This window comes from Argopecten irradians, chromosome 14, assembly GCF_041381155.1.
Source record: "Argopecten irradians isolate NY chromosome 14, Ai_NY, whole genome shotgun sequence".
Lineage (NCBI taxonomy): Eukaryota > Metazoa > Mollusca > Bivalvia > Pectinida > Pectinidae > Argopecten > Argopecten irradians.
This window is the reverse complement of record NC_091147.1, coordinates 5,489,297-5,611,048: the sequence shown is the minus strand read 5'-3', so window position 1 is coordinate 5,611,048 and position 121,752 is coordinate 5,489,297. Positions and strand designations below refer to the sequence as shown.

Below are 121,752 nucleotides of genomic sequence, written 5' to 3'. Positions count from 1 at the left end.
TCATTGTTTGAAGTCAATTGAATAGATCTAAGGATATATAGTTCGTATCATCTTCTTAATATGGAAATTAAAAGGATCGAAAGTCAGTAAAGTGTATATGTAATGTCGATCTTGCTTTATCTCGACCCTTCAGAAGGAATGGTAAGGTTCGATAACAGATATTGGCGGATTGATCAGGTCCTGTTAGTGTAATAACACGGCTTTTTATTTTGTGTGAGACAAGCTTTATATGGTCGACACTGTACTCCTCGTCTCGGTAAATCCCCCTCAATAGATGTCAGCTGTACTTAACATGGTGTTGCTCCTATGTTTTTACCCACAGAAGTAGGTGTTAAGTCGGATCAGGGCCTTAAGAGTACAGAAAAGCGCCTCCTCTGTACTGCCAGTAAAACAATCATTCTTGTTACTCAGCTTTTCCGTGGATTTCTAAAACATAATTTACATATTCAAACACAACCCATGAATCATGGCAAATGATACAGATTTAAGAATAATAGTGCATTGTAAGAATAAAACACAGTCTGTAGGTAATGTGTAGTCATTTGTTAAACATTGCAACTACAACAATATCTATTTGGAATACTGTAGTTACCAAACAATATAGATAACATGTCTCTGTTAAGATAAAATAATGAATAAAAACATAAAAGACATACACAAATATAAATATATATATATATATATAAACAATAATCACAGAACTTGCCACAACACATACTTGAATTGTATCACCCTGGTCGTGTGTTAATATAGTGCAGCGCTGTCTCAAGGAACAGGCGAACAAATTATAGAGACCAGTAGAAAAAGAGTGACTATAATATTAGTATTTTGAACTGGACGCTTAAATTATTCAATCCTTTATTTTGTATTTAATTTTTGGACACTTATCAAATGTACTTTTATTTTACCAGGGGTGGTTTTGGCGATGGATCCTGAAGACGCCTTCAGAGTTCTACACGCAGCCAAACAATGGAGTGACCTTACTCGTCATAGCTTTTTCCTTCTGATTCGGAATCCCTACGCCAACATGTCCGATATTTCGACCATTCTCACCCAGAACTTAAACATATCAGATGCCCTAGCAGCAACCTTTGTACTCTTTCCGACGGTGCCAAATGTTATTTATGTTAGCGGAAGTGGTGCTACTATTGTTCCACACGTTCAGACAAGGGAGTTCGCAGCATTGGAGGATGTGTATGTCACTATATTTCAGGGTTTTAGCTCTCTATACAACAGATCTATTACAAATATCAACGGCCTGACGTTATCATCAGAACTGAAGGATGTGAATTCCGACATTTCAGGACGCTCCGTACAATTTGACCTTACAACATGTTCACGATACCTCGACTTTGCATTGTACGACTTTCAGAGTTCGGAAGAAGATTTCTCAGTGGCGCGCCATATATGGCACGGCTGCGATAGTTCATGGTGCTTAAAAGTGTTCTCATCTATACAATGGCCGAAGGGGGTGGTGCTGCCTGTGGACGAATGTTTCCAACAGCCCTCGTGTATCACAGTGGACACAGGTAAGATTCATTTTAACATGACGTCACATACCCATTTGTAACTTGACGTCACATACCCATTTGTAACTTGACGTCATATACTCATTCCTATCGCCGGTCATGGTACAATTATGGCTGAACGTTTTTCTTTAAAGCAGCTTTATGTACTGAAACATCTGACATTTTAGAAAGTGCAATTAGTAGTGTCTATTTTGGTTTCCGAGTGCCTATTCTTCTTTTAGTTCCTATTTCGGTGTTTATTAATTTCTATGTCTCAACATTACTCCAGTCTTATACTTTTCCTGTTTCTGATTTTAGGTTTGATCAACTGAACTATAATATGGGTATGCATAGCGAACCGAAATTCATGGTTGCTATTCGCCAACAAATCGTTTTCAGATATAATATTTTTAACTTTTGTACTTTTAATGGAAATAGTGACATTTTTAGGTCAGTCAGTAGCGGCCAATAACATAACAACCTGACAAATGGCAGCAATATTTTATGGGGAAAATGGTAATTGGTGTATGACGTCATCAACATGTACGTGTCAATGTTCGGTCAATCACTTACTGATGTAAATCACTTATATTTCGCGTGGTATTTATTTTCTGCATTAATTCGCGAGGGCAATCAAACGCGAATTCAAATCCCTCTCGAATAAGGAGGAACGTGCATTTTGATTCTACCCTTCTAGTCCTTCTGTAAAGATATAGTCGTTAACATTATATATCCTTGAAATAGTCGTTAACATTATATATCCTTGAAAATCACAGAAAATACCGATCGCTTAAACTATTGTTAACGAATATTTACCGGCTAGCTGAAGTTGTGGTTACAGTAAGTACGGTCCCAAGGATTACGAATGGTGACCAGGGGCTAGCTGAAATTGTAGTTACAGTCAGTACGGTCGCGAGGATTACGAATGGTGACCAGGGGCTAGCTGAAGTTGTAGTTACAGTCAGTACGGTCCCAAGGATTACGAATGGTGACCAGGGGCTAGCTGAAATTGTAGTTACAGTCAGTACGGTCCCGAGGATTACGAATGGTGACCAGGGGCTAGCTGAAGTTGTAGTTACAGTCAGTACGGTCCCGAGGATTACGAATGGTGACCAGGGGCTAGCCGAAGTTGTAGTTACAGTCAGTACGGTCCCCAGGATTACGAATGGTGACCAGGGGCTAGCTGAAGTTGTAGTTACAGTCAATACGGTCCCGAGGATTACGAATGGTGACCAGGGGCTAGCTGAAGTTGTAGTTACAGTCAGTACGGTCCCGAGGATTACGAATGGTGACTAGTGGCTAGCTGAAGTTGTAGTTACAGTCAGTACGGTCCCGAGGATTACGAATGGTGACCGGGGGCTAGCTGAAGTTGTAGTTACAGTCGGTATGGTCCCGGGGATTACGAATGGTGACCAGGGGCTAGCTGAAGTTGTAGTTACAGTCAGTACGGTCCCGAGGATTACGAATGGTGACCAGGGGCTAGCTGAAGTTGTAGTTACAGTCAGTACGGTCCCGAGGATTACGAATGGTGACCAGGGGCTAGCTGAAGTTGTAGTTACAGTCAGTACGGTCCCGAGGATTACGAATGGTGACCAGAAAGATATCATACTTTATTACGCGGTACCTGAGTCCCGAGAGAAAAACGTAAACATAAATAATGCAAAATATTTTCATTCGGATTCTTAAAGTTAATTATTTCAAATCGCGATATTCTTTTCATCGACAAATTGGAGTTTATTAATGATGACAACTCTCCGTATGCCGGTCCCTCATAAACGGCCTTGTAGACACAATGTATACAATTACTGGAAGTAGTCCTCGGTTGACACGCGGTTCATAAAAACAACTCACTTCACCATCGAAATTATAATCATGTATACGGTGTGTATAGGGGTTACACAACAAGTGGTTGTTGGATATGGAATTTATTCCACACAAGTGAGTTATTTTTTAAAAATTACAAAAGACACGACCTTTAGCGAGTGTCTTTTGTAACTTTAAAAAAAATAACTTACGAGTGTGGAATAAATTCCATATCCAACAACCACAAGTCGTGTAACCTGTTTCTACCACAATAGTATCCTATTTTAGCCGATACAAATACGACGAGGATAAGTACGCAAACCAACAGCAGTTTTGGTGTCAAGCGGCGATCACAGCATAACATGACGTCACTCGATTATTGATGACGTTGACAAAAGATGATACGACACTGAGAAAGACGTTGTTCGGTCAAAGTTCAACGTGTCAGCCAATCAGAATGCGTACAGAGTTTATACCACGTGTGATATAAACAAATTGTTAATCAACAGCTGCATCGTTTATTTGATACCCTGGGGGTTGAATAACAGCGCCTATTGTGGTAGAAAGTGGATTAATGCAACTAAGTATGAACATACACTGATATCACATGACTGCATTACGGACTCGTCAACAAAAATGGCGATCATCTTTGAATGATCGCCGACCTGTTAACGACTGCGTCATTCGTAGATTTAAACACAATCCGAGGTCTGAAATAGCGAAAAATAATGTACTCGCAAAATATAAGAAATTTACAGTAGACATAATGAAATAAAATAAATGGATGCCTTATTTGTCTACTCCCATGACTGAAAGTGCATGTAATACGCCTCTATCCTTCCTAACCCTTCCCTTGACATCGCCTCACTTTCAACATTGATATGTGTACTAAATAATGTGAGGTAGGCTCTGGGTTTTGTCATGTGACCAAGAGACAACATACTGTGGGATCATTTATTCCCGCTGGGATTAATTTTCGTGGGAGACTTTTGCAATTTCGTTACGATATTGTAGGTGTGGAGACATGTACATGTTTTTATGTACGTGTCGACACTGTTATCTAAGCTGCAAGCATGACCTAACGGGGACGTATTGCGATTGTTTCAGGTCCAAAAACGAAAACCATAAAAATGAGCCTCATAAAAAATTATTAATTTCACAGTATCCTACAAAAATATTAGTTTCTGTTCCTGCTAAGTGTTTTACATAAAGGGAGTTGGACGACTGGTTCGCCCCTATTTATCATTATGTCGTTGCTAAGAGGTTCCCGTAGGATAACTATTGTTACCTTTGGTCAATCAACGTAAAACACCTACACATTTCTTTATTAAGCAAAAGAGTTACCGGGACATTACTTTTCAGAGAAACTATCAATGGAGTGGAAGCAATGGAATATGTTAACACAAATTCACACTGTTTATGTGGTACTTTTGGTACTTTATTTTCACATAGTTACAAGGTGTGTAGGGCACACTAGATAACTACTAGCACATACCATCCTCGATACTCCAGGGGTTACGATCACATATGATCTCTACACCCCTGGACTATCTCATAGTAAAACTGGAGGAAACAGAATAGAACAGATAATTCAGCCCTTTGATATACATCAAAAGAGCTGTATAACGGTACACTGTGGTTGACTGTGTGGCTTTGAAGTTGGGCGTCGCTCTCTCTGTAGTCTTCAAAGGAAATCCTTGCAGGCCTGTGATTGGTCAGATATTTTCACCTGAACTGCCTTCAGATTTACTATGAGATAGTCCAGGGGTGGATATAACGTCAGTTATTGTAACCCCTGGAGTATCGAGGATGAGTACATACACGACCTTTAGATTGTATAACGGTTTTACGTGGCCTGTCCCACAGGTAATATTTAATAACTACGTACAGCCATTTTGTCTGCTTCAATTGAAATATATAGCGGAAATCTCGTAATAATTGCCAATATTTATCTCCTGTAGTCATTTAACTGATCAACACATGCTCGTTAAACAAGAAGAAATGTTGAGCTGCTTCACATTAAAAACGGCATTACATAGTGATTATGTTCTTACCGTACTAGTGCTAATCATCATTGGAGTCGGTAGTTGGTTTCTAGGCGTAACGTAGGAGAATATCAAATTGTGTTAACAATGATATTGTGTTAAAATCACACCAAAGGTTTTTTTTCGAAATATGAATATTGAACCGAATAATATGTGTATAAAATTATTATTTCATCAAAACTGTGCTACCTAATGCCTGGTTAAACAAAAATGATTTAATGATTCAAATATAAAATCAAAGTTATGTGCCGGTACAAATGTCGTTAACTTGGCTGTACGGTATGGCGTAGGTGAAGACATAATATAAAATATCTGTCTGAGCACCAGCAGATCCCTTATTGACGTTTAACATATTAGCTGACAGTGAAACTCTTGTCTAAACTATTCTCAGAATGATTTGTCCTCTTGAAATAAAAAAAAAGCCATAAGAAGACGGAAGCTATGGTGCTCTACCCACGTATTTTCATATTTTTCAGTAACGCGGACTCGAAGGATAAATAACACTGGGAACGCCAGGGATAAATAACACCGGGGACACCAGGGATAAATAATACCGGGGACCCCGTGGATAAATAACACCGGGGACCCGAGGGATAAATAATACCGGGGACCCCGTGGATAAATAACACCGGGGACCCGAGGGATAAATAATACCGGGGACCCAAGGGATAAATAACACCGGGGACCCCGTGGATAAATAACACCGGGGACCCGGGGATAAATAACCCGGGGACCCAAGGGATAAATAACACGGGGACCCGAGGATAAATAATACCGGGGACCCAAGGGATAAATAACACCGGGGACCCCGTGGATAAATAACACCGGGGACCCGAGGGATAAATAATACCGGGGACCCGAGGGATAAATAACACCGGGGACCCCGTGGATAAATAACACCGGGGACCCGAGGGATAAATAATACCGGGGACCCGAGGGATAAATAACACCGGGGACCCCGTGGATAAATAACACCGGGGACCCAAGGGATAAATAATACCGGGGACCCCAGGGATAAATAACACCGGGGACCCCAGGGATAAATAATACCGGAGACCCGAGGGATAAATAACACCGGGGACCACGTGGATAAATAACACCGGGGACCCGAGGGATAAATAATACCGGGGACCCAAGGGATAAATAACACCGGGGACCCCGTGGATAAATAACACTGGGGACCCAAGGGATAAATAGCACTGGGGACCCCAGGGATAAAAAAACACCGGGGACCCCAGGGATAAATAACACCAGTAATATTTTAAACAGCGGCATAAGTTAAGAGAAGTCCAATTTTACAACACGAGACACTCTATAACTTGACGTGATAACGCGACAGAATAACATTGAAAACATGAAGTGATGACGCGACTAGACGACCTCACAACATGAAGTGATGGCGCGACTAGACGACCTCACAACATGAAGTAATGACGCGACTAGACGACCTCACAACATGAAGTAATGACGCGACTAGACGACCTCACAACATGAAGTGATGACGCGACTAGACGACCTCACAACATGACGTGATGACGCGACTAGACGACCTCACAACATGAAGTGATGCGCGACTAAACACCTCACAACATGAAGTGATGGCACGACTAGACGACCTCACAACATGAAGTGATGGCCGACTAGACGACCTCACAACATGAAGTGATGGCACGACTAGACGACCTCACAACATGAAGTGATGACGCGACTAGACGACCTCACAACATGAAGTGATGACGCGACTAGACGACCTCACAACATGAAGTGAATGACGCGACTAGACGACCTCACAACATGAAGTGATGGCGCGACTAGACGACCTCACAACATGAAGTGATGACGCGACTAGACGACCTCACAACATGAAGTGATGGCACGCGACTAGACGACCTCACAACATGAAGTGATGGCGCGACTAAACGACCTCACAACATGAAGTGATGGCACGACTAGACGACCTCACAACATGAGTGATGCACGACTAGACGACCTCACAACATGAAGTGATGGCACTAGACGACGACTAGACAGACCCTCACAACATGAAGTGATGACGCGACTAGACGACCTCACAACATGAAGTGATGACGCGACTAGACGACCTCACAACATGAAGTGATGGCGCGACTAGACGACCTCACAACATGAAGTGATGACGCGACTAGACGACCTCACAAACAATGAAGTGATGGCGCGACTAGACGACCTCACAACATGAAGTGATGACGCGACTAGACGACCTCACAACATGAAGTGATGGCGCGACTAGACGACCTCACAACATGAAGTGATGGCACGACTAGACGACCTCACAACATGAAGTGATGACGCGACTAGACGACCTCACAACATGAAGTGATGACGCGACTAGACGACCTCACAACATGAAGTGATGACGCGACTAGACGACCTCACAACATGAAGTGATGACGCGACTAGACGACCTCACAACATGAAGTGATGGCACGACTAGACGACCTCACAACATGAAGTGATGACGCGACTAGACGACCTCACAACATGAAGTGATGACGCGACTAGACGACCTCACAACATGAAGTGATGGCACGACTAGACGACCTCACAACATGAAGTGATGGCACGACTAGACGACCTCACAACATGAAGTGATGGCACGACTAGACGACCTCACAACATGAAGTGATGGCACGACTAGACGACCTCACAACATGAAGTGATGGCACGACTAGACGACCTCACAACATGAAGTGATGACGCGACTAGACGACCTCACAACATGAAGTGATGGCACGACTAGACGACCTCACAACATGAAGTGATGGCGCGACTAGACGACCTCACAACATGAAGTGATGACGCGACTAGACGACCTCACAACATGAAGTGATGACGCGACTAGACGACCTCACAACATGAAGTGATGACGCGACTAGACGACCTCACAACATGAAGTGATGGCACGACTAGACGACCTCACAACATGAAGTGATGACGCGACTAGACGACCTCACAACATGAAGTGATGACGCGACTAGACGACCTCACAACATGAAGTGATGACGCGACTAGACGACCTCACAACATGAAGTGATGACGCGACTAGACGACCTCACAACATGAAGTGATGACGCGACTAGACGACCTCACAACATGAAGTGATGACGCGACTAGACGACCTCACAACATGAAGTGATGACGCGACTAGACGACCTCACAACATGAAGTGATGACGCGACTAGACGACCTCACAACATGAAGTGATGGCACGACTAGACGACCTCACGACATGATGTGATGGCGCGACTAGACGACCTCACAACATGAAGTGATGATACGACTAGACGATCTTACGACATGAAGTGATGACGCGACTAGACGACCTTACAACAGGAAGTGATGACTCGACTTGACGACCTTACAACAGGAAGTGATGACGCGACTTGACGACTGTAAGATTTGACGTCAACATACGATCACTATAAAATTCCCATCTGTCTATTTCGTTAACTGTATTATGTTATTTAAAAAGAATTAATTTTATCAGGCCATGTCGTTAGTCAGCCCATTCCTACCGATAAGGCAGTAAGAACATACAAGTGATGTGATGACGTGATGACGAAATCTAAGGACACTCCTGCCCATTACCATACCTTTTAACAGATAGAAAGGATATCGATTCCCCTGCATTACGTCTAATTTTGTACAGCTGATAAAATAGTTGAGCAGCAAATTTCAGATAAAGTTTTTTTTAACGGCTTAGGGACTATTTTTGTCTGCCAATAATCTGCTATCATGGCCTATTCCCGGAATGACGTTGGAAATTGCTATTAAAGCACAGCCTTTGTATGTGGCTGTTAAATAACATGATATCCTGTTCTATAGTACCGCGGTATAATTGAAATCATGTAATGATATATAATTTGTAGGTTACATATGCAGACTGCCTTTTATTACTTTTAAATAAGGCAATAGAAGTGTATCAAATCATTTTATTGAACTAATTCTCTAATTTTGTCACTTTAATCAGCTTTATGTTTAAGTACAGTGAAACATTAGAATATAAAGTTTTAATTATGCAAACCGCAAACCAAGGTCATTTTTTCTTACATGTCTTATTTTTTTTGCGTTTTTCATGTAGATTTCAAATCTGTAATGAAAAGTAAAGAGATAGTTGCTCTTGAAATATACCATCTGTGCATTTGCCTACCGAATATTGGAAAATTGTTGAAAAAATGTTTTCTCTAATACTAGGGTAAATGTAGTCTCAATCCTGTTGATTTTTGTCCTAAATTTCTAACGATAGAACAAAATACAAAGCTTTTTTAACCAATCCTTACTGGGTTTTTTTTATTATTATTATTTCCCAGGATCGTTTCTCTTCGTAATAATCATGTTCTGGCATATTTTCACCCCTTAAATATCATATAAAAAACATGAGGCTCTCGATCAACTTTTTACAATTTTGCAAGCTTGAAGTTTGTAACTAACAGCCCTACCCCCATTTCAAACAGTGCTAAGATCGGTTATATTTGACTTTATCTTGAAAATCAAGTCGCACAAAATTATTTCACATCAGTACATATGTTTTTGTGATTTTCATTCCTGTTTATTTTACAAATTTTCTCAAAATTTGGTGTTTTAACGAAACCGTATGCGATTATTTTAGAATTCCCAGTTACGACACCTGGGACCACGATAACCTCAGGGATAACAAATAATTTTCACTTTATCTCTTTTATCTTATCTATTTTATTATTTTAAACATTCGATATTAAATGTATATGAAAGCAATATTCACCAGTTGAAAAAATATCCAAGTGGAATGTAGTAACCTCGGCAGCTTCCGGTTTCGCGTCTTCCGATTTGGAGCGGTTTTCAAAAGTATGGGCCTACCTTAAATAAAATTAATCAACTCTTGCTATAACCATGAAGAGTCTAGAGGTATATTACCGAAACCTATTGATTTGCCTGCACTTGCAGGTTATAATTATTTTATTTACTTATTTAAAAAAAAATCAGATTAACCTGATGTTTTGTAACCGTTTTTGCATATTGCCTGTTTTAATTTTCATTATTTTGAAATGTTCTTTACTGTGAGACAGCTGTGAATCGTGACAACAGGGTAGACTTTATATTAAAATTGGTTCCTATTTTACGGTGGATTGGATCTGCGAGCATGGTGTTAGCGTCGACTCGTAAAATGTTCGTTTTTGTGTTAAACAAATTTAAATGGAATACGCAAATATCAGAAGTGCGCTACAACACGAGGAAATGTAATTACAGTAAAACAATTACAACTTTTCACAATGTCGTAAATGATATATTCCTTCAATACCTACTGGTTTACCTTTTGTAATTACACATGCCATTTGATACATGCCTCTCAATGTGTCATCTGATACACAACTACATGCCTCTCAATGTGTCATCTGATACACAACTACATGCCTCTCAATGTGTCATCTGATACACAACTACATGCCTCTCAATGTGTCATCTGATACACAACTACATGCCTCTCAATGTGTCATCTGATACACAACTACATGCCTCTCAATGTGTCTTCTGATACACATCTACATGCCTCTCAATGTGTCATCTGAAGAAATAGACTATTACGCAAACAGCGTGATTTGCATAAAAATCCGCTGTATGAACGGTCGTCGTTTTGTTTTGAGGATTTTTTCCAGTATTAAAAATATCTTATATCTAATATATACATAAAAATTCAATTTGTTATAGTTACTTGATTTGATTGGTAAGTTATAAGTATCTTCTAAACAGCCAGCAATGCACGGACGGCCTAACATCTATGAGGTGTGTTGCGTATGGACACTGCAGTATGTTCGTGTTGTAACTATAATGTAATAGGGCAAATATGGCCATTTTCATAGTATTATCTCACTGAAGCATGTCGTCATAGGCACGTGACAAACACGCTCCATCCGGTCACATATAATAAAGGGTAAAACAGTCGCTCAAATTGCGCGCAAACACATGACCACACGCGAGTTGGTCTTAGGGGAGATGTTAGGTAGCAGAAAGTCTGATAGGAGAGGAATTTTCATAAAAGTGGGTGTACACACATTTTGCATTTTTTGTAGAAAAAGCCCAAAAATACATAATATATATAATTATATATATATACTTTCTGTCAAAATATTTCATAAAAATGATTAGAAATTTATGATGAAAAATAATAGGGCATTTGCAAGAGAATGTTTAATATTTTGTTTATATCAAACGTTTTTTAAAAGAAATATTAGAAAAATGATTTAACGTATTACGCAATAAATTGGCCATCGTTTAAGATCTAGACAGTGATAAACACACGCCTAACAGAGAAACGTATTTAACTGGAATGTTCCTCCAAGGACAAATTTTGGAAGGCAATATAATCAATGTTTTCGTGCATACAAATATGTGAGTTTCAACTAACACGGTTTTATATGCAATCAAATACGAGTGTTTTAAAAAAAGGAAATAAGTATTCATGAAAGTCGTGTTATTGGGTCTCGTAGATTACGTGGATTTAGTCTGATATCCTGTAAATGACTTTTGTATAGCTACGACAGTTTAGTACGACCCATTAAAATAGCCCTGAAATGTCCAACAATCACGGAAACAACCAATACAGCCATGCATTATTTGTTGATGTCTGAAGTTTTGTCAGTGGATATCCATCTCCTAAATCTCGAGAAATATCTCGTTAATCCAGCCAAGGTCAAACCAACCGCCATAGAAGCGTATTGACCTGTGTCTAACAGGACAGACTAACGAGTTGTCTCCTTGATGTAGACGGCGGAGCTCAGTAGTGACGCATCAGTCTTCAGGACCAAAATATACATTTTGTCGCAATACAAGTAAACATTAATTCGGATAGATCTGCTTTCTGTAGGTGGATCGTCGTTATCTTTGGGGTAGTTCAAGGTAAAGAAAAAGAGTGCATGGAGCTTAATCAGAATGAAAGTTAGGTAGAAAAGAAACTTACCGGTTAGTGAGTTCATGTCTATATACCATCCATTTGCCCAACATAGCCCTTTGAAGTTTCCGATTAAAAATTGTGTCTCTAGCCGCCATGTATGTGTGTAGTTCATTTTTTTTCTCGGGATTGATTGGCTATTAAAAATTAATTGACCAATCAGCGCCGAGAAATAAATGTACTACACACATACTGACATGGCGGCTAGAGACACAAATTTTCTAATCGGAAATTTTAAAGGGCTGTATTGAACAATGGTTTTCGAGCTACCCATTATAGCCCTGACGTGTTTCCCGATGGACACCACAGTGTCCGACCAGTTGAAATCTGACTGTTTTCCGATGTTTCTGGATAGCTAGTGACATTTATACGGAAAAATGTAAGTATATGGTATGACGTCAATAATTTACAATATACTTCTGCAGCCTAAGGCGATTACGTAACAATTCGACTTGGTCATAAACTACCAATCGCTGGTGATGCATGTATATATTTAATTAGTCATAATACCTGTTAAAACAATTCTTGTCTCCTTTATCTCACAGTCATTACAAAATGTAAGAATATAACCTACTTGTTTATTTCTGTTATTATTCTCTCTTGGTTAAGGCTTGATATCTGATGTGTCAGAAACATCAAGTGAATGCCTTCTTAGCCACGGACTTTGGTAATCTTCAGTACAGATTGGTCTTATAAGGCAATGCCATCATAAAGAAATTCCTTACACAAGCAAAACAAGCATGATATTTCTAACTATATCGTAATTCCGCTTGTTTTCGCGATGTCGCTCAAATGTAATCCGCACAATTCACATATATAATATGGAAGTTAGAAATTTTATAATCGCTATTCATTATTCTCGTTTTTATTTCAAATCGTGAGTAATAATATAGCGTAAATAACAAGCTGTACGGTATTCAGCTAATAGACTAACCTGACCAGTGCTCGAACAGGACAGTGCTCGAATTCTTATTTCATTTTTCGCTTCTCTTTTCGAAAATTAGTCGGTTCATGGTGCATGAATATCGTGGTGCTGACAGTTCTTTATCAAGTTCCTTCATTTGAATATGAGCAGACGACTATTGACGGCAGATCGCAACGTTGGCAATTGCCGACAGGAAAAAAATAACATGAAAAGTTCTAAAAATATGTCAAAACGGTAGCGAATCTTCTCTTCTTAAAGAAAAACCGCAGATGCAGAATGTTTTTAGAAAGAGTAACGAAAAAATGCTAATTTTCAATTTTGGTTTCCTTAATTACTGCCCTATTGAAACTCGTGTTAATCCATGAATATCGGTTAATACAAAAAAATAATAGTAGATTTTTTTCTTGAATATGAACTGGTTATTAATTTAAAAACACTTTGTTGTTGTTTTGAGAAGAACGGTTCTAAATTTATCAAAATAGGTTGAACACTGTTCAGAAATATTTTGTTGAAATATTTGCCTTACGTCTGTCCTGAGGTTAAAATAACACTAATTTCAATCATTGTTTACTATTTTGATTTAAAAGCTAAAATCAATGTTTGTGTTCGACCACTGGTCAGGCGAGTCTAGCACCAGCATTCGTAACAAATTGACAACTTTAACACAATGTTTTGCCTTGTTAATTTACGCTCATTAAATTATTTCAAATTGATGATAATCCAGAAATGAAACATTAAATAAAGCCCTATCCCCCAATGCTCGCTGAGTTTGAAAAATCTATATAAAGGAAAGAAATATTATTTTGTTTTCATTCTTTAATCTGTTGTTAGGTTAAAATTGTGTACTTGTGCATGTCATTTCTATTCATTTAAACAAATTCTTTTCTTGTTTGTAAATCAGATTTGAGTTGAAGAGAAGCTTTACTACTATACATTGCCAATGTGACTATCACATACGAAATGGTTCCTGTGATCTATCGTCACCGTGAACATAAAAATGGCGACTCTAATCACCAATACACGACTCGGACAAATCGTCAAAAAGACAAATGATGTTTACTAATAGACAACTGGTGTTTTATTAATCATTTCATACTGTCGGTCTGTCTGTCAGTAATACATTAGAAGTCAGAAACAACGATTATAATGACACTCGAGTAGCCACAACGACATAGCGGTGGTGGCTACACTTGACGATGCTGATTTGGGTTTGTGTTTATCGGGTGTTACCGCCTGGCGACAATGTCCGAACGTCTGTAGGATTGAGTCATGCTGCTCTGCTGATAGCCTCCGATACAACCACACTGACAGGCTGTTTCAAGCGGAAGTTAGCATTTTCCCCGACTCCTCGTAGATAATATGACGGTGGCTATTTATAGCTAATGTATATTCAAAGCGATAGTACATGATACTTTACGTGTTTGATTGAGACTGTCATGTTATAGAGAGACAGTGTGTCGCGCACGAGGTGGACATTATGGTATATATCAAGCCTAGTTTTAGTGTGAAATAGGTGGTCGCTCGTGCGGAAAATCTTTAAAATAGATAAGATAATGACAGATAAACATGGCAAAGTACACTGGCCAAGTTATTTTATAGGATTTCGTGTTTGGCCTTTCTTAAATTTGACAAAGCTTACTAAGAAACATACCCGTGTTATCAAACAAATAAATTCTTTAAAAAAAAGGATTATTTTATTAGCTAAGCTTTAGAATCGAGGTTTTTGTCCAAATTGTCGCATTCACGAGTCGAGCCTTATCAGCACCTATTGACCACTGCTGTGTTAGGTTTGTCTCCGTAGTGTTATATGAGACAGTTCTATACGAGTACATCAACTACCGGTTAGTTTACTTTATTGTTCGAAACACTTAATATTTCACAGCCTCCATGACCTTTTATCTGCCAGACACAAAGTAGAGATTAATCGATATATTTACAAAGAAAATATATATACGAGCTGATGTCAACATTAACTTAAATCATTTTACCAGCAACTGATCGGCGCTCCGCGGTAATTTTTTCAGGATTTCCTCTGACATGTGTTTGGTTTATATGACATTAATGTACACAACAAACTGACGATTATCCGAGTGATGATCTCAGACATCAGTCAGACAAAGGCTCCATGTCAAACATCAAAATACGTTCTGTTATATATCTGAAACGTATTGCCAAAGAGAAGCATACCAACCCTAGTCATAATATATAAACATATATATATATAAATATCACGTTTGAAACCAAACTGAACTAGAAAAGTTAAATATCAATATGAAAACGATTTAACACAATGTTGAATATAACCTAAACATTATATGTTTCTAGAAATTGGCACGAAAATGACGACAAAATGTTTCTTAATATTCCTATCGTATCAAGTTCCTTGATTGACTCATATTTGTTATAATATCCCCGACTCAAACGGTACACAAACATATAGGCTTTAAATCAATATCGATTCTAAAGTGCAGTTTGTTTAAATCTAGGAGAAGTTTTCATAATCTCATTGAAATAAATATCCTTATCGTCACTCATAGAGGATCTGACAACATCCCAGTAGAGGTCACGTTCTGGTGACCTTTACACCACCTGTACATCTTCTATACCTAGCTTAATCCATTGAAAACTACATTTCGTCCCATCATACTTTATACATTTATTAATTTTGTGTTCTTTGGGGTAGATGACTACAAACACTAAATTCTGACAGTTCTTGTAAACTAACATTCGTGACCAAAAATTGACCTCTAATATTATGAAAGTTCACCAGGTCACCAGAATGTGACACCTACTAAGATATTGCCGCCCGATCCATCATAATACGGATACGTATTTTAATCAGATCGCTGTCATTATACCGGTGCTGACTCCTGTCTTTCTATTGCTGTCCTTCTTAAACGTATTGCCAAAGAGAAGCACACCAACACTAGTCATATTTTATTGACAACATCCAAACTCTCCAAGTGCTTGAATATTGAGCACTTGTTTGCGTTCAACAGGGAAAGCGAGGGGAGGAGTTAGTTTATGACATATAAAAGGTAATCTGCCTATCAAGTAATAAGTAGGTATAAGTCTATACGTAGTATAATCAATAGGTTCTTTAAAACAAGATATAATGAGGTTTTTATCACCTCCTAATCAGGCTCATTATACATATAAAGTACCTTATCAAAGTAATGCAGTATGGTAATTCATTATATCCCGGAGAACAACTTCCCACTCCAGTAGTTTCATTGATTTGACCTCGTCTCCTTTATGTGGAACAGACACCAGTACGTGTCATAAGACATATAACGCCATCATCGACGGATTTAATTTTGATACAAAATTAGATTGATTCTCGTGATGAATATGATACTATATGTATACATATGATATGATATTATAGCTACATAGTACGATCTTAACACCGCTGTCAATGAGCTCGAGGTACTCGTTACGATAGGGAGAAAGTACTGTGTATCCAATCACCCATAGACTATATCTCCGAGAGTGAACCAACGTCATCATTATATTAGGACCAAGTATAGATACTATCTTTTAAATGCATTCTTCATCATTAAGTGAAATAAAGATTTTGTTTTTTTGGTAAATCAACAAACGTCATTATTTAATTGGTGCCATGTATCGGTATTATCTTTCAAAATGCCTTCTTCTTCATCTGATATCCAGTGATATATATTTAGGTAAGTAAAAACGAGAACAAAATGTTCTCAATAACTCATGGTTTTGCACTACTTAAGCTATGTTATTCTATGTACTGTAAAAAAATTTGTTAAATACGTCTTGGTGCTTTTCGGGCCAAACATTTTGCGCTAATTGCATTTTCTGTAGTCTTTCGTGTATTGTAAATGGGCGAATTTATCACTACGTTAACCTGTTCAAAAGGTTTATACTTTTTATTTAATAAACTTGATTCCGCCAAAATACGTAGGTTTACAGTATATCGTTAATACTAGGACCAGCGATATATGATAGATGTTTGGCCTACCGGAGATGGATGGTACATCCGACATATAGATATGTTAGACATATTATTGATGGCTTCCATGGGCAACACCACGCCATCTCGGTATAACAGGGGCCGTTACCATGGTGAATCTGTCATCATGGAAACAGTGTGTCCCCTAATGTTATGGCTAAGGCACGTGCATGTGTCATTTGTAAACGATGCAGTTTCCTATCGTTATCAATCAAAGTAGGCGCGTATGTTGAGGAGAAAATGAAGTATAAAATATATAATGTTGTCACTAACCTGGTCTGTTATGGTCGCTGATACGTTGCCGTTGTACCTTCCGCAGCGATGTGATCAGAACCAGTTTTCTCACTTATACACTTTGATATAATAAATCTAACTATATATATTTTATTGGTCCATAACTTTTGTATTCAAGACAATAGTATAACCACCGCGTTAGTTAAAAAAGGAGATCGCACAAGATTTATTGAAACTTACATATTTTGTTAGCAAACTGTGAATTTTGGACACGAGTTATATAAGAAATTGATGACTTAGAGACGAGTTGTGACAATGTGGCGCCATTAACGTTATATAAAAGGATGCATATGTCTGACGACGTTTGGCAATGAGATAACTGATGTATACTATTTTTGAAGATGTTGATGAGGACAATTTATGCCCTTTTGCCCCCCCCCTAATCCATCAAAGCTGCAAGCTTGTTATCTGAAGAATAATTTGTAGAATTTTGGTATTGAGTTTATCCCTAAGTAAATTAGCATGGTGGTTTTGTATCATTGCAGCTGAAGTTTTGTGGTAAATAACCATTCGAAATGTGTAAAAAAAATAGTGAATTTATGTTGGAAAATATACAAACTAATACACTGATATATGTGCTTTGTTTTCACAGGAGTAAATGTGATGCTAGCCGTGGCCATTCCCTTGACCTTGGTAACAGTCGGGTGTGTGGTGGTCCTCGTATTATTCCTGTTGTGGTAAGTCAGACATAAATCGGGTGTGTGATGGCCATCGTGTTATTCCTGTTGTGGTAAGTCAGACATAAGTCGGATGTGTGGTGGCAATCGTGTTATTCCTGTTGTACTAAGTCAGACATAAGTCCGCTGTGTGGTGGCCATCGTGTTATTCCTGTTGTGGTAAGTCAGACATAAGTCGGATGTGTGGTGGCCATAGTGTTATTCCTGTTGTGGTGAGTCAGACATATGTCGAGTGTGTGGTGACCATCGTGTTATTCCTGTTGTGTGTGTGCCATGTGTTATTCTGTCAGACATGTGTCGGTGTGTGTGGTGACCATCGTGTTATTCCTGTTGTGGTAAGTCAGACATGTGTCGGGTGTGTGGTGGCCATCGTGTTATTCCTGTTGTGGTAAGTCAGACATAAGTCGGATGTGTGGTGGCCATCGTGTTATTCCTGTTGTGGTAAGTCAGACATATGTCGGGTGTGTGGTGGCCATCGTGTTATTCCTGTTGTGGTAAGTCAGACATGTGTCGGGTGTGTGGTGACCATCGTGTTATTCCTGTTGTGGTAAGTCAGACATGTGTCGGGTGTGTGGTGGCCATCGTGTTATTTCTGTTGTGGTAAGTCAGACATGTGTCGGATGTGTGGTGGCCATCGTGTTATTTCTGTTGTGGTAAGTCAGACATATGTCGGGTGTGTGGTGACCATCGTGTTATTCCTGTTGTGGTAAGTCAGACATGTGTCGGGTGTGTGGTGACCATCGTGTTATTCCTGTTGTGGTAAGTCAGACATGTGTCGGATGTGTGGTGGCCATCGTGTTATTCCTGTTGTGGTAAGTCAGACATAAGTCGGGTGTGTGGTGACCATCGTGTTATTCCTGTTGTGGTAAGTCAGACATGTGTCGGGTGTGTGGTGGCCATCGTGTTATTTCTGTTGGGTAAGTCAGACATTGTCGGTCGGATGTGTGGTGGCCATCGTGTTATTTCTGTTGTGGTAAGTCAGCATTCGGATATGTCGGTGTGTGGTGATCATCGTGTTAATCCTGGTTTGTGTGGTAAGGTGTTGCTAAGAAACCTTTGTTTATCACGTCAGAGACCCAGTAGCAGTAGGCGGTAAAAACCGATGTTTATTTCGCCAGAGGCACGGTAGCAGTGGGCGGTTGAAACAGTTGTTTATCAAGCCAGAGACCCGGTAGCAGTGGGAGGTACAAACCGTTGTTTATCACTCCAGATACCCAGTTACAGTAGGCGGTAGAAAGCGTTGTAAATCCCGCCAGAGACCCGGTAGCAGTAGACGGTGGAAACCTTGTTTATCAAGCCAGAGACCCGGTAGCAGTAGGCGGTAGAAACAGTTGTTTATCAAGAATGATACACAATAGCAGTAGGTGGTAGAAACTGTGGTTTATCACGCCAGAGACCTGGTAGCAGTAGTCGGTAGAAACCGTTCTTTATTATGCCAGATACCCGGTAGCAGTAGGAAGTAGAAACCGTTGTTTATTACGCCAGAGACCCGGTAGTAGTAGGCAGTAGAAACCGTTGTTTATCACGCCAGAGACCCGGTAGCAGTAGTCGGTAGAAACTGTTTTTTATTATGCCAGATACCCGGTAGCAGTAGGAAGTAGAAACCGTTGTTTATCACGCCAGAGACCCAGTAGTAGTAGGCGGTAGAAACCGTTGTTTATTATGCCAGAGACCTGGTAGTAGTAGGCGGTAGAAACCGTTGTTTATTACGCCAGAGACCCGGTAGTAGTAGGCGGTAGAAACCGTTGTTTATCACGCCAGAGACCCGGGTAGCAGTAGTCGGTAGAAACTGTTTTTTATTATGCCAGATACCCGGTAGCAGTAGGAAGTAGAAACCGTTGTTTATTACGCCAGAGACCCGGTAGTAGAAGGCGGTAGAAACCGTTGTTTATCACACCAGAGACCTGGTAGTAGTAGGCGGTAGAAACCGTTGTTTATTACGCCAGAGACCCGGTAGTAGTAGGCGGTAGAAACCGTTGTTTATCACACCAGAGACCTGGTAGTAGTAGGCGGTAGAAACCGTTGTTTATTACGCCAGAGATCCGGTAGTAGAAGGCGGTAGAAACCGTTGTTTATCACGCCAGAGACCCGGTAGTAGTAGGCGGTAGAAACCGTTGTTTATTACGCCAGAGACCCGGTAGCAGTAGGCGGTAGAAACCGTTGTTTATCCCGCCAGAGACCCGGTAGTAGAAGGCGGTAGAAACCGTTGTTTATTACGCCAGAGACCCAGTAGTAGTAGGCGGTAGAAACCGTTGTTTATCACGCCAGATTTTCGATTTTATAGTCGGGACCAAATAAATATATAACCGTTCTCCTATATTTTAATAACATTGCAGGAGAAGAAAAAACAAGCGACTGATGACAAAAGGTCCCAATAAGGTGCTTCTGGAGTCTGACGACCTCACATTTCTACATAGAAAGGATATCAAAACGTCCAAGGTAGGTGGCTTCTAGGCATTACGATATAGCCATGTATGGTTTATATGATCCTGCCAATATATAAGATGTTAACGTGTTGATACGCTCATTCAAAGAAAGTTTTTTATGTTTATGGCTTCGACTTGTTTTTTATGCATTGTGTTATGGCCATATAAGGTATTTCTTACTGTCCGAGTCATTCTAAATATCAAATTGAAAGCCGATATGAATTTTTGAACGATGGTTAAGCAAGTTCTGTGAACAAGATCACGTATCACGTTTTTGAATTTGTTATTTTATAGACCATAGTATGACCTTACATTATGTCTTTGGTCAGCTGTTTTAAATGAAAATGAACAGTGCTTTTGTTCTAATGCCCAAGTTAAGATTTAGGACAATCAATCAGATAACTACCACCGTTAGAAATAGTTTTAGCTTAAAGAGAAAGTAGGTAAGATGTGTTCTTGGTTGTTTGATTCTATTACAATATATACGTCTATATTATGCATACAAGCTATAATAGTTATCAATGATTGGCCTTTGTTGAAGTCACTATGGGTTTATAACATCTTCGTAGATTGTATTATACAATGACTGGGGGCGTGTCTCAAGACTACGTTTTACATTCTACTACGGCACTGTTAGTAACGGAAGCAAAGACTATATTGAAAATAACATTGATGTCACTATGTATAGATTAACAGTATTATGATGTGAGGTCACAATGCAATGTCAACTTAGTGTTCCTAAAATTGGAAGTATACACTTGTTGTGCTAAATATTGACCCCCATGTACAACCATACAGTAACCAATTTCATCATTGGATAAACACAGTATATTCAATATTTTCAAAATGTGTATGTTTGGATATAATATGCTTTGCACTTAAGTGAAATGAACACATCAGGCTTTTTTAAAAACAAAATATTCATATACCGTATTCATAATGATACGCTCGGTGTACCTATAACACGTTTGTTTGTTTCCTAAGCTTATTATGTCCAGTTTAGTCCAGGCTGTAACTCCTATTGAGCTACTTACATTATATCTCTAAGTACAAAATGATAAGCCAATCGTGATGAGATACTCATAAACATGCCCTGATATAGTCTTTATTAAATTCTCTTTTCAGTCCTTGATGAAAATTCATAATAGATAAAGAGTTAAAATCAAACGTAAATAAGGTAATTTTATTCTACTTCTGAGCAGCATTGAAATGTTGGCTATCGGAGGCGTGCTGCATCCCCCCACCCCTCCCGTTGCGTGATAACTTCCTGGTGTGATTTTCATTGAAATACAGCAATTGAAGCACACACTCAACTAGAGTTGTATTGAATTAATCGGATTGACTTCGTTTGTGCTCACGATGACCATTGTTGATTAAATGCTGTTTTTTTCTCGAGTGTTGGTATAATGCGCATGCTCCATCGAGTCTGGCACGCACTTAGCGGGATGTGCTCTTGAAACGTGTTTTTCCTCGGGACATCAAAAGGTCAATCGTGTCATGCTATTTGAATCCCGATTGAACTTGTAATGTAAAAAATATCTCAATTAATTGGCATTGTCATTGGAAGGCTAACAATTATTTAATGAATCCACAACAATCATTCAAGAGCAGTGTTGTTTATGGTTGGTCATTGGTTGCTTCACTGTGAAGAGTATTGTTTGCTTTTGTTTCAAATAAAGTATTAACATTATCTATTCAAGGGAAATTATCCTACCAAAGTAAAATTGCTAGTTGAATTTGCGACCCGATGTTTGGTCCAATTCATGCTGAAAATTTTACTGAATATCTTTTCATTTTTCATAATGAGAAGATATTCAGTATGATATATTTTCAATGAATTCAAACCTTTGATTGTATATCAACATTAATAAATGGCATATTTAAGCATTAAGTTGCCTTCTTAGGGGATTTATGGACTTATAATTTACCCAGGATTGCAGACAGATTGAATAACGAGCTGACCCCGTCAGTGGATCATCTTCTTGTGACTTCATATTTCCCCTGACGTAATAAGAACTCCATACGTCATTCGCGATAAAACAAAAAGTCCATGGAAATAACATAAAATAATCAGTACACTTCCAACATTTTGATCAAATGTTACATCTTTGGAATATTCAATTTCAAAATCTTAACTAAAACATTGTTGTAAATGAAATAGAACAATATGAGGTTTTAATTACGGAAGTACGCACAAAAATATACATTGCGTCATTACGTCATGACGTCAATCATAACGACGTCACAATACATGTTATACATATCATCACTCCAACGGTAGTTATAGGAGAATTGTGATCTCATAAATTCCCTTTTGGGTTGGTAAGGTTTGATAGTGTCAAATTGAAACATATACTATTTTTAGCTAAAATCATACATGATATATTTTGTTTAACATTTCGAAATATCAAGTAATATTTTATATGCTTTAATTAGATTATTATTAGTTTGTCACTGTTTTCACCATCAGATAGTTGGCCGTAATACAAATAGAAATAGAAATGATGTGATCGCATTTGCTTGTTTGTTTGGTAAGGGATACGTTTACAATGTCTATACATTACGATCTTTCTGTTGATATATTGGTACTTGTCTGAATCTTACACATTGCAATGTTGGCACTATCTTTACAGTTAACTAATGGCGGATTCCTGGACCCTCCAGACCTCCTGAAGGCCTCTGAGAAGTCGAGCCGGTCGCTGATCAGCCTTCACGAGTGGACGGAGTTTTCTGAGATAGCTCGATACAAGGTAATGCCGTTATGACTGACCTTTAGGCCTAGTAATTACTGCACTGATGTTATTACTTCCTATATTACCCTACAATTCATACATGTCTATCTCAATGTTGTCTTGAAAAGGAGACCATCAATAGGGATGTCTGTACATCAGCCTCCATAGTTTTGTTTGTGATTCCCCTAATCTATATATCACGATTACGTCCATTTGCCTTACTTTTAATTTAGCTGTGACAATAGTGAATATGCAAGTTAATATCGATATGATATCGCCTCTGTGCAGCCAGACCTAGGACCTTGTCATGCAAGTATACGTTATATTGGGCCTCTTGAAATAAAAAATGGATCTTGAAATTTCCAATATTCTATTTTTTCCATACTTACCATATTCATCCATACCCATCACAACAATCTTAAATTTAAAAGACATCAATTTCAGTTGTTACGGTTTTTCAACACTTGTACCAAAACCTTAACCTGTCGAGTTTGGCACATTAGACCTCCTAAAATTATCGAAATTATCAAAATACTGCAATTTTTCCCCTTAAAATGATAGTCCATTACCATCACAACGATCGTTTTGTTTGTTTGTTTGTTTTATTGATTAACGTCATATTAACAACCATGGTCATGCCTCCCATGTATGCGGTGTGTAGTGTGTGTGTAGTGCGAGGTGCGTGTTTTGGGAGACTGTGGTATGTTCGTGTTGTGTCTTCTTGTATAGTAGAATCGGTGCCCTTTTTACAGTGCTATATCACTGAAGAATGCCGACGAAGACACCAAGCAATACACTCCATCCGGTCACATTATACTGACAACGGGCGAATCAGTCGTTCATCTCCCGGTATGCTGAACGCTAAGCAGCTAGTCCTAAGTTGATGTAGCAATCAATGGCAGTTGTTATGGATAAGAGTGCTCCACCACCAAACCTTAACATGGGATTAACCTGGGACGACGATGCCGACGTCAGGCTGATTCCATAAGCCACTCTCTCTTCGAGAGGCAACCTAAAACGTTAATTTTATTTATATCAAAATCTTTTTTTTTATCAAAAGACGCTCGATTGATTTCAAGAATATTACATTTATATTATATTTTGTTTGTTATCTAAGGCCGTTTAACACAATAACGAACGCACACTCCCTACACATCCCCACCACATTCACTGTAAATTTCAGTTTCGATGTATCATATGTCTGCAGGACTAAAAATCATATTTACAGTTATGTATTATTCTTATTATTTGTTAACTTGTATGCAATAGGAAGCAGCATGAATGATTTGAAGGCTTCAGGCTTGTTATACAGATTATGGTTTTCAGTAGAGGAACATCCTTCACACTAAAGCAACACTGCCAATCAATTATTTCATAGTTTCTACCTGCAAGCCAGAAACACAAATTAAATGTAACATTACCTTCATTACACAAGACAATAAATTCAGTTCATGAAAGCCTGAAATCAAATTACTGATGCATGTAAATTTAATGACCATGACTGATATGTCTTGAAATATTTTTCCTGATAATGACAAAAACCGCGTGAGTGCGATTTCTTGGAACCAATCAATTATGTTCCTTACCGGGATAATATTAATCCGTATAGCAATCAAAATCGATTATAACCAAATTGCAAATTACCGATTGCATACTAAACAAACCACCAAATCGTGTAGATAATGATGAATATATTGTATATGAAGTATGACACTTTACGTAGGGAAGTGGCAGATGATCTCTACCATCTATGCTACAGACGACACAAAATTAAGTAAATAACTTAGCCATCACCGGGACAATAAGTCGATATCATGATTCCTTCATGACAGATTCGGATTACATTACGTTATGGCTCTAAGCACATCCCCATCCCTCGTAAATTAGACTCGTGTAGACATTGCAAAGGGAAAACAGTAAGACGATCGGGTCAAAGGTCACTGACGTCTAAACATCCCAGACAGATACCAATTATTCATCTGAACCGTGACGGTTTTATCAGGGTAACCTGTACCTGTCGGCGCATCAATCAGACCGAAACAAACTGGTATCTCTCTCAATCAGTCTACCACAAGATAGATACGACAAACTCTGTGTTCAATCGTCAATTTGTCTGCTTGACGACAGAGGCAGCAAATTCTATATTACAGTATCTACATATATAGATCTGTGGGTTGTGTTACAACATATATAGATCTGAGGGTTGTTTATCTACATATATAGATATGTGGGTTGTGTTACAACATATATAGATCTGTGGGTTGTGTATCTACATATAAAGATCTGTGGTTGTGTGTGATCTACATATATAGATCTGTGGGTTGTGTATCTACATGTATAAATATGTGGGTTGTGTTTTGTGTATCTACATATATAGATCTGTGGGTTGTGTATCTACATATAAAGATCTGTGGGTTGTGTATCTACATATATAGATATGTGGGTTGTGTATCTACATATAAAGATCTGTGGGTTGTGTATCTACATATATAGATATGTGGGTTGTGTATCTACATATAAAGATCTGTGGGTTGTGTATCTACATGTATAAATATGTGGGTTGTGTATCTACATATATAGATCTGTGGGTTGTGTATCTACATATAAAGATCTGTGGGTTGTGTATCTACATATATAGATATGTGGGTTGTGTATCTACATATAAAGATCTGGGGGTTGTGTATCTACATATATAGATATGTCTGTGGGTTGTGTATACATATAAGATCTGTGGGTTGTGTATCTACATATAAAGATCTGTGGGTTGTGTATCTACATATATAGATCTGTGGGTTGTGTATCTACATATATAGATCTGTGGGTTGTGTATCTACATATATAGATCTGTGGGTTGTGTATCTACATATAAATATCTGTGGGTTGTGTATCCGTCGCCCATTGAAAAGTAGAGGTGATACAAATGTGTAGTGTGTTTCATTTAACACCCCAGAAACGTTTAAACAATCTAAATTTTTAACCAAATTATGTTGTAGGTACTTGTTCAGTTATCGTATAAGTCTGAAAACTTTGTGATGGTCAATTTGCAAAATTAAAAGATTAACCAATCATTTACCAGTTTGTCCTGAACTCGCCGAGATTAACCAATCATTAACCAGTTTCATCCTGAACTCGCCGATATTAACCAATCATTAACCAGTCGCATCCTGAACTCGGCGAGGTTGCGTTTTCGGTAAATTATCCCGAGTTTTCTCCCTCACTTTATCAACGTGTTTACTTTGAAGACGTCGAGCATATAATCGATTGAACTATTGAAATATGCTGGAATGTTTGTTAGCGATTTTGTCAAATTATGTAATATATTGCTAGCCTAACCTCTAATGTAATTGACGTCGCCGTGTGTCCAGTGCCTACATACAAAGAAGCAATTGAAATGGTAAATCTCCTTGTCAAGAGGAAAGAGCTTCACAAGCACGTGAATACATGTTGATGTGTATCTCGATGTATTACAATTGAATTTCGTTTGTCTATTTTATATCACCACAATGAAATTTTACCACAACAAAATGCTTCAATTTGGTAATAAATTCTCTTGTCGCGGATTTTAAAAAGAAAAATTATTTTCGGAAGACATCATCGTTTATATTTTTATCAACACAAATAGATTCACACACTGTTACATGCGTTCAATTGTGCTTTGCTGTCGTAATTCTGAGGTTTTAAAGATGCGCAAGAGGTAGCTAAGTACACGTTTGACTAGTATGATGGGGTCATTAACTATAGCGGTATTGAACTATAGTTCTATATAGTGATGAGATACGCCAACTGTATTCCAGGAACACGAGTCTTGTATGATGTAATTTTATTGTCTATATATGATACTTTATCCAATATTAGGAAGCTCCTAGCCAGAATATCATTCTGCTTAGCAACATTGACTGTTTGCACATATAGGACATTTTAAAGTGACTTTCGGTAGATAGTGCTTTGAACAAATTATATTCAATCGTCTAAAATATTGACCGTATATAGGCTATATCGAAAAATGAATAGCTTCACGTTTTGGTTTTGTTGCTCCAAATTTGATTCCGAACGTCTTGCTATTTGTAACGTAATGACGTTAACTTTCAAACTTTCTACATATAATGTAGATCATTGACCGATACTTCAATAGTTACATAAAAGTGCATGTATAACGTTTGTCATAGAACAACACGAAATACAATCGACTATTTATGTATCATGTAAGTTTCTCCTGTTTTAATATGATTTTGTATACCGTGCAATGAGTTTGTCCTGTCTGTATATAATTCTGAATACCGAACATTGAGTTTTTCCTGTCCTTACATGATTCTGTATACCGTACATTGAGTTTTCCTTTCTTTGTGTGATTTTGTATACTGAACATTGAGTATTCCTATTTTTATGGGATTTTGTATACAGAACATTGATTTTTCCTGTCTTAATATGATTCTGTATACCGTACATTATTTTTTTTCCCTGTTTTTATATGATATCTGTATACCGTACAATGAGTTGTACCTGTCTTAATATGATTCTGTATACCGTACAATGAGTTTTTCCTGTCTTAATATGATTCTGTATACCGTACATTAATTTTTTTCCCTTTTTTATATGATTCTGTTTACCGTACAATGAGTTGTTCCTGTCTTAATATGATTCTGTATACCGTACAATGAGTTTTCCTGTCTTAATATGATTCTGTATACCGTACAATGAGTTTTTCCTGTCCTTATATGATTCTGTATACCATACAATGAGTTTTTCTTGACTTTATGTGAATCTGTATACCGTACATTTAGTTTTTCCTGTCTTACTATGATTCTGTATACCGTACATTGAGTTTTCCTGTCTTAATATGATTCTGTATACCGTATATTAAATTTTCCCCTGTTTTGATATGATTCTGTGTGCCGTACAATGAATTTTTTCTGTCTTAACATGATTCTGTATACAGTACAATGAGTTTACTGTATTGATATGATTCTGTATACCGTACAATGAGTTTTCCTGTATTTATATGATTTTTATACCGTACAATGAGTTTTCTGTATTTATATGATTCTGTATACCGTACAATGAGTTTTCCTGTATTTATATGATTCTGTATACCGTACAATGAGTTTTCTGTATTTATATGATTCTGTATACCGTACAATGAGTTTTCCTGTATTGATATGATTCTGTATACCGTACAATGAGTTTTTTCTGTATTTATATGATTCTGTATACCGTACAATGAGTTTACTGTATTTATATGATTCTGTATACCGTACAATGAGTTTACCTGTATTTATATGATTCTGTATACCGTACAATGAGTTTTTCTGTATTTATATGATTCTGTATACCGTACAATGAGTTTTCCTGTATTATATGATTCTGTATACCGTACAATGAGTTTTCCTGTATTTATATGATTCTGTATACCGTACAATGAGTTTCCTGTATTTATATGATTCTGTTACCGTACAATGAGTTTTCTGTATTATATGATTCTGTATACCGTACAATGAGTTTACTGTATTTATATGATTCTGTATACCGTACAATGAGTTTACCTGTATTTATATGATTCTGTATACCGTACAATGAGTTTACCTGTATTTATATGATTCTGTATACCGTACAATGAGTTTACTGTATTTATATGATTCTGTTTACCGTACAATGAGTTTACTGTATTTATATGATTCTGTATACCGTACAATGAGTTTTCCTGTATTTATATGATTCTGTATACCGTACAATGAGTTTTCCTGTATTTATATGATTCTGTATACCGTACAATGAGTTTACCTGTATTTATATGATTCTGTATACCGTACAATGAGTTTTCCTGTATTTATATGATTCTGTATACCGTACAATGAGTTTTCCTGTATTTATATGATTCTGTATACCGTACAATGAGTTTTCCTGTATTTATATGATTCTGTATACCGTACAATGAGTTTTCCTGTATTTATATGATTCTGTATACCGTACAATGAGTTTTCCCATTTTTATATGATTCTGTATACCGTACAATGAGTTTTCCTGTATTTATATGAATCTGTATACCGTACAATGAGTTTTCCTGTATTTATATAATTCTGTATACCGTACAATGAGTTTTCCTGTATTGATTTTTCCCATTTTTATATGATTCTGTATACCGTACAATGAGTTTTCCTGTTTTTATATGAATCTGTATACCGTACAATGAGTTTTCCTGTATTTATATAATTCTGTATACCGTACAATGAGTTTTCCTGTATTTATATGATTCTTTTTACCGTACAATGAGTTTTCCAGTATGTATATGATTCTTTATACCGGACAATGAGTTTTTCCTGTTTTTATATCATTCTGTATATCGTACAGTAAGGTTTTCCCTCTTTTTATATGATTCTGTATACCGTACAATGATTTTTTCCTGTCTTAATATGATTCTGTTTACCGTACGATGAGTTTTTCCTGTTTTAATATTATTTATATATTTTGTTGCAGGGTGATATAGTGTATATTAAGGAACTGAAGTATAAAGGTTTGGAAATGAAGGGGAAGATTCTGGCCTACACAAGAACGGTAAGTCTTTTAGTCAGTAAAGAAAATATATGATACAGTCAAACATGTCTCCATAGTCAGCCCAAAAATCGCGACAAATTGTGTTTTAGAGTCATCATGTTTTATACATAGACCAATTTATTTTGACGTTGACGTTTTTGACTCTGTGCAAGTGGTGGTTAGGTGGTCAGTGAGGCGGGACTGACTGTTCTCATGATTATTTAAGGGTTACCTTAAATTGCTATCAATAGGAACATAACACAATTATCAGAGTGCGTAAATTTGTCACGACGAAGTAACGATTATAATTTATATTCGTGTTATAGCTCCATAGTTTTAACAATATATTCTTGTTAAAAAATTATTGTCTATATAGTCCCGCAAAACTACTCCTTTCCTGAGACTCATTTAAAAAACTTTATTACTCAGTCGTATGACATTATCAGAGGCAACGTTACAATCCGCCAGTACCCAGATAGGCATTGTTAAAACCAGCCATTGTCAGACGTACCTGGATAGACCTGCCTCCATCCAAAACAGTGTCCTCTTTTCTGATAAAAATATCAATGGTCGTCTTTCTAAAGGATGATCCATTTCTGTAGGCAGCTTTGACATAAAGATAGAGAACATGTTTAAACATTAATTCCCCTGACAGCTATCATCAAAGACATTTAGATGTAGGTTGGTAATAAATATGTTATTGTTCTCTGTACAGACAGTTTTATCTGTTATCGCAATATCTGTCAGAATAGGTGTAGTGTATAGCCTACAATATGTTCAGTCAGGTGGCTTTGAAGCAGACGCAATTGCCTAATGCATTGTGTTTCTTTATGCTTCTTTATTACATATCTGTATCGATTGACATTACACAATCGCACTACAGCAGCATTTTCAGTCGATTATATCGGATACATTTGTTAACTTAAATTCTTATTCGGCGCTTTGAGTGTTCCATTTAATAATACATACGGCAACGTGATATATTTATAATTATATATATTGTTATGATTATCTCGAGTGATCCACCTACCTTTATGAGTGATCGACATATTTGAACATGTCGGTCCGAGCGATAAACATATCACAGCCAATCTCAAATGCTCGACACGTTACTCCAGGGTTTGAGTTAATATAGTAAAATATGGTTATCAAGGGTTCGATATATAGAGGTTAAAGAACGAGTGGTGACTGGATATGAAATCTATTGCATAAGAGTGATTTGTTTTAACGTTACAAAAGACACGAGCTTTAGCTATTATTTACGGATTTTTTAACAAAGCCTATGGATGTTTAATATACATCTATGAGTTATTGAGAACACAGTTGTGTTTCCGTGTCATCAGCTGTTCCTCGTTGTTCTGTCATTTATAATTCTAGATTGTTTTTTTAAATCATCATCAAATTTGTTTATTATTTGTTCCTTTTAGACGGTTTAATTCTTTACTTTGTGATACGGTTTTAGACGGTTTAATTCTTTACTTTTACAATACGATAAATTGAACAGATGTAAGGTTCTTTATACGTAATATTATTTCCGTTTTTGTAAATTACTCAGCCAAAATTCAATTTGATCGGACAACGTGTATACTGATATAATTGAAAACCAACCATACTGGCACAACTATTAAAACTGAAAGAAGTAATTTTTCACTTTCCATCTCATGATTAACTAATATTTAAAAAAAAACTCAAATCCTCATGACCTTTAATGTCAAATTACTACCACAAAACGTTTTTCATGTCTTCTAATTATGTACCTTCTAAACCGAATACAGGACTCCGTGATCCCGAGAGCCAAATATTGATAACTCGCGGCATCTGAAAGAGAAAATTGAATATAAAAAGATGATCAAGCAAAAACAGGCCGATAGACCGGTTTGGTAAAGTCTAGATTATTATGAATTATTGTGTTCCCACAACTGGTCACTAGGCAGTGTGGCCCGCGTATCTGTCCACTAGGGTCTGAATTAAGTGTCACATTGATTATATATTATCTCACTGAATAGAGAAAACCTTTCTCCCACCATTCCTTGATTTATCAATGTTTTAGCCGTGGGAGATTTCTCTGTCAACCCCTAGAGTTTGACAGATTCTAGGGGTTGACAGATTGCGCGCGCTAACCTTTTGAACCCTAAAACAATTACGTGACGTCATGACTTCATGCGGTGTGACCGTGACATGTAATGTCGATGACGTCATCAATATTGACGTGCAGACGATGGAACTATGTTCATGTCGCGGTGAAAAGGAATCATTCCCTACCTATGAGGGTGTGACAACAAAATTAAATCCTAGGGGGAATTCCTGAATGTCCAACCCTCGCCAAGCCTCGGGTTGGATGTTCATGAATTACCCCTCGGTTGTGATTATGTTGTCACACCCTCTAGATAGGAAAATATTCTATTAATCTTGGAATGCTGGGATACATCATTTTAAAACGGATAGTTCTATTAACTTCTTAAGATAACAAGCCAAAAGTAAGATAAACACGAAACAAGATAGGACGAACTGTCGTAAATCATAAAATCAATAGGGTTTAGTATATTGGTGGTGGCTTTTCTTTACTAATTCCTTTTTCCTTTACTGATAGATGTTCCATGGCACACGTTACCTTTGAAACATCTTGTACATCAATCAAATACTCATATCTGCCCTGCCGCATGTTTCATATAAAATATAGAAAGATATTGCTTTTCATCAATTTTGGACTTTTACATTTTCTATAGCTTCGGGATATCCGGCATGAGAATGTCAATCCTTTATATGGCTTCCTGAATGACCCTATCCGACCGGCTCTAGTTTCGGAACACTGTAACCGAGGTAGCCTGATGGTAAGCTGACCTACTTTCATTTTCCCTACGATTTTAATACAGTATAAGGAATTAATCTCGCGAGAAGAGCCGTCATCAGAACCAAACTTGAGAAAATAATTGCTGCGCCTGAAATCCATCACAATGATATATCGCCATAATTATCACTGTTAATGCAGTGGTTTTTCTGCTTCAATTTAATATCGGAGAACATCGATCGTAAAACTTGTTCAAGGCCCGAAATGTGCTTTAATTGTAACATATTTGTAATGAACATATCATAAATCTTCATTTTGAGTCACAAAAGAATTATCAACCATGTGTTACGTAATTAATGGCTTTATCAATTTAATAACACTGCTTTTAACTGGAACATTAGGAGATTCAAATTGGCGTTATCGTGAGCATTAAGAAAATGTTTGATTTTAGTGTCTTGTAGCACCGTATCATAATGGAAATTATTTCACTTGCATTTTGAATGTCTATCAAACTACTTTACGGCATTAAAAAACTGATAATATTCAGTGTAAATTATACTGACGATGTCAACCGTCGTCCTTTTTACAGAACAAAATAGAAATAGTGTCATAGATACATCTTTGTTGCTATATCTGATATTATTTATTATAGGTAATATTTTACTTCACAATGACGTGTAAATCAATACCCTATTGGGTAACATACGTCTATAAGTAAACTGTTCCACTCTTTACCCCGCGGTCGGACCCGTTTGGTAGATTGTTTTGCTACACAGAGGCGTGGAGGGATGTTTTTGTTACTACATATGTTGTTATAATATCCCTATCTTTATCTACAGGATGTCCTGAACAACGAGAATATCAAACTCGATTGGGACTTCAAAGTGTCCTTACTGACCGATTTAGTCCGGGTAAGTTACCATTTACACGAGATTATAGACATTGTATAAACATTTTATCATTTGATTTATTTTACAGTAGTAGCATGTGGGGGTCAATCAGCCTGTATGATAATTTATTTGTAGTGTCAGAGATGCATCCATTTTGCAAACATATTCTTTGTGTTTACTATGTCGCGGCATGTTTTGTGACGTACAAGTTAGACATTTTATCACGATTATCACCCATCATAGGTGTGTGATGTTCCTAGCTTAACTGGGGACTGAAGGTATGGTCCATGATGCAACTCGGTAAAAGATGACTATCTGATTATAACATATATTTTCATACCCTCTTTGTTCAATAGAGAATCTGACAACATCTCATAAGGGGTCATGTGCGGATGACCTTTTCACTACGTGTACTTCTGATCAAATACATTTTCTATACATTGCTACGTCAATTGATAGCGCCATTTCGTTCCAGTATACATGTACATTTAGCTATGTTGTGCTTTTTGGGCGAGATGACTTCTTACATAAAACTATTTCGTCCCCAGACAAGATTCTGGCGGCAGCAATTTTATTGGTCATTTTGCAAAGGTCACACGGACGTAACTCCTAATGGGATGTTGTCAGATCCTCTCAAATATAGTGATAGTGATATTAAGGATCTGTATTTAAATCAGATTTGAAAGATGGTCTCGTAAATATACTGGACCAGAGAAGCATAATAGCGTGTATTTTTCACAAGTATGGTTTTCCTCAGTAGTTACATGTCAATGTAGTTTTGATAACGATCAGATGTGAACGTTTCTTTGAAGCGTGTTTTACGTACACGTGTAAACGTAACACCGTCGAACGTCGTGTGCATTTGTTAGATCATTAACGTTCCACATTTCAGTATTTTATTCATTTGGCAACAAGTCAAATCATTTGACATCGAGTCAAATACTGCCACTCGCAGTTAAGATTATAGATCTGCAGATTGCAATCTCGTGCAGATTCGGAAATCAACAATTCACGCTGGTTCGTTTCCCTTGGGATTTCTTCTGGGTTTCTTCGCTTTTGTTCCAATTCATCTTACATTTGACCCGTTAGCCGGATACAGACTATAAAGCATCTCGAATGTACTATACTAGAATACAATACAACAATAAATAACAATTATTTAACACCTAAGTAAAATATCAAATCATCACTATGGATACATTGTTAACTGGCCAATCACTTATAAAACCACTCTAGAGTTCAGTCCTTTTTATTATTTAGACATCACCAGAACAACGATTAATACTTTTTCAGGAAACACAATTCGATTTATATTAATTTCCAGAATAACAAACTCGAAACATATTGTGTCTGGCCTATGGATGAACCTGATTTATCAATGTCAGAATTTGTTTGGAGTATTAGATATATATCGATTAAGTTAAATAACATTTATAGCCCTGCAGGTAGGGCGTTACAATTGTACTATCTGCCCCTATTGCATAATCGCAAAAGGCTACTAAATTTATGATCTTATCTTTTCTTTTCTTTTCTTCCTAACTTACTTTATTTTTCCTAATGTATCTCTTGGCACCGCCTCACTTTTGGCGTAGAGTAGAGCGTTCGCCCCTGTGAAAGTGGTATTTTCTGTTCCTGCTTAGCACACAGCATACATGGAGTGGGGCAACTAGTTCGCACGTTGTCAGTAAAATGTGACCGGGTGGGGTGTGTTGCTTTGTGTCTTCGGTGGCATGCTTCAGTGAAAAAGGGCAACTGTTCCACTACACAAGAAGACACATCATGATTATACCGCAATCTCCCAAAACACGCCCCTCGCACAATATACACGCAACACACCGCATACATGGGATGCCGTCCTGACATGACCATAGCTGTTAATAGGACGTTAATCAATCAAACAAACAAAAATAGATAACATTTGAAGACATACGTTTGTCGGTTATTACTATTTAAGTACTATATATTTCTAAGATACAAGTAATTGTGTTTCAGGGTCTCTGGTTTTTACATTCTACCACAATCCTCTACCACACTGGTAATTGTACTTGTGTTTCAGGGTCTCCGGTTTATACATTCTACCCCGATCCTCTACCACACTGGTAATTGTACTTGTGTTTCAGGGTCTCCGGTTTATACATTCTACCCCGATCCACTTTCACGGCAGTGTAAAGTCTCGGAACTGTGTAATCGACAGTCGATGGGTTTTGAAGCTTACAGATTTCGGAATGATAGGATTCCGGGAGAGAGCAAAACTCAACATTGCAGTAGAAGCAAGCGGTAACTGATTATTTACCTGATCTATAAATCTTTATTATACTCTCTTACTTTTAACTGTCTATTCTTGCTTTAACGCCTTTCTCGCGGTGTAAAGTGTTAGCATGTGTGGAGTGTTTGCCAAAGCGGTAAATCATTTTGATTTTGTCTTCTGGCTGAGACAACACTGCCTTTTGTAATTAGTACATATTTCTTGGGTTAGGATTCAAAATCGATAGAGGTACGAATGGTCTAGATTATTGTTCGGTCTGTTGGTTACACACTGTTTACGATATATGAGCTTGGTTTTATGTGTATTATAGTGTGATATACGAGTAAATCGTGGTGAATAACAGTTAATAAATTTCACGAATGATCTTTTTATTTTTGTTATTAAGGAATGAAAATTTCACGATATAGCAAAAGAGATATTTATTAAACACTTTAAACTTAATAGTCAAGGGATTTAGGATTTTATTAGTTTAATGTCCTATTAACAGCAAGGGTCATTTAAGGACGTGCTAGGTTTGTTGTGGGGAAAGCCGGAGTACCCGGAGAAAAACCACCGATAAAGCGGCCAGTACCTAGCAACTGCCCCACTCGGGATACGAACTCGCGACCCAGAGGTTGAGGGCTTGTGGTAATATGTCGAGACATCTTAATCACTCGGCCACTGGGCCCCCTAACTAGTGATTACTTGTTACATGTTGTATAAAATGGTCAATAACTAAATAGTTTTTGTGAATCAATTGTTCTCAAACTTCGTCAAATAATGTAACATATGGATGCCTATTATTTTACACTTCATGATGAAATGTAGATACTGTCCGAAATGGTTATAGTTTTCAAGACATCAAATGTTATTCTGTTGCTATGGTGACCAAAGCAATGGATCATTGGTGAGCATATATAGTTGGTCCTATTTTCTATTTTCAATACAAGCATGTCTTGTGATTGCCATGGTCTCAAATTTGTCGTAGCAGGGGTATTGGTTAGTTACTTTACTGGACAAATGTTTCTGCTTCCAAACAAATATCCAGATAAAGAAACAGCTACATTGCTTTTCAGATCTTCTATGGACAGCACCTGAACATATCAGAGACCCATTCCCTGCCTCTAAAGGGTCAGAAAAGGGCGACATGTACGGAATGGCGCTTATCATGCAAGAAGTAATACTCAGAAAGCGTCCATTCGGAATGGTAGACCTCACAGACGAAGGTAAGTTTAGTTCTGTATCATTATTTGTGTGGCTATATACGTCAAATGACATATAGAAAATGTAACAAACTTTTCTACTGAACAGATCGTTATGCGGTTTGATCACCGTAGCCACAGTAGCAGCATATATATTCCTTGATCACGAGTTCTTGAAAAATATTGAAATGTTCTGGCTATTTTCGATACCGTAAATCAAAGATGTCCATCCGTAGATTGTCCGTCTGACGTGAACGCTACTTTATGGGTGTATTCGCAATATAGACATTGGCTAGAAACGATCAACATTTAGTAAGCGGCACTACTTCCACGAATTTTAGGTCGAAAGTTAAGCAGAAATCAGTGGTGTAGAGACAGTTTTACTCGCAAGGATATATTCATCACATGGTAAATTTTCCAAGAAAATATCGATTTATGTTATGTAACGCAACAGATGAAAGTATTGATATATAATTCAATTTTGCATGTAACGAACATCTTCATGACCTTAAAATTTACTTTTTCAACCCATAAATAACAAAATGGCGTCGCCGTTTGTATTGCCATTTCTGATTGGCTGAGATAACGCCGTAATAATTACATAGACAAAGAGGTTAAACATAAATCGAAAATTGAAGAGAGTTAGTTATTTGAATTATAGAGATTAATTTGAAAAGATTGTTTTAATGTTATGGAGATATAACACTTTGCGGTTTATTTAAAGTACACTCTGATTTTGTTCTTATATCTCCATATCATAAAAAACAGATTCAAGTTAATCCTTGGATAGATGCCCAGAATATGATGGATGCACTCTTGTTAGTTCCACCATCCATGATAATAAAAGGAAATAATTCTAAGTATAAAACTTTTCAGTGTATTTTTTTCTGTATTCATTGTGCTGATGCTTAGATACTCCTATAAATCTGCCGTGAATTAATATATGCTTGAAAGAATCAGGGTCTTTTTTTTTTTTTTTTTTTAGCACTCAGGACTATAAGGTCATTCTCTATGCATATATGGTCCCAATGCGACAATGGTATATAGCATATGTATATATATATATATATTTTTTTTCTTATCTTTCACAATAACAAGTCTCATTGTTTCTAACAGTAATTATTTCTGACGGAGATAGAGAGAAAGAGAGGAGAATCGAGATAGAGAGGAGGGTAGTGAGAGTAAGGAGCAACGTGGAGAGCAAATACAGAAAGATAGAGAGAAATACAGAGAGAAGGTGAGAGAGAGAAAATACATAAAGCGATAGGGGGAAGGGGAGGAAAAAAACAGAACTAGAGAGGGTAAGAGAAAAAAGACAGCGAGAGTGAGCAGAAAAAAAAGCAGGGGGAAAAGACAGGAAGGGGGAGTTTGAGAATAGAGAGGATGTGGAGGCAGGCGAGACAGTCGTGGGCGCGTGGCAAGTAGAACTAATGTAGATGAGCGAGAAAGCTTAGAGAAAAATAGAATATCCGGTAAAGGGAGTGAGTATATCCGGTAAAGGGAGTGAGTATATCCGGTAAAGGGAGTGAGTAGAGAAATGAGAGACAGGCTAGATCAAGTGCGAAAGCTAAAGTAAGCTATGTGAGAGTCATGAAGTCATCATCTTTCTTACAAGGACTCACATTACGCTAATATTCAAGTATAATACAATCATGCGGAGAGAAGAAATGTGAATATTTATATATTGTTTGAGTAATTTTTTTTAATTGTTGTAAATATCCATTGTCTCACTTTTTCCATATTTGCTAAAGATATTCTTCTTTCAGTGTCATCATAGTGCATTTTTTTTATTATTATTATCTTTTTTCGCCATTGTTTCAAATACACTGTATTTAATTTCTGAGCGAGTCATGAACCAAAAACATTACATACAATTATACTTAACAAAATTGATTTCATGCGCACACAATCTTCATTTGTACAGGTATACATCAAGTGTCATTGCCCTATATTCCACCAAAACAGTCCATATAAAAGGAAAAAGGCTACGACACTCAAATCTTATACATAGAAAGTAAAAAAAAAAAACCTTTTTCAAGTATGAATACTAATTGCCATATTTTGCATGATATTATTACAAACATGTACATGCAAATTAGATAATTCAAAGAAGTTAATTTACAAGGTATCATTACACGCATATAAAAAGTTATTTATGCATGTGTTGCTTGGCAAATGTCTAATTTTCCTTACATCGCTATACATTTTCAATTCGTTTTTTAATACCCTAAAAATGTCAATTTCCTTCGTTCTTTTTTCACTAACGTAGTATGTTTTATAAACAGAAAAATATATAATCGATACTAGGACATTTAAATCTTCATATACTGGCGATTCCGTTTTATAGCCGGTAATAATATATTTGATATTTGCAAAGTTCCTTCCAATTTTAATTTTCTTAAACGTTTCATTGACTTTTTCCCAGAATCTTTTAACATGTTCACATAAAATAAAGAAATGATCGTAATCCTCCGTTACCTGACATGTAGTACACAAAGGATTGGATTCTATTTTCCATTTGTACAGTAATTTTTTACAGGGTAGTATACACATGAAAAGTTTCCACCTAAAGACTTTTAATTTATTCTCATCCAAAGAGTGAAAACTAAAGTTGAGGCTTGTTTTTAATTGAGTATCGCTTGACAATTCAAATTTATTTTTCCAAAAATTAAATGTATGTGCTTTAATTTTCTTATTCTTTACTAATAAGTCATAAATTACTTTATTGGTAAACTTTTCAAGAGGAATACACTGTCTACTCTTAGTCGTTATTTGCAATTTCAAAGCATCATGCGTGATTGTTGTATTAATAGAAGAATTAGATTGGAGTTCCTGTAACCACCATTTTGGAATCGATTTTTTCAACATAATAAGCTGTGACATCCAGTTCTGTTTCGAGGTCAGCTTGTTCAAAATGTACTTCTCACAGATTTTTCCAGAATCATCGATCACATTGTCAATTGTTAATAGATTATCTTTAACCCAACTTGGAAACAATAAGGAATATTTCCCGTTTTTAATATGTCTGTTGCCCCAAATGATTTCTTTTCTTATATCTAGGTAATTTCGTGGATTGCATTTGTATCCACCCCCCACAATTTTCCACGCATTTATTATATCTAAATAAAAATCTGATTTAAAGTTGACTACATGGTCAGTTTGACTCTTATTGCATATCAGAATCAGGGTCAGATAAATTGGAATGCAAACAGAATAACAAAAACAAGAAAACAAATGTAGTCAGTTTGTCAAGAGTTAGTATGAAACCTCTTTTAAGCGTCAGTGTCAAACTCTGGTCAGGTTACAATAAGCTTCACAACCAATTTTACGCATGCTTTGTTTTCGATTCTGGGGGGTAAAATGAAAACGGTGAGCCGTTCAATAAAACTGATGTTGTTGTTTTTTTTTATTAAATCTCCATGCATGGAGAAATGAATTTGATGCCATGAATGTAACCAAACTCGATATTCTTGTGAAATGTGATTGGTGATATGGCCATTTTGTTATCATCAAAATGCGAATCGGCGAACATCATTAGACTAAACTTAATGTTTTTGATGTCTGGGGGCCATCAGAGGGATAAAATGTAATACAAATGTTAGAGATCCATCACCCTGCGGTTAGATTTGATTCCCCACAGACGTACATGTTGGGGTGACCTTTATATCCAACACTATTTAAGACCGCACATCCCCTCGACAGACTGTCTGCCTGCAGTTATATACGGAAGCTTATCGCCACCAGTACTTTTAGCAATGTGACTGATGTGTTGCTTTTTCCACATTCAAGTTATGATAAGTATAGCTATTACCCTGTTATAAAACACCATTACAAAATAACGCCATGAAAATATATTCGATTTGCAGTATAGCATAATTTACTGTGATAACAAAGTTCGACATTTTATGATTAAGAAATTGTTGTAACTTTATTCTGACCAGTGAAGGCATGTACAACAACGCAATTTATCTACAGGAACACAGTTGATAATAATGAAGCAAATTCTACTGTACGCGTTGGCTTTTAAAATACTGGCAATGCATGCGCAGCATTATAATTATTCTATATATTTAACACATAAATATTACAGGATTATGTTTTATAACATAAATATACAAAAGATGGGTAAGAAAGTCATAGGGGAAAGTGCGTAAACAGAGTTAGTAAGTTGTGTCCGGTTTGATTGTCTCAATAACAACATGTTCAGTGAATGAGTTCACTAAAAAGAATAATAGTTAATGTTAAGAATTTTAAATGTTGAGCACAGTTCCATCATAACTATCTGTTTGCGTATTTTATATCGAACCACATGGATATCCAAACTAATTCCGAATTAGTTTGGATATTCATGTGGTTCGATATAAAATACGAATTTCGAAGTTGGAAAGCAATAATGGGATTCGAGTTTACCTCTTAGCTCTACCATACCATATTTCTATATTTCCTATTTTGAATGGAATATACTAGCCTTTTATTGAATAAGTTAAGAGTTAGGTAAGACATGTCATATTTATCTTGTATGTTAAATGACGGATTGATACTGACATGTCGATGGCGTTCTATTTACTTACATTAATTAATGGTGTTATTTTATTATATACTTGAGGAATTCGGAAATTACGAAAAATGAAGTAAAGCATAAAAAACTAGCCAAGAGATAGGATATTCCACAAACAAAAACACACATTAGAATGTTTAAACATATTAGATGCACGTATTACGGTTATTTCCTTAGATGAACATTCAGTTTGTTTGGTTTTTAAGTTCTGCAAACAGGGTCATTAAAGGGTTTGCTAGGTTATAAGGGGAAAAAGACGGAAATCTTGAGAAAAAATACCGACCTTGGTCGGTAGTTGATAGCATCCCAACTCTACCACCTTGTCCTGAAAGAACAAAGTAATGTAACAAATTATTCTATATTTTGTTTGTTTAATACATGTACATGTACATATTTTCACGTATTTATCTCGTTCTATAGTAATTCATCACAGATTAAACATATCAAAACAATTGAATGCAAAGACGTCGTGTGCTATTCTAGACATTTACGGTGTTTTAGCTAGCCAGGTTATTTTTTCCTGAATATTGTATTTTGTGGGCTATTTGTAACCTATGCCATAGTGTATAGGCACCCCTGACCTGCCGGTGGCGCCGACGACTAATTCCAACATATAAATTGGCTGGACAATCGGCGACTGACATCTGGCTAGGCTTTACTTTTTACTCTGTCTGACCTAATGTCTATCCATCTTCCGCCAGAGATCATAGAGAAGATTCGCAAGCCTCCGCCCTTACTCAGGCCTTCTGTGTCACCCCAAGCAGCCCAGCCGCAATATATCCAGCTTATGAAGCAATGCTGGGCAGAGAACCCCGATATGAGGCCATCAATTGAAGATGTTTATCAACAGTTCAAATCAATCGCCGGTGGGAAGTACGTAATATCCCTGTCAAATTTCTGTCTATATTTGTAGATGTGTCACAGGATTGTTTCTACTTCCGCATCATTACCCGATATGAATATGGCACAGACTGTAGTTTAGTAGCGGGATCTGATTAGCGTGCTGCCATTAATAGTCGTGTCCCTGGTTATGTTTCGGTAATGTTTTTGTGATTATACAGATAAGTTAGTGGTAGCTATCGCCTTCCCATGATTAAACACATTTTGTAACACATAAGAACGGACTTCTTAGGTTATTTGTTCGTTAATTAGATACGTATACACTAACACTGCTGTTTAGGTGTTTGATGTGTTTATCATTCCCCAGTGGCACAAACAATTGGATTATTTCTCCGATATTTACTCGTCCCTCTCATCATTTACTACCATATACGTGCTGAAATTTACTATATGAGTTGTTTACTGCAAGAAAAGCTATAATTTGTAGTATATCGATGTCATATTTTTATGCATTTATGAATTGAAAATGTTACAATTAACACACATTGTCGTTTTATCATATTCATCACATGAAATAACCTCCTTATTGAACCTTATTTTGTTCAAATTTTAGAACGGTCATCACTGAAATATTCACCGATTACTTGGAAAAACATGTTATGTCTCGAAACATCCATGCTTATCGTGAAAACAAATTATCATATAACGTGTACGTTAAGTTCTAATGTCTATTTAATGAACATTCACAAGTTATCTACCAGTGTATGTAGGCATTGATTGTGACGTATTGTGTTTGCGTGCTTAAAACGTAATAGTTTCGGAGAAAACAACGTGAATTTTGTTCGCAAAATAATTACGTCATAATCGATATTTTCCGCAAGGGAGATAACTCTGACAAATGCAGGAATATGCTAAATGTATAGACAGGTATTAAAAAAGGTGCCGTTGATAACTGATATTTTCTTCCAATTTTATAAATAGTGGATACACGTGGCTAATTTTATTCTGTTTTCGTTATCAGGAAGATGAACATTGTCGACTCCATGTTCCGTATGTTAGAGAAATATTCCAACGACCTTGAAGACATTGTCAAGGAGAGAACGGTACAGTTAGAGGAGGAGAAGAAGAAAACAGACGTCCTCTTAAATAGGATGTTACCTGCGTAAGTATTCCCTTCTAGCTAGCAATGTGGGAACAGTGACATGTATGCGGTGTGTTGCGTGTATTAAGTGCGAAGTGTTATGGGAGACTGTGGGATTTTGGTATTGTCTTCTTGAATACTGGAACTCTTGCCCTTTTTATAGTGCTTTATCACTGGAGCATGCCGCCGAAGATACCAAGCTACACACACGACTCGGTGACATACTACTGACAACTGTGAACTAGTCGTCCCATTCCCCTTATGCTGAGCGCTAAGCAGGATCGCAAACTGCCATTTTTATAGACTATGGTGTCTCGGCTAGTGGACAGAACCTAAACCTTCCCTCATAAACTGTTTCGTCGTCATAAAGATCTTATTTGATCTATACCATTTATTCATGTATTATGTAATTAGTAATACGATATTTCTCACAATGTATTGTACAGATCATTATACTTCTGTTTATATTTGTTTACCATTATTTACACGGTTGCTGAAGAAAGACTTTCATTTGTAAATTAATATACCATAACTTGTGTTATAGTTTATTACGTATATCGTCTGTTCTATCAGTTTTGGACATTCCGTTACACTCTCTGGTTTTTGTTACAGCGTGGTGGCAGAGAGTCTGAAGAGTGGACAAAAAATAAATGCGGAGGAGTTTGAGGAAGTGACAATCTACTTTAGCGACGTCGTGGGCTTCACCACCATCTCTGCTATGAGTACCCCTATGCAAGTTGTTGACCTCCTAAATGATCTGTATACGGCATTTGATGCCTGCATAGACAACTATGATGTATATAAGGTAACGTAATCTCATTTCATATATAAATTAATTTGATTGTAAACATAAACATTTAATCTAGGAAACAATTAAGTTTTTAGTTTGATAAAACATAACTTATTGAATGTGGACCAATACAAATTCCATAACCATTATCCCTGCAGGTAGGAAATAAGAGGGATACGACGAAAGATAATTCAATGTTTTAAAAGAGGAGCAGGCGTAATACTATTTTTATTCAGTTTCAAAAAAAAACTTAACGCATCCTCATCGAAAAGTCTTATTCTACATCAGAATAAAAATATCTAGAACAATAAACTGAATGCGAAAACATAATGAGGTAAAAATGCGAAAACATCCGTGGCATTATATACTATATAACATGAGAAATGACTTAGCAGACAACAAAAGCAGAACAAGTTGAGTAGACATATATGTACATGATTATTGTTCAAATGATAAATATTGTTTATTCTCCGTCGGCGATGGAGTATTTTCAATAGTACTACCCAAAATTAGTTTAAAAACTACTCAATTGTATGATCTTAACAAACGCCTAGATTTGGGATTTTATCTATTTTCCTGATTTGACTTTGTTCTTGACACTCTCCCGCAATACCACCTACCACTTGGAAACTTGTAAACAGACATATCATCGAAACAATAATTATCAGGCCAAATTTAAGTGTTTTTTTTTAATATTGTAGAGACTGGTGGCCAGTCTAGATCCTGATTATTATTCAGCATAAAGGGAGTGGAACGACTGGTTTGCTCGTTGTCAGTATAATATGACCGGGTTTAGGGAGTGCTTATAAAATATGTTTGTTGCCTTCAGGTTGAGACAATAGGAGACGCTTACATGGTAGTAAGTGGACTTCCTGTGAGGAATGAGAACAGACATGCAGGGGAAATTGGCACCATGGCTCTCGATCTGCTCAGCATTTGTGGCACTTTTAAAATACGCCATATGCCGGAAGTGCCTTTAAGACTGAGAATCGGTCTACATACAGGTTGATATTTCTTATATGATATTGAAAAATCATGTGAAATGTTATATGGTAATTTGAAAGAATGACACGTATTTTTGATATATTCTGTAGTAATATGTTGATGATATAATGGCTTATAAATAGCTCACACTAATTTGTTGATTGGGATAATTGTGGTGATCGTAGTGTAAGGACAGTTTTGTGGCGAAATAGACATATGCCTCAAAATCTTAAAACATTGGAATAACTATAATATATATAACTATATAATGTTGAAGAGGGTTCGTTTTTGTTTGTTTGTTTTATTCTTACGTCCCTATATTTACGGTTATATAGAGCCGTATATATATATATCACAGACTAATTAGAACCATTATCATCATAGCTGTACATCAATACCTTGGCATACCACAGAATGATTAGAACCATTATCATCATAGCTGTACATCAATACCTAAGTATATCTCAGAATGATTAGAACCACTGACATCACAGATATACGTGTATAGCTGTACATCAAACCCTGAGCATATCACAGAAAAATTAGAACCACTGACATCACAGATATACATGTATAGCTGTACAACAATACCTGAGCATATCACAGAAAAATTAGAACCACTGACATCACAAATATACATGTATAGCTGTACAATACCTGAGCATATCACAGAATGATTAGAACCACTGACATCACAGATATACATGTATAGCTGTACATTAAAACCTGAGCATATCACAGAAAAATTAGAACCACTGACATCACAGATATACATGTAAAACTGTACATCAATACTTGAGCATATCACAGAATGATTAGAACCACTGACATCACAGATATACATGTATAGCTGTTCATCAATACTTGAGCATATCACAGAATGATTATAACCATTAAAGATGCTCCACCGCTGACAAATGGTATTTTTTCACAATCAAAAACAGGAGCAGACGATTCAGTATTTTTCTTCAGTTACAAAAGTTACATACTTTACACTTTTACTACCATTTGGAAAGTTTGAGCTTCTAATTTTACTTCAAGTTAGAAATATGAAAAATAATTTAATGCATCCCGAAAAAATTCCATGGCACTGTATCCTATATTGAATGAAGTACTGATTGTGCATGCAAAAAAGGCAAAATCAATTATTTTATGTCATTTTTTTGTTTTAATTAGACATATATATATACGATTATACGCCAATTATTGTTCAAATAATGAATTTCATTTAAGCTCTGTCGGCGATTGAGCATCTTTAACAACACAGATATACACGTATAGCTGTACACATAACTGTTCGTAGAATGTTGTGATTGATGGAGCGGATTTATCTCAGACGAAAATTTGTCATATATAAAGAAAGTGTTAAGATGACGACAACTGTGACCTAGAAAGAATCTTCGAAACTTTAACAGAAGATTTTTAAATGTATAGCAACAGTGTTATTTATTGAAATAAATATAAAGAATGGGGGAGTTTTGGCACAGGATAAGACACCATTAGGCATATTGATGACAATGAAAACAAGCCAGGGAATTCAATGGCGTATGTATACACAGTATCTGTTTTAAGCTAGATTTAGAACTTTGATGTTATTGTTGTTTCTACGTATTTAAAGCCGTAAGTAAAATTAAGCCTCTTTTTACAAAGCCATCGATTAACAGATCCAGTCGTTAACAACATTATCTGCCATCGTCATGTCTTTCTAAGATATTTATATGATGGTGTATGTGTGTATAACGAGTTCGGAAAAGTAACGAACGACTAGGTCACTTCATTCCTGCTGCCTCAAGGCACGTGCTTGCTACCAGACGAAACACATCCTTTGAATTGAATGGATGTAACTCCATTACGCAAACCAAAGAATATCGTCTGTCTCTCCCCATTTCGCATTGCATTTCAGGATTTGCCTGTGGAGAAATTGTCTGTCTCCGGCTAAATCTATCTCGGTCTTTAGCTGAAGTGTATATGGTGACGTTTTAATCGAACGCATCTTAACATTTTGAACATGTGTATAAACACAGAACCGCACAATCCGACAGCGAATAATCTGGTTGGTTTAACATCCCATAATACGTCACACACAACATGTCATAGTCAGAAACCTTGCCGAACGTTTTTGTAACAATCTGCATACAACCTTACAAACGTTATAGAAAGTAATATATGTTTTATTCTGACATGTTATTGATAAAGCTATAATACTCGTGTCCTGTAATATTAGATATTTTAAGGTTCTGTTAGCACATGTATTCATTTTGTTTTTCTATTTTGTGATAAACCAATTTTGATTGAAAATACGCTAAAGAGCTGATGGTCGTTTACAGATATTACACCACTAGAATCTGACAAAGAACTGATTTCATTGAATTTATATATGGTATTTTATGCATGAAACATTGAGGTATTGCCAAATCACGGATGAAATAAATTGAAAGTAGCATAATGTACGAATCTGTCCGATAACAATGTAATACATGTTTACCAGTTGTTATTGTAATATAATTGAATCTTGTTATCACAAATTAACGTCATTTAAAGATTGTGGTTAAAAGTTTAGTCATATGATGACCCTGTTCTCTGTGTAGGATCGTGTGTGGCCGGTGTAGTAGGACTGACCATGCCTCGTTACTGTTTATTCGGAGATACTGTCAATACCGCTTCTAGGATGGAGTCGACAGGGAGCGGTAAGTAATCACGTCACAGAGTTATTATTTAAACTCAGGGAGCGGTAAGTATTCACGTCACAGAGTTATTATTTAAACTCAGGGAGCGGTAAGTATTCACGTCACAGAGTTATTATCTAAATTCAGGGAGCGGTAAGTATTCACGTCACAGAGTTATTATTTAAACTCAGGGAGCGGTAAGTATTCACGTCATAGAGTTATAATTTAAACTCAGGGAGCGGTAAGTATTCACGTCACAGAGTTATAATTTAAACTCAGGGAGCGGTAAGTATTCACGTCACAGAGTTATTATTTAAACTCAGAGAGCGGTAAGTATTAACTTCATACAGTGATTATTTAAACTCAGCAGTACACGAATAATTTACCATGCAGAAGAGTACAGTTTATCTCAATAAGCTTAAAACAAATAGTTTCCCACAGGAAGCTGTCAGTGTATTAAAACTCGGTAAATGAACGGCTTTTCTCAAAGAGGATAATGTGTTTAGTTTATCTGGGGGTGCAGTCAGATTCATTAAAAACATAAGATATGTACTTTCACAGATATAAAAGTAGATTCACATGTCACAACAACTGAGAGTTTATAAGAGCAGAGTTGTATAGATTTTCTCAAGAAATTGTTATAGATAGTGTAGCCATTTATTTTTGCGGGGTCATCGCTATGGTCGAGAAATAATCCGTGATACATTAAGTAGTTGTTAAATTCTATAGATCCCTGAAGCCTAGTTGCAACAATTTGATTTGATGAAATTTTAAGTTTTAGGCCCAAATCACGGACCGTGACTCGTGAAAACAACACAATGTTTAACTTACAGAGCAGCTGTAACCTACATAGTCTATGGTAGTGTATCTATGGCAGCAGTACGTGTAGTATAAGTGTATACATTTTCATTATATATTTCAATGAGATTCAGTGCTTTTGTTGACACGATCTGGCACCTGCACATACATGATAAGTTACAATTTGTGGTATATGTACACACCTTTGATGTCACCGCCCCAGTCCTTCTCAATTCGATATCAAAAGGCTTTCATGTGTGATTTTCATTAAATTAATTACACAGATCGAATAATATTTATGCAAATACAAAACCCTTGCTATGGGGTTCATCGCGGAAGCTTTAAGAGCATTGAGAGCTGATGCATGTAAATCTCATTAATAAGAAAAAAATAAGCCAGTAGCATTTCAATTACAATGAAACATACTCATTCATTTCGGTAAAACTTTGATATGACGTTTGGTTGATAAGAGGTAATACTGCCTTACATAATCAAACACTTGGCTACACACTGATGCATGTTATTGGTGTGTCAGTTTATGAGTAAACAGTAATTGGGAGATAAGCTTCTTTATCTCTACAATAATACCTGAGTATACCTCTTCAGATAATTGAACATGATATTATACTTGAGAATATCAGTTTGGCACATATTTTTCTAAAGCTATCTTGGAACATCTGTTATAAATTCAGTGATTTGGACAATTGCAGAGTCTCGCGACATTAACTCTAGCATACTTTCGACAATAGCTTTACTAACAAAGTCTGAAACTTTTTCAAGGAGTAAGGGAAATTGATATAAAACATGACATTACACACTTTGTGCCCTTACAAACTTATGTATGTAGGAAAGGAATTATCGGAAGTGAGTTGTAAATATAAGACAAATAAATCATTCCAACAGTGAACACAGAATCATTGTCTAATGTATGTCTAATGCCCTATGTAATGATAATAATATATTTACCAACATAAACTACAAGTCGACACAAATACAATAAACATACAATTTCACTGTATGTGATAGCAAAGTGGCCTTCAACACAGTAATTCTAATTACGTAATTATATAAAACTGTATCGATAGCCGATCCCTGAATCGTGTTAAATCAATCTGTCTATGCTAACAAAGCCACTTATGAATCTGACAGTATAGCGGTGCGTGACTGGGGTTACATTTGTTCTCACGACAGATTGAACAGCTCAGGCACACGAGTCTTAAGATATTCTATAGAGAGTCTAAATTGTTTGTTTCTTTCTTTTTTTCTTCGTTTTTGGTTTGTTTGTTTGTTTGTTTTTGTATTGTTTAGTTTAGAAGTTGTTTTTTCACTGTGACAAATCTGCAGGGACTAGATGTTTCTTGTGACTAAGTATTAGATTAATGTGCGGGATAGCGATCGTGCTTTTATTACATCATCATCTCAGGTCGTATTGATATTTGATTCCTGAATCGTGTTAAAGCAAGCCGTGTCCTTGTGTTGCCGTTAATTAAGTCAATTTTTTACCCAACACCCATACGAAGGGTACCCTCTATCTGATATAACGACACATCAGGTAGTCCTTTAAACAAGAGAGTAGCGCTTTGGTATTGATTAGCGAGACCGTAAAATAATTAACATGTTACGTTAAAATTTATACTATTTGATAACTAAGCACAATAGGCTACAACGCACGACATCCTATGATTTTTCCTAATGCTAATGAAGCTAACACTCAAAAGAGGCATTTGTTGTGAAAGGCATCCAGGTGTGATCATTTTTTTATGTAATTGATATATATAGGGACAGAGAAGATAGGTTGTTGTTTGTACAATGTGCTAAAGGCATTAATATCTGATGATAAAAGAATTAACATGTTATCGCAAAATAAAGCATTTTCCATAACATCTTTACAGCCATTACACTTTCGTTAAATGTACACAAAAGTATCACTCATTCCATATCTCTATAATATGTGAATCAAGCAACAATGTTATATTTAAGTTAATACATAGCAATAAAACTCAACTGCAGAAAGTAACATATTACAATACGTAAGTATTGTGGCGTAGGGGGATGTATGTATTGCGCAAGTAATGTAGAAAGTCAATTATTAAATGCATCGTTTCCCACAGTTGTTTTTTACAATGAGAGTTGTAGAGAGTTTTCCAAAATTTTAATCTTTCCCCTGCCTGCATTTTAAAACCATGTTAAATCAATACCTCTTTTGAAAGCCATATTAGCGTATCAAAAACATATACAAACACCTTGTTTAAAGAGACGTAATTGTAGCCCTGACCAAGTTTACAACTAAATATTCAAGAACTATTTACTCGAATACCTCTACGGTGTTAATTTGTTCCATCAGTTTTGATTTTGTCAATGATATACACTAATCCATACATAAATATGTAACATGTTGCAGCCTTCCGGATACACATCAGTCTGCCCACTAAGACAGTACTAGATGACCTGGGAGGATACCAGTTAGAATATCGAGGCGAGGTGGAACTTAAGGTACTAAAAAGTCAGTGGGTGGGACTCAGAAATAATTGAGTGGCGCTCAGATGTCATTGAGTGGGAAGGAAATGTTGTCAGCGACAATGGTATTTTCAGTGACAATGGGATTGTCAGCGACAATGTATTGTCACAACAATGGTGTTGCCAACGACATTGTATTGTTAGCGACAATGGTATTGCCACGACAATGGTATTACTAGCGACAATATATTACCAGCGCCAATGTATTGTCTGTCAGCGAAAAAGGTATTGCAAGCTTCAATGTATTGCCAGCGACAAAGGTATTGCCAGCGAAACAATGTTTTGTGAAAATGCATAAAAATGTCAAAGAGAAATAGATTAATAACATTTCTTTTAAATGTCAGATGTTTTTCTATACTATTAGTAAAATTGGTACAAATTGAAGAAATAGCAAACACTTCATTTTGTTTGTTTGTTTGTTTGTTTGATTAATTAACGTCCTATTAACAGCTATGGTCATGTAAGGACGGCCTCCCATGCATGCGGTGTGTTGCTTGTATGTTGTGCGAGGTGCGTGTTTTGGGAGACTGCGGTATATTTTTTTTGTCTTCTTGTATAGTGGAACTGTTGCCCTTTTTATAGTGCTATATCACTGAAGCATGCCGCCGAAGACACCAAGCAACACACTCCACCCGGTCACATTATACTGACAACGGGCGAACCAGTCGTCCCACTCCCTGTGTACTGAGCGCTAAGCAGGAGCAGAAACTACCACTTTTATAGACTTTGGTGTGTCTCGGCCAGGGGACAGAACCCAGAGCCTTCCTCACAGGGGCGAACGCTCAACTCAAGGCCAAAAGTGAGGCGGTGCCAAGGGAGGCATTAGGAAAGACAAAGTCAGTTAGGAAGAAAAGAAAAGATAAGATCCTAAATTTAGTCGCCTTTTACGATCATGCAATAGGGGCAGCAGGTACAATTCTAACGCCCTACCTGTAGGGCCAACACTTCAAAAATAAATGTCATCCATATAATAATTTGACTTTCAAACAAGAAAGGAAAATAGTCATATACGGTGTTTATTTTCATCGCTTTTATTCATCCTCCAGGCTAGACTCGGCATTATTTGTGTTTTTACAGGGAAAAGGGCTAGCGAAGACATATTGGCTTGTAGGAAAAGATGGATTTACTAAGCCCCTACCGGAGCCCCCGCCGCTAAACGAGTAAGTTGGCAGTCAATGGATGCTTATTTCAGGAAGTTAACTGAATAAATGCGAAATTAAATATAAGCTATCCAAAATCACCCTTAAATAAGATGTTGTTAGACTTCTAGAATTACTTTTTTTCCATTCCTGTATTCACAAGAATAATTCAATACACAATAACAATATTTTAATGGTGTTTTATTACTTTTATACAGCGAGAACAACCACGGGTAAGCTGTAATACTGAAATGTTCCTCTACACTTATTGCTCAGTCTGAAGTTTTTCCTCTGTACTGTTCTGACATCGAAGTTTTCCGTTGCACTAGTTCGAATTCTGAAGTGATCCCTCGCACTAGTTCGAATTCTGAAGTGGTCCCTCGCACTAGTTCTGATACTGAAGTGGTTCCTCGCACTAGTTCTGATTCTGAAGTGATCCCTCGCACTAGTTCTGATACTGAAGTGATCCCTCGCACTAGTTCTGATACTGAAGTGATCCCTCGCACTAGTTCTGATACCGAAGTGATCCCTCGCACTAGTTCTGATACTGAAGTGGTCCCTCGCACTAGTTCTGATACTGAAGTGGTCCCTCGCACTAGTTCTGATACTGAAGTGGTCCCTCGCACTAGTTCTGATACTGAAGTGGTCCCTCGTACTAGTTCTGATACTGAAGTGGTCCCTCGCACTAGTTCTGATACTGAAGTGGTCCCTCGCACTAGTTCTGATACTGAAGTGGTCCCTCGCACTAGTTCTGATACTGAAGTGGTCCCTCGCACTAGTTCTGATACTGAAGTGGTCCCTCGCACTAGTTCTGATACTGAAGTGGTCCCTCGCACTAGTTCTGATACTGAAGTGGTCCCTCGCACTAGTTCGAATTCTGAAGTGATCCCTCGCACTAGTTCTGATACTGAAGTGATCCCTCGCACTAGTTCTGATACTGAAGTGGTCCCTCGCACTAGTTCTGATACTGAAGTGGTCCCTCGCACTAGTTCTGATACTGAAGTGGTCCCTCGCACTAGTTCTGATACTGAAGTGGTTCCTCGCACTAGTTCTGATACTGAAGTGGTTCCTCGCACTAGTTCTGATACTGAAGTGGTCCCTCGCACTAGTTCTGATACTGAAGTGTGGTCCCTCGCACTAGTTCTGATACTGAAGTGATCCCTCGCACTAGTTCTGATACTGAAGTGGTACCTCGCACTAGTTCTGATAATGAAGTGGTTCCTCGCACTAGTTCTTATACTGAAGTGGTCCCTCGCACTAGTTCTGATACTGAAGTGGTCCCTCGCACTAGTTCTGATACTGAAGTGGTACCTCGCACTAGTTCTGATAATGAAGTAGTTCCTCGCACTAGTTCTGATACTGAAGTGGTTCCTCGCACTAGTTCTGATACTGAAGTGGTCCCTCGCGCTAGTTCTGATACTGAAGTGGTCCCTCGCACTAGTTCTGATACTGAAGTGGTTCCTCGCGCTAATTCTGATACTGAAGTGGTCCCTTGCACTAGTTCTGATACTGAAGTGGTCCCTCGCACTATTTCTGATACTGAAGTGGTCCCTCGTACTAGTTCTGATACTGAAGTGGTCCCTCGCACTAGTTCTGATACTGAAGTGGTCCCTCGCACTAGTTCTGATACTTAGTGTTCCTCTGTACCAGTACTAACACTGAAGCACCGGTGTCCCTCTGCACAACTGTCAATCCCTACTCTTGTCAATACTTCCACTTTTTGACGAAAAATGAACTACTGTAAAGAAATGTGTAACATGAATTTAAAATCCTATAATTATATAAGGCGGTATTTCTGATATATGATCTCTGCTTAACCAACTTATTCATAAAATACGAAAGTATATTCCTTAATTCCGTATCATATATTTACGGATCAATTTGAATATATTTTTATGTTATGGAGATATAACACAAAAATCTGAGTGTACTCTAAATAAGCCGCGAAATGGTTTATGATGAGAGTACACTCAGATTTTTGTGTTATATCTCCATAACATTAAATATCTATTCAAATTAATCCTTATAATTCAATTTACTAACGATAATCTCTTCAATATTCAAAATTTATTTTGGGACTCGTTTGTCTATGAAATCATTGCGCCGTCATCTCAGCCAATCAGAAGCAACATAACAAACGGCGACGCCATTTTTTTCTTTATGGGCTGATAAAGTAATTTGTAAGCCAATGAAAATACTCGTAACAAGCAAAATGGAATTATATATATATATATTTACGTTGTGTTTGAAATCAAAAAGTGGACAAAATGTACCTACATGTCTAAGCTGACGCTCCTAATTTCCCTGGTATATATCCTCGTTGAGATGGTGTTTCAAATCTCTCTCTTTGTCTATATCTCCAAAGAGACTATTTCTGTATAAAGTGACATTTGTAATCGTGTCTACATCTCTTCAGGAGGATGTGTCAAATATGCTTGAGTGTATACCACTTAAAGAGTATACATGTATTTATAGTTTACCATTGTGTCTATCTCTATGTAAAAAATATTATTTATAATCGCATCTGTTACTACATGTATATTTCCTTACGTGCGAGCTTCAAATCTCTAACTATGTCTAAATTTCTTACCTCTTTTGTGCCTCCAATTCTTAACAATGGTGCCTCTAAATCTTAATTTGTCTCCATAAGAGTATGCCTATAATCCCCCTGACCTATTCTGTATTTGCATATTACAGAGTTATCTACCCTTGCGGGTAGGTATATATTGTGACGTCCTGTGTTTGCGAGCGTAACGTCATACATTTCGGAGAAAACGATGTAAATTGCGCTCACAAAATAATGACGTAACAATCGATACCTACCCGCAAGGGAGCTAATTCTGTAATATGCAAAGACGGAATAGTGTCCGACATTTCTATCTTCCTTTGTACCTGTAAGAGTATTTTTAGTATCCCATATCGTGTGGATATCTCCCTTAAACCATGCTTCTTAAGGCGGATGTATACGAAACCTGTTATATGAACACTTTTTCCTCTACAGACATTCTGCTACATTTTCTGCAAACAAATACCACACTGTATCTATTTCATGCATATTATCTGTTTACCCTTGTGCTGGTGAAGAGTTTATATTGTGTATATGTTATATATTGTCGTTACTACACCGTTCATCGTATTCAGTGTTGTAGGTAGCAACGTATTTGTAATATTGTGGGAGAGGAGATTCTTAAATATCCAAAAACTTAAAATGTTAACGAGTGTATAACAAAGACCGATAAATAAATCAAATATGGCGCAACGCAACGATATATAAGTAGTTATATAGGTGATTCTGAGTATATATATGATTAGTTATATAGCTGATTCTGAGTATATATATGAGTAGATATATAGAGCTGATTCTGAGTATATATATATGAGTAGTTATATAGCTGATTCTGAGTATATATATGAGTAGATATATAGAGCTGATTCTGAGTATATATATAAGTAGATAAAAACAATAAGTCGTTATTGTTTTTATTTCTTATAGATTTCGTCCGTAAGGATTTTCCCTTAAATTTATCATATAAGTAGATATATAGCTGATTCTGAGTATATATATGAGTAGATATATAGATGGGTTTAAATGAAATAAATGCTTCATTTTTTTCCAAATTAATCCACAGTATAAAATTCCTAATGTAAACACCGTATCCATCTTTTAGATAACTAAACAAGTGATGTTTAGTATAATGTAATGCATTAGTTAAAGATGCTCCACCGCTGACAAATGGTATTTATTCACTATCAAAAACAAGAGCAGACGATTAAGTATTTTTCTTCAGTTACAAAAGTTACTTACTTTACACCATAACCACCATTGAAAAGTTTGAGCTTTTAATTTTATTTCAAGTTAAACATATCAAAAATAATTATTTGCATCCCGAAAAAATTCCGTGGCACTATATCCTAAATGGAATGAAGTAATGATTTGGCATTTAACAAAAGCAAAACAAATAATTTAATATGACTTTGTCTGTTAATTAGACATATATATACACGATTAACCACCATTTATTGTGAGCTTACGTCTGGTTTGGAAGAAACAACAGATTTCGAATGGAAAACTGTTGACTTACTGAACCTAAACTATAAGTTTCATATTAGATGTATGTACATATTAAATAGATCCAACACAAATTATATTAATATTTGAACTTCGTATTTAAAAAGCTCTTTAGAAATGTAGATACAATTTTGTATACCGGTAGAACCAGCAAAAATAAATAAATCGTCAATGAAGCGGAATTGCACTATGAATTTGTCCTTTACCCTCTATTGCCAGACCTTTGTTTCTAAACCCGCATACGTCATACAATACCAGTCTCTCGATACACCGTTGAGAATCAGCACGTACTTTTACGTCGCAGAAATCACGAATAAAAATTTACCGCCACAACATTAAAACTATAAACTATGAACGCAAGGTTGTATTAAGCGAGTCCCCTATTAGTGTTTTGCTGTTTCCATACATGACTCTCGTGGGATCATTGTTTAAATGTTAGAGTATGTTTCACATGTATTCCATGTCTATTGAGGGAAGTACTGCTATAGAACCGTGCCAATGTACTTTTATGGATCCCACACGGTTTTGTGTCAAAGTGTAAGAAGATTGTATCAGAAATGGTCACATACATCGCACTCATCAACACATTTATTGATAAGTTACTATGACTTATAATATTCCTTAACAATTGTCTGTACCCCTCAACTCTTCATGTTAACATTGAATAGTGAATATCCTTCAGTACTCGCAACTATCGCTGTATCTGTCTCTCTTGCTATAATTGTTAAAACTCTGTCTCTTTTATTTGACTCCTATCGTTACTGACGAGAATGAGAAGGGCAGTAGTTACCATGCTCTTATAAGCATTGGACATTCCAGCTCATCAGCAAAAACGTTGCTTTTTACATCATTAACTAATGCCGAAATTCTAATTTATAACACAGTTCATACTCAGTAATATAATTCATTCGCGCACCATTTTTCCTTTGAATAATGATAACGTTAATATAAAAAAAAACTGTTAATCATTCTGTTGTGTGCATAGTAAAGGTGTTTCACTCATAATAATAATATGAAAATGTTAATTGACATATTATGAAAAACAATGTTTGTCGGTTTTAATATTGAACGGTAAATTAATCTGCTACAAATACCGAAAAACTGATCAAATACGACACAAATGCTAAATATACCTCAAATGGATGACGACAATGTTAGAATCGTTTCTTACAATATTATATATTTTTGCATTGCAGCCTGGCGTCGGTATTACAAGCACAAAAACTACAAAATGATACCAAGCAAGCCGACACCGGTACAGCTACGCGACCCCCACAAACTACATCGAAGGCTGAGCCCAATAATATAACTGTAAGTGAGTTGCAGTGTGCGTGTTGTGAGCAGCCGAAGTCCTCCCCTAAACACGACCCGCACGCGTATGACAGTAACGACAATCCGAAAGGTGGGCCTGCCAAGCCTAACAGGATACAGGTGAACTGTGATATTTGTATAACTGGAAACAATCAAAGCAATTCAACAGAGGCGATAACCCCTGTCGCCAAGGTATGACGACATACCACGGCATATGATAGGTTTGGCACGGTGATATCATTATCAAGTATCGTATAACCTATTATTGGGACATTTTACATAATTCAAAGTTCGCTATTTTGGTCACATCAGAATATATAATTCATCCATTTTTCAATAATCCAGGTTCGACTTTTGCGGTCTATGCTATATTCTTTGAAATTCCGAATATGTCACCAACACAAAACTAACCGATTACACGGTACCATTGGTCTATACTTATAAATTAATATTTCTGTAGATCATCCCAGCACAATGAAATGCGATAGGTTAATACATGTCTTGGTAACATCCCTTTATTTTATAATGTTGTGTCACTAGGTCTTGTTTTACATATAATTTCATTACATTATATTAGTCTAATAATCTTCAATTATTTGTAAATAGAATGAAATACATATCACGACAAAGAGGATTCCATTTCATCAGAATATACCAATCTGTGTCGAGGCGCACTGATGTATAGATTTAATTAATTATTTTATCACACTCTATTCATACGTAAACAGGCTCTATCATATCTTAATGGAAATTGCAATTTCAAATGAAGTAGCAGCAAAACCTTAAGAAGCTCTGTGTGGTTTTTTTCTGCAGAACGTAGTTTTAACTAAGGTGTCATGATTAGGTGCGCCGACATTGTCTGTAGTACACATTAATGAATGTATAGAACGAAAATATTTTAAATTATTGACAGGTTAAACAAATAATTGTTATAATTTTATAGCACTTTTCATTGTCGTTAATAGATCATACCTGACGATGGCATAGTTGTATATTTATACCTTTTGCATTCCAATATACATCATCATCCCCATGGTAAAAATATTGTATTTTTGTACCTTTGTTACTACAAGTGTGATCTGATGTACATAGTTTCTATTGTTACGACTAGTGTGACCCATTGTACATCTATTACAGTGTTACTACAAGGGACGAGCCCGTGCATTCATCATTTTATCATGACTAATATGACCTATTGTTTCTATTGTTACTATTAGGGACGATTCCTAATATTCATTGTAATATAACGACCTATTATTTCTAGTATTCATTATTTTATCATGACTAATATGACCCATTATTTCTATTGTTACTATTAGGGACGATTCCTAATATTCATTGTAGTATAACGACCTTTTATTTCTAGTATTCATTATTTTATCATGACTAATATGACCCATTATTTCTATTGTTACTATTAGGGACGATTCCTAATATTCATTGTAATATAACGACCTTTTATTTCTAGTATTCATTGTTTTATCATGACTAATATGACCCATTATTTCTATTGTTACTATTAGGGACGATTCCTAATATTCATTGTAGTATAACGACCTATTATTTCTAGTATTCATTGTTTTATCATGACTAATATGACCCATTATTTCTATTGTTACTATTAGGGACGATTCCTAATATTCATTGTAGTATAACGACCTATTATTTCTAGTATTCATTGTTTTATCATGACTAATATGACCTATTATTTCTATTGTTACTATTAGGGACGATTCCTAATATTCATTGTAGTATAACGACCTATTATTTCTAGTATTCATTATTTTATCATGACTAATATGACCTATTATTTCTATTGTTACAATAAGGTACTCGCCCTTGTGTTCATTCTTTATCCCGACTTATATGACATATTGTTTCTATTGTTACTATAAGGTACTCGCCCTTGTGTTCATTCTTTATCACGACTTATATGACATATTGTTTCTATTGTTACTATAAGGTACTCGCCCTTGTGTTCATTCTTTATCACGACTAATATGACCTATTGTTTCTATTGTTACGACGAGTATATGTACAGTCTATTATTATATGTGTTTGAATCATGTGATCTATGCCCTTGTGATACATACTATATACAATGCAATCTGATTAAAACACAGATCCTTATAACCACTCCGTTCAATAGAGGATCTGACAATATCCTACAAGCTGTCACGTCCAGATGACCTTTATACCACGTGTGCTTCAGAGCAAGTGCAGTTTCTCAACCTTACAACATCAGTTGAAATCATCTTTTCGCCTCAGTATACATATGCAATTAGCTTTTTTCAAACTCTTTCGTCCCCAGTCAAGATTCTGGCAGTGCCAATATAATTGGCCATTTCAAAAGGTCATCCTGACGTGACCCCTAATGGGATGTTCTCAGATCCTCTTATCCAACGTAGTGATAATAAGGATCTGTATTTTAATCAGATTGTATACAATGTACATTTCAATGTAAATATAACATACAAATCTTTACTGTGGCTGTAGTAATATTATCATTTTAAGTCTTGATAAAAGAAACCAAACCGTGGTCATCCAATAGTGACCAAAATATTTTTTATAAACATTAATAGAAAATCAGAAGCGAATCATGAGAATGTTGGGGTTTTTCGGTGTCTTCTTCTACTGGCAACTTGGTTAGAGTTATTAGTTCTTCTGGGGGAAATTAACTACTTGACATCTAAACCTAATTATTGAAATTAAGGATGAAATGCCTCGCTGGAACCACAAAGGATGTATATAATAGCTCGACTTACTGAGGTAATCACTACCTTTCGCTCGGCGGATTGTGTTGCCAATATTTCATTCTTTATATCCTTAGAACGGCATTAACACGAACAGAATATTTTTCAAACTATTCAAACTTTACGTATTCGCACTTCTGAAATATCTTCTTAACCAGATTAAACAGAGTACATCTTTGTGTTTTTAACCTTCATAACAATTCAGGTTACATTTATTACCATGTCGATACATTATAGCACATTTATGCCTGCATGTACACGTTTCCTCGTGAAGCTTAAAAATCAAGAAAAATGTTTTTCTAGGTATGAAAACATTATCTGTCAACGGAAAAGAAGAAAAATGAGTAATGAACTTGGTGTGCAGGTGTCCTATAGATGTGTTAATTCACCGCTTTTGTCGAAAAATATTTGCTTTTATTTATAATTTGATATGCGTCATAGCAGCATATTGTAAGCCTATATAGGCCTTGTTATGTGTATTATACATGACGCTGGTAATGACAGATGGATCTACTAACAGCTCTAAATTAAAAAAAAAAACATGAAATGTATGATAATGATATATCCCTCACTATAAACCGACATAATGCATACCGGTATCAATAAAAGGAAAGACGCATCTGTAATATACATGTAGTTATGTCGCATGAAAGTGAAAATATTAATTCCCATGTGCACTGTTAACTTCAAATATAGCTCTATTTCATTTTAAATGCCTTTAATATTGCCCAACAGTCAGATGAAAACCAGGATTTATTTAATGAAACACCGTTATGTTTTAAATAGTAAATATGATATATATTATAAATTTGGCAAATGCGGTATGTTTTTCGTTATACGAAAGCGAGACGATAGTAAATGTTTTCTTTTTTAAATAGACATAAATAATAATTCATATAACGAAGTATACGGTATTTTAAATGTCTTCAGTAAGGGTGTTTTGAATACTGATCTCGTACAAAGACAAAATATTATAGTATGTTTTGAATTAATGAACGAGGACCAAATGTACATACCTCAATAAAGTTCTTGAGCGGAAATCTGGGCTCGCCATAATATAATACCATTTCTATCTTCTTATCTATAAACTCAAAAAATGTTTTGTAAAATAATATGATTTTATGCAAAATAGAGCCTTCTTTTACCTGTTCATAGAACAAGAGGCCCATTGGCCTTACCGGTCACCTGATATTTGATACATATTAGTTATATCATTCACTAGCCAAATGATGTCTTTTTGTTCATGAAATGGAAACATAAATCTAACAGGTCTACATACAAAGTTTCATTAAGCTTGGTGCATATTTACTCAAGTTATCGTGTTAACAAAGTTCAATATAATAGTTATTAATGCAAAGGGCAATAACTCCGTAATTTCCCCTTAAATCAAGCGGATTTCTTCACTGTTAACGGACGTCGCACGACCCACGGCGACGCACAAAAGGCTATCGCAATAGGTCATCATGACCTATGGTCAGCTAACCTTAATATACATAAATGCTTAGTAATTGTACCTCAGAAACGAAATGGGGGTATACTTAGTTTACGGTGTTTTGTCTGCTCGGATGTCTATCATTCGCAAACATACTTTAAAGTAACAAAACGGGTGTCTTAATGTACATGAATATTGTTAATTAAGTACAGAATGGATTATTGGTGGGCATATGTTGATTTTAGGAATGAATAATATTTCATTGGGTTTTCTTCATCAAATCAGCAAATTGGATTTAGTTGTTAGTGTGGTATTACTTAGCCCATGATATTCAGCTTGATTGTAATGCTAACTCAATTATAACTATACATAATATAATAGATTGGGGTCAAAAAAGTAATATCGACAGAATTTTCCAGATAACACCGGATCCCATCAGACGTACGTCAATATGAGACAAAGAAGTAATTCCAACCGTTTGGACAAACAAATTGTCAAATTTCGAGGCGATCTGCACCTTTATCAAGACACACAAAACTAAAACAATTACATAATATCATATTGTGTAATAGCAACGTAATACATTATTACTGTAAACCGCTAAACGTAGTAAAACAGATAAGAGTTGATCAACTGGCTTCACGGTTTTCGAGTAACTACGGAACACAATAGTAAGGCAATATTTATTTGAAATTTTCTTTCGGAAAGACGATAAAATTCGATAACTTGTAACATTACCGTTGCTATTGAAATTTCTTGACTCGACACTCGACGCCATTATGCAAAATCACAAATGGCGCGTTTATAGTTTTTAGACATAACCGTCAGAATAGCGAAGACAGTTACAACTGAATAGTTTCGGAATTAAAAACAATTTTGTAAAATATGTTTAACGTTGGGTCTATATTTTAATCATTTCGTTTCTTCATTATTGGCGATATCGGAAATCTCATTTTGTCAGCTGTGTTTTTGTTCACACTCCTATTCTATACGTTTTAATTACAATTTCAATATATATATATATATATATATATGCAATATATTGGTGCCCAATGCTAGTATTTAGTATATTGGTAACATGTTTTGCTAACTATTGATAGTTACCCCAATTAATTAACTTAACAGATTATATATATATATACACCATACTTGTGAAATGCAGTGTTAAGGAGTTGTCACCATGATTCATATAAGTTTACCAGATGATCACATCTACCGACGAGACAATACAATGTTCCGTTATCAAAGTTATAGATTTAATTTTGGTATTAAAAAAACTAGATGTTTCCTGCGAATTGCCTATTTTTGTTCTATTGTTATCATGGATTAGTGCATGTTGGTTGTTTTAAAAGTGTAACGGAAGTAGTTGAAATGGTGAAAATGTACATTTTTGTGTATTGTCTGTCGAACCCGACAAGAAATTGTACACAACTAACAAATAACCCCTTTTTAAACAGTTCATTCTTATGGAATTAAATGACAATTGATTAATTAATTTAGGATTTATTGATTAATGAGGCCTAACGTTCTTGATCAGTCGACAGAAATATAAAGTGGATGAGAGGAGAACTTTATTCAGACCCACACCCGAATGTACTTTCCTATCGCTTGTTTACTAGAGTTTGTAACCAATCTTATGTAACCACGTGGACACCGGTCAGGAGGTACCCAGCGGTGTGTAATGACCATCATTAGTCGAGTGATATCTTATATTCTAAATGACGTCATTACAGGAAATTACTAACCAGCGTGAAACTCGTATCTGTTCTGAAGTTGCAAATGAATGCCACAAGTTTTATCGATTGTTAGTGTTAGTCAGACCATATCTGGCTTCTTCTTGTCTTAAACATGTAGGTCTGTGTGTACATAACTCGCATACAACATTGAGGTATAAAGTGTTTGTGTAGTGTCGTGATTGTGTAATGTCCATGCAATGTAATTGATTTTTATTGACGTTATTATTACTTGTGATTTTAATGTGTTTTGTTTCTACTTTCTTATATCTCCACATCACCCGACCCGTGAGTTGTTGCCGTTTTTGTTAATAAACCAGAATACGTTATTAACTTGTTGTGATGTTGTTTATTGCATTTTATCAGCAGAAAGTGATAAAAGGTGTCTCCCTTATGAAAACAAAGCAAAAAACTTTCATTAGTTTTTTTCTTATATAAACTATAGTAAATTTGACTCCCTCTCCAGGGTAAAATATGAGATCCAAGGGCCATGAAATTCACAATTTGTGTAAAGGGCCTTAAAACCTTCTATGAAAAGTATTTGATTCCATCGAATCTGTGAATTCAGAAGAAAGATTTTTCCTGTAAAACAATAAACTAATTAATAATAAGGTTTATTATAAAATTCATTCAGCTTCATATTGTATCAAGCCGTTTTATCAGCAAAAGTGATACAAGGTCCCTCCTGTGTGCGTGATTAGAAAGGGGAACTTCTGGTAAATACCTTTCTAATTTCTTCATTATGTATTATTATACGAGATACGTATAATATATATAGACAATGATCGGGTTCCTCGCCCATTTAAACCCCGTGCCTGTCTCATTATACAGAAAAGAATGATTGTTTTAATTTTAAGATATTCCACATTACTGATCGCTAAGCAGTTGTACACAAACTGGTTGGCGAGGAAATCAAAACACGAAGAAATAAAGTAACACAAACAAGAGGAAGTTCAATTTCAAACAATTTTATTGACAAATGTCAAAGGAATTTGACTGCAGGCATTGTCTATATAGGTCCTCTCCCTACAGAGAGGTACAAGTTAAAAACATTCGTGAACAGTAACACAAAACAAATATGAAAAAGTATAAGGTGCAAGACTAGCGAACTCGCAGACAGCCACGTTACAAGGAGATGAAATCTGCGAAAGTGCTGTTACAGGTAGCAAGTAGAAGGAATATCAGAAGAAATAGTGAAACAAGAGGCCTTGATCACTGTCACCTGAGTGCTGCTACAGAAAGAGCATTGCAAAGTTGGTTAAAATCTGTGAAAAGTATTTACGAATTAGAATGAACTTTAAAGTTGAATCTCGTGTTTTAATTTTTTTTTTTGCTTTTAATTTTGATAGTTAGTGTATTTTGTTACCAAACCTTATGCTTAAAATTCCAGTTTGCTTTGCCAACGTTAAACAATAAAACCAAACTAGAAGTCAGTCAGTGTCAGTGATTTTATGAATTTCACTTTTTTTATCAATAAAGATTATTTGGTTCCATAAAACCTATGTATTCAGAAGAAGATTTTTTGAAATTTTATCCATTTTGATCCATTTTGGGGTCAGCCAGGACCAAAATGGATATGGTGTAAAAATGCTTTTTGAGGCTAATGATTCTAACCAAGTTTGACTCATTTCCTATTACAACTAAGCAAATAATGTTCATAAATGTGTTTTTCCTATATAAACTATAGTGAATTTGACCCCCTCCCTAGGGGAAAATCTGAGTTTCCAGGGCCATGAAATTCACAATTTTTGTAAAGGGCCTTAAAACCTTCCAATCTATGAAGAATATTTGGTTCCATCGAATCTGTGAATTCAGAAGAAGATTTTTGAAAAGTTAGCAAATTTGACCCCTTTTTTGCCCCGCCCCTCTGGCCCCTTAGGGTCGGCCATGACAAAAATGAATATGATGTTAAAATGTTTTCTCGGGCTAATAATTCCAACCCAGACTAATTTCCTGATAAACAATAGTTAACTTGACCCCCTCCCCAGGGGGAACATGAGAACCCAGGGTCATATAATTCACAATTTTTGTAAAGGACCTTAAGACCTTTCCATCTATGAAGAGTATTTGATTCTACCAGTTTCAGAATTTCAGAAGAAGATTTTTAAAATTTTAACCTATTTGACCCCTAAGGCCCTGGGAGTCAGTCATGGAAAATGTCTTAAAAGGATTCAATGGCAATTTCATAGGGATAATTCTGACAACATTTGGCTATTTTTCTATTATAAATGACCAAAAAATGCTCCAAAATGTGTTTTTACTGTATAAAGTATAGTCAACCTGAGACTCCAGGGTCATATAATTCACAATTTGTGTAGAGGGCCTTGAGACCTTTCTATCTATGAAGAGTATTTGATTCTACCACATCTGTGAGTCGAGAAGATTTTTGAAATTTTAGTCTATTTTATCCCTTTTGCTCCCCACAGCCCCCTGGGGGTGGGGGTCATATAGTTCACAATTTTGATTGGCCTTATGCCTTAAAAATTTCATATGAAATTGCTTCAACGGTTTTTAAGAAGAAGACGAAAATGTAAACTGTTTACGAACACATGACGGACGACGGACGACACACGACGACGGACAAAAGGCGATTAAATAGGTCTCTTGTGACTTCGTCTCAAATGACCTAAAAAATGTAAGATAAACATAACAATGTATGCACAATTAACAAAATTTTAATCACCTTGAGATATCTTTTATGTATATATTGTTAGGTCATCTGACCCGAAGGGTCAGGATGACCTATAGTCATCATGTTTCGTCCGTCGTCGTCCGCAGTGCGCCGTGCGCCGTGCGTTAACTTTTCACATTTGGAACTTCTTCTCAAGTTCTACCAGTGCCATTTAGCTGAAACTTACATGAAATGATCCTGACATGGTCCCGACAAAGTGTTGTTATTTTTCGTGTCGATCCGAAATCCATGATGGCCGCCACAGCCGCCATCTTGAAAACACATTTTGAACTTCTTCTCAAGTTCTACCAGTGCGATTTGGCTGAAACTTGCATGAAATGATCCTGACATGGTCCCGACAAAGTGTTGTTATTTTTCGGGTTGATCCAAAATCCAAGATGGCCGCCACAGCCGCCATCTTGAAAACACATTTTGAACTTCTCAAGTTCTACCGGTGCGATTTCGCTGAAACTTGCATGAAATGATCCTGACATGGTCCCGACAAAGTGTTGTTATTTTTCGGGTCGATCCGAAATCCAAGATGGCCGCCACAGCCGCCATCTTGAAAACACATTTTGAACTTCTTCTCAAGTTCTACCGGTGCGATTTGGCTGAAACTTGCATGAAATGATCCCGACATGGTCCCGACAAAGTGTTGTTATTTTTTGGGTCGATCTAAAATCCAAGATGGCCACCATAGCCGCCATCTTGAAATCACATTTTGAACTTCTTCTCAAGTTCCACCTGTGCGATTTGGCTGAAACTTGCATGAAATGATCCTGACATGGTCTCAACAAAGTATTGTTACATCTCTGGTTGATCCCAAATTGAAGAAGGCTACCATGACACTATATCTAATTAATTTCCTATATGTTAAGGCCCTTGGGCCTCTTGTTTGAAATAAAATTTGTTGAAAGAAATTGAAAATGATCCTGACATGGTCCTGACAAAGTGACACCATATATAATTAATTTTACTAATGCCAAGGTAGTCAGATGAACGTTAAGGCCCTTTGGGCCTCTTGTTTTTCAATAATATGGTAAACTGTAGTCGTAGTACCGCGGACAGTGATAAAATATTAGTGTCAGGAGAAAAAGATCTAGATAAATATATAAAATGGCGAATCGGACAACGTCCAAAGACGATTCCGCTCACCTTATCCATAAACGAATTTATTTTGGGATATTTCGTTGCGTATATTAGAAGATATTTGTTAGCTGGACTATGAAATGACGACAGAAACGTTGGAATACATTAAACATTCAATTAGACATATTATTATACCAACAACAGTCATTTCGAAGACACATACAAGCGATAAGTAGAGGAATCAGAGGAGTAGGGAGAAGTATCAACTATAACAAAATGCAGCATGTGTATAGATCAATTCATAATTTGAATTAAGGAATAATTTGATTCTGCTGAAAATCATTGACGTCATCACTCTTAAGATATTCACACGTGAAGAGGACACTATACAGGCACTGTGAAATGTTGCATACATTGTAAAACACGATGAGATTGGTCATGTAATGTCTCAGTTCTCAACAGATTTAACACTTTCTGTTTGAGCAATCAGAATCATAAAACAATATAATAACCCATTCCAGAACCAGAAAATATTGTCCAATTAATCAATTATACAATAAAAATTAGGAATAAATATATGATGCTAGTGTTCAAATGTTCCTCAAATATGACGGATAATGTCGTTTTGGCCATATGTTGAAAAATGTTAAGAAAATCGTTGCTAAGGTTACCCAGATCGTTCAGTTAATATATTTTTATTTTAAGTTAAAAGATTCATATGTTTACACGTACAAATTAGAGCTGAAAATGATTTAGCAGAACTGCCAGAAATCATTATATTTACATTTGCCGTGCATTGAAATGACTAGATACGGTCAGACCATGAAACAATTTACATTTATCAGTGTTATTAGTGATTGTGAAGTATCTCTGCACGTGGATTTTAATCTAAACATACATGAGAGAGGAACTTTTCACTGTATAATGTCTGTGTTGTAACTAAATTTTAAAAGGCATCATACATTTTTGTCTGACCTCTGGAATGATTTTTACAGCTTAATACATAAAACGGTTTTCAGTAGATTATATACAAAATGTAGCATATCAACGTTTTCGCCCAGTTATGACACATATTACTTAAACATACATTTGTAAAACATCTATCACAATATAGATTCAATATATGAATGAATAAACCTGATTTGTATAACAATAGGTAAACTTTCTATAACCTTATGGTAAACTTTCTATACCAGATATTAGTGATGACGAAAAACACCAGGGGACATAAGTCAGCATTTCAAACCAAATGGCACTTTTTGGCGTTTATATTCGCTCTAATTTCTCGGATTAATAAGCGGAACCTTTTCACAGGGGTTTAATGTCGCGTTGCACTAATTCTCCAAAAGGTAATATTCACAGATTCATATTTCTAATGGTGTCAATGTTAATGATATTTTCTTTGCAGTTATTTTGTTGAAGTTTAATTTCCTTTTGGATAGGGTGTACCTATCCCGACAGGAGTACGATAATGTAAGTTATTTCGCTAGTATTTTGATTTCACAGACTTCAGTAAAACCATAGCTAATGAAGCGAACATAAACGACTCACGAACTTTACACGCTATATTGGAGTCAGAGTAAAGTGTTAACATTTTCTCCGGTAAAGTCCAAATAAACAATGGATCAAATAGGTCAGCAAGGTAGAATTAACTTATATCACTCTCAGCATGAAGGATATATTAAAGGAAAATGCGACATAATCTGGTGAAATCAGATCTGAATTACAGATATATATATACAAATTACTTTTTCCGACAGCATTATAAAATCATTATACAGTTAATGCCTTTGACGGAAGAAGTGGTAATATTAGCCGAAGAAAAGTAATGAGGTAAACACGATGATTTTGGTCATTTAATGTCCCAGTTCTCAACAGATAATCCTTTCTGTTTGAGCAATTAGAATCACAAAACAGTATAATAACATACCAGAACCAGAATTATTTTCCAATTAATCAATTATACAATACAAATTAAGAATAAATCCTCAATGCTAGTGTTCAAAGGTTCCTCAAGGTAAACTTTCTATAACCTTATGTGTATAACAATAAGTAAACTTTCTATAACGATATGAGTATAACAATAAGTAAATTTTCTATAATCTTATGTGTATAACAATAAGCAAACTTTCTATAACGATATGAGTATAACAATAAGTTAATTTTCTATACCCTTATGTGTATAACAATGTGTAAAATTTCTATAACCTTATGTATAAAACAATAAGTACACTTTCTATAACCTTATGTGTATAACATTATGTAGACTTTCTATAACCTTATGTGTATAACAATGTATAAACTTTCTATAACCTTATGTGTATAACAATGTGTAAACTTTCTATAACCTTATGTGTATAGCATTATGTAAACTTTCTATAACCTTATGTGTATAACAATGTGTAAACTTTCTATAACCTTATGTGTATAACAATAAGTAAAATTTATATAACCTTATGTGTAAACGTTCTATGACCTTATGTGTAAACTTTGTATATCCTCTATGTGAAAACTTTCTAAAACCTCTATGTGTAAACTTTCTATATCCTCTATGTGAAAACTTTCTAAAACCTCTATGTGTAAACTTTCTATAACCTCTATGTGAAAACTTTCTAAAACCTCTATGTGTAAACTTTCTATAACCTCTATGTGTAAAATTTCTTTAACCTCTGTGTGTAAACTTTCTATAACCTCTATGTGAAAACTTTCTATAACCTCTTTGTGTAAAATTTCTATAACCTTATGTGTAAACTTTCTATAACCTCTATGTGTAAACTTTCTATAACCTTATGTGTAAACTTTCTATAACCTCTATGTGTAAACTTTCTATAACCTCTATGTGTAAACTTTCTATAACCTTATGTGTATAACAATGTATAAACTTTCTATAACCTTATGTGTATAACAATGTGTAAACTTTCTATAACCTTATGTGTATAACAATGTGTAAACTTTCTATAACCTTACGTGTATAACAATAAGTAAAATTTTTATAACCTTATGTGTAAACGTTCTATAACCTTATGTGTAAACTTTGTATATCCTCTATGTGAAAACTTTCTAAAACCTCTATGTATAAACTTTGTATATCCTCTATGTGAAAACTTTCTAAAACCTCTATGTGTAAACTTTCTATAACCTCTATGTGAAAACTTTCTAAAACCTCTATGTGTAAACTTTCTATAACCTCTATGTGTAAAATTTCTTTAATCTCTGTGTGTAAACTTTCTATAACCTCTATGTGAAAACTTTCTAAAACCTCTATGTGTAAACTTTCTATAACCTCTATGTGTAAAATTTCTATAACCTCTATGTGTAAATTTTCTATAACCTCTATGTGTAAACTTTCTATAACCTTATGTGTAAACTTTCTATAACCTCTATGTGTAAACTTTCTATAACCTCTATGTGTAAACTTTCTATAACCTCTATGTGTAAACTTTCTATAACCTTATGTGTAAACTTTCTATAACCTCTGTGTAAACTTTCTATAACCTCTATGTGTAAACTTTCTATAACCTTATGTGTAAACTTTCTATAACCTTATGTGTAAACTTTCTATAACCTCTATGTGTAAACTTTCTATAACCTCTATGTGTAAACTTTCTATAACCTTATGTTTAAACTTTCTATAACCTTATGTGTAAACTTTCTATACCAGACATTAAAGATGACAAATAACACAAAGATACATGTATCAGTATTTCAAACCATACTGCACTGTTTAGTTTTACATTCGTCCTATTTTCGTGGACTCATAAACGGAACCTTTTCACAGGGGTTTAATTTCGTGTTGCACTAATTCTTTCACAGGTGATATACACAGATTCAATTTATTTCTAACGGTGTCAATGTTAATGATATTTTCTTTGCAGTTATTTTGTTCAAGTTTAATTTCCAGAGAGCGTTGCCCTTTTGGTAAGGATAGGGTGTACCTATCCCGGCGATAGTATGATAATGTAACAACTATTTCGATAGTATTTTGATTTCGCAGACTTCAGTAAAACCATAGCTAATGTAGCGAAAATAAACGACTCGCAAACGTTACACGCTATATTGGAGTCAGAGTACAGTGTTAACATTTTCTCCAGTAAAGTCCAAATAAACAATGGATCTAATAGGTTAGGAAGGTAGAATTAACTTATATCACTCTCAGCATGAATGATATATTAAAGGAAAATGCGACATAATCTGGTGAAATCAGATCTGAACTACATATATACATATACAAATTACTGTTTCCGGCAGCCTTATTCAATTATTCATTATTCAGTTAATGTCTGACGGAAGTGGTAATATTAACCGAAGAAATGTAATGAGGTAATTATTTATTATGTTGTATAATTACACATATAATATAAGATTATTTAAGTAATAGTCTTTTATTTTGTTGAGGTTATAATGATAATGAAGCACGTGTAAATTATATAATCCAGGCGAAGCTGGGTTACATAAAATTTACACGGGCTCCATTATCATTATAACCTCGACAAAATAAAAATCTATTTCTTATATTTACAGTTTTTCACGTAAATGAATATTATTTATTCTCGCGACATTTGAATATTTTTTTATCAAAATGCCCATATTTTGTTCTCTCCCGTCATCGTCAACGAATTCGATTGAACAGCTGATTGGAATCGAGCCATTTATATGTTCCCACCAATGACCCCACGTTGCTACGCCAGCGACTAATCCCGTAAAATAAAATCGCCGCACGTGTTGTACTATCATTATGCACTGATAATGATAATACTAGAAAGCATGGTTATTGAGTCCATGTAAGTGCAAACTGTTAATATATTTGTTTTATTTTTTTGTAAAATAATTTGCGTTGACAATACCGTCGAATGTTAAGATGTATATGTAAATGTATATTTGTCACAACATACATTCAATAGGTGAATAAGCAAATGATGAGTTTTTCATTGACCGCAGTGTTAACGTTTTTAATGCATTATCAAACAATTAATAAAATTACTTATCGCGCACTATACACTGTAACTAAAGTATAGGTTCTCATATAACACTAGAAAGAAAATGATGGGGTCCTTAAGCTCAAACGCCACCCAGCGTAGTCTTTTTTTAATAATGTGCATTTTGCAAGAGCCGGGTTAATATCATGTAAGTGCCATATAATAAATCAGTTATCGACGAATTTACAGGTGGATACGGTGAGTTATCAAACCTCGAAAATGATATAATCCTCGGCCTCCGGCCTCGGGAAATATCACTTAGTCGGGTTAATAACTCACCGTACCCACTTGAAAATAGGTCGATAATTGTATATTATGTTATAGTTTCATATCCCACAGTATTGTCTACATGGGTTAGCGTGTGACGATAGTCTCGAACACACGTACTTTTAGACGAGAACGTCACATTGACACGAAGACAGGACATCCATAATAACGGTGACCAGACAGGGATAATGCAATAGTGAAATTTATATTTTGATTTATTGTTGTAATATTGCGGCTGATTCGGCTCGAGATAAACGCGTCTGAGATCAGCAGGACTGACTAGCGGTCCGGCCTCAGACTATTGCATAGCCACAACATACATTGTATTAAACAACTTTCAAAATATTAAGTTATTTGGAATATTATTGAAATAGTTCTAACATGATGCTTTGCCGATTCATTATACACAGAACATATCAGATACGAACATGGAAGGTATGCCGCCCATTTGCACCGTTTTTCGAAACTTAATTTTGTAATATAAAATATTGTTTACTTGGCTTTATAACAATATTGGTTTTTGCGTTTATCTTTCGGGAAACAAATTTTACGTCTGTTTATAGAAAGTAAGAGGATTCTACATTGATAAAGTATTCACGCGGACGACATTTCATTTTGATATGTAATCTAAAATGATGTCTACATGTACTTTAATCCGAGAGATTGATATTGAATATTTCACGTCCATATATGCAAATACAGAATGCTAGTTTAGTAATACTGAGTAACGGAATTGTTTTCATGAATTCAATAGACGACCGAAGATGATTATTGAGGACAGTGTGACATTGTGATTTGTTAGTGACTATGGACACCTAACCTTATGTATATGTTACAATCAGAATGTTGAGAAGTCGGGGGAGCGCAGTGCTCAGGGCTGACAATATGTAAGATCAAGACCAGCATCTGACTTTAGGTAGTTTTTTATGCTCGGAAGTCTTTGTTTCACTTCCTCCAGGATCGAATTATTACGTTCATTTACTATGTTAATAGGACGATAACAAACGTAAGGTAAAGATGATAAATATATTTATACAGATTTGGTATACCATTGACACTTAGATCGTAAAGGCGACTCAACTTGCTATTTCCTTTTCCTTTTTCGTCTCCTTCGACAGCGCCTCATTTTTTATTTGTGTTGATAAAGTTCAAATTAATATTGAGTAACGGAATTTGAAGAACAGAATCCGAGATTTCGAATAAAAATTCCACGTTTCTATGTAATGACTTCAAATTAGTCTGGTTACGCGAAACTTTAATTCTATATACCGTACTGTTTACATGTCGAAATTCCGAGAATAAACACCTTGACAACAATGCACTGTTCTGAGACTACTGCCGGATGATAATCAACAGATTTATGAAGTGTATAATGTCTCGAAATTAAAACAATGCAATAATAGTACACATTAGAATGCATAAACATAATAAAGAGGATTTACAAGGTTAATTACCTGTCTTTTGTTTCATTATTTTAACGTCCTATCAACAGCAAGTTTAATTACCAAAATTGTATTTAAATAGCTAAATTTCATTAGTAAGCTGCAGTTCTACGCAATAGAAATGTTAAATCATAAAAGTGAATTTCGATTTTATGTCATGATTTTTGTTACGCAAATCTGAATCTATAATATATTGAACTGTAAATGCTAATCCTAGAATGTCCGGACTGAGCTGGCCGAGCGTAAGAAGTCGGGAGATGAGAAGATGTACTAAATTAAACATCCTCCAGACAGATAATTGTACATCCATGGCTTCATAACAAAGTGACAGTAATCAATTGGAACAGCCTTGATCTTTCCTTCTAATACCGTCATCATTTTCACATTTTACTACAGTTAGTACAGACATGCTCAACATGATTTAATCCAATAGCAGATCTTATAAAAATATTGACCTTTTCCTTAGATCGTAACGCCAAGTGGCCATTGGATATATATCTCACTGCATGGGCTACTGACTAAGGTTGTGTTCATAAGTGAGCAATGGGATTTCTATCGTTTCTCGTTAATGTTTTGGGAAACCTCATGGTGATTAAATATCTAACTATACATATTATATTGATTTTTATATAATATATTTGATAAATTCATGACTTAGGAGGGCATATATCTTTCCATTCAACTATTTTATATTTAATTGTTTCATGTTGCGCGTTTGCCTCTGTCTAGTGTCTAATATTATAGTTTAGCTTTTTTAACAACACTAATGAATCAGGGAATGACGAAACATCTGTACGAGACAAATATCCATGTCAGGGGAGGTAACTCCTAAATTTGTGGCAAAATGGCGTAATTTCTCATAAAAAATATCAAGTTTTTTTTTATTATTTATTTCCTATTTCATTAATACAATACTTAAATATCTGTAACGAATGCATAATTCTTTTTTTTCGTCTTGTGCTATTATAATTTACGACATGCCGTGCATTGGTCCATGTACCCACGTACGCCGATGTCAGATCTGCATGTCTGTACGCTTATAGACGTAAACTTACATATCAGTCCACATACGAGTAAACAAACAAACATAGGTATGCCTTCGTTGTTAGTTTGAAAAATGGGGAAAGTTAGCTTAAAAGTTGGTTTCAAAAGTTAAAAACAACAGAATAGTCTTGAAACTGTTTGTTTGTTTGATTAATTAACATCCTATTAACAGCTATGGTCATGTAAGGACAGCTTCCCATGTATGCGGTGTGTTGTGTGTATGTTGTGCGAGGTGCATGTTTTGGGAGACTGCGGTATATTCATGTTGTGTCTTCTTGTATAGTGGAACTGTTGCCCTTTTTATAGTGCTATATATCACTGAAGCATGCCACCGAAGACACAAAGCAGCAACACACCCCACCCGGTCACATTATCCTGAAAACGGGCGAACCAGTCGTCCCACTATCTGTATGCTGAGCGCTAATCAGGAGCAAAAACTACCACTTTTATAGACGTTGGTGTGTCGCGGCCAGGGGACAGAAACCAGAGCCTTCCTCACAGAGGCGAACGCTCATCTCAAGGTCATTATAGATATCAGTCCACTCAATGTTGAATTTATGTCACTGCAACATACTCTTCCCATCATGATCGTAACAAGGATGTGGAGAAAATTTCTTTATTTAAAACCTTACAACAGGCATATCAAAACAGTTGGTTTCTTTGACACCGCCTCACTCACTTTTGGCGTTCAGTTAAGTGCTCGCCGCTATCAGGATGGATCTGGGTTCTCTCTCCTGGCCGAGACTCACCATAGTTTATGTAAGGTATAGTGTCTGCTCATGCCTAGTACTGGCCATAATGGGAGTGGGACGACTGGTTTGCACGTTTTAGATAGGGGTGTACCTGTTTGGTGTCTTCGGTAGCACGATTCAGTGATGTAGCACTATAAAAACGGTAATAGTTTCAAAAGATCAAAGAGATATTACACAAATATGCCACAGCCTTCCAAACAAACACAGGGACCTCAGGCACACAATACGCCACATATACAGGAGGCCGTTCTGTTCTCAAATGACCCAGGCTTCTAAAAGAACGGTAAATAACCCAACCAAAAGGTTGATTTATTTACTTCCTTTTATCTGCTAGGGTCATATAATGACGGCGTCTCTTGGATGGAATGTGTTTGTATGAATATCTGTATATTTTGGGAGACTGCAGTAGATTCGTAATGTGTTTTAAGGCGTGGCAGTGTCAATTTGTGCATCGTTCTGCGGTGCTGTTTTGGGAGGATTTAGATGTCTATTTTGGAAGGCTGCGATATTTTTGAGCTGTGTCTCCTTGTAAAAAAGGCACCGTTGCCTTTTTTTATAATGACGCCTGTCGTCGAAGACACCCAAGAAGCACATTTCAGCCGGACACATTATACTGAAAACAGCCAATTCAGTAGTCACACATCTTTTATGCTGAGCGCTCAGCAGAAGTAGGAATGACCAATTTATAGACTACCATGTATGGTGTGTAAGGGGACAGGACTCACCATTAGCCTTCTCACTTGGAGAAGGCTAATGGTGAGGTGGTATCAAGAGAGACGTAAGGAAGAAGAAAGCAAGCTAGAAAGAAGAGAAAAGATAAGATCCTAAATTTAGTCACCATTCACAACCATTCAATAGGGGAAGCAAGTACAATTCTTACGCTCCCTCATCATCTGCATGTCATGGTAATTAGGAAGAAGAGAAAAAAATAATATTTTACAATTTAGTTGCCTTTTATGATCATGCAATATGTACAAAAGGTCAATTTTTACGCCAATTCAACAGGACAATGTCATAAGAGCATAAGCATAACTTAACTAGAATTTGTATACAGCGTCCCCATGAGATTCGATACATAACGTAATAATCAATATCGAAGTTTCCGTTATTGTGCATGACGTCAGCCGGTATTAAACATGTTGAGGACACTACAACACATTAAAACGATAATGTAAAAAAATGGATATAGGTCACAAAGAACGAAAGGTTTAAGGACTTCTGCACCAGGCATCACAATATCACGTTGACCATTTAAACGCCTTTTTGAAAGGGTATAGTAAAACGCTCTTCATCTGAGTTTTTACTGTTAGTTAAAATGCAGAAAATTAGCCAGGATTTGTGTTTGTTTGAGTCATGTAAGGACGGCCTCCCATGTATGCGTTGTGTTGCGTGTATGTTGTGCGAGGTGCGTGTTTTGAGAAACTGCAGTATATTCATGTTTGTATGTTTGCTTGATTCATTAACGTCCTATTAACAGCTATGGTCATGTAAGGACGGCCTCCCATGTTTGCGGTGTGATGTGTGTATGTTGTGTGAGGTGCGTGTTTTGGGATACTGTGGTATGTTCGGGATGGGTCTTTTTGTATAGTGGAACTGTTGCCCTTTTTATAGTGCTATATCACTGAAGCATGCCGCCGAAGACACCAAGCAACACACACCACCCGGTCACATTATACTGACAACAGGCGAACCAGTCGTCCCACTCCCTGTATGCTGAGCGCCAAGCAGGAACTACCACTTTTATAGACTTTGGTGTGTCTCGACCAGGGGACAGAAACCAGAGCCTTCCTCACAGGGGCGAACGCTCAACTCAAGGCCAAAAGTGAGGCGGTGCCAAATGAGGCATTAGGAAAGATAAAGTCAGTTAGGAAGAAGAGAAAAGATAAGATCCTAAATTTAGTCGCCTTTTACGATCATGCAATAGGGGCAGCAGGTACAATTCGAACACCCTACCTGCTGGGCCACAGTTTATTCATGCTGTGTCTTCATGTATAGTGGAACTGGTGCCCTTCTTATAGTGGTATATCACTGAAGCATGCCGCCGAAGACGCCAAGCAACGCCGTACCCACCCGGTCACATTATACTGACAACGGGTGAACCAGTCATCCCACTACCTGTATGCTGAGTGCTAAGCAGGAGCAGAAACTACCATTTTATAGACTTTGGTGGGTCTCGGCCAGGGGACAAAACCCAGAGCCTTCCTCACAGGGGCGAACGCTTAACTCAAGGCCAAAAGTGAGGCGGTGCCAAGGGAGTCATTAGGAAAGATAAAGTCAGTTAGGAAAAAGAGAAAAAAGTAATATCCTAAATTTAGTCGCCATCTACGATCATGCAACATGGGCAGTAAGTACATTTCTAACGTCCTACCTGCCAGTTACCCAGGAGAGAATATATTTTGTAGGAGAAGTGTGTGATGTTTGTTATTGTCGGTGTAAAACAATGTTTTTATATAAAATATTGTAATGTAGTGGTACTGAAATATTTCCTTTGCGTCACTTCGACATCATTTACGAACACATTATTTAGTATTATTTTGTGAAAATATATCTTTATTTCGTTGAGGATGCGCAGACTTAATGCTGGATACAGAGCTACAATGCGGGTTATATTAGAGTTTCTGTTAAGAAAATATAAAATCATTAAATGGGTAATTACTGGCGTTAAATGAGAAAGCAATTTAGCTGAAGGTTTACGTATATCGTTGAACCTAATCGGGTTATCCTTATCCAAAATATCGACATTTAATTGAATAATTTACAAAATAACAATATGAAATTGCGGTATATTTTTGTTAAAAATGTTATCAAATACATGTTATCATAACATTTACTTTCATAAATATGGTCATTATAGATGCTGTTCATACTAGTAGTTCATACCTCGAAAAATCTTAATACAAAAAGAAAACATAGGCGGGCTCTTTCGGCTGAATACCCGGGAGATAGAGGTGTTGTAAATGTCTCTGCACTTAGGTAGAGCAATAAATTCTGATTCAAACTAATACATCGTCTGGAAATATAACTAATACCTGTCCCTATAAATCAGACTGCAGGCGTATCTATAAAACACCGGGCACAGAATCCGGAGTACACTTCTATTAAACTTATCTTCCAGACTATTTAAGGAAAACTTTCCAGCCAAAGTACATTCTCACTTTCCTGTGGATTGTGTAGAGGAAGTCAAACCCTGGACGTCCCGAGGGAATAATTTATCCCACAAAAGGTTTGTTCTCGCAAGCTTCCCATAAATGCTCAGTAATTTCTATTTTTGACATCTGTTGTCAACATGAGTCCCTATATTGGTGGAATTATCTTTATATTACAACCTTGACGTACATATTAAAGTATGTTTGTTAGTCCCCGCTTGCCTTGGGTCAATATGCCGTTATACACGAAGATTCGCTAAAATAGCCTTGTGTTTCATGTGAACACCAATGACAATGTTACAGATAATGGTTGGTATTAATCACCTTATTCAGGCCTTAATCAAGTTAGTTATCAAGGAAGCGTAGTTATAAATAAATCTTTGCTGAGGTCAAAACGTGATACGAACCTCACATCAAAGTCTACAATAATGGTAGTAACTGCTCCTGCTTAGCACTCATCAATTCAAATTGCTATACTGTCACAAGTGTGGTTTGTTATTAACCTGAAAAGCGATCAAGAATACCTTGGTGATTTCAACATATGCCTTCTTGTTTCGAATAAAGGGCATTAAATTAGAAATGTTTCATAACATGACTATCAGTAAAAAATCTCACAAGTTCTAGAAAGATGTAAATATCAATTAGAAAATTTAATGCGCGTTATCCAATTTAAAAAAGTTCCTGGATCAAAATGAATGATATAATATGACACTATTTCGCAAAACCATTAAATCAACAGACTATCTTCAACGGTTTGTTTGTTTGTTTGATTAATTAACGTCTTATTAACAGCTATGGTCATGTAAGGACGGCCTCCCATGTATGCAGTGTGTTGCGTGTATGTTGCGCGAGGTTCGTGTTTTGGGAGACTGCGGTATATTCGTGTTGTGTCTTCTTGTATAGTGGAACTGTTGCCATTTTTATAGTGCTATATCACTGAAGCATGCCGCCGAAGACACCAGGCAACACACCCCACCCGGTAACATTATACGGATCGAATCGGAATGTGGAGCACAATGTAAATAAAGAACTACTATCTTAGTGGGAGACAGTAAATGCAAATATATTGAAACGCAGACTAATTCTGATGATCACGGGAAATAATCTTTGTCTACAAAAGTGGATCTAAAACTAACGACGCTCAGCTTAGAAACTACTCAGTACACTAACAGTGTCTCACTTACCTATTGTTCTCATATGGTTCGGAACCTGCAAATTCACTGGAAAAAAAAGAGAAAAATATATCATGTGGAACAGAATTTAGAACAATAATACCGGGATATAAATTACTGAAATCATATTGACTCATAACAAAGATGCAACTGTAATCTTTCTGGACATACCATATCTGTTTACTGAGCATTGGAACTACAATAAAAGTCACCCTAGGAGCCAAGATTTCAAATACGTCGACTGTGACATCAATCACTCCATAGACAGCATACATTCAGAAACCAGACTCGACCTCAACACTGACTATCCAGCACCAAGATTATCGTAGCACATTATTAGTAGTAAACAAAAATCAAAGTCATCTACAAAAAAAATTGCACTGTATATCACCGAGCCCTTATTACAGATTTTCAAACAATCCATTGATGAACAACCATATGAAGACAACAAATGTCACAACTATCCATAAAAAGGCTAAAAAGTAATAATATAATAAAGGAATTACCGTCCTATATGTCTGACTTCTGTAACTTGTAAAGTGCTAGAGAAAATGATCAGATATCATCTAATGGATCACATGGAGTCAAACAATTATTTTAACGTCCTATTAACAGCCAGGGTCATATAAGGACGGCCTCCCATGTATGCAGAGTGAAGCGTGTGTGGAGTGCGTGGTGCGTGTTTTGGGAGACTGTGGTATGTTTGTGTTGTGTCTTCTTGTACAGTGGAGCTGTTGCCCTTTTTATAGTGCCATATCACTGAAGCATGCAGCCAAAGACACCAAACAACACACTCCACCCGGTCACATTATACTGACAACGGGCGAACTAGTCGTCCTACTCCATGTATGCTGAGCTCTAAGCAGAAGCAGAAACTACCATTATTATAGACTTTTGTGTGTCTCGGCTAGGGAACAGAACCTAGAGCCTTCCTCACATGGGCGAACGCTCAACTCAAGGCCAAAAGTTAGGCGGTGCGAATGGAGGCATTAGGAAACAAAGTCGGCTAGGAAAAAGAGAAAAGATAATATCCTTAATTTAGTCGCCTTTTACGAATATGCAATAGGGGCATCAGGTACAATTCTAACGCAAACAAGAACACGAGGTCACTACAAAAAACTCACCAATGAGTACAGCAGGCTGAATATCAGGAAATTCTCTTTCATCCAATTACACTTGGAACAATCTGACATAGGACGTGATTTCGTTTTACACACTGAATGAGTTCAAATCTAGACTTAACAATCTCTAGAAAAGAGAAAATAAAATTCTGCCCTGACTGCTACCACGGCGAACTGGAACCGGAAGACAATTATGGGATATGTCAGAGAGTCGTCAGCCTCGAATTTCAAAATGACCACGAGGACAGGTAAGATGGTTTTTATTTAATCTAACTACAATAACCTGTAATATTTGTAGCTAAAATATCGGCAAAAATCCGTCGAAAGCCGCCATTTTGTCGTGAGTGAATCAAATCCTGACGTTATGTCATTGTTTACGGACTTCAGGTCATGACGTCACAATGATTTCACAGCCAATGGAAATCGCTCCATGTTATGTATGTGATGTGTGATATATTCCCTTGTGTGGTCGACTGACGACCTCCTAACATCATCGTACGATGTATCAGGACGGAATCTGATTGAATGTCGGACCAGACCGGAACCTATAATGCCCATGACAGGCACAGGGCTGGCATCCCCCGCCAAACTCATAGTGACAAGGGCTAATTCTGTTGCCTGGCTTCTCTAGTCATCCAATACGCTCGGTACTATCTGTTTTGTCGTGTGTTATATCTAATTAGCACTGGACACATTTAAGTCCGAGGATTCCGGCACGTAAATACCACATTTAGTCACATCACCATTTAGTCAGGAGATTTTGTAGTATAGTATAGTCAGTTGACTTGCATATATTTCTGTCCAATGAAAAAAACACATATGTAGATATTCAATATTCTATCTGTTTATTTTCGTTTTCATTATCTTCTTAAAAGTAGTTTTTGTTTCCAACCGTTTGTAACAATTTAAAACTTTGAATATTCTTCTACCCTCTAAAAGATTTGTTTCTTTATTGTTAACAAAGGTACATGACATAACAAAGCAGACAATATAGTATATATGACTAATGATAATTAAATTACCCACAACGTATATTTGTACTGTAGCACAGACCTGATAATCATAGGTACGAGAGTGGGGAGTTTTAATCTCTAAAGATAAGTGTAAATAATCAGGTTTAGAATACCTTTGCAGATAATATACTGTACCTGTTACAGGGCTCGACAAACAGGCTTGTCCGATTGTAACACAATAAGTAACACAATAAAAAAAAAGGGGGGAAAACCCTTCCAAGTCTGTGGGGTTACCGATCGCAAAAGCTTGTTGATTACTACGTCGACCTTGACAGTGGATCACGTGGTCACTCTAACGCGTCACCGTGACGTAGATAAGGAAAGTGAAAGTAGAAAATACAGGCGAAAAGCGGTGATGTCGCTAGAAAAATTTGGGTTTTCAATCGGCGCAGATGCTAATGCAAAAAAAGCAGAAGACGTCGGAGAAGGAATTAAATAGAAAGAGAGAATATGAACAGGAGAAGAGAGAAAGAAAGTTTATTCCAGTATGGAAGGAAAAGTTTAATAACCTTATTGATGTTGAGGAGATCGACTCTGAAGAGTTCATGATTTGTGTCCTATGTATAAAACACTCGTTACTTGCCGACAAATCATAGTCTATGTTTATTGGAACAAATAAGTTTAGACTTGATACAATTACATCACATTTTAAGAGTAAATCGCATATTAAATGTCATGAAAGAAAAAACATTGAACGCAAAGCAGAACACGAACAATCGGCAACGGACAGTATCGGCACTTTGCCGGAAACAATTAAACGCCAAGATAAAAAAAACTAGACGAACAAATCAAAAGTCTCATGACAACAGCCTACAGTGTGTGTAAAAACGAGTGGCCATTTACTCATTACCCTGTTGCAGTTGAGTTACAGATCAATAGCCTCGACATGGGTGGAGGAATTTATAGGCATGATGTGGCTTGCGAAAGGTAAATTCATATTCTAAAGTGGATCGATTAAAGATAAATAAAAATAATAATATGAATTAATTTTATAATTCATGTTTTGACCCCTGTTTTATTCGGGAAAATCTCGTAAAGAAAAAAATATTATTTATTATCACCAGATTTGACTTCTTAAATCGGTTGTTTAAATATAATAATATTAATATTAGTATTAAAATGAAATATAAACATATATTATATATACATGCATATATAATGAAGTTATTTTAGGCCTTATCAGATAGTGCTGATAATATAAAGTTTGAGGTACCTGCTGCCCCTATTGCATGATCGTAAAAGCCGACTAGATTTAGGATTTTATCTTTTAATTTCTTCCTAACTGACTTTTTCTTTCCTAATGCCTGTCTTGGCACCGCCTCACTTTTGGCCTTGAGTTGAGCAGTCGCCCTTGTGAGGAAGGCTCTGGTTTCTGTCCCCTGGCCAAGACACGCAAAAGTCTATAAAAGTGGTACTTTCTGCTCCTGCTTAGCGCTCAGCATACAGGGAGTGGGACGACTGGTTCGCCCGTTGTCAGTATAATGTGACCGGGTGTGGTGTGTTACTTGGTGTCTTCGGCGGCATGCTTCAGTGATATAGAACTATAAAAAGGGCAACAGTTCCACTATACAAGAAGACACAACATGAATATACCGCAGTCTCCCAAACCAAGCACCTCGCAAAACATACACGCACCACACCGCATACATGGGAGGCCGTCCTTACATGACCGTAGCAGTTAATAGGACGTTAATCAAACAAACTAACAAACAAATATTTAATTTGCTTTCTCTGACTAATTTCGGCAATATCACCAAATATGTTTAACTTCTAATTCACGTCCGTGAGTAGTGGACATAACTTGGATCTATCTCACCTACCTAACGAATATTTTTTACAAACCAATTTATTATCCGTGCTGTGTTTTGAAGTAATTTTTATAATGTTAGACATGGAAACCGTCGCCTATTTAAATAGACTTTCGGCAGCGAGTATTAAACGCTCTTTGTACTCTGCTCTTATTGAATTTGAAATATCAGTGTCTGTAACCAGTCCCCTATGATGAGTGGTTTGCAGGATTTTTCTGATATTACAAAGTTTAAATGTGTTTTAGTAACGCTTAAGGACTTTTAAGTGTGGAAAAATTAAAAGGTTTTCGTTGTAAAATACTTAAACATAGTGAGAACGCACCGATAAATGTGTTACCTCACAAACAGAGACCGATCAATACTTGTAGTATATGTTACCATGGTAACGTGCAATTGGTAAGCTAGGCTACATATCGTCCGCTTACACTGTTTTGTAATAATGGAAAAGTTACTGACTTTTCAATGTATTTTTTTATTCATTAAGATCCTTCAGTTTTATGTGCGATTCTAACATAAAAATATCACTTGTGTCTTCTACGACGATATCTGAATATGTTTTCATTGATTTACTATTCTCCGTCCTGTACCATGGTAACCCTTTTCATTTCCCAAAATACAAAACCTTGCCTTGTAATTTGATCTATGTATAATAAACATGAAGAACAGAATCGTTATGTCTTTAGTATTGTGCCACCTTCAGTATACTGCTCTCTGTCGATGCTTTTGTCATATCTGAGTTGTCGTCCCTGAAACCAATTTCCAAATAGTTAAAGCTCAATTTAAACCGGCTAAGATAACAGCTGCCAGAAAGAGTTTTGTAATCATGTTGATACTATATATATCATATGATTCCTCTGTTCCCAGGTATAGCTACTATACTATATACTATAATCTATTTTATGCTTCAGCGATATAACACTATAAAAAGGCCAACAGTTCCACTATGCAAGCACGTACCTCGCACTCAACACACGTTTTCTCATCTCATCTTATATTCATATCAACACAATACTCATCGTTTCGTCAACATTTTGCATGAGTTTTCTCATGTGTTTTAGCGAAAACTATTTCATCCTATGAACTTCTTTTTATTAAATCAACATTTACAATTTTGTTTTAGTTTTTTGCTTGCCTTTTTCTTATCCTGATCTTTTAGATACAGTCCTTGTTTATATCCTGATACTAATGCCTGCCCTGTAGTTTGGCCCTAAATGACCTTAATTGTCGATGGGCCGTACAACAAACAAACTCAACACACGCTTCAGACTATATACATGGGAGGCCGTCCTTACATAACCCTGGCCTTTAATAGAACGTTAAAATAATCAAACAAACAAACTCACGCTCTTTTGAAAAGCATAAAAACATCTACGAAAACGAATAACTACTTGGTCCAACTACTTGGTCCATCTGGCCCTGCAGGTAGGGCGTTAGAATTGTACCTGCTGCCCCTATTGCATGATCGTAAAAGGCGACTAAATTTAGACTCTTATCTTTTCTCTTCTTCCTAACTGACTTTATCTTTCCTAATGCCTCATTTGGCACCGCCTCACTTTTGGCCTTGAGTTGAGCGTTCGCCCCTGTGAGGAAGGCTCTGGTTTCTGTCCCCTGGTCGAGACACACCAAAGTCTATAAAAGTGGTAGTTTCTGCTCCTGCTTGGCGCTCAGCATACAGGGAGTGGGACGACTGGTTCGCCTGTTGTCAGTATAATGTGACCGGGTGGTGTGTGTTGCTTGGTGTCTTCGGCGGCATGCTTCAGTGATATAGCACTATAAAAAGGGCAACAGTTCCCCACAGTATCCCAAAAACACGCACCTCACACAACATACACACATCACACCGCAAACATGGGAGGCCGTCCTTACATGACCATAGCTGTTAATAGGACGTTAATGAATCAAGCAAACAAAACTTGGTCCATCAGACAGGGCGTTAGAATTGGGACTGCTGACCCTATTGCATGATCGTTAAAGGCAACTAAATTTAGGATCTTGTTTTTTTGGCCTTCTGTTTAACGTTCGTTCCTGTAAGGTAAGACCTGGGTTCTGGTCCCCTGGCCGAGACACACCATAGTCTATAAAAGAAATAAAAAGATCCTGCTTAGTGCTCAGCAAACAGGGAGTAGGACGAGCGGTTCGTCCGTTCGTCCGTTGTCAGTACAATGTGGATGGGCTGGGTGTGTTGTTTGTTTTTTGTTTTTTTTTATTAATTAACGTCCTATTAACAGCCAGGGTCATGTAAGGACGACCTCCCATGTATGATGTGTGTTGCGTGTATGTTGTGTGAGGTGCGTGTTATAGGGAGACTGCGGTATATTCATGTTGTGTCTTGTATAGTGGAACTTTTGTCCTTTTTATAGTGCTATATCACTGAAGCATGCCGCCGAAGACACCAAACAACACACCCTATCCGGTCACATTATATTGACAACGGGTGAACCAGTCGTCCCACTCCCGGTATGCTGAGCGCTAAGCAGGAGCAGAAACTACAACTTTTATAGACTTGGTGTCTTTGCCAGCATGCTTCAGTGATACAGCACTATAAAATGGCAAGAATTCCACTATACAAGAAGATACAATACGAACATACCGCAGTCCCAATACAAGCACATCACACTTACCGCACACTACGTACATTGGAGGCCATATATAGGACGTTAATTAATCAAATAACGACTGTGGTGTCAAGTTTGACCCTTGTTGATTTGTATACAAATAACCACTGGTGGTGTAGTTCAATACTGTACTTAGGATGTCACGGTTCATGTTTTTTTCAGCTCGGTTCGGTTTCAACTTTTTTTGATCGGTTTTTCGGTTTTTTCGGTTCGGTTCAGGCAAATCTCAATTACACTTTTTAAGTCTATTTTCTATCAAAAGCAAGTTCTGCTTTAGATTTAAAGATGGTATATCACTTAAACAAATGGTTTTTTTTTTCTTTATCAAGATTTCACTTCTAATTAAAAACATATAATTTATTGCGCCCTGAAAAATAATCCACAGCACTATATCCTATATACATTGAAGTTCTAAAAGTGCATGCAGCAAAGAAATTCATTAATTATTCTATATCATTTTGTGTCTTAATTAGACATATAACACGATTAAATACCAATTTTTGTTCAAATATTGAGTATCATTTATGATCTCTCAGCAGTGGAACATCTTTAAAAAACATAATTGAACATTTTCTTATCTTTTTAACTCTTTCAGTACTATTGACACATTAATCAGTCACAGAGAGATATATGTCCTCGTATCCTTTATGATACATTATTTCGTCACTAAAACTTTTCTCGTATCCTTCATGACGCATTATTATGTGATGATTGACATGTGAAAATCGTAAGTTTTACCGCAAATCAATACATCGGTATTATCCCAGAAAAAGTGTTTTTAAAAAGTATTATGCATTTGAATTATAATAGAGATAAACATTATTACGTACCAGGTGCATGTTCAATCGTAAAATGGTTTAATTCACGGAATATTGGCCGACGGAAACGCGATTGTTTACAATCGGCAACACAATGGCGGCTTGATTTAGCTGCCGATATTCTGCGGGATTAATGTTATCGGAAAAATACATAATAAAAAATTATCAATTATGAAATATCAAACATGTAGTGAAATATATCATTTAGATATTATGTATGTGAAAAATCATGTCCGCAAACAGCAAAAAACGATCTTCTGAATGACTGAACTTGCACACGTGTTACACATATATGTCGGTCAACAGGTGTATTTCTCGGGATTCTGACAAACAACTTCGCCGTATTTTCAATGAAATAATCTGCAATACAGTTTATACACGTAAATTACAGGTATTATAGGACAGTTTTATCTTTTTAATGAACCGAACCGAAACTTAGAATTATCGTACCGAACCGAACCGTACGGTTGAATTTTTCGGTTAACCGTATTTTCGGTTAACCGTGACACTCCTATAATAACTACTACGAAGTCTCTTACACCATAGACGCTGACTTTAGTTGGATGGCGTGAGTACACTGTCTGTACCTCACACCATAGACGCTGACTTTAGTTGGATGGCGTGAGTACACTGTCTGTACCTCACACCATAGACGCTGACTTTAGTTGGATGGCGTGAGAACACTGTCTGTACCTTTATGTATGTATACTACCTGGCCTAACTGCACGAATCATTGCACTGACTTCAGTCAAAATCAGTGGTTTTCTTGTGTAATATTTGATTTAAATTAGTGTAAGATTCGCGATTCTTTTCTGATGAATGTGACATATATATAGACATCGTACTAGACAATTTCCATTGGTTGTGTAACATTACATAAACTATACATTTCACTCCGAGGAAAATGTTTAGCAATACACAGACAAATTTAGGGGTCATTTGGAAAAAATAAAGAACTACGAACACTCCTTTTAGATTAAATAGTATAAGAAAAGCTTTGAAATTCAATATTCCTGTAATACATAGTACTTTAAAAATAATTTTTGAAAATGCTTGGAAACATTTATTTCAAATTAAGACAGCATTAATGCCACTATTTTGTTATTTGACGTTTGAAATCATCAGAAACATACACAGAGCTACACAAGACAGTTGTTAAATTGACATTAAGTTGACCTGATTGTACATCAATCTCTTTTAGTAGACAGAAAACGTGTTAAGTATCATGTTGGTGATTATGTGTGATCATGCTCAATGAAGATGCTTTAACTTGTGCATCAAAGTGTCAAAATAATGCTTACTACATACATAGAGACAAATTTGATGTCTAGGATTTCACACATCAAGCTTATTCACGCTGAAGACAGTCTCAAAGATATCACGAATTTATCTCTCGCTAATGTATAAAGGGAGGCTACTCTTCACGTCTTTGCTTCTTCAATTTCAAAGCTTCTAAACAGCTTTTAAGCGTTGAGTTTTTGGGGTTTTTTAAGTGTAGAGACAACTTTCACCAGTTGCATTTGGAACGCACAAAATCTTATTTAATTCTAACTGTTTTAACGATTTTTTTCTATCTAATTTCGCGATTTTGTGCCCAATACCATTCTCTATCTAAATTTGCGATTTTGCGCCCAACACCATTCCCCTTCTAATTTGGTGATTTTGCACCAAATACCATTCTCTAATGTCGCTATTTTGTACTTAATAACATTTTCTAAGTTCGCGATTTTGAGCCCAATACCATTCTCAATCTTATTTTGCGCCAAATCATTCTCTATCTTATTTTACGATTTGTGCCCATTAACATTCTCTGTATAAATTTGCTGTGTCATCGTTGAATATTTTTCGCAGCGATATATTTATGCGAGTTTTAATCGCACGTGAACATAAGTTGGCTTATCGTATTTATATAGAACCCTACCCCCTTCACCTAGCAAAAAACTTCACAAAGTTAATGATAATATAGATAATAATTTGAAATTAATGATATCCGACGAAAAAGAGAACAATTCCGATCACGGATATTACTATTTATCATGATTTGGTGAACACTTTGGATTAAAAGAATGTGAAACAGATTGAATATACCAGTTTATTACATACAGATATTGGTTTGTGTACAAAACATTAAGCGGGTCAATCTCTAGACTTTATATTAACCAAGAAGACTTCCAACAACTCGTCCTAATGTCCTTGCAAATTTCCGACGTCTCCGTTGATTTCTGATCGGAGCTGGCGGCTGGTGTACCACTGGGTGGCCTGTTCTGGCCCGCAGTCTCTCCAGACCAGTACGACGATGGATTCCGTCCAGATCCACTATTCCACCCCTGCGTCGATTGGTTAGACTCGTCCCAATTCCACCGTGGCTATGTCCGTGCCCATGGCCATGTCCATGAATGTTTCCGTGAGTGTCATGTCGGTTTTGACGTCTGTTTCCACGATTACTGATTCCTGGCAGATCGTTATGTTGACCTCTATTTCCTCTCCCGGCCATTAACTCTCTTAACTCGGCATCGGGAATTCTTTCCTCAAGAATACCATTATTGGATCCCCCTACCCTATCATTCCTTCTATTTCCTCTACCCTCTCGCCGTCCCTCACGATTTCTGTCATTACGCCGTCCCTCACGATTTCTGTCATTACGCCGTCCCTCACGATTTCTGTCATTACGCCGTCCTTCCCTTCCACGATTCCGGTCTCTCCTGTCAATCCTATTTCTATTCTGGCCACCATCACCATGATCATGCCCATGATGGTCGTGTCCACCAGTAGGTCTGAGGGGATCACGCCGTCTAGCGGACTGCCTGCGTGGGGTCGTTTGACGATGATCCCTAACAAAGTCGCTAGCGATACTGTTGAGTAAAGTGTCCAGTTCTGTCCGCCGCAGGCCTTGTGCTATCCACCTTCTACGTATACTCTGCAGCTGAGATGAAGTCAACAAATCCCTCACTAACATAGAGGTTCCTGGCAACAGGGAAATGCCTCTTTCCCGATGGACTTGTGTATCTGCAGGAAAGAAACAGAATATCCATGAAGGACCAATATTCGTCAGGGTTATCAAATATCAAATTAACAAAAAAACATTAGTGAATTGTTTTTTGATGAAAATGTCATATCACTACACCATAGAAAGTGACGAACGCCTCTGATATATGGCACTACATTGTATGTTAGGGTTTCATCAGTACAGCATCAAATATTACAGGCAACATAATTTGCCAAATTGATTAATAATTACCTAAACTCTTAGCTAAAAACCCCATGATCTGACGCTTGACCTCTGGTGCTTTTTTGACTTATTTAGTGCAATCTGATTAAAATACAGATCCTTTATTATCACTACGTTTGATAAGAGGACAACATCCGATTAGGGGTCACGTTCTGGTGACCTTTGAAAAATGACCAATCAAATTGCTGCTGCCAGAATCTTGACTGGGGACGAAATAGTTTGAACAAAACTGTCTGAATAATTTTTGTGTACGTACTCATCTCGCCCGAAGAGCACACAACAAAACTAAATGTATACATATACTCGGACGAAATGGCGTTATCAATTGACGTAGCAATATGTGAAAAAAGTATTTGACCTCAATTACACGTGATAGAAACGTTATCCGAACATGACCCCTTATTGGATGTTGTCAGATTCGCTATTGAACGGAGTGATTATAAGGATCTACATGGACAGTACAATACTGACGGTAGGGTGGTATTAAAGTTTTATTTGAAATGGAATTTTATTTAGCAGTATATTACTGGATTGTTTTTTTACAAAATTACTTCTTTATAACTCACGCTCCCTTTTACGTATGCTTAAACATGCTTTGGTAGACGACACCTTTCAATGCGATAGATCATGGTATTCTTGTCAAGCTAAAGCATTAGTATGGCGAAGGCTGGTACCTGGCGAATTAAGGACGTCTGACCATACATGGTACATTTATTATCCAATATATTTATGTTTATGTTTAATCAAATAACAGTCATATTACCCCCAGTATTTTGCAGCTCATGTTTGCATACTTTGACCTCAAATATTGTAGTCACTATATCGACTTGTGATATGGCGTCTTGAATTCACGACTTGTTTCGACTTGTGATATGGCGTCTTGAATTCACGACTTGTTTTAACTTTCTGCCGGTTCAAAACATGTCTTAATGGTATCATAGATTCTTGTTCATGCATCCCGGAAAAAATAGTTCTTATTTAGATTGTGCAATAATGTAAACATTCCGGTAATAAGTTTAGTTTAAAGATGCTTCACCGCTGACAAATGGTATATTTTCACTATCAAAAACAGCAGCAGACGATTTAGTATTTTTCTTCAGTTACAAAAGTTACTTACTTTACACAATTACCATCGTTGAAAAGTTTGAGCTTGTAATTTTACTTTAAGTTAAAAATATAAAAAATAATTAATTGCATCCCGAAAAAATTCCATGGCACTATATACTATATGGAATGGTGTACTGATTGCGCATGCACCAAAGGTAAAATAAATTATTTTATATTACTTTTTGCGTTAATTAGACATAAACATACACGATTAAACACCGATTCTTGTTCAAATAATGAATATCATTTATGCTCTGTCGGCGCTGGAGCATCTTTAAAACCTAATAATTCAATTTTGCTTGTATCGAGCAAATTCCATTGGTTAAAAAATAAAACGGCCCATAAAAGAAAAAAGTGCCGCGCCGTTTGTAACGTGAATTCGGATTGGCTGAAATAACGGCGAAATGATTTCATAGACGAAAGAGACCCAAAATGAATTACGAATATTGAAGAAGAGATTATCTTTTAGAAAATTGAAATATAAGAATTAGTTTTAATAGACGTTTTATGTTATGGAGATATAACACAAAAAATCTTAGTGTACTCTAATTATAAACCGCGTATTGGTTTATTTAGAGTACACGCAGATTTTTGTGTTATATCTCCATAACATAGAAAATCGTTTCTAATTGATCCTTAAATATCAAGAACAGAAATGCTCAAACTCATTATTTTCGATTAAACTTAAAATATGAATGTGAAACTTAGATCTAGGTATCTGTGTCTATGTAACTTTTTATGTGAAATGTTCAGAGCAAAAATGTCTACACAAATTATTTCAAAAAGGTAGACAAGTTAAAGTTAAAGGAAAAAAAGGATTTGAAATATCAACACAGAAAGAAATTACAAAAAGTAATACTTTATGTTTTGAAATTTTGATTTAATTCAAACTGTATGTGTACATTTTACACTTTTTTTATCATCGCTGATGAATCTATTGCAGATGGTGTGTTTTTGAAAGAAACATGTTCATTTGAAATTATTATTTTTTTCGATTGTTTTACAACCTCCTGTCTTAACTACAGATATTTACTTTCTTTTTTCAAGCCTTAATGCGAATTGCATCCCCTTATCAACTCTCGGAATCCCGAATATTTATTTTTTTAATATAAAATAATACAAATTTGCTGAAAATGAAATCAACGAATCAAAATAATGATATGGTTATTTATTTTGAATGAATGTGAATGATTGAGGTGTCTACAAGTATAAATGTTATGAATATATCTGTTATAAAGTGAGAGTGATGTAAGTTTTTGTTCAAACTTTAAATAAAAAATGAGAGAGGGTGTTGGATCCCTTCTGTAATAGAGAAATATATTGTTATTTCTACCCTTTTTAAAAATCTCTTAATTCCAAGCCCATGATGTGTAGAAAAAAACTGTAAAATGTATCAATTCCACTTTAATATCTAATTGATGACTTAAATAATGAAAACAACAGTTCGCATCCATTGACCTCTGAAATAACCATGAACATTAAAACATCGAATGTTATGAATTCTTAAATTGTTTATCATTGCGTGGTCGTAAACCTCGTTAAAATAATCTGATATACCATGTTTATCAAGTAGGTTCAGCTTATTCTACGTGTGGCAATGGATACTACACTTAATAAGAACATGTTTAATTCGAGTAACCAACAATAAAAGATAGAAAAAATGATTGAAATAATGTATGAACACAAACATACCACCAAGCAGAGAATCAATAAAACAAATTATAATGAAGGCAGCTGAAATAGCTAAAGGGGCCGAGTGGTTAAGATGTCCCGACATATTACCACAAGGCCTTGGTTAAGATCTCCCGACATATTACCACAAGGCCTTGGTTAAGATGTCCCGACATATTACCACAAGGCCTTGGTTAAGATGTCCCGACATATTACCACAAGGCCTTGGTTAAGATCTCCCGACATATTACCACAAGGCCTTGGTTAAGATTATAGATGGTCCCCGACATATTACCACAAGGCCTTGGTTAAGATGTCCCGACATATTACCACAAGGCCTTGGTTAAGATGTCCCCGACATATTACCACAAGGCCTTGGTTAAGATGTCCCGACATATTACCACAAGGCCTTGGTTAAGATGTCCCGACATATTACCACAAGGCCTTGGTTAAGATCTCCCGACATATTACCACAAGGCCTTGGTTAAGATCTCCGACATATTACCACAAGGCCTTGGTTAAGATGTCCCGACATATTACCACAAGGCCTTGGTTAAGATCTCCCGACATATTACCACAAGGCCTTGGTTAAGATCTCCCGACATATTACCACAAGGCCTTGGTTAAGATCTCCCGACATATTACCACAAGGCCTTGGTTAAGATCTCCCGACATATTACCACAAGGCCTTGGTTAAGATCTCCCGACATATTACCACAAGGCCTTGGTTAAGATGTCCCGACATATTACCACAAGGCCTTGGTTAAGATGTCCCGACATATTACCACAAGGCCTTGGTTAAGATCTCCCGACATATTACCACAAGGCCTTGGTTAAGATGTCCCGACATATTACCACAAGGCCTTGGTTAAGATGTCCCGACATATTACCACAAGGCCTTGGTTAAGATGTCCCGACATATTACCACAAGGCCTTGGTTAAGATCTCCCGACATATTACCACAAGGCCTTGGTTAAGATGTCCCGACATATTACCACAAGGCCTTGGTTAAGATGTCCCGACATATTACCACAAGGCCTTGGTTAAGATCTCCCGACATATTACCACAAGGCCTTGGTTAAGATGTCCCGACATATTACCACAAGGCCTTGGTTAAGATGTCCCGACATATTACCACAAGGCCTTGGTTAAGATCTCCCGACATATTACCACAAGGCCTTGGTTAAGATGTCCCGACATATTACCAAAAAGGGGCCGAGTGGTTAAGATGTCCCGACATATTACCACAAGCCCTCCACCTCCCGATTTCGAATCCCATGTGGGGCAGTTGCCAGGTAGTGACCACTTGCCGGTTGTTTTTCTCCGGGTATCCCGGCTTTCCTCCACCAACAAACCTGGCACGTCCTTAAATGACCCTGGATGTTAATAGGACGTTAAACTAATAAAACCAAAAATTAGCTAAAATGAAGGAGAATATCTGTTTGCCGTTTTAGGTTAGCGCTGCATGCTTTGTAGACAATGTCGCAACATAGTTTTTAAAAACCTGCAACTAATAGGTATAAAAATGTCATTTAGCATTATATATAGACTAACCAGTAGATTTCCGAGAATAAATAATCGAGATACATGGTTGACATGCCATTTGTTCCTTATGTGTCAAAGTGTGTAGATATGAAACACTTACCTGTAAATTTTACAAAACATAGTGCAACGAGGAACACAAATAATGGATATTTGTGGGAAATAAAACACATCATGATCATCAGAGACCCTATTCCTCCATTAGATAAGAAAGTAACTACTTGAAAAGTGATTAAATTTGAGAAACAGAATTGACGTAATATCCTTACCATATCTATCTTATCCCCGAGAGCGTCACTATTTAGTGAATCTATCATCATAGGTCTTTACGGACGGATGAGTTGCTCTAAATGTAAAGTATGGTGTGTTTTATTGGTGCCTCATTGATAACAGCAGCAAAGGTCGCACTCGATATGCATTGATATGTCATATTAACATGAATGTTTTGTCAAATGATTACGAAACATTACATAACGCTCGTAACCACATACTACTGCTATACCGGATAATTAGACTACTGCGCTTGATAATAGCAAATCGGTCTGATAAAATAGGCTGCATCACAAATTGACACTGCACTAAACAATTAACGATAGTGTTATTTCCGCCTTTAAACTATCCAGATTTGAGGCGTATAGGTGTTGTTTCCGAACCCCTTAAAACTTATATCGATTATTGTATTTATCAAAAAGACGTTACACAAATATCGGCCTGTTTTCAGGTGATTTGTCAACTCGGGGAAGTGAGTGACATCATCTGATGACGATAGACGAGGGTTATGTTAGTATCACTTTTGGGAGTTAATAAATCACCGTATCCACCTGAAAACAGGTCGATATCTGTTTTTATTATATGACTGGTGTTTTTGCTGTATTTTGATTTGCCAATACGTTTCTCAGAAGTATTCATCAACTACGATATCAACCCCAAAATCGGTGGCAAACAGCACACGAGGTTACTGATACCTCTCGCGAGTCCAATAATCTGTATCAAAAATAGATCGAGGGTAGCTGCCTTTAGATGTGACGTCATAATCACTTTTGACGTCAAGTCGTGCCCAAATATATCATAACGGGAGTTTCCTAATTCAAAGACGTCTGGATAATCTATTATGACGTCATAATTATAGTCGGCAACATATACGGCGGAAGGTAGCATGTTTACTGCGATCAACGGTGATCAACTACGACATTCAATTTATGGAAAACGTTCAAGAATGCCAGACGGACAGTTTATTCAGCGATGAAATATTCCGGTTCTACCAGTCTAAAACATTAGCAAGAAGCATTTGGATATTTACCATATATTACATGTAATGGATAAACTACTTTTGCAAAAAGAACATTTGCAAATATCATCCTGTTTATTGTAGTTAAATCTTTTTGAATGACCGGGTTAGTATCCTGTAAATGTCATATAAGAAAACAGTTATAGACCTATTTTCAGGTGGAGACGGTGAGTTATCAACCCTCGAAAATGATATAACCTTCGGCCTCCGGCCTGGGGATATATCACTTACTCGTGTGATAACTCGTATCCACCTGAAAATCGGTCGATAGATGTATAATATAACATGGCGTCACAATGTATTTTTTTTTAATTTGGGTACGACCTCGATCCTTTGGAATCTTATATCAACTTGGGATGACGTCACAACGCATACATGTAGTTGGAAATTTCCTGTTGGATATCGTTTCCTGCGTCGAATACTTCTAAACTTTGACTGACTGTTTTAAAAACATATTTGCTAGCTTATGAACAAAATAATGTATGTAGGTTCATATTTACATCATTGTTACTGTTAATACGATTTGTCATTGATCTGTAACAGTTTTTCGTTAATATGTTACGGAATTGTAACCATTCAAGGACTTACTAGATAAGTAATACTAGTAATATCCAAATGTTAGCTGTGAAAGTTCTCTGAGTTATTGGTTGGTTGATCAGGCTTAGCGTCCCATCGACAGCCCAGGGTCATTCAAGGACGATTTTCAACTCTATGAAACGTGTTACGGTGTGTAAATTTCTGTATGTTCCGGCGTGTAAATGTCTGTATGTACTTGTTGTTCCGGTGTGAAAATGTTTGTATGTTGTTCCGGTGTGTAAATGTCTGTATGTTTATTCCGGTGTGTAAATGTCTGGATGTTGTTCCGGTGTGTACATGTTTGTATGTTGTTCCGGGTGTAAATGTCTGGATGTTGTTCGGTTTTTAATGTTTGTATGTGAGTGTTGCTTGTGTTTCGGCGGCATGCTTCAGTGATATAGCACTATAAAAAGGGCAAAAGTTCCACTATCAGTGAATATACCGCAGTTCCCGAAACACGCACTCGCACAACATAAACGCAACACACCGCATAATGGGAGGCCGTCCTTGCATGACCATGCTTTTATAGTCGTTAATTAATCAAACAAACAAACAAACAAAAAGTTTGTATGTTGTTGTAGTGTGTAAATGCCTGTATGTTGTTCCGGTGTGTAAATGTCTGTATGTTGTTCCGGTGTGTAAATGTTAATATGTTGTTCCGGTGTGTAAATGCCTGTATGTTTTTCCGGTGTGTAAATGCCTGTATGTTGTTCCGGCGTGTAAATGTTTATGTGTTCGTCGTGTAAATGCCTGTATGTTGTTCCGGTGTGTAAGTGTCTGTATTTTTTCCGGTGTGTAAATGTCTGGATGTTTTTCCGGTGTGTAAATGTCTGTATATACATGTTGTTCCGGTATGAAAATGTTTGTAAATGTCTGGTGTGTAATTGTTTTTTTTCCGGTGTGTAAATGTCTGTATATACATGTTGTTCCGGTATGAAAATGTTTGTATGTTGTGCCGGTGTGTAATTGTTTGTATGTTGTTCCGGTGTGTAAATGTCTGTATGTACATGTTGTTCCGGTGTGTAAATGTTTGTATGTTTTTCCGGTGTGTTAATGCCTGTATGTTGTTCCGGTGTAAATGTCTGTATGTACATGTTGTTCCGGTGTAAATGTCTGTATGTTTTTCCGGTGTGTCCGGTGGTAAATGTCTGTATCTACATGTTGTTCCGGTATGAAAATGTTTGTATGTTTGTTCCGGTGTGTAAATGTTTGTATGTTTTTCCGGTGTGTAAATGTCTGTATCTACATGTTGTTCCGGTATGAAAATGTTTGTATGTTGTTCCGGTGTGTAAATGTCTGTATGTTGTTCCGGTGTGTAAATGTCTGTATGTTGTTCCGGTGTGTAAATGTCTGTATGTTGTTCCGGTGTGTAAATGTCTGTATGTTGTTCCGGTGTGTAAATGTTTGTATGTTGTTCCGGTGTGTAAATGTCTGGATGTTGTTCCGGTGTGTAAATGTTTGTATGTTGTTCCTGTGTGTAAATGTCTGTATGTTGTTCCGGTGTGTAAATGTCTGTATGTTGTTCCGGTGTGTAAATGTTTGTATGTTGTTCCGGTGTGTAAATGTCTGGATGTTGTTCCGGTTTTTAATGTTTGTATGTTGTTGTAGTGTGTAAATGCCTGTATGTTGTTCCGGTGTGTAAATGTCTGTATGTTGTTCCGGTGTGTAAATGTTTGTATGTTGTTCCGGTGTGTAAATGTCTGTATGTACATGTTGTTCCGGTGTGTAAATGTTTGTATGTTTTTCCGGTGTGTAAATGTTGTATGTTGCTCCGGTGTGTAATTGTTTGTATGTTGTTCCGGTGTGTAATTGTTTGTATGTTGTTCCTGTGTGTAATTGTTTGTATGTTGTTCCTGTGTGTAAATGTCTGGATGTTGTTCCTGTGTGTAAATGTCTGTATGTTGTTCCGGTGTAAATGTCTGGATGTTTTTTCCGCTGTGTAAATGTCTGTATCTACATGTTGTTCTGGTATGAAAATGTTTGTATGTTGTTCCGGTGTGTAATTGTTTGTATGATGTTCCGGTGTGTAAAATGTTTATATGTTATTCCGGTGTGTAATTGTTTGTATGTTTTTCCGGTGTGTTAATGCCTGTATGTTGTTCCGGTGTAAATGTCTGTATGTACATGTTGTTCCGGTGTAAATGTCTGGATGTTTTTCCGGTGTGTAAATGTCTGTATCTACATGTTGTTCCGGTATGAAAATGTTTGTATGTTGTTCCTGTGTGTAATTGTTTGTATGTTGTTCCTGTGTGTAAATGTCTGGATGTTGTTCCGGTGTGTAATTGTTTGTATGTTGTTCCGGTGTGTAAATGTCTGGATGTTGTTCCTGTGTGTAAATGTCTGGATGTTGTTCCGGTGTGTAAATGTCTGGATGTTGTTCCGGTGTGTAAATATTTGTATGTTGTTCCGGTGTGTAAATGTCTGTATGTTGTTCCTGTGTGTAATTGTTTGTATGTTGTTCCTGTGTGTAAATGTCTGGATGTACATGTTTGTTCCGGTGTAAATGTCTGGATGTTTTTCCGGTGTGTAAATGTCTGTATCTACATGTTGTTCCGGTATGAAAATGTTTGTATGTTGTTCCGGTGTGTAATTGTTTGTATGTTGTTCCTGTGTGTAAATGTCTGGATGTTGTTCCGGTGTGTAATTGTTTGTATGTTGTTCCGGTGTGTAAATGTCTGGATGTTGTTCCTGTGTGTAAATGTCTGGATGTTGTTCCGGTGTGTAAATGTCTGTATGTTGTTCCTGTGTGTAAATGTTTGTATGTTGTTCCGGTGTGTAATTGTCTGTATGTTGTTCCTGTGTGTAAATGTCTGGATGTTGTTCCTGTGTGTAAATGTCTGTATGTTGTTCCTGTGTGTAAATGTCTGGATGTTGTTCCTGTGTGTAAATGTCTGTATGTTGTTCCTGTGTGTAAATGTCTGGATGTTGTTCCTGTGTGTAAATGTCTGGATGTTGTTCCTGTGTGTAAATGTCTGTATGTATTGGATGGTTGCGGTATACTCATGTCGCTTTTTGATGGTAGGGACTCCCGCTGTATTCATAGTGAGCGATAATCAGAAGCAAAAGATGCAATCTCTGTAGACTATGGTGTGTCTTTACTATTGTTTTAAATGATGGTCGTATACAGGGTGTCCCAAAAAACACGTCCCGACTTTGACGGGTAATAAATTTTGGAATACCAAACTTTTTTTGAAAAATCAAAATAATTTGGAAAGCAGGAGTATCCAAATTTAACTTAAATGGGTAAAAATGTACCGATTACATTGTCATTATGTGTGAAAACGTCATAATAGAAATGATGACATCATCGATGATGTCACATTTTGATGACTTTCTAGCACCATGAAGATTCAGGCTGAAGTTATTAAAATCTACAATGCGGTTGGAAAATCCACTACTTTAGTAAATGAAATGTTATGAAAATGTCACCCAAGTATGTTGTTCATCTCCAGGAAGCAGATTTACATAATTGTGAGGTGGTGAGGAATTTCAGCGACACAATTTATCATGTCATCGAAAAGAAGGGCGGACACCTTGCGCCCTTTCTTTAACTGAATGTTATTGATTTTCTGAACAAATCGCAAAATTAGCGAAATATGATATTTCTCCATGCTATATATCGTTGTACAGAACGATCACTACCTTTCTAATGGTATATAGATCAAACTCCTCCGTCTATCAAAACCTTTTTTATAAAGCGTCAAACTCGGGACATGTTTTTTGGGACACCCTGTATATTTTGATAATACAAATTCAGCACTGAGTTTTGACAAATGTAGTTGCTTTTCGTCTGTCGTCCGTCGTCCGTCCTTCCTTGCGTCCATTAACATTTCTTGTAACCGCTATTTCTCAGAAAGGGCTAAATTGATCTTTCTCAAAATTAATATGTAGGTTCACCTAGGGCCCTAGTTGTGCATATTTTGGGAGGAACCGATCGGTGAACAAGATGGCCACCAGGCAGCCACCTTTAATTTTGATAGTTTAAGATTGTTACCGCTATTTCTCAGAAAGTACATTCTCTCTCAAATTTCATATGTAATTTACCCTAGGGCCCTTGTTTTGCATATTGCATTTTGGGACCGATGGGTCAAGAAGATGTCCGCAAGAGAGCCATCTTGGATTTTGATTGTTCAAGTTTGTAACCGCTATTTCTCAGAAAGTGCCAAAGGGATTTCTTTCAAATTTCACATGTATGTTCTCCTAAGACCCTAGTTGCGCGTAATGCATTTTAGGACCGATCTGTCAACAAGACGGCCGCCAGGCAGCCATCTTGGATTTTTGATAGTTAAAGTTTGTTATCGCTATTTCTCAGAAAGTACTGAAGGTATCCCCTAGGACCCTAGTTGTGCATAATGCATTTTAGGACTGATCAGTCAACAAGACGGCCGCCAGGCAGCCATCTTGGATTTTGACAATTAAAGTTTGTTATATAACTCAAAAAGTACTGAAAAGATCTTTCTCAAATCTCATATGTAGTAATATGTAGTAAACGTTTGAAAAGCAGCGGAGAAAAGATCTCTCTTTCCATTGTCAGACGTAGATCATTCTTTGATGGGCACCAAGATCCCTCTAGGATCTCTTGTTTAATCTATAGCTGTGTTACCTTTCTAAGTTTTTCTATATTGTTGATAGATCCGAAATCACTGTTGCCCATGGTCCGACCTACAGCGGCATTTCAATTTAAAACACTTACATCCCAAAGAAATGGAAACAACACTAAAGATGCTTTGTTAATGTCAACAGTGGTTTAATTTTACACTTTTATTTTCGGATTTGATTACAGTGTAAAATTCAAACAAGACAACACAGCTTAAAGACCACGTCGTTACACGTAACATGAACGAAATAAGTTATATTTCGAAAGGCTTCAACACACACCTTTCAAATCACATACATAATTTATCACATTATGATTGAACATTATAAAGTTAAATATAAAAAAAATCAGCCACAAAGTCAACATGTAAGATTACATTAAAAAAACTCCTGCATATAACATTATTCAACAGAATTATACTAACTATTCGCACCTCACCTTTGTAATACGTTTTCTTCTTTAATTGTAAAATATATCTCTACATTACTTTAATACATTATAATGGGAATAAATACAAATTTAAATAATAAAATAGTACAATTTGTTGTGTTTTATTTACTACGCTACCTGCAATTCGTAGCTATGCAATTCTGATGGATTAATATGCAGAATGTATCAACTTGGTAACTGTTAATAATTTTAAAATCTTCGTTTATCACGCCAACTATTACACAGAAAACATCAATATTAAAGACGAATAAATATCTTAATATTTTGAAATAATGCATTCCCTAATCTAGTTTAATTCATACTGAAATTCGTAATTTCTTTTACATTAATTGTTTTCCATTTGTAATTTATGGACAAAATGTTTATATAGTATCCGTGTCATTTTCGTATATAAAACTTACAATACATTGACTAATTATACACTAACCTTGTATCTATTTGCCCAACAACATACTCCCTATGCCGCCTAATAAAACGCCTTTCGCCAGCGCTTTGATAGGGTTCGGCTTTGGTTGTGGGTGATGTTCCTTGTGTTGAGGTGGGGGATGGTGAGGATGGTGAGGAGAGTGGTCTGCTTTAGTAACCTGTATAATAGCATCGCCAGTGTGAATATGAGTGTCATGTAGACCCCCTAACAAACTGTCTTTGTTTAGAGCGTCATTTACTAACAGTTTATCTGCAATATGTTGATTATTTATAGCATCATTAATAAGAAGGTTTTGTGCTATGTTCTTTTTCACAGCGTTATTGATCAGAATCTTGTCAGTAAGATGAAGATCGGGTTGTAGTGGAGCGATAGGCTCCGGTAAAGGAATATTGTCTAACGCATTGTGGATACGTTCAGCTTGTTTCACAACTTTCTTCATAATCGTTTGTTGCTTTTTAATCTTGTTAATTTTCTTCTTCTCATTCCTTCTGATTTTCTTGATGTTTAATGGATCGCCACCAATTAAAATGTTGTTATGAAGATGACTAAGTGGTTCTGGTAGAGGAATCAAATCCATTGCTTTGTCAACAAGTTTAGCTTGTTTGGCAATCTTTTTGACAAGTTTCTGGTGCTTTTTAATTTGTTTGATCGCTTTTTTGTCCTGCTTTGCGATTTGTTTGTTGATATTTAAAGCACCGTCGAGAAGATGGTCTTCAGCAACATGATGATCCAAATGCAGAGGGGAAATCGGAGAGGAGACACCAATAATATCGTAGGGTGAACCAATACCATGTAATCCACTCATGATGTCATGTGGTCCACCCATGACGTCATGTAATCCACTCATGACGTCATGCGGGTTTCCTATGATTTGTCCTTGTTTAACAGCTTTCCGAAGCATCCTTTGTTGCTTTCGTATCTGCTTTCTTGCCCGCTTCTCCTGTCTGAACTGCTTTCTGGCCTTACGTAATCCTTTCTTTATCTGCCTATTCGCCCGTAAGGACTCTCTTGTACCAATAGCTATATTCTGGTTCATAATTTCCCGAGTAACAGGGTCAATCTCTGGACGTTTAGGGCCCAATCCCGTTGGTAGAAGTCCTTGGTGTTCATTCAACAAGGACTCTAAAGGGCTTGGCATTAACAAAGGATCAACAAGGTCAGGATGCATTAGGTCTAAGGGTACCGGTGCGAACTCTGAGACATGCAGTCCGGGAGACAGTAGTGGATCCTTGGCTAGTTGTCGCATCGCCTTATTTAACATTCGTCTTTGTTTCCTTGGCGACGCTCCTTCTGGTAGTACGGCACCATAGATATCTGTACAACATTGGATATACTCGTATTACAATTTACACTGTATAGTAGTGCAGGATTATAGTTACAAATGATTTTATTTTCTAGTGTTACTGGAGACGTGCTTACTTAATTAAAATTGACATTGAGCAAATGAGCTGTCATATCCATACTCACGAATTACAATGTACCATCGAAATCAACCAACCTTTTCAGAATTACAATCCTTACAGTGCATAAGTTTTCATTATAAAAAAAGTTGAATAAGAGCTCAAATGGATTCTGGCAGTAGTGACAAAATCCTTATCTTTATGTCTACATTACAGTAATAAGCGCACACATGGTCACACCAAGAGCTAAGTTATGGTCTACCATGTCATTCGATACGTTTAGTGTCATTAGTAATTATAAAGTGAATTATATAAATACGTGTCCTTCTAAACATACATAAGGCATACAAACAGATATTTTACATTGCATACATAATGTAATGTAACTATTGTGTTATGGTATTATCCATGTTTGTATGGCCATTTAAATGATTTTCACAGCTAAATTCATCAAACCTGGTGGTGTTTAATAGATTACTGAAAAAACATCACTGTACTATCAGAGAACCAATAATATACCTACCACGGAATTATTTGAAACCATAAAAGAAGGGACCAGCAATATTTCTTGTTATATAGTAAATATATAGTGTTATTACATACAATAATGACCTTCTAGTGTCATAACAGTATATTAGCCGGACAGACCTGTCAAACATAATGACCTTGACTGACACGTGCAGTGTTTTTATGGACTAGTGTGTCTATATATAGCTCAGGTACGGATCCACTAACATGAGCTTAGTATTTTTATTATCGTTCTGCAGTAAACTTATATTTAATAATCTTATAATTTTTTTTTCAAATAATTCGTATACGACAGGAATACTTTTGTATTGACCCAGTGTTACCCGACATATAAACAGCGATGCTGCTGATTTGACCCATATGTATTATCAGAGATACTGTTACATCAAGAGTGATTTGAATAAATCATCTACATTGTACATAAGACGCTTGATCTTCTCTGGTTTGTTCCTTTTTATGTTTATGTAAATGTCATCCTAAACCCACTATACATTACGAGCATAACGAGTATATACCTATATTATAAGTCCACTGTACATAACGAGTATATACCTATATCATAAGTCCACTGTACATAACGAGTATATACCTATATCATAAGTCCACTGTACATAACGAGTATATACCTATATCATAAGTCCACTGTACATAACGAGTATATACCTATATCATAAGTCCACTGTACATAACGAGTATATACCTATATCATTATTATATGGGTCAAAGATATAACATCAACGATATGACCGGGTAAGACAGGATTTTATTACAGCAATACTCTTTATACTTACATGGTATGACGCAAAGGATGAACAAAGATCGGATTGGTGACTTCAGTTTGGTCATGGTAGGTTTCTGCAAGTGAAAGTAGGAACATTTTAACTGGTTGCTATTGACTAATAGCCTTCGGTTTCAGATTTGGATATGAAATGAAGTAGCTAACTTATATACACTGTAAAATTATAATACATACGTTAAATTTTGTTCAAAACTCTACAAAACAATTCCTAGAAAAGCAAATAATGTGTCGAAGAATATAAATTAGCTGATAAATAAGACCTAGCGATGATTATTACAACAGAATATATGTAAGTATAGAATGTATGTGTAACAGAATGTGTGCAATAGTCATTTTTACTAACGTGATACAGGTAGAGAAATTAAATCGTAACGAGTATGAACGTTTTTATTACAATATAAACATTTAGTTCAAGGGAACAGGATGTGCACAATGCTTATTCGGTCGAAAATAATAATAAAAGAATGCAAAATAAAACCTTGAGAAACTTGAGAATAATGGACTCAGCTGTATCAAATTATTCCCTTAACGGTATTAAAGTTGGATTTTGCGTTTTACTTTTACATTATAATTTACTACCTATATATTGGATAATGATAAAACAACAACACTACAAGCATAGTAATAACCTGTCCACTGCTGATCCCGAACCTGATAGGCAATCTATAGTGTACGTCTCGGAGGGAATGTGTATAGATCTGTTAGTGATTAGAACACGATCGTGAACAACTCCGTCAGAAGGATATTAGTACACTTTACTGCATCAAGTAGTGGGGAATCTAGCCATATATGGCCTGTATCAGAATGTAAACAATTAGATAGGTGAACAATGTGTTGTAATACTGCATATAGCCTTATGTTCTGCAAGATATATCTACCCATATAATTAATATATTTTAACGCCTATAAATATGTAAAACTTTGTAGCTTAATCACATTCAAAATCCTAATTAATTTGAACAAAAATAGCATGACGGTATTGTTATATGGTCGTATTACCAGTAGTAATCTGTAAGAGAAAGGTCGATATAGATATTACATCACTTCGCTAAGCCGTGATAGTCGGCCCTAAAGTTACCATGTAACGTCATTCTGTTCTGATTTATGTCACAATTAAGTTCTTACGTTGGTAAGAAAGATTGATGAGCTTTACACATGCATGTCTAGTATCTGAATACGGCAACAAAAAGGTTGATAAGGACAACTTCTGTACTGATCACCTTCTAGTTTGCATGACTTAGAATTAACAACTGTTGTTATAATAATGAGAGAGATAATGGAACGTTATTATGGGTCATCAAAGAGATTTGTTTTCCGAGTTTGTCAAAAATACAAATGTGTAGTATCCCAGAACACGCATTTGACCTTCACACATGCAAGACACCGCATACACGGGAGGCTGTCCTTAAATGACCCTGACAGTTGACGTTAATATGATAAATCAACTCAAACCAAAGTATCAGCAATGCTGACAAATTACTGTATAATGGTACAATGGACAATGTATGCAGGAGAAGAGGGTAGTATAAACTTACCAGGACTGTGTCCAACTATCTGTAGGTACGTGTTGTTTGGTCGAGTAAGTTTGAATTGTCCATAACCAGATTCACTCATTTATTTATACCCAGTAAACGGGAAAATCGAGATCCATCATCAGATTCATTGTTCCCTATAGGTGTCGGCTGACGTAAAAATCTTAACCTGGACAGTATTGATGTCCATAGCCGATTGGTCAGTAATCGGAGGTCGTGACCTTGTGACGTCAGAACGGTGTGTCTGGCCGCTATCATACGTCAATCATTGCCATCCACCAATGGAGGATACTTGACACCATAGGTATTAACCTTAGTCTTAAGTCGGCCATTATATTCTGACCGACACATTGGTCAGGTGTTAAAAAGTGACGATTGGTGTGGTCAAGGGGATCACGAATTAGTGGTGGCGACAAAAAATGAAATCTATAAGTTTTACAAAATCGTGATAAAGAAGAATGACGATTTCTATATATGACACTCTAGTTCTCTAAATGCACATATTTTATGGTGATTTCATTTCAGGTCTATTTGCGTCACGAATTATTGATCGTGAAAACAGACGAAATCTATACATCTTGCAAAACAATTTTTTTAAAACCAACAACAACAAATTGACTTTAAACTGCAAATGCACAAGTTTTCGGGCTTTTTTAACATCAAAATTATTACGTTAACATACAATTTTGTCTAATGCATATTGTAAAAAGTCACTCCATCGTCCCTACATCCCCTTGACTTTCAATGTTTGTTTTGTGATTTACGTAACTTCTGCTTACTACGTCGATTTATTCTGTTTCTATTGTGTGTGAGTTTCATGAATACAGAGAAGGATGTAATGGAGATTCTTTGTTTTTTATTAATAACAATTATAGTTCAAAAATTGGGATGAACACTTTTCACGCAATATTAAATTATTTTTTCACGAGTGCGAAATATAACGTATTGCCAATGATAATATTCTATTTATTACATTTTACGTCTCTGTCTTACTGATACCAGTACTATCTGTTGCGACACCTATCAACTCCCCTTTATGTATTTCTTAATCCTAATATGGAATGAAAATTGAAGAAAATGAACATAAAAAAAGTATTCCCGCCAAATTTTCGGCGTGAAAAATTCTACATTATATATTTCACCATAAAACTGAATTGATATTATATATGACGTCACAGATTATAGTGCTGCTCGATCATTCTGCTTTTTTTAAATCTTTATTTTTCTATTTACATTTCTTTACATGTCTTTATTCTTATGAGTTCTCATATCAGCATCTTGTGTCATGATATACACATTGTATATTCAATTGATTTTTTATTTAATTTAAAGTTTATTTAATAGAAATATGTTTAAATTCTCCAAAAAATTTTAATTACCTTTTTTAAGTTTTTAAAACAATGTAAAAATCAGCTTCCTCTTGTAAGTAGTGAAACATGAATGAATAATTGGCTTGATGAATACCGGAAGTATGGTTCCAACTTTTACATTCAAATGTCTGATTATACTTCAACTAATTATTAACGTTTTGTAGTTAAATATTATGTCAGAAACTTGATTAAGGGGATTTGAAATTGAAGACTCCTTCAATGTCTGTGTGTGTGGAACTCGTATGTGGCATGTTTTATCTATAGGAGGGCATCATTAGTATATAATGCTAGTACACTGTACAATAATTTTGGATGGTGTATAAAGAACACGATTGGAGACTTTTGACTGTATTCAATGAAAGAAAACACACTTCCTGTTGTTAAAAAATATGTAAACGACTTATTTTATGATGAAAATATGTCATTAGGACATCCTATAGAAAAACATGTAATATCAAGCTATGCTGATCAAGCTTATTGTAAACAAACTTATTGTAAACAAACTCATTCTCAAGTGAGATTTTATTTTATTTCGCGTATATCGTAAAACACCTCGATGTTGTTAAAAATATTTACATTTTTGTACGTTTCTTGATTCAAACATATTGTATTGTCAAAATAAAAGAGAAAGGATCGGGCAAAGGTTATTTCAGTTTATAAATAAAAATCCTCTCCTAACATACAACTACAAACAATAGACAACATACCTACGTTCTAAACAATATCAACACACATTAAATACAAATATTTAGCTTTTGATAAAAGCAAATTTTTTACTGGACTTCATGTATTGATGCACGTGTCCGAAAATACGTTGGTGTATATCATCAGCTTATAGGTCGCTACCACGTAAAAAAACTTTCAAATTTATATCAACATTTTAAGTTTCTTAACGAATAAAAAAAATTCTGCTATTTACATACACATTACATTGGAAGCAAAAGCTCTCATTACTACTACCACAGATACAGTTTGGACTCTGGGTGAGATTTACTCGTTATAAGTAAATCTTTAACTAGTCTATAGATTTCATGATTTCCTATGTGTAATATTTGTATTTCTGCCACCTAAAATGTAATAAGCTGGACATTTTTCACTAGAATTACTATTACGTGATGTACATTTTAAACATGTATAAAAAGTAGAATAAAAAGCGTTTCGATCGAGAAATTAAAACTTCGTAAATATGTCATTCAACAAAAAAGGTTACATTTTACAGTACATGGTGTTATATCTATACTACTAAAATGACGTTAGGCAGGAGTCCCACTGTTGAATGTACTTTTTAACATATTTGAACTATCGCTCTATCATTTGGCTTCTCAGAGTCGTAATTAAACATGTATTGTCGCTCTCATGAGGGCATTATCTTCCTAAGTGTGATTTTTGGACTGTAACGTCATCCATCACATGACTATCACCGTGGCAGTCATACAGAAGGCGACGTTAGGGCGTCGGTAGGATTGTTAACTGGGGGATCCATATAATTCAAAAATAGTCAATGAATATATTTCACCTTCGTGTCCCGTAAATGTTTGAACAGTAGGTGGTCGTGCTGTCTATAGTCTAAATCGACATGAAGGTCACTGCTTCGGTAACAATGTTAATGCCGTTTTAGTCGTTTGATTATAATTGGGTCACATCGCATTATTGCGTGTGGTATATTATAAGACTTCTAGATATGAAGAATAGAGAGGTTCTACTCGAGGGTCAAAAATTGCCCGAGCACAAACATTTTATAATCATGATGGTAGAATATTTCTGTCGTTCCTGTCCACATATGAAATGGTATTTGTTTCCTATAAGTTATTATTACAGATATCCTTCCATTTTAATTTGTACGGCAATACGTTATATACTCCAAACATGAAAAATTTTGCCGGGAAATATTTTTTTATCATATTTAGCTGACGTCGTGTCGTCACACGGTTACATTTTTACGTAACCGTGTAATACAACTTAGGATATCGTGAATGTTTTGAAAGATGTAAACCAGTATAAAACCCGCAGGTATTACAGAAAATATTATCAAACCAAACTACTACACATTTTAACATACCATTGGAGAAGTTGATGAAATAACGCAGCGGTATAAGAATGATTAAAATCAATATACGCTACTAAATGTTGTATATTTTTAGCTCACCTGGTCCGAAGGACCAAGGTGAGCTTATGCCATACCGTGGCGTCCGGCGTCCGTCGTCCGTCGTCCGTCGTCCGTCGTCCGTCGTCCGTCGTCCGTCCGTCCGTCCGTCCGTCAACAATCGACTTCTTCTCCATAACCGCTGGTCGGATTTCAACAAAATTTGGCTGGTAGCATCCTTATGGGCTACTAACTGAAAATTGTACAAATGATGGGTCTGACCCCCCAGGGGCCTGAGGAGCGGGGCCAAAAGGGGTCAATTTGGCTATTTCCATATAAACGACTTCTTCTCTGAAACCAAGCATGGGATAGCACCCATAATGCAATGGTAGCATCCTTATAGGGTGGGGATTCAAAATTGTACAAATGATGGGGCTGACCCCCCGGGGGCCTGAGGGGCGGGGTCAAATGGGGTCCATTTGGCTATTTCCATATAAACGACTTCTTCTCTGAAACCAAGCATGGGATAGCACCCATAATGCAATGGTAGCATCCTTATAGGGTGGGGATTCAAAATTGTACAAATGATGGGGCTGACCCCCCGGGGGCCTGAGGGGCGGGGTCAAATGGGGTCAATTTGGCTATTTCCATATAAACGACTTCTTCTCTGAAACTAAGCATGAGATAGCACTCATAATGCAATGGTAGTATCGTTATAGGGTAGGGATTAAAAATTGTACAAATGATGTGGCTGACCCCCCGGGGGCCTGAGGGGCGGGGTCAAAAGGGGTCAATTTGGCTATTTCCATATAAACGACTTCTTCTCTGAAACCAAGCATGGGATAGCACCCATAATGCAATGGTAGCATCCTTATAGGGTGGGGATTCAAAATTGTACAAATGATGGGGCTGACCCCGGGGGCCTGAGGGGCGGGGTCAAATGGGGTCAATTTGGCTATTTCCATATTAACAACTTCTTCTCTGAAACTAAGCATGAGATAGCACTCATAATGCAATGGTAGTATCTTTATAGGTTGGGGATTCAAAATTGTACAAATGATGTGGCTGACCCCCGGGGGGCCTGAGGGGCGGGGTCAAAAGGGTTCAATTTGGCTATTTCCATATAAACGACTTCTTCTCTGAAACCAAGCATGGGATAGCACCCATAATGCAATGGTAGCATCCTTATAGGATGGGGATTCAAAATTGTACAAATGATGGGGCTGACCCCCAGGGGGCCTGAGGGGCGGGGTCAAAAGGGGCCAATTTGGCTATTTCCATATAAACGACTTCTTCTCTGAAACTAAGCATGGTATAGCACCCATAATGCAATGGTAGCATATTTATAGGGTGGGGATTCAAAATTGTGCAAATGATGGGGCTGACCCCCAGGGGGCCTGAGGGGCGGGGTCGAAAGTGGCCAATTTGGCTATTTCCATATAAACGACTTCTTCTCTGAAACTAAGCACGGTATAGCACCCATAATACAATGGTAGTATCCTTATAGTGTGGGAATTGAAAATTGTGCAAATGATAGGGCTGACCCCCCGGGGGCCTGAGGGGCGGGGTCAAAAGTGGTCAATTTCCATATAAATGACTTTCTCTGCAACTTAACATGGGATTACGCTCATAATGCAATGGTTACATCCTTATAGGGTTTGGATTCAAAATTTTGCAAATGATGGGGCTGACCCCCCGGGGGCCTGAAGGGTGGGGTCAATTTAGCTATTTCCATATAAACGACTTCTTCTCTGCAACTAAGAATGGAAGAGCACTTATAATGCTATGGTAGCATCCTTATAGGGTTGGGATTTGAAATTGTACAAATGATAGGGCTGACCCCCGTGGCCATAGACGGCAATAGATGCGAGGTCAAAAAGGTCAATTAGGCTACTACTTTCATATAAATTACTTTGTCCTCTGAACCTATGTATTGGATAGCATATTTGTATGGTATCAATAGCATCATTGTATGGTTGTGATTCAAAATTAAATTTTGGGAGTCAATTTTGCTTATTTTTCTAATTGTCTGAGTCTTGTGATAATTACTAACAAAAAACCAGGTGAGCGATACAGGCCCTCTGGGCCTATAAATGTTATATTTTTTTAAAGATTAAGATACCTATATTTGTCTATCGTTCTTATCCATTTGGCATGTCAACCTATTCGATCACATTGTCATAACGAACACCAGTAACTTATCCTTTCGCCTTTGGCATTATCGGCGTCCTGTTATTCTCGTTATAGACCAACAATTACACCGAACATAACCCCGATCATATAGCCATCAACATTAACCACAAACATGGAGAATTTGGAAGGTGATTGATGACATGGATAGTTTACAGGCTGCCAGGACGGCCTTGAATAATGGGATGGCGTCAGTCGAGTTAGTGGTATGTGGAAATGTTCAATGTTATGCAGTTTTACATTAGTTACGATGTAGTTATGTATTTTCGCGTGGAGAAAATATAAAATAGGATTATAATAATAATAATTCGTCACCTTGTCAGTTAGATAAACTATACATGTTATCTTGCATGCCACTGTTTCCATTCTATTTACGGAAATTTAAGTTCGCGGGAATATAAAAGATCAAGATGTTTCATACATATGTCTACTTCAATGTTTATATAATTAAGATATGCGAACTAATCTACTTTCCTGTGATAAAATATTTAAAACATTACCATAATGGATTGTTTTTTGTAACATACATAAATACTTCATTCCAGACGTTAAAGAAAGTGATGTTGGACGAATGACTTTTTTATTTATTTGTTCGTTTATAAAAGTGATGTTGGACGAATGACTTTTTTATTTATTTGTTCGTTTATAAAAGTGATGTTGGACGAATGACTTTTTTATTTATTTGTTCGTTTATAAAAGTGATGTTGGACGAATGACTTTTTTATTTATTTGTTCGTTTATAAAAGTGATGTTGGACGAATGACTTTTTTCTTTATTTGTTCGTTTATAAAAGTGATGTTGGACGAATGACTTTTTTATTTATTTGTTCGTTTATAAAAAGTGATGTTGGACGAATGACTTTTTTATTTATTTGTTCGTTTATAAAAGTGATGTTGGACGAATGACTTTTTTATTTATTTGTTCGTTTATAAAAGTGATGTTGGACGAATGACTTTTTTATTTATTTGTTCGTTTATAAAAGTGATGTTGGACGAATGACTTTTTTCTTTATTTGTTCGTTTATAAAAGTTTTGTTCGTTTATAAAAGTGATGTTGGACGAATGACTTTTTTATTTATTTGTTCGTTTATAAAAATGTTGGACGAATGACGTTTTTCTTTATTTGTTCGTTTATAAAAGTGATGTTGGACGAATGACTTTTTTCTTTATTTGTTCGTTTATAAAAGTGATGTTGGACGAATGACTTTTTTATTTATTTGTTCGTTTATAAAAGTGATGTTGGACGAATGACTTTTTTCTTTATTTGTTCGTTAATAAAAGTGATGTTGGACGAATGACTTTTTTATTTATTTGTTCGTTTATAAAAGTGATGTTGGACGAATGACTTTTTTATTTATTTGTTCGTTTATAAAAGTGATGTTGGACGAATGACTTTTTTATTTATTTGTTCGTTTATAAAAGTGATGTTGGACGAATGACTTTTTTATTTATTTGTTCGTTTATAAAAGTGATGTTGGACGAATGACTTTTTTATTTATTTGTTCGTTTATAAAAGTGATGTTGGACGAATGACTTTTTTATTTATTTGTTCGTTTATAAAAGTGATGTTGGACGAATGACTTTTTTATTTATTTGTTCGTTTATAAAAGTGATGTTGGACGAATGACTTTTTTATTTATTTGTTCGTTTATAAAAGTGATGTTGGACGAATGACTTTTGTGTTTATTTGTTTTAATAGGTTTTACGTTCTATCAACAAGTCAATTCAGGGCTGTCTCCGATGTATGTGAATTTCTCTACGCTTTAGAATCCTGCGGTATCACGAAGGACATATTACACACTACTTGTAGTAATAAAAGTACTGAAAGTCATCATTTTTGTATTGATATCAAAAACTTACGAGTGTCTATACGGGGACAATCGTCCTATTACGATTTCAGATCAAATACATAACTACATTGATAATTGTCCATTAAGTCCAAAACAATGTGAAGTTTAGACTAAGCCAATCAAAAATGATGTTGAAAAAAGGTACGCCATATTTGACTGGCTAAGTCTAAACCAAAGTCTAAGATTCTTTTATAATCCTGAAGCAAGGAAAACATGCAGTATCGCACAGAATAAAAAATATATCTTAATATTATTTTAAATAATTTTAATTTCATACAAAAACAACATAACCATATTAACAGCTGTAAAGTATAGGTAATAACATATTAAACAAGAATGGCTATCTATTTACAGTTGGTGATGAATGCATGAACTATATACAATTATGTACGGTGTATATAAACAGGACAATGATGTATATAACAATACACATTGATACAGTCATTTAGTACTCTGTATTAACATGATCTATATACAATTATGTATGGTGTATATAAACAGGACAATGATGTATATAACAACACACATTGATACAGCCACTTGGTATTCTGTATTAACATGAACTATATACAATTCTGTATGGTGTATATAACAACACACATTGATACAGCCATTTGGTATTCTGTATTAACATGATCTATATACAATTATGTATGGTGTATATAAACAGGACAATGATGTATATAACAACACACATTGATACAGCCACTTGGTATTCTGTATTAACATGAACTATATACAATTATGTATGGTGTATATAAACAGGACAATGATGTATATAACAACACACATTGATACAGCCATTTGGTATTCTGTATTAACATGATCTATATACAATTATGTATGGTGTATATAAACAGGACAATGATGTATATAACAACACACATTGATACAGCCACTTGGTATTCTGTATTAACATGATCTATATACAATTATGTATGGTGTATATAAACAGGACAATGATGTATATAACAACACACATTGATACAGCCATTTGGTATTCTGTATTAACATGATCTATATACAATTATGTATGGTGTATATAAACAGGACAATGATGTATATAACAACACACATTGATACAGCCATTTGGTGGTATGGTGTGAGCGCCTTTTGATTAAGGAAAATACATTGTAAACTTACATGAGTTATCGAATGAAATAATTCTTGGGACGTAAAATCAAGTTGCTTTACATAAGACGTCTTCGGATAGTCTCAGGGCAGTCGGGAGCATTTAGACTAATAGAGTGCCACATGGTATATGAGGAAGACTTGTAATGTTGTCGACAACCAATATTTGTAAAGCAGGTAATCTGCGGAAAAGATTTTATTTAACAGTACTGTTTAACCGTAGAATATGTCCAGGTGATTATTTCTTCAAAGGAATTTCGCTTTAGATTATCTCATCAAATTCAATAAAATTATCAAATGGCGTCAAATCTGTATTTCGAGCTTGCAATGGCATTGGCGATAGTAATTCGGAACAGTTTTAGTTTCCCCCTCTAAGAATAGATTAAGGAATTCAAAATCTAGATTGTACGTAGCAATACACGCCCTGTAGTCTGTACATAAATATTCACTTTTGACGCTAATTTGAAAAAGTAATAATATCAAGCGAAATATTCCGTCAACTGAGTAATTTCCATGACACTCAATTAATTTTAGGTTATATATACGTGGCCATTAAATCTAATATACATATATCAATTTTGATAAATTCCATATATCAATTTTGATAAATTACTATGAATAAAACAAAACAGAAGCACTGGTCGTGTGGACATCCAGATGGCTATTGAAATATTTACGTCCCAGTTCTAGGTGCCTTGAATTAATAGCAATACGTAAGTCATTACATTTAATAATTACTATCACTGATGAGTCGTAGATGAACGTAACTATATTACATTGAGAGATTGCATTAACAAAGAGAGACGATTGCAAGCTCATTGGAAGATTCGATAGCATCACAGTAGAGTTAATGAGACATATCGATATATGGTAAACTGTCCATGTTTACTTCCCTCCGAGTAGGGCCCCTAGACCTCCTATCAGTAGTCCTTGCATCAGACTTTTTACTGGGTTCTGCCTCTTGTGTACATCGCGTCGTGGTGGTGGCGGCGGTCGGTGATGTGGCCCTGTTCTACCAACAACTTTCAAGATTTTATCATCAAGGTGAAAATGATCTCCATGTGCAACTATCTTTCCATTTGTATGACCAATTCCCGCTTCCTTTTTCAAAATCTTCTCTACCTTTTTCACCTTTTTCCTGGCCTTCAGCTCCTTTTTCAGTTTCTTTTTTATGACATTGGTTTTTGCCAATTTTTCTTTGACTGCATTGATACCTTTATCGTGGTGGCGGTCGTCATGGAGATGGTCGCGTTTTCCTGCTATCCCTATCACTCCTGGCCCAATGGAATCGAGGGGATCGGGACCAAGTGGTCCCAGTCCGATCGGGTCAACCCCTCGCCCCACAGATCCAAGACCAAGGGGGTCCAACACTGGACCAAGTAGATCATTATCCCGGATGATATTGACTAAACCAGGTCGTCTTCGTCGTCCTAAAAGAGCCGCATCTGCCAGTGAAGGGCCGCCAATATTGCTGCCGAGTAGTGAAGGGTCAATAAATCCCGTGCCCAGGAGAGTTGGATCCATCAGACCTCGCCTCGCGAGATTGGGATTTAGCAGGGTAGGGTCCATTAGGCCCCGCCCCGCGATATTCGGGTTTACCAGGGTAGGTTCCATTAGACCCCGCCCCGCGAGGTTTGGGTTGACCAATGTTGGGTCCAGAAGACCCCTGTTGACCAGGCCTTGCGTTAGACTTCCCGGAATCTGCATACTGTTTGGCAGACTCGCCAGAGAATTAGCTGCAGCAGGATCTTGCGTGGCGCCAAATTGACCGCCATTGTTTGTAGGGATGAGTTGATCTACTGTCAGACCCGGGGCCACCAGTTGATCCGGTGTAAAACCAAAGTTGAACCTATTCCCGAATTCGTCAGGTACCCCACCTGTCGTCTGTCGCGCGCGGTTTGCTGCGGTGGCTAACTCTCTCTGGACATCAGGAGGTGGAGTCCATCCTCGGCTGAGGAGACTGGCCAGAAGCCTTTCCTGGTTAGCAGCCGAATCCATCGTCTGACCCCAGTTCGGAGTGACGGATGATTGGAAGCCCTGGCCATTAATGCCTTAAACGAAAGAGAGAAAATAAATAACAATTTCACCGAATTTGTGTTAAGATTTTTGTTTTTATCATTTACTCTATCCATAAACGTATATAAGGAATATCTGTTTTGATTGATGTACTTATACGTCAAAGATCATGTTCAGTTTTAAATTTATGATTTAGAGAAAACAAATACAATACATTTTCTTAATGTTAATGGTGAATTTTTTTTTATAAAATATTTGCATAGTTAGGTAACAACAAAACGTCTGTAAACTGGAGATCAGCTGTCATATGTAGATATACCGGTGTTGTCTATGTCACCAATACATCAACTCGGCTTTATATCTAAAATTATGGTTACTGTTGTTTATCAAATAAATCGGTACGTTTGATAACTTATCTTATAGCTCCTGTCACATTGATAAAAAAATACACAGAATAGAATTGTTATTTGTTTTAATCTCAAAAGTGTATTGAGATAGACATGTAAATGTTGTCACATTGATAAGAAAAATGACACAGAAAAAAATTGTTCTTTGTTTTAATCTCAAACGTATATTGAGATAGACATGTAAATGTTTATTTGTAAATGGCCAGTGATTCTGATGGAAGGGTACACTGATATATACGTACACGGTAGAATGAGAAGGAAAACCAGTGGTAACATAGCCTTTCTCTGATAATGGATGGCAGCTCTCTGAAACATAAATCAGGCCGTCATACAATAGACGTGAGTGAGGTGCTCGGTGATTAATGGTGATCTAAGTTGTTGTTTACGAACATGTAGTAACAGTACAGCTACCTATTATACAGGAAATCACATGAGCACAAACATACGGCTTCGATAATAGACCTGATCAAATTGATATGCACTGATTTTCATATTTGCTTCTTGTTTAATCGAATTAGAGTTTGAATTACGATTTTGCCATCATATTGGTATCTGTCAAACAGATAATGTAGTATGACATGATCGAGAAGTCCTGTTTCATTTAGGTATATAAATATTACTGTAGGACTTCGACATGACCTACATGTATACGGACTACTGTATAGATAATTTTAGTCGATTAAATCTGTGATATCCTCGAGATTAAATAACCGCGAATAAAGTTGAGAGAATGAATATAAACAGTATACATCTTACAGCTTAAATCGTTGTTAGAAATGAACAATGGCGCTAGCATTTCTCAGAAAGAATTAAATTATAATTAATATCAAATTGAACATTGCGAAAGTTTGTACTGCAAAATTAAACAACAATACAGACTTTGGTCGCCGACGTGACTTCGCTTTTCAAAGAGTCAACGCATAAAATACTATCATTCAGGAAAGCAGTTATTTTAGTATGAATGCCATTTGGAACTGAAAAATAATCAGCGGTAAAACTTAAAAAAATAATCAGCGGAAATAATTACATAAAATCAAATCGAATAGATAGTTAAAACTAACGAACAAAACTTTGAATATAATTGATCATGAGCCGAGATATGCTGGAATAGGCAATGTACCACTTCAAATGCGTAACACAGATCTTTGTGTTGTTTTGATGTCAGATAAATGTGCAAAAATGAAATCGTGTAAACCATGATATGTGTCACCTTACCTGTGAAGTTTGTGCTGCGGACAAAGTTTGGCTCCTTTGATCAGTTGACCATTCAAGACCGCGGTGTACAGGAGATTGACCACAAAGTTTGGCCTGAAACTATTTTATATTATTGCTGGGATATTTCCTGGTAGATCTTAATGGGAAGATGCCAGCCAATTGTGGCCCGCTATAACCTCATGACGTCACACGGGTCAGTTTATTGACATTGTACACGCGCAACGAGTGACAATATGTACGTTACAGGTGTATAAACGTCCGCGGGTCATTGGAGCATGTCAGTAATTTTCTCGTCAAACATCAGGAAATAATGGGGCAAACCTGGACATCCCATTTTACGTTTTTCTTAATAACAATGATGATTAATTATTTCCTAATTGTATGATTGAATTAACGAGTTATGATTGTTCCACAGTTATAGTTTCTCAGAGATGTTCCGACATATTACCACATACACTCCACCTCTAGGTTGTGACTTCGAACCCCACATGGACAGTTGCCAGGCTCTCCGAGTACTCCGGCTTTCCGATGCCACGTCCTTAAATCGCCCTGGTTTTTGATAGGACGTTAGGGGGATCGGATTTTTTTATCGGAGCAAACTTTCTTTTTGTCAACCACCAGGAGGCAATCTCTTTTTCCCCACAACCCAGAAACAAACGTAGTCATTAATACCTTCAATATATATAAACCCCCGACATTTTTTATAATATTTAAATACAAGTAAAGTGATTTTCACTCAATTTCATTTTTCAAAATTACAGGACAATTATCGGGAATCATTCTTTTTTTTAAATAATGAAGATCAAACTATTTGTTCAGCTCTAGTTCCGAGACAATTTTTTTCTGAGAATTTCGGGAGCAAAATATCCCACCCCTTCCCTCACTCTAATGGAGTTAAATGGTCGATGCCGAAGTAAGAGTAGAAACTACTACTTTTATAGACTACATACATATGGTATGACGTGTATCGACCAAGGGACAGAACCAGCAGCCTACCTGACAGGAGTGGGAGCGTCAAGGGAGACGTTAGCACGGAAGAACTGAATTAGTCAGGAAGAAACACGGTAGATATCAAACGCCCTACATGACAAAGCCAGCAATGTATGAAGCAGGAGGGAAGTTTATGTTAATAAGGCCATTGAATAAATGATAACTTTAAAAATAAAACATTACATATATTTAGAGTGGGGTGTGACGAACATTTGCAGTAATACAACGCTGTACAACATTATTGAGCCGGAATTTTCTTCTGAATAATCTAGTCCGCTAAACCTGCCAATATTATAGCAATATGTGATATAAATACACTGCCCTCCGACAGTTCTGTTACATTTATGTTAAAATTTGCTTACAAATCAATTAATGAGTTAGAGAATATAAAGAATAAGTTCATAAATAATATATATACCGATGCCTGTATTATCAAGGTTTACATATTTCTATATTATATGTATGTAAATATCCATGTGTAACAGAACTTTTGGAAGGCAGTGTAAGTGCAATAGCTTGCAAAAGGACATTTCGATTGTAATTTTGTATACAAAATTGTTTCTAACACTAGTGTCAACTGCATTGTTGACATTTTTATGGAAATGAAAAATATATAATATATACAATTTTATATATTATGGGAGAAAAGAAAATGAATACATAAATATCAATAAGTCACAACACCCCAATCTGTATTAATCCAATAGGACTCGTTTGCCAAAAAAAAAATGCCGAAGATTTATAAGAATCATAATTTGTTATTTTTACTAATCCTTAAAAAGTATTCATATGCAGTGGAATTTTATAATAGGAGTGTTCCCCTTGTGTCACACAGTGTAGCCGTGCCAAACGCAGCCGTCTTAAATTCCTTGTGTCACACAGTGTAGCCGTGCCAAACGCAGTCGTCTTAAATTCGTTGTGTCACGCAGTGTAGCCGTGCCAAGCGCAGCCGTCTTAAATTCCTTGTGTCACGCACGCAGTGTAGCCATGCCAAACGCATCCGTCTTAAATTCCTTGTGCCACACAGTGTAGCCGTGCCAAACGCAGCCGTCTTAAATTCCTTGTGCCACACAGTGTAGCCGTGCCAAACGCAGCCGTCTTAAATTCCTGATATCACAAAGTATAGCAGTGCCAAACACAGCCGTCTTCAATTTTGGTAATTTTATATCTATATCACTTTTTCTATGGAAGTCATCATGGGGTCTTCTTTCAGTTTCACATACAAGGTTTCTTACTTTTTTGTGACAAACATGATGGCCCACAGTCGGTCCCCTCTAACATTGATATTTAAAGTTTGCTATTGTTGTTTCTCGGAAAGTTTTGGAGGGATCTTCAGATGAAGACTCTTCATAATCATCAGGCACTAGTTCTGTAAAATGCATCTCGGGACTGATCCAAAAGGGGCAATCAAATATAGTGACAGGTGTCCGTCTATATACATGTATAGGTTTTGACAAGTAAATTCTGCTATCGATCGCTACTTACTCTGAAAGTCGTTAAGAAATTTTCCTTAGATTTTATTTGTATGTTCTCACTTGGGACCTATATGTAGTTAGTTTAAAGATGCTCCACCGCCGACAGACCATAAATGATATTCATCATTTGAACAATAATTGGTATTTAATCGTGTATATTTATGTCTAATTAACACAAAAAATAATTTAGAATAATTTATTTTCCC

General features: G+C 36.3%; 4 protein-coding genes and 1 long non-coding RNA gene across 5 annotated transcripts; 1 reads left to right on the top strand and 4 right to left on the bottom strand.

Moving 5' to 3' along the window:
• The first annotated feature begins 925 nt into the window (after positions 1–925).
• Positions 926–58,283, top strand: LOC138308141 (retinal guanylyl cyclase 2-like). The gene is made up of 18 exons (XM_069249082.1): positions 926–1,529; positions 18,114–18,198; positions 20,535–20,637; positions 23,258–23,374; positions 29,828–29,905; positions 32,611–32,715; positions 33,512–33,583; positions 35,683–35,839; positions 36,884–37,033; positions 42,269–42,440; positions 43,429–43,569; positions 44,161–44,353; positions 45,168–45,342; positions 47,911–48,009; positions 51,188–51,279; positions 52,381–52,463; positions 52,661–52,675; positions 57,708–58,283. The coding sequence occupies exons 1-18, from the start codon at positions 926–928 to the stop codon at positions 58,018–58,020; spliced, it is 2,754 nt and encodes a 917-aa protein (XP_069105183.1). The 3' UTR covers positions 58,021–58,283.
• Positions 58,284–61,505: 3,222 nt separating this feature from the next.
• On the bottom strand, positions 61,506–82,700 carry LOC138308347 (uncharacterized). Its single transcript, XR_011206118.1, has 3 exons — positions 82,569–82,700; positions 80,312–80,347; positions 61,506–61,656 (listed from the first exon to the last, which is right to left on the bottom strand). It is a non-coding gene; the product is annotated as an uncharacterized lncRNA (long non-coding RNA).
• Positions 82,701–89,752: 7,052 nt separating this feature from the next.
• Positions 89,753–95,478, bottom strand: LOC138307715 (U1 small nuclear ribonucleoprotein 70 kDa-like). The gene is made up of 2 exons (XM_069248557.1): positions 95,327–95,478; positions 89,753–90,680 (listed from the first exon to the last, which is right to left on the bottom strand). The coding sequence occupies exons 1-2, from the start codon at positions 95,403–95,405 to the stop codon at positions 89,830–89,832; spliced, it is 930 nt and encodes a 309-aa protein (XP_069104658.1). The 5' UTR covers positions 95,406–95,478; the 3' UTR covers positions 89,753–89,829.
• A 6,331-nt stretch (positions 95,479–101,809) lies between these two features.
• Positions 101,810–106,903, bottom strand: LOC138307548 (uncharacterized). The gene is made up of 3 exons (XM_069248349.1): positions 106,824–106,903; positions 105,281–105,344; positions 101,810–103,875 (listed from the first exon to the last, which is right to left on the bottom strand). The coding sequence occupies exons 2-3, from the start codon at positions 105,333–105,335 to the stop codon at positions 102,569–102,571; spliced, it is 1,362 nt and encodes a 453-aa protein (XP_069104450.1). The 5' UTR covers positions 105,336–105,344; positions 106,824–106,903; the 3' UTR covers positions 101,810–102,568.
• A 7,659-nt stretch (positions 106,904–114,562) lies between these two features.
• LOC138307970 (uncharacterized) lies at positions 114,563–119,145 on the bottom strand. Its single transcript, XM_069248920.1, has 3 exons — positions 119,082–119,145; positions 118,109–118,172; positions 114,563–117,494 (listed from the first exon to the last, which is right to left on the bottom strand). The coding sequence occupies exons 2-3, from the start codon at positions 118,140–118,142 to the stop codon at positions 116,329–116,331; spliced, it is 1,200 nt and encodes a 399-aa protein (XP_069105021.1). The 5' UTR covers positions 118,143–118,172; positions 119,082–119,145; the 3' UTR covers positions 114,563–116,328.
• Between the last annotated feature and the right edge of the window lie 2,607 nt (positions 119,146–121,752).

Coding starts and splice junctions, on each gene's coding strand:
- LOC138308141 (XM_069249082.1), top strand. CDS start 926: ATGGATCCTGAAGACGCCTTCAGAGTTCTACACGCAGCCAAACAATGG. Junction 32,716..33,511: donor GTAACCGAGGTAGCCTGATG/GTAAGCTGACCT, acceptor CTTTATCTACAG/GATGTCCTGAACAACGAGAA. Junction 48,010..51,187: donor GATGGAGTCGACAGGGAGCG/GTAAGTAATCAC, acceptor AACATGTTGCAG/CCTTCCGGATACACATCAGT.
- LOC138307715 (XM_069248557.1), bottom strand. CDS start 95,405: ATGATCATGATGTGTTTTATTTCCCACAAATATCCATTATTTGTGTTC. Junction 90,681..95,326: donor ATGTTTTGTAAAATTTACAG/GTAAGTGTTTCA, acceptor TCTTTCCTGCAG/ATACACAAGTCCATCGGGAA.
- LOC138307548 (XM_069248349.1), bottom strand. CDS start 105,335: ATGACCAAACTGAAGTCACCAATCCGATCTTTGTTCATCCTTTGCGTC. Junction 103,876..105,280: donor CATCCTTTGCGTCATACCAT/GTAAGTATAAAG, acceptor AATGTTGTACAG/ATATCTATGGTGCCGTACTA.
- LOC138307970 (XM_069248920.1), bottom strand. CDS start 118,142: ATGTTACCACTGGTTTTCCTTCTCATTCTACCGT. Junction 117,495..118,108: donor TTTCCTTCTCATTCTACCGT/GTACGTATATAT, acceptor CTTTCGTTTAAG/GCATTAATGGCCAGGGCTTC.